The sequence below is a fragment of the Eubalaena glacialis genome, chromosome 6, assembly GCF_028564815.1.
Source record: "Eubalaena glacialis isolate mEubGla1 chromosome 6, mEubGla1.1.hap2.+ XY, whole genome shotgun sequence".
NCBI lineage: Eukaryota > Metazoa > Chordata > Mammalia > Artiodactyla > Balaenidae > Eubalaena > Eubalaena glacialis.
Genome location: NC_083721.1, coordinates 101904050 through 102048228, shown reverse-complemented (window position 1 = coordinate 102048228; position 144179 = coordinate 101904050). Strand labels below are relative to the sequence as shown.

The 144179-nt window shown below is 32.6% G+C and overlaps 1 protein-coding gene across 1 annotated transcript; it reads right to left on the bottom strand.

Moving 5' to 3' along the window:
• Nucleotides 1-27747: 27747 nt before the first annotated feature.
• Nucleotides 27748-130543, bottom strand: SI (sucrase-isomaltase). Its single transcript, XM_061193469.1, has 47 exons — nucleotides 130426-130543; nucleotides 129052-129188; nucleotides 127296-127413; nucleotides 126892-127001; nucleotides 119993-120144; nucleotides 118629-118800; nucleotides 117101-117200; nucleotides 116047-116159; nucleotides 112915-113040; nucleotides 112124-112255; nucleotides 111917-112036; nucleotides 105717-105830; nucleotides 101192-101276; nucleotides 100126-100243; nucleotides 88482-88653; nucleotides 85412-85528; nucleotides 83056-83210; nucleotides 82118-82202; nucleotides 81293-81349; nucleotides 80262-80386; nucleotides 78243-78331; nucleotides 75418-75467; nucleotides 74280-74450; nucleotides 72065-72220; nucleotides 66902-67108; nucleotides 65427-65581; nucleotides 63858-64026; nucleotides 62097-62193; nucleotides 61891-62003; nucleotides 61680-61805; nucleotides 60054-60182; nucleotides 58870-58980; nucleotides 57125-57184; nucleotides 54018-54134; nucleotides 52627-52714; nucleotides 51213-51351; nucleotides 44437-44570; nucleotides 43088-43122; nucleotides 42884-43000; nucleotides 40282-40430; nucleotides 38386-38470; nucleotides 38246-38302; nucleotides 37517-37641; nucleotides 34954-35042; nucleotides 31029-31078; nucleotides 30627-30791; nucleotides 27748-27816 (listed from the first exon to the last, which is right to left on the bottom strand). The coding sequence occupies exons 1-47, from the start codon at nucleotides 130541-130543 to the stop codon at nucleotides 27748-27750; spliced, it is 5478 nt and encodes a 1825-aa protein (XP_061049452.1).
• Between the last annotated feature and the right edge of the window lie 13636 nt (nucleotides 130544-144179).

The following is a 144179-nucleotide window of genomic DNA, read 5'->3' as shown; positions in this document are numbered from 1 at the left end:
TTTGAGACATGTTCACAGGAGTGACCTGAAACAGTTTTCCCTGAATGTGCATGTTTGTGAAGATACACAGAGTGCCTATTTCTTGGAGATTCTCAGTACATACTGTCATAGTAGCATTTTAAACTAAAGAATCCTCTCCCTCTGTAAAATTATTTCTTCAATTTTTTGTATCAGTATTTCTTTTATTTGTTGAAAGATACAAAATTTTTTATTATAACATATCAGTATATGTGTGTATGTAAGATGTGTTGGTTTGTTTTGATTAGATTTTGTTCTATTATTTCCCAACATGCTAGTTTGTGAAACACTGAAATGACATTTAGTTCATTGTTGATATTACAGTAATGCATAACCATAGATAAATACACATGATTAAATAATAATTCACTGACATTTTAAGAGTTTATATTGCTTGGTTTATCATTTATTTATGCAGTTCATTATTATTCTCTCTCTCTTGATGGTGGCTATAGGGTATCTAATCTCCCCAAAAAGCACAATCCTCTCTAAGATATCCTTACTTGAATTCAGACATCTTACTTGCTATGAGGAAAATTGCCTTTCAAAACTAAAACGAATGCTCCATATTATACTTAGTTACCAAGGGAGACCAAAGAAATGCCTGTTTCCCAATTTCTAGTTACCACCTCTTTCACATCACCCATAATTAAATAATTCCAGTGGCTCAAGTGGAATTCAAGTGCTCAGTATGAAGATATCAATAGTAGTCCAATAAGCTTGGGCAAAGGAATAAAGACAGAGGTAAGAAGTAAGGAATTTATTTAATTATATTTTAATAAGGATCCAAATTTCCCTGCATTGTGAAAAATAAAGATTCTGTGTTTACTCAGAGCTATAAATGCCTTACCTTGAAATTTTGCAGTTTGAAAAACTTGACTTGTTCTTTTAGCTAATCATTATATATATTTAATTGATATACGTGAATCTATAAGAATTCAGTAAAGTGACAAATAACAAGAAGTTCTTTGCTGTTCAGTGAATCAGAGTAGGCATTAAAGGAGTGTTTCATAGAAAACAAGTTGAAACAATAATAGGTAAAGTCTGCTTTTTAAATTTCTGACTCTGATTAAAGAGGAAAGTTAGACAATCGCAAAGTCTTCTAAGGAAATCCTGTTTTCTCCTACTTCAGCAACTATTATTGAGGATTAAATGAAGTAAGCATGTAGTTTAGAATAGTACCTGGTCTAGAAGAGTACCTGGTCTGTAGTTAGCTCTCAAAAAAAGTTAACTGCATTTAACAGAGTCTATGTTAAGGTTTTATATTTAAAGGTAAATATCTATATAAATAAATATGTACATTTATGATTTGGGGTAAAAAATCTAGGTTCCCCATACTTAATAAGTAAATTGTCTTAAGTTCATGAGTAATCAAAATCAGTTTCTCCCAACAGGAGCATATTATTGACTTCTAAAACACAAAAATATTGGGATCAGAAAAAATTCTTGAAGTTCAGATTGTAAGTAAAAAAAAAAAAGCATTGAATTAGTATTTCATTTACTTTTTTTGTATTTATTCACCCAAATTAAATTAAAGTCACATCTTCCCAGAACTTCTCCTTTTCTATTTGTGCTCTGTCTTAAGATGACATTGTGAAAGTCTATTACTCAAGAAATATACAAATATAATGCTGGTATTAATAAGAATATTATAATTATCTATGGCAATTGAATTTAAGTTATTTTTGTATAACCTCACTTGGGACAAAAGCTCTGTCACATAGGATTTCTACCAAGCAACGATGGTTTTGATTAAAAGTTATCATTATCATCATCATTAAATTTTTTATCCCAAACATATACCATTACTTTATATGAGTGCCAGCAAAAGCTCACCTTAGAAAGGTTTTATTTTATTTAGAATAAACAAAAAAGTTTTTGACAATTTGGAGAATTATTTCCCATTGAAAATCTTAGAGAGAAGTACTAAATGCATATATTGGTAATTCTATAAAGTAAATCCCCTATTAGAGTAACAAGGTACATTTCTAATTCTGGATTCTAAATAAAGAATCAGGAATTTATAGCAGAAAAGCAAGCATAATGGTCAATGAAGAAAGTTACCCATATTACATACATTTTTTTCTTAACCTGACATAAGGTTTAAAAGCATGTAGGTGTTGCAAAAGCTAGGATGAACAATAAAGGAAGCGTCAGGTTCCTTATTACATATTCATTATTTATTACATACAACATGCTGTTGTACTACTTCTTCTGGATTATTTCTCACAAAAATAAAAGAGTATAGAATATCTCCAATAACCCTGTAAGTTATTATTGGTGTAGGCTGAATGAACATTTCTGTAGAAAAATTGAAACATAAATGTCAAGTATCATAGAATACACAGACATAGCATAATTATTATGCCAATTTTTGCTTTCAGTATATTATTTTAGAAAATCATGGATGCAACATCTTGGATACTTGGTTTATGTTTAAAAATACTTTTACTAATTTTACAAAATATCTATTAGGAAAGATGAAATTTGAACATTATTGCATCATCTCATTTTCCTTTATCTCTCCTCCTGAAGCTTTTTTTAAGCTTTTGGTTATTCACTATTAGTCCTTCCTGCTCTGTGTCCACTGTATCATTCTTTATCTCCTTACCCTGCTTTAATATTCTTCTAAACACTTATCGCTACCTGATATTGCATTTTATATTAATTTTTATATCACTTATTTTCTGCCTTTCCTTTCTAGAATGTAATTTCTATGAGGGCAGGGAGTTTTCTTTTTTCCTGCTCTATCTGTAATACTAAGCAATACCTGGAACATAATATTCAACAGAGTTTTGTTGAAGGAATAAATGCAGCTCACTGCTGAAACTGGATCTTTATACAATTTAAATTTCTTTTTTATTTTAGCATTTTCGTGGAATATAATGTACTCTCATTGTTTTTCTTCTGGAGTAAATAATGCCTTTTGTTTTCTCCCCATTTTCTTAATTTGTACGTACTTATCATGAATTCTTTGCAAACTCTTCAATGGAATTATAAAAGCCCTTTCAATAAAAATTTTAACATGCTTGAATACGTTAGGTAATTTCTTCTTCTTTTTTCCACAATGTCTATCCTGATGCTCCCTATATCACACCTTGCTCTAACCTGACTTCTCAGTAGGCCAGATGTATAGCTGTTATCTTTTTTTTTTTAATTTTTAAAATTTAATTTAATTTTATTTATTTTTGGCTGTGTTGGGTCTTCGTTTCTGTGAGAGGGCTTTCTCTAGTTGCGGCGAGTGGGGGCCACTCTTCATCGCGGTGCGCGGGCCTCTCACTGTCGCGGCCTCTCCTGTTGCGGAGCACAGGCTCCAGACGCGCAGGCTCAGTAATTGTGGCTCACGGGCCTAGTTGCTCCGTGGCATGTGGGAACTTCCCAGACCAGGGCTCGAACCCGTGTCCCCTGCATTGGCAGGCAGATTCTCAACCACTGCGCCACCAGGGAAGCCCTACAGCTGTTATCTTTGTCATATTGGGAATTCCCTTTGCCTCTTCCCTGTGTTGTACCCCTGGTTTCCATGATACCATACACATTCCTCTTTATTCCCTTGTTTTGTGAGCATATCCTCCATTTCTTCTCAGAAAATAGCCAGTGTAGGTGTGGCAAACATACTCTAGGGCAGCTACCCATGATTCCCACCTCTTGGTATTCATGCCTTTGTATAATCTCTCTTTGACTGTGTGCAGGACTTGTACATTATTATATATGATTGAAGCACCAATCTTGCTCCAGTGTCTCTCTTTCCTTGCTGACTTGATGAAGTAAGCATCCATGTTGGGGAAGCCCACATGGCAAGTGGCAAGGAACCATGAGCAGCCTCTAGGAACTGCAGGCAGCATCCAGGAGCTGAGGTCAGTCTTTGACAGCCAGCCAGGAAAAAAACCCCAAAGCTCTTAATCCTACAACTGCAGGGACTAAACACTGCCAACAACCACGTGATCAGGGAAGTGGGTCCTTCCTTAACTCACTTCCAGATGAGAACTAAGCCCTGGCCAACACTAATTGTTGCAGACTTGCGAGACCCTGAGAAGATGTAGCTCAGTTGTACTTGGATTTCTGACCCATAGAAACAGTAAGATATCAAATGTGTTCTCTCATAAGCTGTTAAATTTATGGTAGTTTGTCACACAGCCTAGAAAACTAATACAGTAATAATTTTATGAGTCCATGTGTGTCCGAAAATTTCTTTGTCTACTCTAACATTTAATTTTGAATTGGCTTTGCTTAAAGTCTAAACAAATAATTCTTTTTTTCAGAATTTTGAATATAGGATGCTCCATTGTCCTTTAGGATCCATTGTTGAGAAGTAAATTTCTATTCTAATATTCAATAATGATTTTATGCTTTCTCTAGTCTACTAAGTCAGTAATGATCTGTTTATTTACTTCACATGTTCCAGAAATGTTTTTATACCTCTCATCTGATGTCTCTTCTGTTCTGATTGTTCTTGTGTGTTTATAAATTTTTAACTTTACTGTTTTGGATTAGAGTGGAGAAAAGTGCATGTGTTTAATTCTTCTGTTAAACAAGCTATTTTAGATACCGATTTTAGATATTTTATTTTTTTGACCTGAGTCCTATTGCATACTATCAATAGCTTCATTTTATTTACTACTTTCCACAGAAATTTCTTACAAACAGGTGAAAGTCAGAGGGCTCCTTTTCAGGAGATGAAGAGAAAATTTTAATGCCTCGGGTTTATTGGCACCACCTATAACCTGGATTTCTTCTTATCTTTAAAATCTGCTCACTTTTGTGAAATAAAAGTCATATTTTTATGGCAAGACAAGAGAAATTTAAACAAAAAATCTTCTCTGCCCTTGGCCTCCTCTCTCCCCCCACTGTGCATTGTGTACCTGCATTATGCATTGACCAAACCTTTCCCATCTTCCCCCCATCAACAGGAATATCTGCACAGCCATAAACAGCAACATTCTCCTAATATCAACAAGACAACTCCTTAAAAGATAACATTCCTTCTTGATCTTGTCAGGGGTCACATGACCCACCACAATGATGCTTAGATCTAAATTATGTTAACTGTCAATAATACTTCATTTGATGTACGACCCTCTGTCTCCAAACACCTATATAACTGTGCCTTGACTTCTAACAGGTGGAAACAGTTCTCAGAACTTTCTGAGATGCTCTTTCCCAAGTTATAATCCTCAAATTTGACTTGAATAAAATTTTCCATTTCTTTCTTAGATTGACTGATCAATTTTTCATTGACACTTTCATGTAGTTGTTTTTTTTTATTTTTCTCTCTCTGTTTGTGTTTTTTATTTTTAATATATATTTCTTTCCCAGTTATAACAATGAGGGTACATAAGAGTAAATACCCTTATAAAAACAAGTGCAGAACACAGGCACACTCAGAGGAGGACACATTCCTCCTGACACTCCTAGTAGCCAGTCTCTCTCAATACATACTCATCTGAATGTCAGTGTAATTCATAATGTAAGAAATTCAGAGATGTCAACAGAAGAAATTCTACAGTTGCTTATTCTGATAACAGAGAGAGAACATAATTATTATTATTATTTTTTTTTGTCTTGAAGTTTTAAGTGTTTGATCCAGGTAGTCCATTCTCAATTATCCATTGAAAGGAATAATGCTACAGATTCCCTAAATGAAAATATTAGGCAATTCAAGAAATATTATATATAGCTTAGCTAATCCAGGGATAAAAATTAATTTGTTTTGTGCATACTCTTAAGGTGATAATATCATGGTAAGGAAATAATGTAAAGATATTTATCCTCCGTGCCAGGAAGTTATTGGGGAAGGGCTGGTAGAGGTAGAAGTTATAAATAACTCACATATAGAAAGTCTGGGGCTACTTATATCTACTTTATAAATATTAATTGATTACAAGCTTCCAAAAAATAAGTTAATGTTATCCTAAATAGTTCTAGAAACAGTGACCTTTGAATTTTTGGTATGTTTTTCATACATTTTTTTCAATGACTGAATGGAAGATCCCTAATCCTTAATAGAGCTGCATTTCTTTTACACAAAATGCATTTTAAATTGTCAGCAATCATACTATTTTTATACCTGAATAATGTTAATTAATACATTAAAATTCATGTAACGTATTTTGTGATCCCCAGAAATGACTCTTGCTTATTAAATGTTGATATTTAGCATCCCTCTTCCTCTAACAGGTCATGTTTCAGTTCCATTTATGATTATCAGCTTTCCTCATATCAGATTTTTCTTTTTTACCATCAGCCTAAATTTCATCACAAAATCATTTGTATTTGTGGGCCTCGAAGTACCCGTATTATTCCATCTTGCCAGCTTATTTTCCCAAAAAGTTAAATTAATCTGTGAAATTGTTTGACTCAAGTCAAGCAGTAAATTGGTGAACCAAGCCTAAATCTGTGGCTCACATTCCTGATCCTTTTTATCTAACATTTTAAGCAATACTTAAATACTTTAAACTTTTTATTGTGTGTGTGTGTTACATTTTTTATCAGAGCATTCTACTACTTATCTTTCCTAATTGTTACCTGTTCCTTATCATTAAATACTGTGGATAATGTATACTGTCTGCAAAAGCTATGTTTTACTAAGAGAATTCCATTTGTGGTTTCATTTGTTTTTCACTGCTGTGACCTTGTCTTTTTTTTACGACAAACATGTATAGATGTCATAGGTCATTCTGTACCCTTTCTTACCAGATGCACTTTTGTCTTTCTAATTCCTCTCTGTTGTCAAGGACATTTCTGCATACCTTCAACAATAATGAGCAGACTATATAAATTACTGAAATAAAAGTGTATATAATATATTCTTCCATCTTCAAAATTTGCAAGTAGTAAGAAGACACAAAAGCTGATGTTAAGCTATGCTGTGTAATAGCTAAGCTACTGCATATCTCAATCTTTTCCATTTTGCATTTATATTGAGTAAAGTATACCACTGCTTCCCTCATTTTCATTGTATGAACTTACTAAATCCTAAAAATACCACAATAGATAGACACAAGCAAATATTTCACAATCAATATGAAGGATAGGTTCAAGAAACTTAGAATAAATTGAGTTTATCCTGCAACCCTTATGCCTTAATTCATAGGCAAACCTAGGGCAACATGAGTCATGCAAAACATAGTTTAACTGTTACTGTTTAAAAATATGGCTAGAATATAATGTGCATTTGTGTGTAAAGAAATAACAGGAAGTGAGGATGAAGAAGAGAGAAGTATGGGCCAAACTGAGAAGAGCTTTAGAAGTTCTGTTAAATATTTATAATTTAGAGAGAAGCAATTAATTATCTGTTAAATATTTTTAAGTAACAGATTACAGTATCAGAATACTGTAGTTATGACACATGTAATATAATTATAAGTAACCACCACTATATATTTTCACTAATGCTTTATATGTACACTGGAGTAGAATCATCTTAGTCTTATGAAACAAATATTTTTAGCTCTTTGAGGATACATAAGAGACTCTTCCTTTTCTTCCTATTCTCTCACCCCTTACCTATTAAAGGAAAAAAAAATCCCAAGGAGTATACTAAAAGAACTTTGGAGGATAAACAGCAAGGTCCTACTGTATAGCACAGGTAACTACATTCAATATCCTGTAATAAACCATAATGGGAAAGAATAGGAAAAATAATATATTATTTCTCCTATTCTTTCCCATTATGGTTATACACTGAATCTGTGTATGTACAGCAGAAGCTAACACAAATTGTAAATCAACTATACTTTAATAAAATAAATTTTTAAAAAAAGAACTTTGGAAAGAAACAAGTTTTGATAGTTTGACTGCACCAGCAGACCCCAATTCCCTTCCTTTTATTATTTAACTCCCAGTTTCTGGTCATCATTGCCCATGAAATTGAGCAGGACCCTGTGGGGCTCCTGGGCACAGAAGTTTTTCTGTCTCCTGTTTCTTGTTTGTAGGGAATAGACTCTAGTCACCATGACCTTCCCTGAGTCCCAAAGGTCAGATTCAAATATTTGTTAATCAGGGAAGGGAGGGGAGGCAGAGACAAGGGAGGAGCAGTCAAGAAACAATAGTGCAGCCTTGGGGTAAGGTCCTGGCTCTACCTCAAGGGATACACATAACAATATCTTGAAGTTTTTCTGCAGAACTAAAACCCCCACCAAATAGAAGATGTTCAAGAGAGAAGGTCACAGCTTGATAAACTCTAAGCTCATCAGGAGACCACTTGAGGCCGGATTAAAGGAGGGCAGGCCCTGCACCTTATCACAACCCTGCCCTTGAACAATTACTATAAAACTTCTCACCAAATCCTCTCCAGTCCGGACACACCATTTGGAGGGCAAGAGCACACTGCATCCCCCTTTGCCTGGCAAAGCAATAAAGCAATTCTTTTCTATTTCACCCAAAACTCTGTCTCTGAGATTCAATTCAGCACCAGTGCACAGAGGCTGAGATTTTGGCATCATCCATAGCCAAAGGTGCATGAAACTTTTTTGCTTTTCACTGGCATAATGTATGTTAAACAAAAGAAGGGACATGCAAAACTATGGGAAACTATCTTATAAATGATAGAAGACATAAATAGGATCCAATTCAGAAGTTGTATATTGTTGATATGCTTTCTAGAAAATTAAAATGCATTAATTCTTGCCTACCAGGATTTTTTTTTTAAAAAGTAGGATGAATGGATGCAAATTACTGCACTAAGATGAAGTTCTGGGACATTGTAAGTAGTTACTGAGGATAACGGGAGATACCTTGGGTGGAAAGTGAAACTCTTGTCACTGGTACAGCTATGCATTTCCATAGACATGAACAGTTCAGATATTGTGCCCTACCTCATCATTTCTATGAAAGGAAGAAGGAATATTTCACCATTCCAAGTTTTAGTACAATGCTGAACATAGTAGGTCCTCAAAATACTTTTTAATAACTGAATAATATTGCAGGAAAAAAACATCTAGACAATAATAATCAAGAGACAGATTAGCAATTAACATGTTGCTTACTTATGATAGTATCTTCTATGATTTATGGCAGCTACTCAAAGCCACTAATTCCCAGATCATATCTCTAAAATAATCAAAAATATAATTAAAAACTGTGATTAGATGGTTAATACAAGCATGGAAAGAGTATTGAGGGCACTAAAATAATTCATCAGTGATTAATGTGAAGGTGCCTATCCACTTCCTCTTAAAAACACATTCTATTAGTTTTCTAAGGCTACTGTGACAAAGTACCACAAACTAGGTAGTTTAAAACAACAGAAATGTATTGTCTCACAGTTCTAGAAGCTAGCAGTCCAAGATCAAGGTATCAATAGGAGTAGTTCCTTCTGAGGGCTGTGAGGGAGAATCTGTTCCATCCCTCTCTCCTAGCTTCTGGTCATTTGCAGGCAATCTTTGTCATTCATTGGCTTGTATAATAGATGTATCCAATCTCTGCTTTCATCTTCCCATAATGTTCTCCCTATGTCTCTCCACATAATCTTCCCTCTGTATGCCTGTCTCTGTGTAAAAATTTCCTCTCTTGTTAAGTCTTATTGGATTACTGCCTAACCTAAGGACCTCTTTTTAAATTGATTACCTTTGTAAAGACCATATTTCCAAATAAAGTCACATTCTAAGGTACTGGGGATTAGTACTTGAACACATTTTTTGAAAGAACACATTTTCACCCATAGTAATATTTTTTATTGCATCCTTATATTTGAAGAAGCAAGGCTGGAAGAGTCCAAAAGAGTAGAAACGGCACTTAACCTGGAGCCTGTGGAACACATGCTCACTCTGTTCCTGACTAACTGAACCACAGAAAGTACCCAAACCTGCAAAGTGTCTTCAGAAGGTTACTCTAGAATGGATAAGAAGGCTAGTGATGGCAAGGAACATTATGGAGATAAAAGAATTAAGCAATTCAAGCTTTAATTAGGAGGGCCCAGGAAGAATGGAATACATATTTCTTCCAGATAATTAGTCCTAGGCTGCCTTTCCCAGCCACATTATGAGGAAGAGCTGTCCCCAGAAGTCATAGAATTAACTTTTCACTGGGAAGAAGAAAACCCCATCCATCCTCTTCTCTGAATTATATATTTAAAGTCTTTGGCATAAAATTTCTTTTTTGTGAGTCACAGATCCATTACAAAAGTTATTTAAATATATCAAGATCAATCACCACACTTTCTCCCAAAATTTGACAATTCTTTATAAAGAAATAAGCTCAAATTACCATTATTTATTCAGTATATGCTTTTGTATATGTTCTAACACTTTAGCCACTTGTATCCACAACCCATGGTAGTATAACTTCTGCTCTGTCAAAAGAATCTGCAGTCATGCTCAGGTCTATATTATTTAATTATTTTCTTCAATGTGACTATTCTCCATATCTGTTATAATATTGTTTATTAAATACTTAGATATTTTTACCACAAAAAAAAGAAAAAGAATGTATATCACTAGCAGCTTCAAGACTCTATCTACACTTTTCCAGTTGTTTTAAGCAGATCATAATCTTATTTATACTCATCTTTGTTGCCTTTATGTTTATTTACACAGGCATTTCTAATTATTTATCATTTTAATTAAAGTAAGAAATTGTATGGACTACTCAGATATTTTCTAATTGCTAGGAAATCTTTTTGGTTTAACTCTAAATTTTTTTTAACAGGTGTGAAAAATAGTTATTTTTTCCATTTGAGCTGCATTTGTGGGCCATATTGATAAGTGAGGAATTATTAGGCAAAAAAAACCCCACCAATTTTTTTTCTCCTTTCACAGGAAACATATATTTTCTTCCTACATCTGCACATGCCTTAAGTTTTTATTCTTTTTGAAAAAGTGATTTTCCTTTATCATTTTTAAAGATTTTTAGCACTGTGTAAATTTTTTTCAAATGTCTAAACTATCATCAAATAGAGTCATTACTTTAAATATGAACCAACTTATATCTCTTTTCTGTTTTCCATTACAGCTAGAACGAATATATTCTCATTTCTGCAACCCCAAACACCTCACCTGAAATGGCCTATGCCTACCTTTACCACATCTTTCTTACTCTCTCCTCCTTACCCCCTCCCCACCAGATACACTGGCCTTTTGGGTCCTCAAACACCATAGGCTGGTTCTTATGTCAAGGCTTCATCACATGCTGTTCCAGGCTCCTCCCAGGTTATTGCATATTGCCTCCTTCCTGCTACTCATTTCTTAGCTCAAACGTCATGTTCCTGTGATAGTTCCTCCTACAAGGAACTAGGTTCAGATCTAGGTTTTTGAAACAAGGATAGGAAATAGATACCATGCCATCTTCATGTTCTGTGTCTCTTCATTGCTCATCAGTTCTTTTTACCCAACGGTTAGAGAACAAAACATACATGTCTCAAGATTCCTGGTACCATCATCTTGCCATTTCAGAGTAAAATAGGGTGTTTTACAACACAAAAAGGAGCAAAACAATGGACACAACTTAAATTTTGATTAAGAGAAAAATGATTAGAAATATTATAGTCACTAAATATCAGAATTTTAATGACAATAAAAATAACCATTATCATATTGCAAATAAAAAGACAGCATAATAGGATGTTTCTAGTGCTGTGTATAAGATGTAAAGAGAAAAATCTATCTATCTATCTATCTATCTATCATCTACCTACAGTATGATTAAAAGAAAAATACATTAAAAGTTAATTGTGGTTATCTCTCTGGCTAAGAGAATTATAGATGTTCTTCATTTTTATTGTCCTTTTGCTCAATTTCTATTATAATAAGCAGGTGATACATTTAATATAAAAATGCTAGGCTCCCAAAATATATTTCAACTCAAAATAATTTATATATCTCTGTCAATCTATTTAATAAATTTGCCTGTATATGTACACTTACTTAAGTTAAATGTTTCATTTTGCATTCCAGAATTTATTCAGACATATGAGTTTTAATTTTTGTATACATAACATTTTGGATTTTTTCCTACTTAAACTCTAAAGATCTTTAGATATCACTAATCTTTGTCTTTTAATATGGATAACTATTATTTAATATTCACTTTATTTGCTTCATATTCTTATGATAAATTCTCAGGAGGGGTATCGCTACATCAAATATAAGTTTAGTGGCTCTTCATAAACAAGTCTCAATTGGACATTTTTCTTTACCACATGGCTTGGTGCTCCCTCCAATTTCAATTTCTACCCAGCTTTGACTTATCATCATGATGATTGACATCTTTGCAATCTCTTCTTTACCACAACATTGTTTTGAGTGAAAACTCTCTCTTGCCTGGAAAATTCTAAAAGTGTCATTTCTTATTTGAGATGTAGTAAATGGTGGCCCCGAATTGTCATTAATGTCCTATTTTTTGTAGGCTATAAATTATATTTTATTGACATGCATAGAGTTCCTTTATAAAAATATTTTCCTAGCTGATACTTTAATGTTCTTGATTTTATCCTCTATTTTGCCAAAATCTTCAATTTATCTTCATTTGTAAATTGACATGGAAATGTATTAATTATTTTTATATTGCTTTCTAATGACTATTCAAAATCTCCTCCTTTGTTTTTTTGCTTTATATTTTTTCTTTCTTTTTATATAACTCAATATTTAAGATAGGAGAGTTCTATACTTTGTTCTTTCTTGTGTGTCTTTTCAAAAAAAATTTTTGCTAAAATTATCAGATTACTGTCACATATTAATTTACTCTCTCACTTGATGTTTATTGAATCTCCATGTGCCATTTGTTGTGTTAGTTCTGACATCATTTTAGTCTACGTTCATGATTTGTTTCTACTTTACTTTTATACATTTGATCTGAACCTCAAGATTTCCTTTGAATTTTCTCTTCAGTTTCTTCCAGAATTCTCAGTCTTATCTCTCCTCTAGTTAGCAAATAATTATCTAACTCTCTGTTAATCTTCTTTTTTGTTTTCTTCTGTATTTGGTATACATAAACCATAATCAATGTACCTGAGAGTATCATACTCCTTGTTCTTTCACTCTATTTGTAAATATTTGTAAATATTAACATTTTAGGACCATCACCAACAAGATGGATTTTTTCCAGAAAATAACTGTTTTAAATTTATAGAACGTGAAGAAGAATAGAACTTGTAAATGTTTACTAATGAGTTTATGAATTATCATTTTCAAGATAAATTTAAAGTCCATTTCCTTGGTAAGTGTACTCAATGCTATAGTTCCTTTTTATCATAATTTAGATTGCACTAGGTCTATTCAACACATTCCTTCCTCAGAAGGTTTGGCTGGTAGCATAGGATTTAAGATTTGGGGAAATAGGGATATAGAGATGAATAAAGCCAAACTCTATATATTGATGACCAGTTTCTAACCTCTTCAGTAGTTTCCTGCATCTAGTTTCAATGTATACATACAATGGAGAAATAAAAGTAATCTTGTACACTTGTGCAGACATTCCATTCAGAAGTCTGAAAGGTTGATCTTTCTTCATAGTTCACCTGTAAGTAATTTCAATAGCACACATGCTCACGTACAGTACACACACACTAGCTTTCTGAATATAAAACTGTGTACAACTTTGCGTGACTACAAAACAGAATAGCTGGAATTGATTGTTCTTGAAAATGCTATTACATTATAGAAAATAAAAATAAATTAAAAATCATGTATATTCTGTTTTCAAGAACAAATGGTCATATTTGTCAACTCATATTTTTTATTTCTAAAATTCCAAAGTATGTTTTAGTTTGCTGGAGTACCTAAGCAATGTGATTCAATGATGTTAAGAAATATTTTACTAGGTAACAAAATTAAATTAAAAGCATGATTTTATAAAATGCGGTTAATACTTTTAAAACAAATTATTTATCTTTACATTAATTGATTAATTAATATTTTGAATTCCTAATTTCAAAAAACTAAGAGTATTATAATGGGAAACTATACTAGTCCTTCCTGATGTGTCCTGGTACTGATGTGGAGATATGCTCCTTAGAAAAAGGAGTGAGAGAGAGGAGAGAGAAAAAAGAAAAAAACAAAAATCCATGTTTAAATTATCCTGGAAACAAACACACGTTAGAGGTATAAGATAATGTATTCAAACCTCTCAGAAATCTTAAATTATAAAAAATGTTTAATCATATAAAATCCATTTTCTTCCTTTGCTGAAAAGAGAAGCAGTATTGAGGAATATACACATCTGACCCATGCATATGACTCTTCATATGTATCATACTGTAACAGATATTCAAAGAATCAGAGTAAAATTATTGTGTATATTTCCCAGAGAATCATTTGAGTAATAGATGGGAGGCCTTTTCTAGTGTTAAATGATAATGAAGAAAAGTAGATTTTAATTCAAATATTCTAATTGTTTGTCATGTTACTCTCAGATGAGAAGCTTCAGGTTTCTACCCATAAAAAAGGAAAGTAGTAAATGCTTTTACTAAAATATTCTTATGATAATTTGGAAAATGATTTAATGAATCACAATGTAATTGTAGCTAATTGAGAAATATAATTATAAGGCTATTCAAATTCAACTATGCAAATAATCTGTGTAATCTAGGAAATAAAACTAGGAATTTCAGAAAATGAGTTACCTTGCCTCCGCAAATTGGTACAACCCAAATATAGGGAGAATAAGTAAATTTAAGAAGGGGACTATACCAATACTCTACTAATCATATTCTTTGGGACAATAATTCTACTGTATGTTGAAAAGTGTTATTATGGAAAATAGATCTGATGGACATATAAGTTTGAAAATTGGTATGTAAACTAATTTATATAGGTTTCAATATTTTAGGAGTTCACTGTATATTTAATATGATAATGAACAAGATGCTCCTTCCTTGCACATAAAAAAAAAGTTTGTTACCTTTAGCAAATCCATGCTAAGTTATCTGTCCGTCAACTCCCCCTCTATCCTCTGGAATTTTCCCCCATTTCCCTACTTCATTATCTCAGTATCTCAGTTAATGATACCACCATCTTCCAGTTATTAAGCCACTCAAGAAAATCACATAGGCATCTGCTGAACCAGCTCTTTCCACTGCTGCTATTCCTTTTGATGCTCTACTACTGGCAATCAATCATCTTTGTGCTGCAATTCTTTACACCATTGAAATTCTCATTTCTGCAAAGTAAAATGTAGAGCAACTATGTCAAAGTGGTTTATAAAATTTCAAAACAGCCATATATTAGTAATCTCAGAGCTAACAGATTCTATTCTCAAGCACAATAACAAATTTATCTGATAGTTTACAGTGCTAAAATTTAAATGCACCTTTTTGAGCTCTCTAGTAAGAAGAAAGTTGGCCACTGTCCCCATGGTGATTCAGATAAATCAGTTTGTGGAGACACAAGTTAGTACTGTCTTACTGAACTAGCCATGCATCAGAACTTGCCCAGCAGTCTTGCAAACCCAGGAGAATGATTTTTATAAAGTCACCAAGAGTGGATTCATTTTTCTCAAGCCTGAAAAGTCAAAGTTATAGCCTTCTTTAAATAATTCAAAACAACCTCTTGAAATTCAAGCCAGAAATGCAAATATAAATATCTGAAATGGGATGCCATAAAACCTTTCATTTGCATTCTTGGTTTGGACAATTCATGAATGACTTGGAAAGTCTATGGCATGGTAATTTGCAACTTTGCAAGGAAACAAATTTCAATCATACGCCTGCTAGAAGTCTTAAATGTGGAAGGGACATTCGCCTGGGAAGTGAGCCTAATTTACTACACAGCATCAAAAATTCAATGTAGTTTTCCTCTTTTCCACTTGTGTGTGCTCCCTCTATAAACTTAATGCAGGGCTGAAGGTTGTTACCTAAAGTTTTCATTGTTAATTTGTATTACAAAATTTAGAAATTCGAATCCTGGGAATGGGCTTACAAATTTTTGTTTCCTATTAAAGATTAGAATTAAATAAATCTCCCTCTGAAAATAGCACACACACACACACACACACACACAAAACATGTTGTGCTAGGAAACCTGTAGCTTTACAGTCAGCAGAGGGCAAAATCAAAGTTAAAGGGAAAGTGATTTTGTTTTCTTGTCCTAGAAGTAAGAGAATAAAATCTTATCTTTTCTGACACCTTCTTAATGACAATCTGAGCAGAACATTATAAAATGACAGTTTCAAACAAAACTGTAGTGTAGTAACCCTTATACTTACAAGTCTATATATTTTTCCAAGATAGTACTAGTTATAAAATGCATAAGAACAAAAGGAAGAATACAAAAGTTACTGAAGTTGTTATGCTTTGACACTAACAATGAAAATGAGGTGTTCTATAAGAAACAGTTTTTGGTGTCTCTCTGTACATATAAATATTGAGATCTCTAGAATAGCGGTCATCAAATGTAAATAATGTCATTTCTGGGTGGTGTGATTTTGGGTGATTTAAAATGTCTTCTCTTCGTATTTTTCTGTTTTGTTCTATTAAAAAAATTTCAATACATTATATTTCCTTAAATAATAGACAATTGAAAATAATAAAAATCCTTTCTAATACCTTTAAGTATTATATAAGCATTCTAAATTATTTGCTTTATTGTGTGCTTTTATCATTCACTAAATACAATAGAAAGCCCAGGTTTCAAGTCAATTGAGTTTAATATACAACAGTTTTTGATTGTTGTGGGGATAGCGAGAAAATGCTCTTCATGAATTATCTCTTTTGACATCCCTTTTCAAGATAAAGCTGGACTTACAATGTAATCACAAGTATTGCTTCATATTTTATATATTTGTATTCAGCTCTCATTTATTGATACACAAAACATATTATCTAATAAGAAGATATTTATTTAAATTTATTATTTGTGATAGTAATTATTAACAATAACATTGACTTTAATATATCGATCTCTAATTGTGTCTGCCATGTGTTATCTCATAGATGAATGTGTCTACATTTTATAGCTAAAGAAAGAAGGGCTAGAGAATTAAGTAACTTAGCAAATGAATACAACTAGTAAGTGATACTATAATCAAGAGTTAAATCCATGACCACTTAAGTTTTACATGTATTATTATTTTAATATTTTCTTCTGAAATTAAAATAATTGTTAAACTATATTACAATCTTTCTGTGTATCAGACTTTCCTTAAATTATTTCCAAGGATCATTTTCTTTAATCCATACAAATATACAAGGTAGATACTATTATTATCCCTTTTCACAGATGAAAATAATTACATAATGTGCCCAAAGTCATACACTTAATAGTCTCAATAATGTTTGTTGATGTTCAGAACCATACCTATCTTTCTAAACTCTTACCACAAGGGCATTAGGCTTGTAAACATTTCCCAGACTTTCTTGCCAAAGAGGTTTGTTATTTATTTCCTGTCTTGTGCCCCCTTTCCATCTTCAAAGCCAAAAATGGCCGATCACACAACCCTAACACTGATTCTCTTCTGCCTCCCTCCTCCACCTATAAGGATCCTTGTGATTACATTGGGACTACTCAAATAATCCAGGATAGTTTTCCCATCTCAAGGTTAGTTGATTAGAAAACTTATTTTCTTCTACAACATTAATTTTCCTTTGCTGTGTGGCCTAATATATTCATGAGTTCTGAGTATAAGGACATGAACATCTTTGCGTTAGGCATTGTTCTGCTTACCACAATTGGGTATAAAAATAGACCAAAGATAAGATTTCAGCTCACTAAGCTTTAAATGGATGACTATCTGATTACTGTGGTCTTGTTTGAGCAAATACGCCAAGTTCCCCGCCCCCCCCCCCCGCAAAATATATTTGCTATGGTAATTGTCATGATGATAGCTGTGGCAGTGTTTTGTGGGAATTTCATTATTATAAACATAGAATGTAGGATGCACTTTCTAAAGTTTTCATTTCATAGCATTGTTTCTAGCAAGGAAAATTTTGTTTCTTTTAAGGAAAAGTCTATTTTAAAAGTTAACAGTATCTGAAGAGATAAAACACATTTCTGAATCCTATTTTAAACCAATTTACACCTATTAGAATGTGTTGAATTGAAAAAGGAAGCATCCATATTTTCACTGTGTCAAATACAAATGTTTTCTGTATTTTGATGTTTCAGGGGTGAGAGTGCTCCTCAGGTCAGCTAAATCTTACCACATGCATGTCTAATTAAATGCAGAAACACATCAGTGCCAAGGTAAATAATACTGATTTCTGTTTCCTTATAAAATACATCATTTAAAATAGAAACAGGGGATGTCCATGTAAAGTAATAATCATTCTATTGGAGGAAACACCTTCTTTTCTGCCACTCTTGATTCATGCAAGTGCATGTGAGTGTGTCAAACCAGAATACCTTGCAGCCGAATAGCTGAGATTCTAACCCCTGCTCTACCACTTTCATGCTGCCTGACCTTAATAGTCAGCTTCCTCATTTTAAAAATAGAGATAATTATATAAATATTGTGTTGTCAGGAGAGTTAAGATCAGTTAATTTTTCCAAAAATATTTATAGAGTATCTACTGATTGGCAGGTGCTTTTCTAAGAGTTAGGCATAAGGCAATGAGCAAATAAGACAAAGTCATGCTCTCAAAGAACTCACATTCTGGAGATGGGAGACAGGGAATACACCAATAAATATTATAGCATGTTTTATGGTAATAAGTGCTAAAGATGAACCATGGAAGGGGGATAAGGAGTGCAGGGGTGTGGTCAGGGAGACCTCATTGAGCAGGCAACGATTGTCAAAGACCTAAAAGAAGTGAGGGAGCCAGATGTGCTATTACCTGGAGAACAAGGAGTGTCCAAAAAGAAGAGTATGTTCAAATTTCTCAAGTGGGAAGAAGCATAGTGTTTCTAGGAACACAAAGAAGGTAAGTATAATTGAAGCAGGGAGAGTGAAGGATAGTGTGACACAAGGTAAGTATGGAGAACTACACCATTATCAGGAAGGCTCATGTGAAGGCTTTCTTTCCACCCCAAGAGTAAAGGGAAGCCACTGGTGGGTAAGCATGAGGATAACGTAATTGTATTCTTGTTTTTATTAAACATGTTGGCTTCTGTAAAGGGGATAGATAGGGAGAGGGCAAGAATTGAGGAAATTGAGGAAGATAGAGTAATTAATGGGCTATTGTGGTATTCCAGATGAATCATAACAATGACTTGTACTATGTTGGTAGCTGGAGAGATAAAGAGCAGAAAGAAGGATTCAGGACCTAGAATTGACAGAATTTGGTGACACATTAGTTCTGGGGTGTAAAGGAGAAATCACTGTCAAAAATGATTGCCCCCCAAATTTTGGCATGAACTACTGGGTGAATGGCGGGGTCATATTCTGGGGAGAGAAGGAGTGGATGAAGAGCTAATTTGGCAATTAAAGTGGAGTTGAGAAGGTGGGCAAGATCATGAGTTCAGTTTTGAAAAGTTCACATTTGAGGTGCTTGTAGATGTCCAAGAAACTACTGAAAAGGAGGGAGTTGAATACGCAGATGTGAAGCCCATGGTAGAAACCTGGCCTGGAGTTTAAGATTGCTGAAGCTTGAAGTAATAAATAGCTAGAAAAGCAGTGCCATGGGGAAATCAGCCAAGTTTCAGCTAAGGACAACAAAATGCGCTGAGGGAATATTTGGAGAAGTTGAAGATCTGGGCATTAACTGACTGTGAAGGTAGAATGGTTCAGAGAATGAGTAAGAGGTAGAGAAGTAAAGACCTGTGAAGGGAAAAGGATGTAGTGAGCCTTTGGGCGATGTGGAATACCTCTAAAGTTAATTTACATATTTCTGCTCTTAATCATTGTATGTTGATTTCAGAGACATCTTACTTCCAAATTCTTAAGATTTACATTACCATAACTTCTGTGTATTGATAATAACTTTCACATTTATACTACCACATCAGACGAAGTTTAAGAGTAAATGTATGATAAATGCTATTTAATCTTATTGTACTTCTAGATAATTATTTTTCCCAAATCATATATTGTGACTTTTTTGAATATTACATCATATTCATAAATTTCAAGTATGGATTTCACCTAAGTGAACTATAATATTTTCCCAAACTTACTGCTGAGAAATGAAATACTAGTTGATAATAAGTTACAAAGTCCAAAGTGATAAAGGGACTGAAAGTAATATATGTATTTTGTTACCAGTTAACCTATTTTATTGCAATCTCATTTTAAAGTAAAATGATGTGTGGTCACTACCTACAGTTAATATTCATGTAAAAAATGAACCAACATTCATATTCATAGTAAATAGAAAGTTATATCAAAGAGCTTTAAAATATTTACTAAAATGACATTAAGAGACATGAATAACATATATCTTAGGAGAAAAAGCTTAGTCAGCTATGGCAGTAACACACGTCAGGAACAAAATGTGAAAGACCTGGGTAATTAAGGAAATAATTATTTGATCAAATGGCTGATAATTTCAAGTCCTGCATGATATGTCAAGTTTAAAAAGGAACAAACTTATATCCAGCTATTCAGAGAATAGCTGAAATACCTAAGAATATAATAAGGAGCTATAAAAATAGACAAGAAGCAGAAGAAAAAGAATTTTATAAAAGAACACACTTCAAATAATTTCTCCAACTTCAATTGAGCCTGGAATAGAAAATACAACAATTTCATTAAAAGAAAATATAAGGAGAAGAATATTTAAATTTTGAGAAAAGACAAAAAGATGTGTTTTGGAGGATATAAAAATTAAGAACATATTAACAAACAACTGCAAACTATAGTACTCAGTTTATGTATGTATGATATTATACATGCTCTCAAGAGAGATTGTGAGATGATTTGTTTATTGATTAGTTTGTCATTATGTTCGAACTCTGGAATCTAAGAGTTGTATCTTGAAAAGTAAAACATATATGGGCTAATAAAATAATATTTCATTTCCCCTAATATTATGCAAGTTGTATTAATTTTGAAACATGCATTCATAAAAAATTGTAATGACAAAAGATAGAAGCACCACAGTCTCCTCTGCAGTCTTTCAACTGCTCAAAAGATGTCTCAACATTTTCCATCTAGTTAAACCAGAAGCTCTCCTAGGGAGAGTCCTCTGTGTGCAGCGTGCAGCTGCTCTCATATCTTTGACGTAAGAAAAAATATTAACTTCAGATAGACTAAGTTAGATATATTTTGTTCTTTGCAGAGAGCTTGGTACCAGTTAGCTTGCCCCTCCCTTATTCTTGGATTTCTCCTCACCTAGAATGACTTTCTCAAATCCATACAAAAAAAAAAGCCATTTTTAAAAAATTTATTAAAAATCCTATGTACTTTTTTCTAATTTATCACCCACCAACCACTATTTCTATTTATGTCAAATACAGACTTGCCATTTGAATGATCTAATATGCAGAGGAAACTACATTAGATATGATTTAATTTCATGTTGCATATGGGGAACAAATTTAGAGGAAAACAGAAATGTGCATGATACTTACATAGTTCAGATTTAATTTCCACATCATTATCATTTTTACTTTTATTGTTTTGAGTTGTTCTAATCTTTTCAATGTCAAATCATTTAAGGGAATTTTTAATATAGAGTACAGATTATTTTTTAATAATGGAACCTTGCTTAATACATATATAATAAGACAATTTCTTTAAACATAAATCCCAGTGAAATTAACACTGGGAAGTCAATGAAGATTTTCATTATCAGCAATGAGGCAAGCAACTGAAAGGAGAAGCGGGGAGAAAAGAATATAAAACTCACAGATCTGGTAGCTTGTCTAGAAAGATGCTGCCATCAATTTGCCAGGCCACCCTCTCCTCCTCCTCCTCCACCCGTCCTCCTCCCCCTCCCCCTCCCCCTCCCTCTCTCTCCTTCTCCTTCTCGTTCTTCTTCTTCTTCTTCTTCTTCCTTATTCAACGCATTTATTAACACCTACTACTGTGTGCAGAGTTAGGTATTGGTCATTGGAAAAAAGACAGCAATCAATCTCTGTATTTTGTCCTCAAAAGGTCATAATCTAGTTGGATGGTATAAATAGTCAATTTCCATTTCAAGGTAATGTAATACAGGAAATACTATGGAAACTTGAAGGAAGAGAGAACTAATTTTGCTTTGAGGAGTTAGAAAATCTGCCCATTAATTTGTCAGTGAAGCATAGCTATAATATGATAACAAGAGTTTGTTGAAAGAATAAGACAGAAAGAAGCAACATTCTAGGTAATGAGGTGGGGAAGAAACAAAATGAGGGTGGGAGATTAGGTTAAAATTAAACCTCTTTATCAAAAATAAGGTATATCTGTCCAAAATATTTAGTAGAACTTTACAGTTTTTTTTTTTTTTCCCATTCAGTTATAGCCTTGTATTTGATAGTAAGAACTTTGGATTTTATTTTAGGGGAACCATTAAAGAAAATAAAATGATAAGATTTGTATCTTAGATTTTTTTTTTGTAGTATGTCATAACTGGGAAAGATTGGAGGAGATGAGAGTGGAAGCAATAATAAATGTTTAAGAGGGTCTAAAAAATGTTTCCAGGTTAGAAACAATGGTGACCTGAACAAAAGTAGAGAGGAGATAATAGACTGAAGAGGGGCTTAAAATATAAAATATATGACTTTTAAAGATATGGGCTATTTTATTTTGTATTACTGCAAATTCTCTTTGATGTAATCATCACCAAGTTACTCTTCTTAGCCCTTAAATCAGATTTGTAACATTGATTTTGTGAATCACTAAGGAAGATCGTGAATACCATGTATTTTCTACATCATATATATAACTTTTGTGATCTGAAATGTAGCCACTAATCACTATGTATGGATAATGAGGATAGCTAAAATTATGCAGCAGATTCTACATCACACTATTAAGTGTTGGAACTAGAATTCAAACTCAAATCTGTTCAATGCCCGACTTTAGCTTATCGGGTAGCCAAGTGCATAAGTCACATATACCAGAGCTAACATGGGTAAAGTGAGAATGGGCTAGGGGACTTGGCCTGCTAAATCTCTCTTTTCATTTATTTGGAGAAACCTCCACAGAAATGTTAGGGTTCTTTAGGGGACAACATTTCTAAACCCGTAGTCTATACTATTCTCTCTTTTTTAAAAAAATATTTATTTATTTATTTTAGAGACACAGATGTAGAAAACAAACGTATGGACACCAAGGGGGGAAAGTGGCGGGGGGTGGTGGTGGTGGTGTGATGAATTGGGAGACTGGGATTGACATGTATACACTAATATGTATAAAATAGATAACTAATAAGAGCCTGCTGTATAAAAAAAATAAATTAAATAAAATTCAAAAATTAAGCAAATAAACAAATAAAATAAAAAAATAAAACAGAAAAAAATTATTTATTTGTTTTTTTAATAGATCTTTATTGGAGTATAATTGTTTCACAATACTGTGTTAGTCTCTGTTGTATAACAAAGTGAATCAGCCACATGCACACATACATCCCTACATCCCCTCCCCCCTTGAGCCTCCCTCCCACCCTCCCCATCCCACCTCTCCAGGTCATCACAAAACACTGAGCTGATCTCCCTGTGCTATGCCTCTGCTTCACACTAGCTATCTATTTTACATTTGGTAGTGTACAAATGTTGATGCTGCTCTCACTTCACCCCAGCTTCCCCATCCCGCCCCGTGTCCTCAAGTCTACTCTCTATGTCTATATCTTTATTCCTGCCCTGATACTAGGTTCATCAGTACAATTTTTTTTTTTTTTTTTTTTTTTAGAGTCCATATATATGTGTTAGCATACGGTATTTGTTTCTCTCTTTCTGACTTACTTCACTCTGTATGACAGACTCTAGGTCCATCCACCTCACTACAAATAACTCAGTTTTGTTTCTTTTTATGGCTAATATTCCATTGTATATATGTGCGACATCTTCTTTATCCATTCATCTGTTGATGGACATTTATATTGGTTCCATATCCTGGCTATTGTAAATAGTACTGCAATGAACATTGTGGTACATGTCTTTTTGAATTATGGTTTTCTCAGGGTATATGCCCAGTAGTGAAATTGCTGGGTCATCTGGTAGTTCTATTTTTAGTTTTTTAAGGAACCTCCATTCTCTAGCATACTGTTTCACTGGCAAGAACATAAATCTCATAAAGTTAATTTGGGTAAAGAATCATAATTTGAGCATATTACATATTTAGTGTAATAGTTTTTAATTTCAGAATACTTATTTTTTTATGAAAGTGTAATTGATGTGCAGAGTTATATTAGTTTCATTTTTACAGCAGAGTGATTCAATATTTTTATAGATTACACTTCTTTTAGAGTTATTTAAATATTAGCTATATTCCCTGTGGTGTACAATATGTCTTTGTTATCTTACCTATTTTATACATAATAGTTTGTACCTCTTAATCCCCTAACCCTATCTTGCCCCTCCCCCTATCCCTACTCCCACTGGTAACCACTAGTTTGTTCTGTGATACCTATGAATCTGTTTCTGTTTTGTTATATTTATTTATTTATTTTTATTTTTTAGATTTCACATATAAGTGATAACATCCAGTATTTTTCTTTCTCTGTCTGACTTATTTCACTAAGCATAATACCCTCCAGGTCCATCCCTGTTGTTGCAAATGGCAAATTTTCATTCATTTTTATGGCTGAGTAATATTTCATTGTAAATATGTATACCACATCTTTTTTATTCACTCATCTGTTGATGGACACTTGCACAATACTCATTTTGAACTTTTTTTTTTTTTTAGTATTGCTAATATAGGTTGGCTTTTTATGGAATGAGGGACTGATTGTCAGTTCATGCTAAGCTTTTGTCTTCACCTGAAATTTGGTTCCAAATGCCAATATGATGTCTTATACATCTTTGTGTGTAGTTAATACTCAGTAAATACTGTTAATTGATTATTATAGTGCTTGCCATGGTTTGTCAGGTACAGACATAATTGTCTTTGGTCTATTGTTTTTAGAATCCTTGGTGGAGCCTTATTTCTGATAGTGAGTTATTTTATCCGTCTGATTGTGTTCTGTTTGGCACATGGGTAAGTTTGGGGATACAGCAGACAGAATTTAAGGTGGCTTCCATAATCATCATCTTCTGGTGTTCATGCCTTTGTGTAATTTCCTCCCCTTGAGTGTGAATAGAACCTGTCAATTCCTTTAATAAATAGAATATGACAAGTTTGATGAGATGTAACTCCCATGATTATGTTATGTTATATAATACTCTATCTCAGTGGTCCCCAAATTTTTGGCACCAGGGACTGGTTTCATGGAAGACAATTTTTCCATGCACGGGGTGGAGGGGGTGGGGTGGGGATGGTTCAGGTGGTAATGAGAGCGATGGGGAGCAGCAGATGACGCTTCACTGGCTCTCCCGCCACTCACCTCCTGCTGTGCTGCCCGGTTCCAGGTGGAACCCTGGGTCAAAGGGAAAATACAAACTTAATTTTACTGAATACGAATGATATTATTGCCCTCCAAAAATGGCTGCACTCATTTATAATCTCATCTGTAATGACTGGATTTCTTCTCAGCATCTGGTTTTCTAATTTATAATCTACTTGTCAATTCCCCTTAATTGTTATAATATTTCTTGGAAGTAAACTTCATTATTATTACTATTGTCATTATCATTGTTCTTTTTCCTGGTCCTTGTATTCTGAGTTACCATAACAATATTCTAATTTTATTTATTTATTAATTTTTTAATCTTTTGACTCTCTTTACCCATTTCTCCCATTCCCCAGCCCTGCTTCTGGCAACTACCAATCTGTTCTCTATATCAATGAGTGTTTTGTTTGCTTGTTTGTTTTTTGTTTGTTTTTGTTTTGGATTCCACATATAAGAGCTATCATATGGTATTGTCTTTCTCTTCCTGACTTATTTCCCTTAGCATAATGCTTTCAAACTCCATTAATGTTGTCAAAAATGGCAACATTTTGGGCTTCCCTGGTGGTGCAGTGGTTGAGAATCTGCCTGCTAATGCAGGGGACACGGGTTCAAGTCCTGGTCTGGGAAGATCCCACATGCCACGGAGCAGCTGGGCCCATGAGCCACAACTGCTGGGCCTGCGCGTCTGGAGCCTGTGCCCCGCAGCGGGAGGGCCGCGATAGTGAGAAGCCCGTGCACCGCAATGAAGAGTGGCTCCCGCACCACGATGAAGAGTGGCCCCTGTTTGCTGCAACTAGAGAAAGCCCTCACACGAAATGAAGACCCAACACAGCCATAAATAAATAAATAAATAAAGTAGCTATTAATTAAAAAAAAAAGGCAACATTTCATTCTTTTTTATAGCTGAATAATATCCATTGTATATATGTACCACACCTTCTTTATCCATTCACCCATTGATGAACACTTAGGTTGTTTCCATATCTTGGCTATTGTAAATAGTGCTGCAATAAATATTGGTGACACATATATCTTTCTGAGTTAGTGTTTTCATTTTCTTCAGGCAAATACCCAGAAATAGAATTGCTGGATCACATGGTAGTTCTATTTTTAATTTTTTGAGGAAACTCAGAACTGTTTTCTATAGTGGTGGCACCAATGTACATTGCCACCAACAGTCCTCAAGGGTTCCCTTTTATCCACATCCTCACCAACACTTGTTTCTTGTGTTTTTGATTATAGCCATCATTATCATTTTATTTTTCCCTGGTCCTTGTATTCTGAGTTATGAATTGTCTTAAATATTTCATTATAACAATATTCTAATATCCTAATTAGGAAAGAATTATATCAAGTTACAGATATTAGTTGATTAAGTAAATTCAAAGCCACCTAAGTGTTAAAAAAATATCAACAATTACTATTTTAGGCCATGACTTAAGAGAGTCCTCCAACCTTAATGAATGAGCTAGGATGATTTATTCAACTAACTAAATAGAATAGATAGTAAATTTTTTTCTCCTATCCATAAAGCAAAGTTAGAAGAAGAAATTTGGACTTTTGTTATGGACTGAAGTTTGTGTCCCCCTTTCCCAAATTCATATGTTGAATCTCTAATCACCAGTGTGATGGTATTTGGAGATGTGCCTTTGGTACATACACAGTCATGCATGGGGAGCCCTCATTAATGGAATTAGTGTCTTAGAAGAAGAGACATCAGAGAGCTTGCATCCTTTCTCTTTGTTTTGTGCCATGTGAGGACACAAGGAGAATTTGGCTGTCTGCAAAGCAAAAAGAGGGACCTCACCAGCCACCAAATCTGCAGGTACCCTGATCTCAAACTTCCCAGGCTCCAGAACTGTGAGAAATATATATTTATTGTTTAAGCCATTCATTCTATGGTAAACTGTTATAGCAACCCAAACCAAGATAATATTCTTTTGGAAAATTTTTTAAAATGTACACTGTATGTACTTATATATATTTTATTTTCTCTTTTCTAATTAAATGTACACACTAAGAAATAATTAAATCTAATGACAATTATTGGTACATAACTTAAATCGACTAAACATTGAAGAGAATATATAAAATTACATAAAAATTTTGCTTAATTTAAAAATCACCTATTTTAATTATATCTTAATTACACACACATATATATTTAGTAACTAGTATACAGTTTTAGCTGATACTTAGCAAGAGTAACTAGAACAATTAAATTCTTCTAAATATGTTAAAACATTGAATCAAGGCCACATTAATATTATAAAATCAGTATTAATATTGTACACTGTGCAATAACTTTAGATAGATGTTATGAAAATCACATTTTACACAATATAAGAAACAAATGAAGAGGGTAAATAATTAGGGTGAATAAGTAAATAAGTATGGTGAAACTTAAATCCAGATGTTAATTTCTCTTTGACAGCTGGGACTGATGGTGATCTTCATGACCAGTTGATTTCTATTGGCTCATCTAGAGTAACATTATTCTGTCTTAGATCAATGTTTAATATCTAAAAAAAAAAAATAAAATGGTAATTAATTGTTTAACCAGAACTGTTTTTTTAACAAAAACTAATTCCATAAATAAATGCTCTATTAGTAAACAGGTATAGCTTGTTTTTCTTTTCCATTTTGATTAATTTTTATTCCAGAGAGTTCACAACCATTTCAGTAATAGTCTCACCCAACCCACCCATTATACAGATGATGAAAATAAGTCTCAGAGAAGGAGAATGGTTGTCAAAATACAACTAAAAACTGAGACTATTAACCAATTATCTTATATCTACAACTTTACTCTTTCTCCATGACTCCTAAATATGCAGTTATTCATAATTGCACTACATAGATCTCTATGCATTCCGCCCTCAAATATTATCCAGTCATCTAGAGACAAAACTTAGATTTTAGAAATATGTTTTCTTTTACATCAATCTTAAAGGGCTTTGAGATGTTGAATTTATTGCCAATTATTTCATTGTGCATGTTACTTTCTTTCACTGGAGAGAATCTCTGTCAGACCATATAGGGACTAAGTATGGAGGTGACCAATTAAGCCACTGTACTCAAACAATCATCTGTAATATTTTTATAATATGTCAATTTCATTAGACTTTTCCATTGCTCCAATAGACTCACATGACTCTCAGTGCCTTAGCTCAGAAAGTTGAATTCAGTCATCAAATATGCAAGAGAAGAAGAAAACCAACATTTCTTTACTGCTAAACAAATACCAAACACTCACTGGGGAATGTATAAAATTTATTCTTTACTAAAACACAGCGTCTTCTTAGGATTTATTTCCCACACTTCATAATAGAAGAGTTTAAAAGGTAAAAGGTAAATAATTTTTTTATTATCTGTTAGTCAGGTTTGAAACTGATCCATCTTACACCAAAACCTAACTTAGTTCCTTTATATCAAAAGTGAAAAACAAGCAGTACCTCACATAGAATTTAATACCTATACAGATGGCAACTAGGCATAATTGCTGTCAGGAAAGTGTTTTAAAAATTGTATTGATAGAGCAATTAAATGTCCTTTGCATATAATTCCTACACCCATGGAAAGGGCAACCAAAATAGAGAAAGAATTTGACTACTCCCTCCTTTTCCCATATATCTATAAAAACTCAGAAAACAGTAGATGCTCACAAATATTTGTTTTATTTAAATACACTTAGAAGGGACTACTCCTTTGTTAGTAAAATTAATATCTTCTTTTGGAATCATTGAGATAATGAACCATGTAAACAATTTATTCTTAATACTTAAAATTCTTTGTGAATGTATTTGAAAGCAGTGGAATGAACTTTTCTTTATAAGTGGTGTTTTTTATGCCAAGTATTTGGTCAAAATTAACTTGAAATAATACTTGATATGTTAAAATATCTTATTTGACCTTGTTCAGCTGACTGTATTTAGTTTCCTTTTATAGTAAAAATTGTGAGCTTTATTGTTCACCATTGTTGTAGTAAATAAGAACAAGAAAATATGTAAGGAAAACCAGTGTTCTTTAATCTCATTGAACATTGGGCTGTTCAAAAAAACTGATTTCTAATTATGATTGATAATCATTGACTATTTATTCCTGAGGATTTAATTTTCCTTTTTAAGGATTCAGTTTCTTAGTTTGCCATATAAGAGCACTGGACTAAATCATTGATTCCCTTACTTTGGAATTTTATAAACAGGTGAAATTTTAAAAGAAGAAAAATGGGGGTGAGGTGGTGGGTTATCAACTTTTATTTTACCATGGAAGGTCATTAAATATATAAAACTCTAATTTTCCAACCTTGATAGAATTTAAAGAAATAGAAGTATTTTAATGCCAAAGTAGTAATTAAGAAATAGTTTCATATTAAAGGGGAAATTCTGATTGCCTACAGAACAGCAATAACAATAGGACAGATGTTAAATTTTAACTGGAAGAAATGGCTTCTCAGGTGCTGTTCAACTCTTACATCTTGTACAATTTATGAAAACCTAAGATTGTGTCCAAGATACAGTTATTATTTTTTTAAGTTGTAGTCAGACAAACAACTAGCTATTTTGTAAGTTAAAGTCATCCGAAGTGTTTAGTTGATAAAAATCTAGTTGTTTTTATTCAACTTTAAACACAAACAGGTATGTGTACACACACTCAAAGTTTTAGCAGTGCAGATGTACCCTTAAACTTGGATCAAACACTTAAAACAGTTAGCTGGCTTCCAGAATATATGTTATCTGAAATCTACTTTCACAGAATTTAAGACTGGAAGGAACTTAAGAGGTTGTTTACTTGCATATTCTTACTTAATTGTAAGGAAAAAGAAGTCCTGAAATTATTTATTCAAAGTAAAAAGCTCGTTCCTAGCAGCAAAGGGATTTTAACATAAGAATCCTGACTCCTTCTTTAATGTGTAAATCATCTCCTCATACAGCTCTATGTCAAATTATTCATAGATGCTAATAGACAATTCTATTAATTTTGCAAGGATTTTCAAGTATATTTTATCTAAGACATATTAAATGTTCAAATGTGAACATTTTGGTTTTGAAAAGTATTAGGTTTTGAGGGATGAAAATGATTTAGAGATTTAATGTAAATTTAATTTTGCTTTGATTATATCAGAACAATTATAAAATAGATGCCGTTAGGTTGATTTATATGTTACCAAGGATAATATGGAAATAGATATGGATGTTTAATGAAAATAAATAAACAAGGAAGTAATAGTTGACCCATAATTATGTTTCTTTAGGGCTAAGAAATACAAGACATTCATGTAGACGTTTTGAATAGCTCCATTCAAAAAGAAACATTTTCTTATGTCACTTACCTCCAGGTCTGGGTTTTCAAAGTTAACAGACTCTTTATTTCCATTATATACGAGATTAACCTCACTAACAGGAGTCTTTTCTTTCCCCCATATATGGATGTATCCAAGCCGCATTTCATTTTTGTTTATGTAACTATTTTTCAGTATAGTGCTTGTTAAGATGGTCTATAAAGACAAAGAAAAAGAAATTAAACCCTTCATCTAGCAAAAGCAATTAAATCTTTAAAAAGCATATATCTGTTAACCAAAATGTATTTCATAGTATAGCAAATTGTTTATTCATATATTTGCAAAGAGGTATGTTATATAATATATATAAAATATGTAAATGTAAAATACAGCATAAAACTTCAAATATTATTTAACACAATTGAAAATAAATGATCTGTAGTGACTACATACCTTGTTTAAATTAAATTGTACAAAGAAATATAGGTCTCTTTCATAGGTGTCTATAGAGAAAAAAAAAAAGAGTGATGTATTTATATTTCCAAAGAAGAGCAATAGTAAATACTAGTACTGTATATTTTGCTTTCCTTTCATAGTAAAAGGGTACCAAATACCATCAATGTATATTTAATTTTCTCTAAGTTTATATATCTTATTTGAACACAGTCCAAGGAGCACTGAAATATGAAGGATGAGTCACCAGAGCGGGTACTAGATGGATGGGTAAGTTGGTGTGTTCCTGTTTGTATGTAGGAGAGTAACACTAAAGCAGTGACACATCTAAAATCACCTTCACACAGCTCTGGGAGGGTGGAAGAAGTGTAAGAATAAAGAGAATTGGGTGTGATAGTCGTGGACACTTACTGGCCACCTCAATGACTGACAATAAAATAATATTATAAAGAAAAGAGAACATGATGGTAACTTAGCCTAGTGTCATTTGAGAAAAATATTCAATTGTGAGAGATTATTACAGGTCAACTGAAATCAAACTGATAAAACATAGGCTTTATACCCAGCTCTTTAAATAAGACGTAATCTTGCCAAATTTAAAATCAATTTAAAAAATAATCTTAGAACTGAAATTTATTATTTAGTATTTGTCAAAATCTAAGTACTTTATCACAATGCTGCAAAAGATATGTATTATTATTACTCTCACTGTATAAAAGAGGAAAAGAAAAGTTAAATAAATGGCCAAAAGTGAAACAACTAATTATTATCAAGTCTAGACTTATGTCCAGTTTTCTCTGACTTCTATGATTGTGTCATATGTAAAACCAAACGTGTAAGACAGAAAGGCAAAAGTAGAGTCAAATGCATGACTAAAACAAGTATTAGGATAACATTGAAAAAGCAACAAATTTTAATTCTCTTTTCCACTTATATATGCCAGTATTATATTCATTAATTCTTGGAAAAAAATTGCTTAATTTGATACTAATTGAGCCTATACTAAAATTAAATGATATTCTGCCCCAAACTTTCTCTCTATATATTAATGTATACATCACTTACTTAATATGCATTTTGAGGCAAAATTTTTAGTCTTAATTTTAAATACATAATTACAGCTTAAGTTTTTAAGAGCAATTTTTAAGGTACACATCAATGAGATAAAAGAAAACAAAAGTGAAGCTATTAAGAGGATATGAACAGTTTTGCTGTTTTGCTGTTTTTAATGAATAAGAGAAAGATACCACATATGAACTTAGTCCAGAGTAGACATATGTCTATTTCACTAAGATGAGTAGGACAAATTAATATTTTACTAAGCTACAATTTCATTAGCTAGAACAGTCAAAATTTACTTAATGTATACACATTTCAAAATAAGTTTATTTTGCTTTATTTTTTATTTTTATTTTTTGAGAGAAAAAATATGTCTACAAATAATAGTGATTGGGACAGAGTAAAGGGACCAAGTAGGTGATTAAATAGTTAATTCCAGTAGGGGATTGTAAGTAAAGGAAAAAAACCTGTAAGTTAGTGATCACTCAAGAGAGTAGGTTTGCTTAACCACAAAATCAAGCAGGCTTGCTTAGCAACAAAACCATACAGCATAATCATGAGACATGCCCCAAAACAATAAAACAATGGTGGAATGAGACCCACATCCTGCCCAGTGAGGTCAGTAAGTTAATGATTCCTAGGACATGCTTCTCTGACCACACTAAAAACAAAAAATATAAGGAAAAGGTGACATTATACTGAAACCTGAGATGATTTACCATATTTTAGTATATGTTACCGCCTTTTTGCTCATTTCCACTGTGCCATGACAGTCCCGGATTGACCATGTAGGGACAAGAAAACTTCCCCGCCCCATGAAGAAAGCTTGACATCTATTCAAGAATGAGGAAGAAGGTGGTCTTCTCCCCCTCCTCACTTTTCCTTTGATTATAAAACTGTAGCCCACTAAGTTCTCTGCATGGCACCCTCTTGCCTGCCTGCTTGTAAACCTCACAAGCATCCTATTCTAATAAATCATTTCTTATCTATCACTTTGCCTCTCATTTAATTCTTTCTGTGCTGAGATATAAAGAACTGGAGCTCCTTGGAGCCCACCAAGACGTATTTCTACGATTTCAATAGTATTCCATAAATTTTAAATGTACTTAAAAGAGGAAATCATTTAGATATCATCTAGTTTATCGAGTAGATTGGCAAGCTTGCTGTGAGAGAAGACTTCTTTGGAGATTCTGATCTAATAAATCCAGAGACTCTAAGCGTTTGTTATGTATTGTTTTTGCTGTTCACTCAAGAAATTTCAGGGGATTAGTTGAGATCTTTATACTTAATTATAACAAATATACTGAGATTGTGAAATAGAACCAAAAAAGTAGATATAATGGGCCAGAACAATTTTGTATGCTTGCATGAAGAGAACAGAGAGAAATATATGAATTATGATCAGTTACTTTCCAGTGATAAAACAAAAAATCTGCCATGAAACTTCCATAAGGTGAAGGTTATACCAAGTTCTTTCATCTGCTATCTTAGTTTGATAGAAAGAGCTGGAAAAAAAAAATTCTAAGAGAAGCTTTGTCCCCCTTACTGTTAAAACGAATTAACTCAATTTGTTAGATAGTAAGATTCAAATATCCCAAGACTAGCATGCAAATTATGTATAACTCAACTTTGCATCCCTGGGAAATTGTAGGCAAATTCAAGGTGCCTCTTGCTGGGCCCAGTGAGGCAGAAAGGTTGCAAACTTTTTAGAACCTCCCTTAATGTATTAATGAAGTTCAGGGCTCTGAAAACATATGATTTTAACTAATAGCAGTTGAGTTCTTCACCCTCTAAATCACAAAATACTACGAAGAGGTAATTTTATTTTTGAGTCTTGCTTATTACCATATGATTCTTATATCACTTTCTGATATGCTTTACTCACTAATAAATTCCTATTTATTATGTTTGCAGAATATTAACTATGATTTACCTGAAAAGGTGAAAGATGTATGTCTTTGCTATTAATGAAAAATCTCTCATCTATGGATAATTTATTTAAATTGCAGTGAACTGCCCTACAGCTCCACACAGATGTTAGTTTTTAAGACAAAGATTTTTGTCAAGAGAATGCTCAGAAGTCCCATCTAGCAGAGCTGGCACTACTAATGGCAGTCAGTAAACCTAATCCTCTAACAGTGTTTATTTAACAGCATAATAATGACCTGGGGCATTTTACTCAAAGGCAAATTCCTGGGCCTCTCCCCAGATTAATGGAATTTGGATGGGCCCCAGAATATGCATTCTTTACAAACTATCCCAGGTAGCAGAGCACACATTGTTAAAAGTTTAGTAGTTCAGTCTGATTTTGAGGAATAGCCATGGAGTAAACAAAGATTTAAGTTTAAATCTTTAAGCTTTTCATGTAAAAAATGGCTGAATATTTAAACAAAAACAAAAACAAAACAAAAGCTGTAGCCGTAAAGCACAGAGAACAAGTTTGAGTTTCGTTTCTGAACTCTCTCATGTTTTAGAGGCATCCTTCGTGCATCAGTATGTGCGCATGGGAATGTGGCTTTTCAGCTCAGTTGACCTCACACATACTGAGTGTCTATTATGCGAACAGCACTGGGCTAACTTCTGGGACTACAAAGATGATCAATATATCATCCCTGCCCACACAAAACTCTTGGTCATCTAGACATTGATCACAGGGATTAAATATATTTAGGATAAGAAGAAAGTCTTTAAATATTTGGAAGTCTATTTTTTAAGTTGATTCAACTATTTATTAAACTATTTTAGCTTTGAATAATATTATTGGCTTTTTATTCAGCTTCCAAAGTACAGTAATAGGTAACAAAAAAGTAATGTGAGATAATATGTATGTTATGAGTTATATTTATCTCCTAAATGGAACACTTACCTATAGTCTCTCCATCATCCCAAAAGAGAGATCCTTGTGCCATCTGATTATCATCTGCAGCAACAATAAGCTTCATGTAATTTTTTCGACTATAAGAAAGAAATACAATTTTACCAAGGTTTATAGAGTAGCATATTTCTTGTTATGATATGACATCCATATAAGTGTCCAAAGGAACACAGACTGTTTCAGGCAAAGAAAATAAAAGGATTTTCCTTTTTTAATGAGTTAATGGAAATTATATAAACCATAAAATCCTTCATATTTAATAGAAAATATCATGCATTTCTTTGACATCAAGGATTCACCTACTGTAACAAATCAGAAGTGGTCTCACTTATGATTAAAACCATATTAAGTTTATTGATATATTTATTTATTCTTCTCTCTGATAATCCTGTCATTGACCATTAAACATAAAGCTGCAATAGCATGTTTTAATCTCATATGACTTAAGCCTTCCTCACATTTCCATATATAAATCACTTAATTTTCATTGGCAATTGTTAATAAGAATGTGAAGAGTAGCCAGAATTGCAAGTCTTTTCCTTGGATTGGACAGTACTTACGAAGCTTGTGCCTACAATAGGCCTATCTATGAACTAAATATCTGCTTCCATGCTCAGTATACAAGCTTGGTTTGACAGCCTCATATTGCTATGGAAGGATTTCTCAGACAAATTATACTTAGCTATCTGCCTTTTCCAATCACAAATGTTGAAGCTTATACTGCTATGGAAGTCTCCTAAAATATCCAGAATATCTAGAGTTCAAATCTCCACAGCAACTTTATATTTTCCATGTACAGATATTAGCATGTCTTAACATGCATGTATATATGTATTTCAATTCATAGTCACTGAGGTAAAAGATAAGTAGATCTTATTAGCAACATTAAAATCTGGTTTAACCCACAATTTCCTAACATACTTAAAATAAGATTAAAAAAGTTTCACAAATTTCATTCTACCCTGTATATACAGTTGACCAATGAACAATGTGTATCCAAGTATCCACAGTTCCTCTGCATCCACAGATTCAACCGACCATGGACTGAGTAGTACTGTACTATTTACTACTGAAAAATATCCATGTGAAAGTGGACCCATGTGATTCAAACTCATGCTGTTCAAAGGTCAACGGTATACCTAAACCCAATATCTTATTTACTTTACCCACTTACACACACACACACACACACACACACACACACCCAGAACACCCAGAATGGCCTCTCTACTAGTCTCTCATAACATAAGGATTCCTCAAGGCACAACTTATGAATGGTCTCCTCCATGAAACTCTCATTTCTCAGGTATAATCATTTTTCTCCTCTTCAACTGACATCAGGGTAAAATATTGATAGAAATGGATCTGGGTAGCTCCAGAAGATATAAAGAGTCTATTCATGCCAACTGGGGCTGTCAGCATGTAGATCACCACAAGGTACGGCATGAGATGAGAAGAGGAACAGAACTGAATCCTCTAGAATCTGAACATTTAAGCCAGGAATTTAGTCAGGGGAAATAGACTTTATGACTGGTCTCAGAAATTCACTCTTACATCAGTCACAGGAGGCAGAATGGACCCATGATCCGTGGAAACAGGACATGTAGTTGTTGACTGTGAAGGAGAGAATACCACATAAGGGGTCTTAGCAGATGATCAGTTATAAATGGTAACGGATAGAAAATCTGAGTTACCTTTCATTGTTAAATGGGACAAGGTTGCTACAGATAGGTTTGGTTCTTCTGCAGACAGCAGAGGACTTAAATAGCATGAAGGAGTAGTGATCTTGTCAGTGGATATCTACATTTCATAGACTAAAGTGGGTCCGGGTATGTGTCACAGGACTGATGGAGGCAGAAAAGGGGGAGCAGAAAAGATAGAAGGAAAGACAAGCCCTCTGAGCCATGTTTGCTTAAAGCTCACAGAAAAGTTCATTTAAAAAATATATTTTCATAAAGTAAATAATATTTCTTTCCAAATAGACTCAGAAAAAATGATGAGGTCTTACGTGAGACTGGCATTTAAAATACAATACATTTGTTTATCAATACCTTTGCATGTTTACACAGAGGACATTAAGTTTCCATTGGTATTTTGGTCGGGGAAACATTCTATCATGTTGGAGGACAATTTTCCATGAGTTTCTCAAGTTTCTACATATTTTGCATACAGAAGCAATGACAGTTTTTCTCCCTTCAAAGCAAAGAATGGATGCTTTTGCTTACAGCCTATTATAAAAGATTGAGTTTCCAAAGTGTTGCCTTCCTTAGCTGTGACATAAACCTCCTGGGTGGGCAGTATCCACCTGGGACACTTGATGTCACCCACATGAGACTTGGGGGACAGGGGCAACTGGAGCAAACATGAAGCTCATATTTCTTGCTATGTCAAGAGTAAGAAAGACCTTTGTCTCAGACCCAGAATCCATGAAACTGTGGCAGGCTAACCTGTAAGCTTGGAAGTAGGATAAAATCTCAGACCTTTCCCGGTTCTTGACAATTCTAGCACGCTCTCTCTCAAAATCTAATCTGAGTTCTGTGAACACTTCACTTACCTGTAAAATGTGTTTTGAGCAGCCTCTTGACAAGGTAGAATATAACCACCACGGATATGTAGATTTATTTCATATAAAGGAGCTGCAAATGTATGAAATTTTTCTCTGACACCAATATCTTTGCCCTGGAAATGACAGCGTTGGACGAAAGAACAAAACAATAAGAAGTAGAATCACCAGCAATATTGGTACTTGAGGGGGCACATTTATAGAATCAAATAATATACTTTTTAATTTAAAAAACAATAAAACCACAAACATTTATTCAGGAATTCATGTTGTTAAAGCATATACTTATTCCTTAGTTTATTGATAGCTTTGAAAGTAATTTACCACCACGTGTTTTTGTGGTGCTCACATGAAGAAAATATATGGGTTTTTGATGGGTCACAAAAGTTACTCCTGATTTGTCATATACATTATTCTTTAAAGGACTGCATTACTTTTAATGATCCTTCTGCATACCTAATAAAGGGCAATGACCTTTTTGTGCATACTGTATAATTTCCATGTTTATTTGGTAAAATAAATCAATGACTACATAAGAAACTATGGCAGAATAAATTAACTCTTTCACTGTTTGTTAATTTGATTCTGATATAATTAGCAAGAAATATCTTGCTCTTTTTAAGTGGAAAGGAAAACAAGTACGTCATTAATAAAAAGGCTATAATTAAGTTGTTACCCATTTCTGTTAAGTCAACCCCCCAGAATTCCTTAACTACTTACTGTATGGTAGTCAAACCACCGAGCATTAGGGACATAGCCTTCTACAGTGTCAGCGTACTGGAATTTAAAGATATAGTCATTAAAAACATATAGACCATGGAAAAATTATTTTGTGAACAAAAATATGTGGTAGGACTTACAGCTTCCAATACAGGGGTAACCATAAATGCTGGACCCCACAGGAACTGTTTGAATATATCCCAGGTTGGCTTTTCATTAAAGAACCTGCACAAAATATTTACAAAATTAAATCAAAGAAATTTATCTCTTCTGAATACCATAAAATAATTATTAAAATCACATTTTGCAGTATGGACTTCTGTGGATTGAAATGAAAATCAAAACTTAAAAAACCAAAAACAATTTTATCACTTGGAATTCAGTGTGCAGTAGTACAATGCTTTATAAGTAAATCTAGACCATGACTAAACCTTCCAACAAAGCGCAGAGTTGCCATGGATGTGTAAGACCGAGTGAGAAATCTCCTTTGAAGAGAACTCACATAAATTCAAATATTAACTTTGTCTAGTAGAAGATCAACAAACCAGGAAGCAAGAATTATAAACACTCTGGAAGAAAAGTGTGAGACAAGTGTGTTATAAGAATCTTAATTTGGTAACTTTAAAAAGAGTTTGCACATCCCATGTAAATTAAGCTCACTGAATAGTGAATTTATAAATCCTTAAAGGTTCTTCCATTTGTTAATATGTTTCTGAGTTTGAGATATAAATGGCTGAAAAAACAAAATCTGCTTTTTATAGTTTGAGAATTGCCACTATTAAATGTCCACATTTTTTCTTTAATTGAAATGGAAGTATACATTTTTTATTTTTGTTCTTTTGTTTGTGTTTTGTTTTACTCTAAACTGAGATTAATGCTAAATTGGACTGCTGGGTTTTTCCTCTATGACCTTCCCATGGGAACAAAAACCCAGAAGTTCTCAGCAGGACAAGAGTCTGCATAGTTAATAATAATGTTTTTGGCTGGGGACTCAGACCAGTGCTGATACTCCAGCTCTTCCGGAAAGTTAATTGGGAGAAGACAAAGAGGAAAATTCTAGAAATAAAAGAGGGAAGAGTTTAATAAAATGTCACCAGAAATAAAGAAGGGTTTATGGTAATAAATTACTAGAGGATAATTTGAATCTAGGAAGTTTTTTTTTTTCCTTATTTTTGGAAAGTTGGATCTTTTATTATTAGAACAGAAGGCACTTATTATTTTGGTAATTTTATCTTGGCTACTACTGTTTAATTTGAGTAAATATTCGCTGTTTATTTTTTACTGATTTATCAATAGTGAAATCTAACAAATCATCTCAATCAATTACTCTGGTAATATAGGGCACACAAGAAGCTAAGTATATCATGATTATTTCAAGGGTTTTTTTGTATTTATGGTTGAATGTGTGTGTGGTTTTTTTTTGTAACATCCATAAGAAATTGCTTGTATTTGCCTTAAAAGTAAAACAGGCTAAAATTTTTGCAACTATACTCCATAGAATAGAATTTCAATATTTGGTCATATATCAGTTTGAGCTTCAAGGAGTAAATCCAAAACAATTGTCACAGAGAATGGTAGAACTGTTCTAGGGTACACAATTAGAACACCTCTAGGAGGAGTTAGGATGGTCTTCTTTAGTCAGGCATTTATATTTGGTGGATTTACTTAACTGCTGTAAACTTCAATTAAGTCAACCATAATATAGAGATAATATTACTTATTTCCAAGATCTTTTGAAAACACTCAATGTAATAAGGTATGTAAATTCTCTCAAACAATACCTGGTATACAATAGTTCTTCCTAAGAATTATTACTTTTTAAAAACTGATTAATTGTGTTTCATTTTTAATGGCATATATTAGTCTGTTTATTAGTAGATTTATTTATGTAAAGGCTTATTAACCCAAAATGTACACTTAAATAACAATGAAAAAGCTTTCAATTTAAAAGGTTTTATATGGCAGTATAAGTGATTATTGAGTAAATTAAATGAAAGCTATCTCTCTCTGTGATAGGAAAAAAAATTTGTGCTTACTCATGCAAAAGGGGTCGGATAACAGTGCCACCATGAGCATGAATTTCATGCATCTGTGTATAGAAATAGGGCAATAAAGTGTATCTAATATTTAGAATATTCTTTGACATTTCAGAAAAAGTTGCATTCCAGGAAGCAGGATCTTGTCTCTGAAACAAAGCAAAATGAAAGCGCCATAAGCTGTTGTCCTTGTTTAAATCATAATTTTCAAATACATATTTGAAGAATAAAAAATAAGGCATAATTTAATTCACTGTCATGTGCTACATCACAAAAATCTTATGGAGTAGTTATTTCTATCTCATACAATGGAAAGAGAAAGCATAACTAATATTTTAATAAGAAAATGCAAATTAAGTCCATGGCTTGATTTCATTTAGGTGAACATATGTAAAGAGCAGTTCACATTTGAATAGGTGACAAACACATTGTCAACTGTGGTGATGCTCAGTGTAACGTGAAAAGTCTAGGAGAGAAACAGAATGCTATATATAAGTGCATTGAAATAAACAGACATGCAGAGCCCATCATGGTCACCCTGCACATTGTGTGTTCTCATGAGAAATGAATAAGTTATGGTACTAAAGAATTAATAGTATAGGAGGAAGAAGGGATCTAATTAATGTTGGATAAGAAAAAAGAACATGCCTATGTCTGCTCTGGAATATACTCTCCAGGTAAAAAGACTAAAATTGACACTGGAACGATAAAAGCTTCTAAAAAATGTTATTGTACTTACTGGCTAAAAAAAATAATAAGGAGAGTGATTAGGATTTTATATTCTAATTTATACCAAGGGAGAAAACAAGGCTGCCACATAACTCCAGGGGGCAACACTTGCAATGTTTTTTTGTTGTTATCAACAGGAGTAGAGCCCTTAAGAGTGATATCATATCTATGAAGATTCCAACTTTTCTAGATTTAAGTAGTAAGAAGGTTTGAATGATGACCCATTGCTATCACCGGTACATGCAGTGTTAGAATAGGCAAAACCTTGAAAGTGCAATGGTCCAAGAAATATTAAGCTATATATCAATATGATCCTACTGTTACTAAATTCAAAGTCAAGTTAGAAAAGGCAAAGGTCATATCTGTTGCATACTGACTTTGTTGATGTTATGTCAGTTTTAACATGATAAGACACAAGCATTTAATTCTAAACCATACATTCCTAAATTCAATTATATTACCTCATAATTAAACTTGTTGAGTTCTGTAGATTTTTATTCAGAAGTACTTCGTCAGTCTTTCCCTCTCCCATTTCATCTTCTCAAAAACTCCAGCCACATTCACATCTTGGAGTCTTTCACTTGTTCCCCAGACCTGGAATTCTCCCCCATATATATAAATTTGTTGCTTTCCTCAACTCAAGTCTCTGCTCTAATGCTAATGTCACTTCATCCAAGAGGACCACCTTGAGCATCCCTTCTAAACCAGAACACCCACAAATCTCTATTATTTTAGCTTACTCTAGTTTTCCCTCATATGATTTATTTGTACCTGCTGTTTTATATATATATATATATATATTAAATTGTCTATTATCTGTTATCTCTATCTTTCCTGCATTATATAAAGCATTAGGGCAGGGATTTTGTAAATATTGAATAATAGATTTTCAATGAATTCTTGTTGAATGAATCCCTGTTCAGGATTTTATTGATTCATGCCTCACTCTCCCAACAATACAGCTTTCTGAATTTCATTACTGACATAAAGTTTTCCTGCTAAAATATTCCTGTCCCATCAAGTTGTCTCTATTGCCCAACTTTCAAATTTTTCCAAAATGTGGTCCCATACTGCCTTCTAACCTTGTACAGATTTTCATTTTTAATTTCCATTTTCTAATATAAATTCTCCCTTCTATTCTGACAAAAAATTTCCCAGGGTGACATGAAGAATTCAAAACTCATGATGAGCTCTACCATTCGGTTACTATGGCTGGAACCCATCCTTAAAAAACCAGCTCTGTCTACAATTCTTCCATGAGGTGCATTCTGATAATTTATCTTTCTTCTATACGTCTTCACTGAAAGTATCACAAAATTTAGCACTTACTTAGATATTGCTTGCAATTGTTTATACTTTTTTATAATTTTTATTATTGTCTCCCCCTCACTCAAAAAGTTCTTCCAGTTTAGTATATAGTAAAGTAAATAGTGTCACCATTCAGAAATTAGTTTTCATGATTCCCTTTTCCTTTTTTCTGTTTCTCAACTCATTTTTAAAACATTTGCTTTTTAAATCTGCCCATTTCGTGCATTGATTTTAAATGACTTTTCTAATTATTTAGTTTGAAATTGATTTTTTTTTTTATCGTTCTGTCCAGGTTTGGAATAATTTCCAGAAGGAATTTTTTTTCTGGCTAATCCAAAATTATATAGAACAGCAGTAAGTATGCCAGCTAACCAAGTCTTGAACCCCAAAGTATAAAGAAAACCCAAGTCAGAAACTTCTCAGAGTGATGGGCTCAGATGCCGTCAGTAAATGTAAAGAGATTCAAAACATTCATCTGGAAATCAGCCAGGAAGGGTGAATTCTATTCAAAAACGTTTAAGGTTAGTGGGGCAAAGGAATGAGAGTAAATGCAGTAATTACATACTCTAGTAAATGCAGTGTTGTGATTTCTTGCATTTGGATAAAATGCTCCAAGTTGCATCCAGCGGGCACAGAGCTGATATTCCGAATTGTTGAAGAAACCACAGATATCTGCTCCAGTCTAAAATACAGTTATATTTAATTAATTTTAATAGTTTGTTTCTTAATATTAACAAGTGATGAAGAGAAAAGGAATAGAGATACTTACATACGACATTCCAAACAAACTAAATTCCATCATACCTAAAAAAGTTAGGAAAAAATTATAGAAGGCCACTATTTCATATATTTTGACATTTGTTTTTTTTTCTATTTATGAAGATGTTCTATTTCTAATACTGACCTCTAATTCAATGAAACATTTTTCAGATTATTGATATACTTTTCTATCATTTCTTCCCATGAAATTTATGTATTTTTTACTTTATAATGTTAATGACATTTATAAAAATAAGACACTCTAATAATGCTTCCTTGACACTTTCAAGATGACACATTTAGATCACAAAACTGTTACGAACACATTATAGTATGAGAAGAAAGCGTTAGTGGCTCCATTTTTTTTTTTAATAAATTTATTTATTTTTTTATTTTTTTATTTATGGCTGCATTGGGTCTTCGTTGCTGCGTGCAGGCTTTCTCTAGTTGCGGCGAGCAGGGGCTACTGTTCGTTGTGGTGCGTGGGCTTCTCATTGCAGTGGCTTATCTTGTTGTGGAGCACGGGCTCTAGGCACTAGGGCTTCAGTAGTTGTGGCTCGTGGGCTCTAGAGTGCAGGCTCAGTAGTTATGGAGCACAGGCTTAGTTGCTCCGTGTCATCTGGGATCTTCCCGGGCCAGGGCTCAAACCCGTGTCCCCTGCATTGGCAGGCGGATTCTTAACCACTGCACCACCAGGGAAGTCTTCCTTGGTTTTATTTTTAAAATAAAATGCTGTCTCTGTAATTATTTAACCATATGTCTCATTATATGAAACAAATTGAATTATCCTTATTAGCTAAAAAGGATCATTCCTGAGGAATGATCATTTTAATAAAATAGAGTGCATGTGAATTCCCAGCTCTTCTTTTAAAGGAATATTTTTAAACATTGATTGTTTTCCTTGAATCCTAATATAAATAGTAAAGAATTTTTATGTCTAGATATGAAACAGAAAAATATTCTCTTTAAAATAATATTTTATTTACTCTTTATCCAACTATTGTCAGAAAACTTTCAAAATTTGGTTTGAGGTGTTTCATACTTTAGCATCTATGAGTGATTCTTATTCCCTAGAATCTAGAATTTCTAAGCCTTTCTATTCTTAGCTCTATATGTCATCCTTCTCATCTCTTCCCCTTTCATAGAAGGAAACTGAGACCAAAGGGGATGAAATTATTTTCTCAAAATAAACTAGATCCTGCTTTCTGGCCCACTGCCTTTTCATTATGCTGTTTGTCATAAAATATGATGCCAAAAGCACATTTCAGAGAAGGACTTACAAAGTATATGAACCAGCAAAAGTGAATACCTAATAGAAAATTCAAAAGAATAATGATAAAGATGGTGACTCTCACATACCAATGATAGATTTGTCCAAATTGTCCCATTTTGCATAGCTGTCTCCAAGCCAGTGTCCTACCCATCTTCCAGCAGTAGGATATGTGGAACGAGAAATAACAATTCCTCTTTTGCCAGTTGCCTTCTGCAATGCACTAATATAGATGGAGAGGATCTATGAGTTTTTATATGAGGTATTTTCTTTGGATATTTCTACTTAGGACCACTTAATTAAAGAAAAAACTATCTGATTTATGATGTCTATGCTGTCTCTTATTACGACTAGCTCTTTATTAGTGAGTCTTTGCTCATTATACTATAAAATCCTTACAAGCATGAAGGACATCTTTTTCCCCTTCCAACATTTTCCAGAGTGACATGTCTAAGTGGCCCTTTATTTATTGGTTCAGTAAATACAAGTCAACTATTGATATTATCAAATCAACTAATTATATTGTGAGTTTTTGAATGAACACATTTTATTCTACTTAAATGTGTTCTCTTAATAAAGATTTAGGCTCCATTAATTGCTCCAACCCTTCTTATTTATAACTTATCAACACTTAATCTTCATATTACTCTGCAGAGAATATTTGCTATAATACTCCGTTTTAGGGAGTATTCATATATATATATTAATTGGAAAGAAAATGTTTATTTTTATGTTACTTAAAATAATTTGTATATGAGCAAGGACTAGAGACCTATATCAGGAGGAAATATTTCAAATACTTAATTAGGCAGATTTGTAACCCACTACCATGTTATAAACTGTATCTAATCATTTCCTTGTTAAAGATGGGCCACAGTAATTGTACTTATTTGTTTATACATAAAGCTTCTTCAGTGACACCTTGAGATTCTTGAGGTTAAGGACTGACTTAATCTTCTTTATATTCCTTACACCTAATACGTATAATAGTATAATAGTAGCTGAAGAAATTTTTGAATTCATGAATATCTCAAAATTACAGGAAACTGAAAATATTTTAAACAGACATATGATGATATATTGAACCATCTGTTGATAATAGAAACAATATTGTATTTGCTAACTTAAAATTTCCTACTTGTATGTCTCCCTTTAAAAAAATCATATAAGAAAAAATATCTTCACTGCTTCATTTTTTATAACAAATATAAAGAATCTAGTCAATTGAGAATCAGTAATATATTTAACATATGTCACACATATCTGCAGACATTTAACAAGAAATGAATGTATATTTATATAGGGAATTGAAGAACTGATGATCAGTTTAGAAATCTTCATGGAAACATATCTTAAGTTTAGTTAATTTGTAAAGAAAATTCATTTTATTTAATTGATATAAAAATTATTTACAAGGATAGAGTTGTCCCAAATCTTTAATGTTTCCACATACAAGAAATACATATTCTTGAAGGTTCTTTTTTTCTGCCTTATGTCTTACTTTTGCAAAAAGTCTTTACTGAGGCTTTAAGTTAATAACCAAATATATGCCTTTTTAGATTTCTGATTGAGAAGAATTCTGCATAAAATATTTTCACAACAATTTTCTCTTAAGGGAAATCTAACCTCTTGCATTAGAAAAATCTCCTTTGTAACCCTTCACAGAATATTTCTTATTTGGGAAATCACTTGCCACCACTAAAACTATAATTTAAAATTACATAGCTATAAATATTTTGTAGATATTTCCATCATGTTCCAACTTTACAGATGGTTAATCACAATGAACTTAATTTAATTTTAAGAAACACTTTTCAACCATAATACAGTTTGTTCTCTGTTACAAGTTGATTTGGAAAATTTAGCTTATAAAAAGAATTTCAATGTTGTGTTACAGAAACATTTTTATTACATGTTTATAATTGTCTACATGAGCAGTTTTTGAAAAGTATTAGAAAAGTTATAAAAATATCTTATGTTATTGGGGAAAAAGTCCTTATAAAGGAAAACAATGATTTTTAGAAAACTGTACATGTAGATTACAAATGTGGGTTATGTGAAAGGAGTATATTGAATTGAAAAAAAAATTAAATATTTTAAAGCCCTAACAATAAATAAATATCTTTATTTTTGTCATGGTTTCTAAAGATAATAATTTCAGAATTATTAAATTGACTATTGTTTTTAATTACTGATGAAATTAGTTGGTAAATATACCCCAAATACTGCTATCTCTGGCTGGGTGATATTAAATTATTTTAGAATACTGGCCAGTAATGCTCAAACAAGAGAAAGTTATATAGGATTGTTTCTCTCAATGTTTATTTTAAAAATCTCTTTGAAAACTAAAGACTTTTTTTGAATTATATTTTTAGAAAGCAAAAAATTTAGTATTATATATTTACTATCCATTAGAAATAGTAACTTGCCAGTTTCACAACTCAAAAAGAATCACCATTAGATCAGAAAATGTAGTTTCAGTTTTAGTTTTAGAGTTGGATAACAAGTTTTTTGTAAGCTGAAATATTTCCATTGTTTTTGATATATATAAGTAAAGTATAAGTAAAGTATAAGTAAAACTTAAATTTGAGATTTCTTTAGTGAGAAGAATGTGAAAGTCTAAACCATGGAAATGGTTTTATGGATTCAGATCTCAATTTTTTTTAAACATTGATACCAGCTATATCAATGTTCAACTCAGCCATATTAATCAGAAAGTAATATCTAAGAGACACGTATTCCGTATTTTTTCAAGTTACTAACAGTTAATTAAGAGAAAGTTACAGCTATAACCAAGAAAACTTCCAAATTATATATGAGCTGTATAGTGTTTGTTTTTTTAATCTACACCGGTCTTATTTTTTGTTAAAAAAATTGCAAGAAGAGGTCACTTCCTATAGTACACAATTCTCCCCCAAAAAAGCCCCTTTTATTTTTCAGGTTAGATTCACTAAACATTGAAAAGCAACATAATTTTCCAAGTTGCAAAATAACCCAGTCTCTAGGAATATCTGAGGAAAGAACTTATATTTATTAACATTTTTATTTCATTCTAAATTAAGATTACAAAAATCTTGGGCATTTACTTAAAAATTATATACTTAACACAACCTGAACTTCCAAAGGGAGTCAAAGATTTTGATTTTTCTATGTTCTCTCTAATGAAAAATATGTAGTACTCTCAAAAGTCATTCAAGGTATTGTTGAAGATGAAAATATGGAATATATAGCTGTATAATCCTTGGATAATTATCTGAGATTTAAACACACAATTTGAAATTTTAAAAATATATTTCTCCCTACATCTGAAGCATAGGCTTTATTTCAGTACAACATTGAATTTTAAAGAAGACAAAGATCAATTGAAGACTGAAAACTTTTTGCATGGGATTTATACATGAAACTTCTTCATTTGCCACTGATCTCCAAGGTTTTTTTCTATGAAACTGTTTGCAGTCTTTCAAGCTGATTATTTACCTCCTGTTTCTGCATCCACTCATTATGTTCTTTTCTTGTTTTGGTTGTTTGTTTCATGTTAAGTGAAGAGCACAATAACAAGAACTAGGTGAATGTCAAATGTGTGCCAATTTTGAAAACAGAAAATGAGTCACAGAAAGGAACAATAAAATGGTACAGTCTGAGTAACTTGAAGAAATAAATTACACTCTTAATCCTTTCAGTTTTCTCAAATGATAAAAAGTCTTTACTTTCCATTATTTGCTTAAACGTAATTTATTTATAGCATCCTTTTACATTTGTCAAGGTCTTTAAACGTATAATGACTATATTTAATCTCTAAAATATCTGAAGGAGAGTTCAACAATTTTTTTCTCATATAACTGAAAAGATTAAATAGTAAGAAAGTATTTAAAAGATATAAAAAGTCTATAGCTATGCATAAATTGGGCTTTTTAACTCAACATTTAAAATTTATTAATCTGTTTAACTTAAACAACAAATGTGGTTAAATTTTACTGAAAAATTTCATGGACAGGAGCAAAATTAACATTATTAAAGGGATGTTCTTTGGAAGATTGTACTGATATCTTTCTTCTTCATAATGTTATTTAAGAGTTAAAAATGGTTCTTAAACATCTCTAAACACCTTTGTATACCAACTATTTAGAAATTTACCTACTTTTGCCTTGAATTTATTTATATAATTTTGATAGTTGTGGTGAGATAAAAATTGATTCATTTAAATTTACTAAACATCCTACAGTGTGTCAGGAACCATGCTAGATTCTGTAATGTGCTCCAGAAGTTCAATTTACTGCCCTCTATGAAAAAAAGTTTTCTTCCAATTTTCCTTAAAGTACATACTTTCATCTCAAGATGCGTAAGTTTTGCCAAAGAGTTCATCAGTCACTTCTCAATATTTTTGTTATGTTTAATATCTATAGCTTTATGGTAAAGTGAGGTTAGCTGAGGATAATTGTGCTCCAATATTATGTTCCAGTAGGGTTAATTGAAGAAGCATTTGTCCCAATAAACAGGCATTATTGAAGACCAGTTTGTTTACTCTTTTTTTATATTACAAAATATTTATTATGAATTTTTTCAAGTTGACATTGTCAGTGTTTCTCCAAAGTGGTGTCTCTTTATACACAACTTTGAATTACTGCATAATAGCATTTAGAATCTTGAAGAGCCTCTATTTTGATGTTATTGTCAAACAACACAAAATTCTAGCACAAGACAAGGAAATTCATCCCCACCTCAGATCCTTATTTCCCAGGAACCAGCATTGTTTTATTTCTACTTAGCCAAATATATTTTAATTGATGATTATTCCTCCTTCCATGGAGATTTTAAATTCATTGGCATTGTCTAGTAACATACTGACACATTCATTAAATCCTAGAAGTGTGCCAACCATATCCTTGTCACAGATCAACAAAGAGCAAATCCATGATTCTTATCCACAGATCCCAATCGTAAAAGCTATAATGCACTTATTATGGTTTAGGTGGCCATAGACATCCTAGAAATATCTTATGACAAATTTTATATACTTTCTTTGCCTTGGTGAAATGTAGTTTCCTTCCTTTACTCCCTGGCATATTTCTTTTTATTCTTCAAGATCAGTTCAAATGATAACTTTTCTTTTGATGTCACTTCTATTTTCCTGATAGAGTTAGCTGAGCACTCTCCTTGTTTCTCATAACACTATTGTAGTATCTATCACATTACACAGGTTTTGTTTTTTTGTCAGTTTGTGTACTCTTTTTTTTTTTTTAACATCTTTTTTGGAGTAAAATTGCTTTACAATGTTGTGTTAGTTTCTGCTGTATAACAAAGTGAATCAGCTGTATGCATATATATATATATATCCCCATATCCCCTCCCTCTTGCATCTCCCTCCCACCCTCCCTATCCCACCCCTCTAGGTGGTCACAAAGCACCGAGCTGATCTTCCTGTGCTGTGCAGCTGCTTCCAACTAGCTATCTGTTTTACATTTGGTAGTGTATATATGTCAGTGCTACTCTCTCACTTTGTTCCAGCTTATCCTTCCCCTTCGCCGTGTCCTCTAGTCCATTCTCTGCATCTTTATTCCTGTCCTGCTGACATTCCTTAGTCTTTCTGCGTGTTCTTAGTGCCCTTACATTGGGATTTAGTCAACAAATCTGTAGTCATTCATTCATGTAATAATATCTTAAATAATTCACATATTCTAGGTTGAAAAAGAGTTTGGTGCTAGAAATAAGATAAGCATGTTTCACTAAGTGAGGAAATATTACCCATACCCTTTACTCCAAAATGCTTTTCATTCTTTTACCAACTTCCGTCCTATATTAGAGCCGTGGTTTTCAACCCTGGATACTCATTAGAACCACCTGGGGGATTTTTAAAAATTCAGATGCTTATGCTATAGTTCAGACTAATTAAATCAGCATTTATTAAAAGATCTTCAGTTTGAACTATATTTAAAATAGATAACCAACAAGGACCTGCTGTATAGCACAGGGAACTCTACTCAATATTCTGTAACAAGCTAAATGGGAAAAGAATTTGAAAAAGAATATATATATGTATACATATAACTGAATCACTTTGCTCTACACCTGAAACTAACACAACATTGTAAATCAAACATACTCCAATATAAAATAAAAATTAAAAAAAAAATCTCCAGTTGATTACAGTGTGTAGTTAAGAACCAGTGATCTAGAGCTGCACTGTGTAATATAGTGACCACTAGCCATGTGGGGCTATTTAATTTACATTTATGAAAATTAAATAAAATTTAAAATTTTATTCCTGAGTCACACTAGCCACATTGCTCAACAACCATATATGGCTAGTGGCTACCATATTGGACAATAGAGAATTATAGAACATTTCTATCATTGCAGAACATTTTATTGCACAGTGTTAATAAAGACTTGATACTCAAAGAATGGCCTGTATTCCACCATCATTAGCCTCATATAAGATTTTGTTTAATATGGATATTAAAGTTTGAGAAGCTTAAGGTCATTGACATATATTCTTATTTGCTAATAATGGATTTAAATAGCAGATTTAGTCAACCTTTTATGTTTTAATTAGTGACATCAAACTATATATTATTTACTCATTTATTCATTAAAAATTATTCTTTGAGCACCGACTATTTGTTAGGCATTTTGCTACTATAAGCTGGGTGCATACTGGGGAACAAAATAAAATGGTTCAGGGTTCTTTTGGGAATTGGATAAAAATTTAAAACAAAGATACAGAGAGAGAGAGAGAGACAATTATTCTAAGTGTCATGAAGGACCAAGTAAGATAAGGTCAGCAGGGAAGGACTCAAAAGAGGTAACATTAAATCTAATATCTAAAAAATAAGAGTCAGAAACGATGATTATGAAGATTGCTTACTCATAAGTAGGTTTCGCTTGTGACCATCCATATAGATTGTGAACATCGTAATGCAAAACGGATGATCCATCACTAAGAATCTGCTCAGTTTCCATACACATAGTTCTGAAATGTAATCCATCAGTTCTTTTTGTGAGTTCTGGGGAGAATTAATAAAAAAAATGAATATGTTATAAAGTAACCTATATTGAAATATGTAAATTGTAACTATAAATTATTTTGGCAAAACATTAATCATTGTTTGAAAATATTATTGATTTTTTAACCATTTGTGCACTTTGTTTATGCTAATTATAAATGAAAAAATGGTCTGCAATGTGATTGCAGTTACAGTTGTGACTGGAAAATATGTGCACAATTTTACTATATTCAATAATAAAAATGTTACTAATTAAAATGAACTCATAAAAACCTGAAAAGTGGGCTTCCCTGGTGGCACAGTGGTTAAGAACCCGTCTGCCAACGCAGGGGACACGGGTTCGAGCCCTGGTCCGGGAAGATCCCACGTACCGCAGAGCAACTAAGGCGGTGCCCCACAACTGCTGAGCCTGCGCTCTAGAGCCCATGAGCCACAACTACTAAAGCCTGCGTGCCTAGAGCCAGTGCTCCACAACAAGAGAAGCCACTGCAATGAGAAGCCCGCGCACCGCAACGAAGAGGAGCCCTCGCTCACCGCAACTAGAGAAAGCCCGCACGCAGCAACGAAGACCCAACACAGCCAAAAATAAATAAATAAATATATTTAAAAAAGAGAGAAAAAAAGAAAGAAAAAAAAAAAAAAAAACCGAAAAGTAAGTGTACTCCGAAAAGTCTACTATGTTTTATGCATTTAGATGAGAAATACTGATTAAATAGATTTTTTTTTTTAATCCCTTTGCTAACATAAAGCCCTGGCATATTTTCTCAGTTTCAGATGCAAATTTTCAGAGCTTTGCCATCACTTTAGATGTAACTGTTCATGCAGTTTACTGCCTATAAGAGCATGAGGATGAATGCTGAAAGACTGTACTTTTCCCTCCTAGGTCAGGGACAACCAAAGAAGTGTTGTTAGCATTCTTTCACTTTTTTCCTAATAAAGAAAAACTTTAAAAAATCTTTATAAAAGATTTTAATTTTTTATCTTAAAGAATACTGAGAATTCTCAAATCTGGGAAGATTCTTAAGAAAATCAAAGTAACAATTCCAAATTTAGAAATGTATTCATATAGATAAAACACGTTTCTTGAGTTTTCTTCTCGAAGTAATGTTAGATGATTTAGATGATATTGGTAATGGGTTGAGGTGTGGTCCAGTGTGTAGATAGGTAGTGAGAATTGGAAATGTGAATCCTGTTCTCTATGTCATAAGGTATATAAACCTGATTAATAAATAATAATAGCAAGATAACATCCAAGGCACAGCAGCAATATTGTACCTGGGAAATAAGGTGGATAATTTAGCTCTGTATTTCTGCATTGATTAGTAGTTGTTCCATTTACAAAGCTTGATGGTTCATTCATATCCTTAAAAAGAGAAAGAAAAGTAAACAAAAAACAAATTCAGGGCATATCTTCTTAAAAGAACTAATTCAGAGACCCAGTAAATTAAAGTAGGATATTCGAATAATAGCACTTTACTATTCTAAAAAGCAAAAGTATAAGGCCTCTCAACAATACTAAAGAATTTAGTTTAGCTCAGTCTTTCTTAACATTTTACAATTCACATCTCCTTTTGAAAACCATAAAATGTCCTATTTTTCTCTGTAGATAAAATCTATATAAAAGTGAATTGTTTTCTATGTTTCTAGACATTAAATTATAATAGTGTATATTCCCCCATGTCTTTCCCTCCACTTCTGCCCTGGAGCCTTGTATCAGTTTTTTTAAAACAATGATTTGTGGTTTTTAAAACCACAAGATAATAGTTTACAAATACAGAAAATTTCAAAAGTATCTCTATTGAGTACACATTTCAGAATTTTAGTAACCATATATAAATGGACCATCATATAAATATATAAATTAGTTGCCATTTAAAGGTGATTCCTCCATCATAAAAAGGTTATCTTTTCTGGATCAAGATATAATTATTGGGGATATATTTAATGGAATCCCTTATAGTACATAACTTTATATATAAAATAAACCTGTATTTCCCATTAATTAAAAAAAACTATATACAACTTTACATCCTCAAGGCTTGTACATAACAACACCTCTATAAGTTTCTTTAACTAAAAAAGTAAGTAAATTAATGCATACATGTTGAAAAATCAGCAGAGTAGAAATGTCACCTCCAAAAATCTAGATAAGTATTATGTAAATATCTCCTGTATTAAATATTTACTTGTGATAAAGTAAATTCTTTTTATATGCTATCTCAAAATTATATTAAAAATCTTATTGCCAGCATTTTAAAGTTAAAATTAGGATATTATTTAGAAGATGATTTTGCTACATCTGTAAGAGTTTATGACTTCTTACACCAAAGACTGACAGTCGAGTGTGAGACTTATATCTATATCGAATGAAAATAAAATAAATATTTATAAGCATTTATAAATCATTATATAAAGATACTCTTTTGGTCTCTTGGTCAAGTTGAAAATATTCAACTTTAATATTCAGGAAAAAGCAAATAAATACTTAAACTGAATTGTTAAAACTGCATTTTAGCAGTCTTTTGCATAAGAAAGTTCTATGGAAAAAATGAGTGAGCTAATTTCATAAAGAATACTTTGTTAACATTATTAAAATCTAGTAAGAATTTTGCATAATCAATACACAATAAATAACTTAAAATATAAATTTCTTGAAGTTTACTTACAATCCACAAGCCATCAAACTTCATCTGGTTATTGTAGAAATCTATAATTTCCCTTGTCCACCACTCTGCTGTGGAGTTCCTGAAGAAATCTGGAAAAGCTACATGAGCTCTGGAAGCCTGTAAAAACAAAATTTAGACCCACATATAGAAAGTCATAAGACAGACCAGTCAGTCAGACATTTATCTGTCAGATTCACAAGTGATAGTGAAGGCAGCCTGATCTCAACTTTAATGAATGTGTATGATTTTCCTCCAGCCACTCAAGCCTATGTGTGTCCTTAAATCTAAACTGAGTTTCTTATAGACAGCATATACAAAATTTACAAACTGTTAGCTAGACTAAGAATAAAAGAGAAGATGAGAATTACAGCTGATGTCACAGAAATAGAAAGGATCATAAGAGGACATGATAAATAATTATACAACAGACTGGATAACCTAGAAGAAATGGACACATTTCTAGTTTCAGACAACCTAACAATATCTGATGAGTAGAGATGCAAACATCCTCAACCAAAATATTAGCAATCACATTCAACAGCACATTAAAAGGATCATACACCATGAATAAGTGGGATTTTTCCCGGTGAGGCAAAGATTATTTAACATACAAAAATCAATCATTGTGATTAAGCACATCAACAGAACGAATGATAAAAATCACATGGTCATATCAATAAGCAATGCAGAAAATCTATTTGATAAAATTCAACACTCTTTCATGATAAAAACTCTCAACAAACAAGGAATAGAAAGAAATTACCTCAACATGATAAAGGTTCTATAATAAATGCCCACAGCTAATATCATACTCATTTAGAAAAAAACTTTCAGAATTTTAGTTCATATCAGAAACAAGGCAAGGATGCTCACTCTTGCCACTTCTATTTAACATAGTCCTGGCAATCCTAGCCCAAATAACTAGAAATAAATAAGGGGGGAAAAAAAGCATCTTAATCAGAAAGGAAGAAGTGAAAGTGTCCCTGTTTGTAGACGATGTAATCTTATATGTAGAAATCTCTAAAGAACACACACACACACAACTATTAGAACTAATAAATACATTCAGGAAAGTTGCAGGATACAAAATCAATATGCAAAAATCAGTTACATCTCTATAGACTAAAATAAACTGTTTGAAAGGAAAATAATCTTATTTACAGTAGCAACAAACAACAATAAAATACTTAGGAATAAACTTGACTAAGGAGATGAAAGATTTGTACACTGAAAACTACAAAACATTTCTGAAAGATATTGAAGAAGAAACAGAAAAGTAGAAAGATAATCCATGCTCATGAACTGAAATAATTAATATTGTTAAAATGTCCATAGTATTGAAAGCAATCTGTAGATTCAATGCAACCCCTGTCAAAATCCCAATGGCATCTTTTACAGAAATATAAAAAACAATTCTACAATGTATTTAGAACCATGAAAGTCCTTGAATAGGCAAAATAATCTTCAGTAAGTAGAACAAAGCTGAAGGCATCACATTTCCTGATTTCAAAATATATTCCAAAGCTACAGTAATTAAAAGTATGGTCTTGGCATAAAAATAAACACATAGGCCAATGGCACAGAATAAAGAGCCCAGAAATCAATCTACACATGTATAGTCAACTGATCTTTGACAAGGGTGCCAAGAATATACAATGAGTAAAGTATAGTCTATTTAATGAACGGTGCTGGGAAAACTGGATATTCACATGTGGAAGAATGAAATCAGATCCTTATCTTACACCGTAGACAAAAATCAAACCACAATGGACTAAAGACCTAAATGTAACACCCGAAACTGTAAAACTTCTAGGAAAAAACATGAGGGAAAAGCTTCATGACAATGGTCTTGGCAAAGATTTTATGGATATGACACCAAAAGCACAGGCAAAAAACCAAAAATAGACCAGTGAGACTACATCAAACTAAAAAGTTTTTGCACAGAATAAGAAACAATCAACAAAGTGAAAAGGTAACCTACAACCCAATAGAGAAAACACTATAACCCACTTAGAAAATGGGCAAAGATTTGAATAGACATTTCTCTAAAGAACACGTACAAATGGCCAACAGATAGATAAAAGATGTTCAACATCACTAGGCATCAGGGAAATGCAAATCAAAACCGCAGTGAGATATCACCTCACACCTGTTGGGATGTCTATTATCCAAAAAACAGGGAAAACAAGTGTTGGTGAAGATGTAGATAAATTGGAAGCCTGTACACTGTTCGTGGGAATGAAAAATGGTGCAGCCACTGAGAAAAACAGTATTAAAATTCTTCCAAAAATTAAAAATAGAACTACCATATGATCCAGCACTCCCATTTGGGGACATTTATCCAAAAAGACCTAAAACCAGGATCTTGAAGAGGTATCTGAACTCCTATATTTATTGCTGCATTATATACAAGAGTGAAGATATTGAAATAAATTAAATGTCCATTGATGGATGAATTGATAAAGAAAATGTGGTATATACAATGGAATTCTATTCAGTCTTTAAAAAGAAGGAGATTCTCCAATACGGGGCAACATGAATAAACCTTAAGGACACTATGCTGAGTAAAATCAGCCATTTATAGAAAGACAAATACTGCACAATTCCACTTATATGAGGTATCTAAAATAGTCAAACTCACAGAATCTGAGAGTTGAATGGTAGTTGCCAGGGGCTGGGGTTCCAAGGGTAATTGGGAGTTGCTATTCAATAGTCATAAAGTGTCAATTACACGAGATGAATAAGTTCTAGTGATCTGCTGTACAACACTGTCCCTAGGGTGAAGGATGCTATAACTTAAACTTAAAATTTTAAGAGTAAGTGTCATGTTAAGCATTCTTACTACAAAAAAAAATTAAATTAAAAAAAAAGAATTGTTCCTTGGATTAAATACAATAAAATGTAAAATTGCTTCATAGAGTGACTGAAACATGTTGGTATTTAAAAAAATAAATAAATCTGACTTAATATGGTCTGATATAGAGAATTAGAAAATAAGCCATCACTTTTTTAAGGAAAGTATTCAAATTGAATTATTGGTCAAAGTCATCATTAAATCTCAGTGCTGAATTTCTTTCAGTTAAATAGTTAATCAATATGAAACTTACATTAACAGCTTCATCTATTAGACTTTCATCTTTTGTTACATTTGGCAAATCTGGCCAAACCTACAAAGAGAGAAGAAATGGGAAACCAGTTCAAAATAAATTCAGTGTGGTATGACTGTTGTAAACAAAGTGTAATAGAGTTTTAGAAGCATATTACAGACTCAAGATCCCCAGATCAGTAATTCCTTCAATTATTTTTTTTCAGTTTGTGTTCTGGTATATGTATCATTTGCAAACTAGTCCCATTTTCCATATTAATCTCCTCTTTAGTAGGGCAAATAAGGAAAAGAATACCATCCTTTGTGGTCGGTAGCGATTTTGAAAACAATGCATGTAACCAAAAGGTCTGGTCAAGAATTAATAGGAAAAGCATATTCTAAATTTAATTTAATGTGGTATATTAAAACTCTTTCTACAATTACTCCAGGATTAAAATCTAAAAACAAAAAGTATATTTTTATATGAAAGGAATTGAAGATCTGAGTTGGATGATGCCATGCTGAGGCAAATATCCTCTTGGTTTTTGCAGTTAGTACTAAATCCTCCTCTGTCCCACATGCCTACTCCAGCCCCTGCCCCCTTGCCTACCAATGTTTTCTTCTACCGCAACCACAGACACAGAACAGAGCCCAAATACAATCAGGCCAAAAGCTCTGGGATTTGAATCTATGTTGTAGAAATTAGAAAGTCCCATATAAAAATGTAAATAATCCACAGAGTGGTAATTACATACAAGGAATTAGTTGCTGATAGAGAATAGTGCTTGAAAGGTAGAAATCTGAGAAAATGTATAGAATGAGAACATAAAATGAGGAGAAAGTAAGAAGAAAAAAAATCCCTTTCTATAGCCAGTAATGTATACCTGTAATGTTTCTTAAAACATTGTGATTTTTCACTGTTTATCACATAATTTTTTCTATTTTACTTTTACCTTTTTATTTTGAAATATTTTCAGACTTATAGAAACGTCACAAACATTGTACCTAGTGTTTTTCTATATACTTCACTGTGCTTCCCCTAATATTAACATATTTATAACCACTGTACGATTATCAAAACCAAGAAACTAACATTAGTAGAATATTATTAACTAATCTACAGTCCATGTTCAAATTTCACCACTTTTATCACTAAAATTCTATTTTTGGTCCAAGATCCAAAAAGGCTCCCATATTTCATTTAATTACATCTCCCATTATGGGATTTTTTTCATTCTAGTTATAACTAGTGGATTTTTTCTTTACTCTTTATACGTAAGCCAAATCAGGATGCTTTCTATAATGTGTTAATATACACAGGTCAGGATATTATTGCTTAAATGAAATACAATGAATTATATTCCCTGTTCAAGTCAGGAATACTATAAGTATAGCTTTTACAAACATTGTTTCTTTTATCAATGAGATGTTTTTAAGAGAAGTACAAACATTTAAATGACCCATGTAGTATAGAATAACGAATAACCATATTATTAATGTCAGTTTTATAATAAAACACAAGAGGTACCAAGAAATATAATAAAAGACAATTTAAAGATGAAACAAATAGTATTTGGACATAGGACATATAAATTCTTTCTTTGTTTCTAATAATTTGGATTGAACTCAAAGAGTATTATTTTATTTATTACCTATTAAGTCATTACATCTCTCCCTCTGAATATGTTTTTAACTGTGGCTTAATTAAATAGAAACTTTCAAATAGCATTTTTATACTTATTTTCTTTCAAGATATCAATTCAGTACCTTTGCCCAACAAATATCATTGGTGTTAGGCCATTTGATAAAGACATCTTTCTCTTGTCCTCTTTCAAAGGCAGGATAAGGCTTCGTTTCATTTCCTGAAATTGCTGGATCCTAAAATTAAAATGAAATACAATCCAGGTAACCATGGTATAAAAGTATAGCCACTTGAGTAGCTGTTATAAAATGTTAGAATTTTCCATTATTAGATTATCATTACGTTGTATTCTCACATGGACTGACAAAGGGGCTGATGGCATAAACTTGTTTGTTCTAGTTAGATTGTCTTCTAAATTCCCTAGAAGGAAAATTTAAGAACTTTTGAAAATGTATTAGCTATGATTTCAAGCAAGATTACAGGTGTTTTTTGCTTTGTTTTTATTTCTCCATGGGATTTCTGGTTACCTACCTTGCTTTCTGTAAGATATTGATGAAATATTCTTCCCACTGAATCACTAACTTTTTTTTTATAAATTTATTTATTTATTTATTTTTGGCTGCGTTGGGTCTTCGTTGCTGCGCGCAGGCTTTCCCTACTTGTGGCAAGCGGGGGCTTCTCTTGTTGCGGAGCACGGGCTCTAGGCACGCGGGCTTCAGTAGTTGTGGCACATACGCTCAGTGTAGTTGTGGCTCGCGGGCTCTAGAGCACAGGCTCAGTAGTTGTGGCGCACAGGCTTAGTTGCTCCGTGGCATGTGGGGTCTTCCCAGACCAGGGCTCAAACCCGTGTCCCTTGCGTTGGCAGGCGGATTCTTAACCACTGTGCCACCAGGGAAGCCCCTGAATCACTAACTTAAAGGAAAATTTTTAAACATGACAAGCATAAGAAGCAGTCCCAGGGAATAAGTTGAGAATTGTATAGGAATAGAAAATCCATCATCCCTTTGTGATAGTGTCTGTAAATTGAGACCAGTCTGTAGCTTGGGTGATTACTAGAAAACAACCTGCCTTTGATTCCCAGCTTTATTTAGTCTTAAATCTCTAAGGATACACCTAAGAATGAAGGTAGCCTGTGGCAGCCATGTAAATGAAATGAAGTGTTAAAGGAAGAAAGATTTAGATTTGGGAGTACAATCCAAAATTATATACTTCATATTTTGAAACACCTTTTCCTTCCTCATTCAGGAGAGAAATCTTAACAAAACTAAGATAATAAGGCTCAGATAGAATATAAAATATAAACACTGACCAGGACAATAATGTATCTCATCCCCTCACTTCTTATTTTGTCAACAAACTGAGGAAGGTCACGGAATTCTTCATCAATCGTAAAGTCTAGTTGCCTGTCCATGTAATCAATGTCTGTGTATTGAACATCCTGAAAGATATGAGAATTTTAGTGGGGTAAGATTCAATAGAGTGAGTTTGCCACATTCTATTATACTTATGAAAGTAATAGCAATATGAAAGTTTCAATTCCTAAGAGAATTCATCAAGTAATGTAATGTTCAATAAATAAAAGTAGCATGTATAGATGCAAAATATTCTAAGAGCAAGTTCGTGTAAGTGCTCTGTTTTGTTAACAGTTCATTAAATAGTAATTTTGATTTAGAAGTACAAATTCTCTCAAATCAGTATCTTTTGTTATATAATTTCCAAAGGAAATAGGAAGACACAGGAATAAAGGACTTATGAGGTTATGAAATTATATTAAATGGCAATTTGGAATTTTGTACAATATATAGAAATAGGTATTGCTCTATTTCTGGAAACACAAAGCAAATATGGGATAATTTCAAATAATTCTAATATTGCCAAAGGGGAAGAAAGAATTATTAGTAAATCCATCAATAATTATAAAATTATTCTTTTATTATCCACCAAAGTCATTTTTGAAATAACAGCCCAAGCTTAAATAAGCAAAATATTGTTTACAAGTAGGTATTTACAAATATATTTAAACTAATAAATACTTTATGAAATCTTTAATTTAGGCCGTAATAACATTTAAAAAATTATTTTCTGTTAATAGACCATTTCTTCTTCTAGGTGTTATAAAAATACGGCTAGCATAGTAGACCTAATAATGAAAAAATCTCCTTTTTAAAACACTTTTTTCACTTGTGTATTGCTACATCATCAACCTAAACAATTAATTTCCCTATAATAATGTATTCAGGAACCATATATTGGATTCTACTATATGTACTGATGTCTTATAAATGAGGTCCTTCTTACTCTTCTTAGAATGAGTTCTTATATACAAAGCATCCTAGATTTCAATGTTTAAATGTTACCAGGAGGATCCCTGAGATTCCTTAATGTTGCTAAAAAATAAAAATCACAAGAAGTGATTATTTCTGGATACTTAAGAATATTTAGTTTCCCAAACACTGAGGGAAGAAGATATTCTGCAAGCCAACTAATTCTGTATTCTAATATGACAACTATTGTCTATTCCATGGCAAAAATCATTGTTTCACCTCGAATTCTTTTTCTGTAATTTGTCACATTAGTTGATGAAATAGGTTCCTATGGACTCTTACTCTCATTTAACGAGAAGAGAAGAAATGTGTTTGACTACCTATGAGACCCAAAGCTTCTGAGAGAAAAGCAAGTGCACAGTGACTTGTTTAGTACAACTCACAGTCATGGAACAGGGGAGAAAGAAGGAAAAGGAATGGTATTATCCCTTTACTTTATCTATCTGATAAAGACTACTAATAAAATCTCATATCCAATTCATTTGGCGCTACTAACAAGCACTGATTTTTGCCAAATACTTAAAATAATTTTAAAGTATATGTGTTTAATTATTTCATTCTGCTTTTATAGATGACATATTTAACACCGTTTTAAAAATTGATATACATACATAGGGGATCTGAGCAGCCACCATGTCATTATATACTTCTTCAACTTGTGAAGTGTTTCTGTACCCATAAAGACATAACTGGAATCCCAAAGCCCAATAAGGTGGCATGACTGGTTGGCCAATTACCTTTGAAAAAAAATTTATTTGTGAACAAAGAGAAATACTTTATATTATAAAAAAACTTTATTTTTTTTTAAATGTGCAATCATACTCTATGGTATTGCTTTGTTGCGACTTCTGGGGATGGGCCCAAAAACATATAAAAGTCCAAGATTCCTCCAATTATGCGATATGTTAGAGCAGGAGTTGGTTGAAATGTAACATCTGGAAGTCCAAAATATGATTACATTTTTATCTATGTTATTATTTTATTAAAGAGTCACATAAAATATGATAAACTAAAAAAAATTGTTTTACCCATTGCATTGCTGTTAAGTAAGAGAACTCCATGAGCATGGCTCTCATCTTCCAGAGCCATGTAATAGGGATGAAATCCGTAGGAATTAAGTTTATACTAAAATTTAAAAAAAAACAACATAATATATATTTAAATAATAATAGAATGTGAATTTTGTAAATGTAATATTTAAATTCACTCTACGATTGAACCTAGGAATTTAAATGTTCCTTCATTGCACACATAAACTATGATTGAATTAAACACATTTTTTTAGAAAATAATCTATTTATTATTTGAAGTGTTACTGCATTTGAGAATGCGAATGAATATACATATGTGTAACACTCACAAATACTGCCACATTAACTTACGTAAAAAACCATTGGTTTTAGAATAGTTGGGTTTCTTTTCACAGGTTATGTGCCTTAATTTATTTATAAATTTGTACTTCCTTTTTAATAAGAGAATGTTCTATAAATGATTAAACTGATCAAAGTACTCAAACTCCTTAAGTACTTAATGTGATAATATTTAAGTTTACATAATATTTTGATAATATTTTAAACAATAATATGTTGTTTATATACAAAGCATTTAATCTCATTTTCAGCTAGATCTTTTCATTTTTCACAATAGAAAATCTATACTCAGGGACATGAAATATCTTGTCAAGGTTACAAAACTTACAAGTTGATGATCCCTAATCAAATTTATATCATTGACACACACTGAATCCCAGTAACTGATTAGCATGTGAAAGAAAATTTATATATTGAGAATCAAGGTTATATTAACCTAATAATGCCAATACTAATGTTGAAGGGTTTTTTTTTTGTTTTTTTTTTTGGCCCCGCTGCAGGGCATGCGGGATCTTACTTCCCCGACCAGGGATTGAACCCATGCCCTGCAGTAGGAGCATGGAGTCTTAACCACTGGGCTGCCAGGGAAGTCCCTGAAGGATTTTAAAGAGGTAAATTTTGGTAGAACATATTCTTTCAAATGGAATAAATGAAAAACAGCCTTCATAAGTCTGAACTGTTGTGATACAAATAAAAGTTGTATGAACACCTGACGATAAAAAGTTGTATGAGCATCTAACAATTCAGTATGACATTATACACATTTATAATCTCATACTGAATATATCCTTTAAGTTCACATCACATGTGAAAAATGGAAATGAGCTAGTATTTTTATTAAAATGTATTTTCCATTATATGTTTAGAATAATTATAGTTTATATCAATTGTGCAATGTATTAAATATTCATGAAATGTACACCATTAATAAGACAAAACATTGGGAAAAATGATATGAGCATATAAAAACATTTTTTAAAGCTGTAACTTGCAATATAACCTCATAAAAATGCACAACTGCAGCTTAGGGTAACAAAGGAAAAAGCATCAAATCTTTATCTAAGGAGTAGAAAAAAATTTCAAGGAGAAGCCAGTTATTTTCTAAAAGCTGAAAGTAAACATGTATTTGACAGGGAATTCTGAATCTGAATGCTCTTTCTATGCAGTTGAGAGGGTAAGGAATTGGGTCACAACCTCACTTCTCACTGTAGTCAATGATGTTATCCATTCGATCCTCTACTTTCACCTGTAATTTATGGTGACTTTTCATTTGTTTTTCAGAAAATCACTCTAGCAGCTCTTGCGATTTCTAGCCCCCTTTCATTGTTTCAATATTGAAGTACAGGCCTACAAAGAAGTGGCTGGGGTCTGAATCATGGTCTTAGTTGCCACTTGGGGTAGTCAAATATTGGTACCTACACCAGGTGGTTGGTCTCTTGTGAACATTCCCCAAGTATGCCAGTTCAGATCTCGCTTAAATGCGGTGTGTTCCACTTCCCCAAAACCATATATATATTCTGATGGCAGGCGTGTAGATATTTGAATGAACTGGTTGTTAAAAGCAAATCCAGGAAGGCGAGAATCCCAGCTGAAAACAAAAGAAAACAATTCAATTCCTGTATACACATACAAATAGTATCACAAATAATAATGGTAATTCTTTCTTAGGTGATATAAAAATCAACAGTATTTTTCTCTATAGGCCTTATCATACCCAGATACAAATGGAAATAGATAATTTTTCCAATACATTTTTTTGGCTAAGTTAAGGAATATCTAAAATATGTTTCATGTATTCATATATTCATAATCATATTATGGCTACCTGTTTGTCTTTAGACATATATTGCTTTTTAAAATAAAATTAATATAAAGTTATAAGTAATATATGACCTAGAAGTAATATATGTCCTAGGAATTGAAAGTCCTTTATTGTCCTGTTCCCTTGAGATAATCAGTAAATTTTTACTATATATAGAATAAAAAGAAATCAATATCAAAATAAACTATAAGGTATAATGGATATTTTAATTCTAAACTCTATTGCTATTCCCAATTATTTTCTTCTTCTTTTGTTTTGTATTTATAAAAACATGTGTTTATGAAGAAATCCAGAAGAAATGTGTTACAGAGAATGTCATTTGCAAGAAGAAGATAAAAGAAGAAGAAAATAAAGTTGGCAGGGAAAGGAAACATAAGTATTAAAAAGAATTTGAGACATATTCAAATTTTTATATTAATGATTTTGGAAAAGTATTTACTAAAGAATAATGTTTCCTGAATAATGATAAATAATGCCTCTGCATCAGGAATTTTCTACAAAATCATTTTGCTTCTTATCCTTTGGAACAAAACTATTATCATAACAACAAAATTTTAAAACAATATAAACATAATTTTCTTCATTATTTGTATCCATACTGACAATACCTGAACACATCGTGACAGCATCTTGTAAAGGATAGCAGGGCAAGCTTAAATTATATAGAAGTATCTTTTAATACACTGTAGTTTGTAGAGCTTTTTACCAAATAAAGGTAATATTTTAAAATTTATATTTATTCATTAGACATAAAAACATATCTATATGTGTATATCTTAATTTCCTTTCATCAATTCCTGGCAAAGATAGTATTAACTCTATCAAATTACAGGACCAAAAAACTCCAATTTCAATAGTTCTAATAAAATATTTACATAACACATTTCCAACTACTTATTTTGACAACACTCATCATGCTTTTCAATAGGAGTCTTGGTCTTGGTTCTCAACTTGACTAGAAGAATGGGTCTGATATTTAATAATGAAATTCATCACATCCAAAGTGTAAATAAAATTTTACACCAATTGTTAATGGTTTGCTAACTTTAGTTTTTAAATATAAAATAAGCCAAATTATTTAATACATACACCTAAAACCACTTTTGGTGTGATGACATGCTAGCACAGTGAAAATATCCTTCATATCAAATAATTGAATCACTTACATAACTCTTCCTGTGCTTCTCCTTCGAATCTGGATGCCAAAAGGATTTTCCTTGATTTCAACATCATAAAGTCTATTTTCATAAGTACTTGTCGGTGTAGCTGGAATGTTTAATGGTACTGGAACTTCATATCTCTTATTTTGGGGGTCATAAATCTATTACAGAGAAATAATGAAAACAGATATGTTTTGTTCTTATTGCCAACATATTAGGTACATATCATTAAATAATTTAAATAATGGTTCAAACAAGAATATTTAGAATTCTTATCATAATTTTGTATCCATGGGCCATATATCTATATAGAATTCCATACACATACATAGACATGTAATGGACTCAAATTATGTACTGTATTTTACCTGTTTTAATGTTTTATAATTCATTTTTCCATACAATGAGAAATCTTCAAAAAGAGAAGTTTAAAGCTAAATATTCACTTATATGCATACACAAAATTATTTATCACCTCATGGTTAGACAAAGTTGTTTCAATATTTTTGCCTTATGTATGATCTCACAATGAATATTGATGCTAATTTATCTTCATTCATGTCTTTATTTCCTCAGTACATTACTTATGTGATAGTATTAGGTCAGAGTATTCTAACATTTGTAGAATCCTTGATAAACTATTGGTAAACTGTTTTCCACAATTAGTGTACTAATTAATATTCTCACTAAAATGTGTACTGTAATACTATTATATGTTAAACTAAAAAGCATTTATTTCTCAAACTGTCATTTATTTCCTTGCTGATGAGGATAAACCATTTTCTACATGATTATTCAACATTTAGCTTTCCCATTCTTTGTATTTGCCTTTAGTTCCTTTTATTTTTAATGAGTATAAGTACTTTAATATTTTATTCCAAATTTTATTTCTTCTTCTGTTAAATGTCTGCTTGTGAGGTCTTAATATTTTTCTTGATTGTATGAGTTGAAATTGCTTTCCATTTGTCATATATGAGTCAGTACTATTTCTAATAGTTTTCTTAATGGATTCACTTGGAGCTGTTAAGTAAAAAATAATTGCTAAGTGTAACTATTGAAAGAAATTATCTCTTTTGTATTTCTTATTGCATTGGCCAGAAAATTCAGATCACTGTTTAAAAAGAAATAATGGAAACAGTAAGCATCCTATTGTGTTTATTTTTTTCTGTTTTGTTTATTTTAATGGGACAACCAACATTGTCCAATTCTAAGCGATTTATCAATTTATCAAGAATTTAAATAATTAAAAAATCACCACTATATGTTTAATTATTCACAAAGTTAGCAAAACCAAAAACATTTATTTATTGTTCATCTAGCTATGAGCTCTGTAGGAAAAAAAAGCTTTACTTTATAGAATCAAAATGTCATCAACCCAATTAATAATCCTTAGTATTACATGAAAAATCCAAGCACCAAATCTATTTAAAATCTGTCTTGAGAGATGAATCATGCATTGAGATAGTTTATATTAAACATACCTTAAACTGCAGCATATCATCTTTATGATATTTCACCTCCACATGAAGAGTTGGGATGGGATCAGAAGGTAGCTTTATTCGAGCTTTTACAGTATTCAGCTGGAGGTCAGCTGTTATACCCACTGATGAGTAATGAGTTGACTGGACTAAGTAAGAGTTGTCTTCTTTAGGAAAGTAACACTCAGGTGCTTTGGATCCTAAAGGAGCCTAAAAACAAGACAAGTTCATTGTCAGAAATTGTAAACATTGTAATATTAAAAAAAAAAAAAAAGATAGACATGTTAATCACATGTTGTCTGATTTACAAATGTTACTGTTTAATACTAAAATGAAATTGCAGTCATAGCACAAAATATCTATTAGGCAACATGACACACCATGTACTAAAATGTTTAGAATATTTATATTTTGACTCTAAAGATAGACAGGTAGAGCAGAACAATCAAATGTCATAGTTTTTCAATTCAGAATATAGATGATTGTGTTGTCTCTGAAAATAATTAAGTATACTACTCATAACTTTTGATCCTAACCTTGTTTTTACACTTCATATTGATTACTGCCTTTTTTCTGTGTAAAATGACTCTACAATAACCCTCAGAGTGGCGTGAATTTAAAGTTCTTTTCTTTTACTTATAATCAAAGTATATTATTCCTTATTTCATGACTGGTCTTTCTATTGGTTAATTACATCCTGACCAGTATTATAATAGGAATTGTGGCCAAAGATCAGGGCTAATTGGTTTGTATAGGGGTGGAAGCTAAGACTTCAGAAAAAGAATGAAACAATATAGCATTGATGGCCAGTTGCATTACCACAATCCATTCTCCCATCTTTCTTATTAAATTAATATATTGTTGGAAGAAGCAATGTGCCCATCTATATTTCCCAGTCTCTTTTGAGGAAGTTGTATGTGACTCCCCCCAAATCTCCTTAAAAGAAAAGGATATAAGCTGATTAAATTAGGATATCCTTTGCTCTTCCACTTTCCAGGCCTGGAATGCATATGTAATTGTATAATAAAACATTGTGGATGAAAGACAAATGATAAATAGGGGACATTGACAACATTTAGACACCAGAATATTAGGCCTGGGATTTTTTCTGTAATAGAAAAATAAATCCTGTCTTGTTTAACCCAATCAGATTTTAGGTCTCTGATACTTTCAGCTTCAAGCAATCCTTAACTGATAGGAATACTTCAGTACTCATTTCAAAGGCATGGAATCAAGTGCCAATGGAACCAGGAAAATGATCGACTTTAGAAAACGACTTTAGAAAGTCTGTATATGTCTGCTTCATAGCTATCTTTCTGCCCAGTATCACTTTCTCTTTATCATTTTATGTGTTCTCATTTATCTTTTTTGGTAGTTTATCAGCATTGTTATTTTTTGTAGTTAGGATGAAAATAATCTTGTGATTTAATTTATGGAAACTGTATAAATCCCATCTAAACCACCCCTTTTCATATAATCTCAATCCCTTTGTCCCTCACTTGCTTTCTTATACTCAGTTGCAAAACAACAATGCTGGGAAAAAAACCTATCCTCTACATTCTTGGTGCCTACAATTGTGTGGCTGAATGGCTTGAAAAATGCACACAATCATGTAGACTGCTCTCCCTTTATATAATCATGAAACTTAGAGTAGGCCCAAAAGATGCAATCATACTATATTTGCCTAGTTCACTCACTATCACACTGCCCTGAAAAACATTTTCCTTTTTTCTCCAGTCACAAAAAACCCTCCCTATTCTCATCATCTCCTAATGATTTCCGTTAGTATTTTAGTATAGAAAGGAAAGCAATTGGGAGAAAAATCAGAACAAAACACCACAACTACCCAGCCACCTCTTTACCTCCTGTTACAAAATATGTATGGTCTACGCTTCTAAGGTGAACCATTTCATTCGTGCACCCAATCCCACGCCTCCTTGCCAACGAAGACATTTCTCCTGCAATTCTCAATTCTCTGTCCTGCATCACTAATATTCCACTTATTATAGGTTATTCTCAATGGCATAAACCAATTTGATTTCTCCCATCTTAAAAGAAACTGTCACCTCACTCATTTCTCCAATTACTGCTCTATTTTTTTATGCTTTCCTTAGAGCAAAATATAAAAGGTTCGCCATATTCACTATCTCTAATTTGTCTCTTCATTCTTACTGGAATCTCATTCTCACTCTGACCAGGCTTTAACTCCCAGCACTCCATCAGTATTTCTCTTGTAATAGTTACCAAAGACTTCCATGCTGCCAAATCCATACTTCAGTTTCTAGTTCTTATTTTACTGATTTATAAGTATAATTTGCACAGTTGATAATTTTCTCTGTCTTGAAACGCCTTGTTCACTTGGCTGACAGGAAGCAACATTTTCTTTGTTTTCAACCTAATTCTTTTACAATTCGCTCTCAGTCTCTTTTCTGGTTCCTTATCATTTCCCTGAGTCTAAATGTTGGATGATTCAGGGTTTAGTTTTTGACCTTTTCCCTTTTCTATTCAAGCTCATTCCTTTGATGATGTCCTCTCATCACATGGTTTTAAACACTGTATATATGCTGACTCTAAATTTTAGATCTTACCAATGATATAAAATTTTCAATATCATTAGTTTACATCTCACAATTGGAAAACTGCACTTGGATTTGTATTGAGTACCTCAACCTTAATTTGTCTAAATCTTAACTTTTCCCCTCCATGTTCCTTTCCACACAGTTTTGTCAATCTGTTACTATCAACTTTCTTTTTTCCAGCTGTTTAAACCAAAAACTTGAAGTCATTTTTACACTTCTCTCATATTCTATATCCAATCAAGGAACAACCCTTTTTGGCTTTATCTTAAAAATATGCAGAAAAGTCAAACACTTATTACTAAATCTACCATTACCACTGTGGCTCAATCTACCAATATTTTATTTTGATTACTGTAACAGCCTCTTTCCTGGTCTCCCTGCCTTATTCTTCTAACAGTCTGTTTTCAACACAGAAGCCATTATGGTCCTATTAAGATGAAAATTTAATCTTCTCATTCGTCTTTTCAAAACTCTCCAGAAGTATTCTATCTCGGAGTAAAAATCTTAATCCTAAAAATGGTCTAAGTAATTGATCTACATTATTTGTTCCCATAAGTCTATAATTTCATCTTCTGCTGTTCTTCCGTTCACTCATTCTGTTTCAGACACGATGGCCTCCTTGCTGTTTGTGGACTTTACCAGGTACATTCTTACTTCAGATGTACTTCAGGTTGATGTATTTTCTTTCTGGAATATTATTGCTTCCTTTCTTTCTTTCAACTCTTTTAACAAACGCCACCTTCTCAAAGAAACCTTCTGTGTACAATCATTAAAGTAACACCACTGTCATTCTCCACTCCCCCTTCTCCTTTTCTGCTTTATTGTTCTCCATAATACTTATCTAACATAAAACATAACTTTTTAGGTTATCTGTTTGTTTTCCCACACTAGAATATAAACTCTATCAGGAAAGAGGGTTTTGTTTATTTTGTTCATCTAGAACAGTGCCTAGAACACAGTAGTTCTCAAGTTATTTGTTAAATGAATCAATGAATAAACAGGATGGTCTAAAGAAACATAAATTTTCTAAATCATCATATTTAATGGACTTCTAATGTTAAAGCCTCACTTGTTTGACTTAAAAATCTATACGGTGTTGAATACTAATAGTAATAGTAATGGGAAAAATAAAGTTTTCACATTTTCTTATTAGAAGTTATTGGAGCTTTAGTACCCATCATTTATATTCATTTTTTTAACTTTTATATTGGAGTATAGTTGATTAACAAGGTTGTGTTAGTTTCAGGTGATAATGAGAGTAAGTGACCACGCACTGAATGCAATGGAGAATGGGTATGGATTTGAATGAAGAGCTGCAATTTAAAAAGAAGATTTTGGAGGCATATTGGAAAGATACTTCACTATTTGGCTTTTATTGATTTCATTATCTTTTCTCCTCTTCACTTCTTTTCTTCAATTCTTCCATAAACTTTCCTAATGGTAAAGATTATGCTACTTTATCAAGCAATGGAGAAGAATGAGGGCCATTTCTCTGGTGGCAGAGATTCTATATATTCCCTCATATAAGTGCAAACATTTCTGGGAAGTTGCTGGCAGATGTGTCTAGACTCTTCTCAGTGTTATAACACATGCATTTAATTTATTGATTATATGAAATAATTTCTTTTTTTGCTGACAAAACCCAATGATGTAACCAAAAGTTCAGAATTTAAAAAATAAAACGAGTGTAGCAAGAGGGGACTCTTCCCATATCCCTTTCTGTAAAAACGTCTACTATCAATGACCATCATTGTTGTTGAAAGTTTTTTTTTTTAATTAATTAATTTTATTTATTTATTTTTGGCTGCATTGGATCTTTGTTGCTGTGCGTGGGCTTTCTCTAGTTGCGGCGAGCGTGGGCTACTCTTCCTTGTGGTGCGCAGGCTTCTCATTGCGGTGGCCTCTCCCGTTGCAGAGCACAGGATCTAGGTGCGAAGGCCCCAGTAGCTGTGGCACGCAGGCTCAGCAGTTGTGGCTCGCGGGCTCTAGAGTGCAGGATCAGCAGTTGTGGCGCACGGGCCTAGCTACTCCACGGCATGTGGGATCTTCCCAGGCCAGAGCTCGAACCCGTGTGGCCTGCATTGGCAGGCGGATTCCTAACCACTGCACCACCAGGGAAGCCCTGTTCTTGAAAGTTAGACCAAAATTACTGGCAGAAATTGTCACCTCTTAGTGGAACAGATACAGCTCATCAATCAATTTCAGAAATTTTAATAACTTGAGACAATGCTTTTGAAAGACTACTCCCTACTGGCATAATACCTTGCTCAGTTAAGCTAGTCAGCCACAACTAACATCTAACAGAGTGCAACAAATAGAGTTCTAGTTTATTAAATAAAGTAACACTATCCAAAATGTCTGGAAAGCAACTTACACATCCATTTAGTCTGGCATTTATTAAGTTATGTCTTTGGAGAATTAATTAAGATAAAGATAAATTTTCTATTAGAAGTCCTAATTTCAAATTCCAAATGCTTCTCTAGCTGAATTTAGTTTATATGCTGTAGAATTAAAATTATAATATGTATGGTTTACTTTGAAACGTTTATGTGAAAGCCATATCATGAATAATTAAAATTCTTATTACCGTTTCCCATAAGCAGCCACGTTCTTCGCAGCGTTGTTTAGTTGCATTGTCTGAATCTGGATAACAAGTAAACTTTTCAGCTTCCAAGAAAGTTTGATCCCATTGAACAGTAAAGTTTCTTCCAAGGTTAAACATGAGATTGTAAATTAGTAGATTCTTTGAAGAGAAAGAAAACATTAGAATATTTCTGACCACTGGACAATTTAAAAATACTTAACATTTTTAAAATGCAGCAACCCCACAGCAATTCTTCAAATCAAATCATTAATAATTTTAATATAATACTAAAAGAAAGAATAGAAAAGAGAAAACATGGCATGCCACTGAAATAGCTAGAATCTCAAGACAGTTCTCAAAACTATGAGAAATTATAGAATACTGATGAAAAACATTATCTTTAAATCCAGATGTGTTCAATTCTCAGTTCTGATACTTAATGCTCATGAATCTGGGGAAATTATCTACCCTGTTTTATCTTCAATTTCCTCCCCCTGTAAAATGGGGATAATGAATAAATAATATGTGAAATTTAAAACACCTAGCATAATGCTTGGGGCATACCAGGTATGAAATAAATATTAGTCCCCTCAATGAAGAAAAAGGGAAGAAAATGTTGACCACTTTGATTGATTTGAAGGCTCCCAGAGTCAGAGGAGGGGAATATTATTTATTTATTTTCCTAATTTTATCCACTGCTTACAATATTTGAGGGACAAGTTAGAGAGGAGATAACATGGTATTATGCAAAAAGAAAAAAAAAGTGAAAGGATAGTGTCCAAGCACAGGAGAATTAGAAAGATGTATCTACAGTGTCTTTGTAAATCTTTACATTAGGATAAAAATAGAAACAGATATAAACTGGGATTGTAAAAACATATAATAAAAAAATTTTGTATTATGCCCACTTGATAATCTTTGTTAGAGTCATAAAATTCTCAATAAGCCTGTATTATTTAAATTTATATTGATTAGTTCTTATAGTCCTAGGAATATATACATTATAGTATATTTACTAATAAAAAATAATTAACCAATACATATTTTTATGGAAATTCCTAAGTCAAAAAAACTCTGGGCTAGAGGGCTTAGAAGCTAGACAAAAATACTCTAAGAAAATGTCCTACATCTCAATTTAGAATTTATGCTAACATTACTAATATTTAGGAATATAGGAATGGTAGAAAAGTAAATGCCAATAAAAATCACTTCCATGGGGGTTTCCCTGGTGGCGCAGTGGTTGAGAGTCTGCCTGCCAATGCAGGGGACACGGGTTCGAGCCCTGGTCTGGGAAGATCCCACATGCCGCGGAGCAACAAAGCCCGTGAGCCACAACTACTGAGCCTGCGCGTCTGGAGCCTGTGCTCCGCAACAAGAGAGGCCGCGACAGTGAGAGGCCCGCACACCGCGATGAAGAGTGGCCCCCGCTCGCCGCAACTAGAGAAAGCCCTCGCACAGAAACGAAGACCCAACACAGCCAAAAATAAATAAATTAATTAATTAATTTAAAAAAATCACTTCCATGTTTTAAATTATTTTTGTCTAGCATTTTAAATAATTAATTTTTTACCTGAAGCAACATTATGATTAAATATGACATTTTACATATGAGGAAGCTGAGATAATGAGAGATTAATCTATTGTGTTTAAATGCACAGACTGCAGGGCTGGAATTTGAGCCCAATTCTGTTACTCCTTTTCCCTCTCTAGTACACTTGTTAAACGAGGCAAGAACGAGGATAAGAAAGGGACTACTAGAAGGGGAGACTGTAAACAAAAATTTGAAAGAGAAGTACAAGATATATTGAGGACAAAGGGAGTTCATGAAAGGAGAAGAAGTAGAGAGAATTGAAGAAATGGATTCAATCATTACCTTAAGAAGTCTTAAATGAGAAGGTAAAACTTTTAGATTCTTTATTGTATGCAGTAGGTAAGAGTTCAGGGTAGGAGAATGGTATCAAAAAAATATTAGAAAGGCATACATAAGTGATATCCAAGATAAAATTAAATAGAGAGGGAGAAGTAGTATCAATTCACCTTAAGGTTGATATCTCAACATAAACTGAGATAACCTAAAATGGAATATTGCCAGCAAAAGGAAAAGTAAAGAAAGATATGTAATGAAGAAAAAAAAATCACAAAACCAAGAGCCTGAATGGTTATACAATGTTAAATATGAGAGTATGTGACAACTAAAATATTTTAAGATTGTATTTACCTGGTTGGAAATATCATAAGTGAAATTGTAGTGAGCTCTCATTGGTTGATTATCTTCCATCACTGAAACTCCTGTAACAGTGTCTATCAACCCAAGGATTTTTATAGTCTCAAATGCTAAAGTGGTTCCTTCCTGGTATGACGAATGTGTGCATATAATATCTAATTTGTTCTGAAAAAAGTATATAATATTATATATCAAGTAGAAGGTCATTGGATACAAATCAGAAATAACAAGTATATTTATATTGGTTAAATCTTATAGTTCTAAAAATATATAAACTATAGTGTATTTACTAAATAAAAATAATTAACCAATACATATTTTTATGAAAATTGTTAAGTGAAAAACCCTAGACAAGAGAGCTTAGGAATTAGCCAAAATTCTAAGAAAATGTTCTACATCTCACATAATTTTGAATTAATTTATGCTGATAATACTAATAATTTAGTATTATTTAGTATTAAATTATAGCATTATTTGGTATTTAATAATATAGTATAATAAGAAAAGAACCAATCATCAATCCTTTCATTCCCAACAGCTCTTCACATCAAAGTACCCTATATAAATACACTTATTAGTAACTCTTTAAAATTGTTTTTTATACATGCTGTAAAATTATTTTCAGAGATAAATTATGCATGATGCAAATCATGTATATTCCTCCTCATTCTCTTCATTGGTGAAGAATAAATTATCTTTGGTAAAAAAGAATATATGAAGAAATCTAACTTCTACAAAAAGCATTGCTACTAATTATTCAAAATTTATTCTTGTGCATAGCTTTTTCATTTTCACCCCAAATCCGTGACAGTCACTGCTGTGATTGGTATATTAAAACATTTTCAAATATGTTGAGATTATTTTCCCAGGACATATTGCTTAAACCAGACATAGTGCTATAAGAAGTCTGAAGATTTCTGTGCATCAATTTCATCAACAGAAACTCATCTATTACATTGAAATATAAAAATTTAAGGTAATTCATATATAATTTAATAATTTAAATTAAACAATTTATTTTGTTTCTTTCCACTGATTTCTGGAGAGAAATGTAACATCATTCCAAGAAAAGGCACAATCCAGACATTAACAAGGTATTATATTTAGCTATGTGTTCAAGGAGAATGCTTACATTAGAAACTGAAAATGTATATAAAATGTAGTTGCCATTTTGGATGGTATCTGAAATGGGGAAAAAAAAAGTTATCAGATCAAAATGTAATGTTAAATTCTGTTTTATTTTTACAGTTAGACAACACAGGGAATTTTTTAAAAATAGATATTATTTATTAATGCAGCAAATTAAACAGATTATTCTTTTAAATTAAGGTTCTTAATTATCTTTAAATGAAACTATTTTGGTAGTTTATTTTCCCAGGAAGTAAAGGTAATGAATGCATCTTTGCCCAGTTTGATTTTTCAAAGACTGCTAAAATAGTTCTGGAAATTCAGAGAGCACAAAACTTGTAGTAAAATATATATAATTATAACTATATTTTTGAATGATATTTTATCTTTTCTAGTAAACTATGTAACATTCAGTTTATTTTGGGAAGCCACGGCACACCACAATTTTGGTTTGCATCTTTCAATATGTTTTTTCATTATTTGAAGAATGAGTGAATGTGGAGAAGTTGAAGTTTCAAATAAACTTTAATGAGAAAAATTGAAGAAAACAATTATTTTCTGCATCATATATGTAACAATGTAACATAACTTTTTATCAACATGTTTCTTTAACAGGAAACTAAAGATTATAACTAAAATAATTAGGAAGAAACAGAGTGGAAAATATAAAGGGAATACTAGGACTTATACACAATACTTTGAATAACATTAATTTACTTAAAATTTTAATCCTAGGAAATAAAAATAGAATCAGAACCCGAATTGAAGGTCGTTTTATTGTCTTGTGTTCGATTGATCATTCAGAAAATTTTGATTTTAAATTTTTAACACACTTCAGTATATAGATATCATATTAAATGACTGATTAAATCATAACTCCATATTTTTAACCATTTTATATGAAGTAAATTATCAATATAATTTTTTGCAAGTAGAAAAAAGGAATGAATTTGGAAATATTTATATAATCTGAGAAATGAGAATAACCTTAAAATCAGGTTCCACATGCTACCAATAGAGGTATTATCTCAACAACATTCTTTACCTGATGATTACAAAACAATTTACTTCTGCTGGAATCCTCTCTTACAGAATTTCTATGTAGTAAATGCTTTGAATCTATTCTCAGGGCAGAGCTCACCCTACTGTGTTTGACTCTAAGGTATTTGAGAAAGAGGGAGAAGGCTGGTGTGCTGGTGTAGAATGAGAAATGGAGAATGGTAGGGCACAATTTGTGTGTGTGTGCATGCGTGTGTGTGCGTGTGTGTGTAAAATGTACAGGACATAGTGAATGCTCTAGGTCTTGGTAAAGACTGTGGCTCTTAATTGAGTAAAATGGAGAATTGATAGAAGGTTTTGAGCAGAAGTGTGATGACTTGAATCATCTTTTAAAGGGATTACTCTATCTGCTGGTTGGTAAGTAGAATGTAAAAAAGGGGGATTGACAAGAGCTATTGACCTAGAGACCAGTTAGGGAGCTATTGCAGTAATTAAAATGAAAAGTAGTGATGATAATGGTGGAGTTTATGAGAGAACCAAGATCAAGGTGGAACCAAGAGAAATTCCTAGGTTGTGAAAGACAAGAGTGAACTCTAAAGTTTTTGGCATCTTGTAGAAATGAAATTACCATCAACTGACAAGGGGAAGACAATATATCTGGTGGAGCAGATATATTGTGGTAATCTACATATTCATAGGAGGCAAGACTTAAAAAAGAACAGAATTTTTTTCATAGATTCCACATTTTCAAAATTGTAAGAGAGCACACCAATACATAGGCTATTTCTTGGAGTTAATTTAGAGATATTTGGATGTTTCATATACTATATATAAAGGTATATAGGGCATTCTTTAATGTATCTGAAAAGTAGTGAGCTATAATAGAAGGTAAACTATAATTTTTTTGTACGTACATATACAAAACACATACCTAAGAGCCCTCTATTAAAAAATGAGATTAAAAAACCTTAAATTTATGAGACTGATTGTAACTGACTAAGTAAATTCAAAGAGATTAATTTTCTATGGCATAATTTAATATTAGCAAAAACGACTCTTTTTATTCCCTTGGTGCATTGAATTCTCAAATTTGGGTCTAATTAAATAAAAGACATTTAATAATTGAAATAAATTGTGACACATTTATATGGCAAAATCTTTATCTCAAATAATTTGACATTAAATAACTAAAGCTTTTTTACTGAAGTATAGTTGATTTACAATGTTTCAGGTAAAGTAAAGTGATTCAGTTATACATACATATATATATATATATATATATATATATATACTTTTTCAGATTCTTGTCCATTATAGTTCATTAAAAGATATTGAATATAGTTCCCTGTGCTATACATTAGGTTCTTGTTGTTTATCTATTTATATATATAGTATTGTGTATTTGTTAATCCCAAATTCCCAATTTATCCCTCCCCCGCTACATTAACTAAAGCCTTAATGTTGGTTTTCTTTTACAGTAATAAAACTTTAGTTTTAACCACTATAATCATATAAGATAGTTGAAAATAGGATGTGAGTTATACATCTGTGAATTTATTAACTATTTTAATTTTTATACAGTAATCTAATAAAGATATTTATATTTGTCAAAGACTTTTTATGATAAAACAAAAGATAAAACCAAATATTGTAGTTAAATATAATTTAAATACCAATGTTAAATTTCATAAAGTAACCTAAAATCTTAAGATAGATAAAAAACAGCAATTAAAAATTAAAACTTGTGACATTTTTGTGCAATTTTATAATAAAGGCAAAACTTCCCATCATTAAAGTGAACATTTAAAAGCATATCACTTTGAAACTTACCTTTAGTTTCTCCATCATCCCAGAAAAAGTCTCCTTTTGCTGTGTTATCTTCATCTAAAGCAACTATAAGTCCTAGAGGGTTATTTCGGCTGTTAAGTAAGTTTGGGTGCATATATGATTAAAAATAAATGTATAATAGTGAAATATCCTATAAATAAATCCATTTCAACATAAGGGGCTTGTAAGAGTTCTGCATTCACATGAGAATACTGATATTAATAAAATTCATGTCTATACTTATTAGTAATTTATCAATGAGAAAAATAATTCATATGCTTAGAAAATAAATGAAAGGAATAAGTACAATATGGAGGGCTTTCCAGGTGGCACAGTGGTTAAGAATCCGCCTGCCAATGCAGGCGACACAGTTTCGAGCCCTGGTCTGGGAAGATCCCACATGCCGCGGAGCAACGAAGCCCGTGCACCACAAATACTGAGTCTGCTCTCTAGAGACCGTGAGCCACAACTACTGAGCCCACATGCCACAACTACTGAAGCCTGTGCTCCTAGAGCCTGTGCTCCAAAACAAGAGAAGCCACTGCAATGAGAAGCCCACGCACCACAATGAAGAGTAGCCCCCGCTCACTGCAACTAGAGAAAGCCCACGCACAGCAACGAAGACCCAACGCAGCCAAAAATAAATTAAATAATTAAATTAATTAAAAAAATACAATATGGAATTTCTTGGGGGCCAAGACACCATCAAAATTGAAACGGTATAAAAATATTTCAATTCAAACAACAAAATTAAATATATCTTATGATTGCTCAGTTCAACATGTATTTGCCACATATACATTAACCCTGAATTGCAGTGTACCAAGGTTACAAAACAATGAAAAGCACTATAAAATAAAATTTTAAATGCTAAGTGGAATCTCCAATAGTCTTACAAATGAAGCTAATTCTATCATGTGAAATGAAACATGATGAATATTTTTTTAGTTAAATATTGCTATAGGTTTTTAAACTTAAAATGAGGCTATACAGTCCAGGTAACTATTCTATACAGAATATATTCCTTCCAACATGCACTCATCAAAGTGTATGTTTCTCTTGTTCAGTACAGCTCTAGAGTATAACCAATTATTTTGAGAACATAGTCATGAAACAGTTACAATATGAAAGTAATCAATTCTAGAAAACAAAAATAATTAAGTTACTAACACACATCCATTCACGCATTTATTTGTTCCTTCAACAAATATTTAGAGAAAATCAGGAGCCTATTCCATAATAGGCTGACACTATTATTGGTTTGGGGACTAAAGCAGTGAGAAGTCAAGTCCCTGCCTTCATGGAGTTTATAGTCTGGGGGAGTAGACACACTACATACAAGAAAAAGTAAAAATATAATTCCAGATATTCTTAAAGTTATGAAGAAAATACAGCAGAGTAAGGAATAGATTTCTATTGGGGTGTTGTAGAATATGGGGAAATGAGTAGATTCAATATGACACATTCTGTCCATGTACCCAGAATGAATGTTGCAAGATAAAGCACCAGAATTTTCAAGTTTCTGCTTTTTTTCTAAATAGTTCTAAAATTTATTCTTACTGAATGACTTAGTTTCTATCTTGTTCTTTACTTAACAGAAATATCTACCTCATTTATTAACTTAAAACGTTTTAGCTGAAAGAAAAACATTGTGACATTTATGCATTGAAAATCCAAATATGTAACAACTGACACTTTAATCAATTATATAACTTACTTAATATTTCATTTTTTATTAAGAATCAGCAATTAACTTTATACATATTCTTTAGAGAATGTCAGTACATTTTGGCATAGGAAATAAATTCCTAATCTATACTTATTTTTTAAATCAAGAAGTTTGTAGTAATATACATAACTTGATCTTTTTATAACCATGATGGTTATATGTAAGAAGTCCTTACGTATATCAAATATCTTCTGGTGAAAAAACTAAATATCAATATTTGATTCTTAATAAAAATGTGAAACATTAAAACTTGAATTATATTTCAGCTTTCAGTTAATGCCTTTTCATTTTACCTTGCTGTTGTAGTTACAGCAGGCTGTTGAATGGGGATAATGTAACCTCCTCTAAGATGTAATCCTATTTTGTCCGCTGGAAGATACATATCAACACGTTGTCCTTTCCATGGCCTTTTTGCACCCTAATATTTGGAAGATAAAAATATTTCTTTCATTTTTGTAAAGAAGTTAAACCCCATTTTACAAGAATTACACATAGAAATAATTCTTATTATGAGAAATTCGTGTCATCTTAGTGAATATTAACGTCATTTTCTAACTTTTAAAGAAAACTCTTTTTCAGTTTACTGATGAAATCTGGGTAAAAATAAGTTTGGTTTCACAAAAAAAATCAACATAGAGAAATGCATTTCCCTTCTACAATAATTAACAATATTCTTAATTAGCACTATTTTTTTTCTTTGTTTTGGTTTAAAGTTAACCATGTCTCTAGAAAGAATTTTTAAAAAATCATTTCTTATAAAAATAAAGGGTCTGCTTAGCAAGTGTAAGTGCATTACAAAATACTTTCCTTTAAAATAAATATTCTCAGAAGGTCTTGGTCAATTAAAAAAAAAATAGGTTGTGTGTATGAATCCTGCTATGTTGCATTTTCAAGATTGAGATGAAAATCTTTCCCAAACATTACAATATACCATATAAAAACAAATGTTTAAGATTAGCTTAATACTGAATTCTTCTGGCCATAAGATAAATATGTAAAATAGGGAAATTTTTAAAATAAGTTACTACTCCTTCTTAAAATTACTCTTGACCTTTTATTTCCACAATTTAAAATGGATAACTCTTTACACTAAAGAATATAACTTCATATTAATCACGTGCAACAAAACATATACCTTCTCACGTGCAACAAAATGTACACCCACACAGACTCTTCCACATTATTAAAATTTGGAATTATTATTTTTTATAATAATAACAGAACTACTGAAAAAAAGGTATGCTGTGTGTTTGGAGTTAAGTTTCCATGTACAGATGTTGAGAAATATGTACTTGTGACCTATTATTATATTAAGGTTACTTACAGTTTCAAAATCATACCAAGTAGCATTAGGGATGTATGCACTCACTGTATCTGCTCCCTAAAATAAACAAGATAATTTATATATAGATATATATATATATTTTACTTCAATATGTAATGGAAGAGAATCACATCAAATGTTGAGTTGGATTTTCATAGTGAAGTGAAAAGAAACTTGCTTTGTATTGTTGCACTCCAATATTTTCTATATATAGTAATCAAAAGGCTATTTTACTAGCTTTAGATATTATAATGTAAAATATTCCTAAAGCAAAGATGAAATGAATTTAAGTGGCAACTAAAATAATGGATACATGCATTTGTATTGCTGTAATCTACATGGTAATTGTGAACACATTCATTTCTGTATATTTCCATGGCATATAGACTTTTAAATAACAGGTAAAAACCATATAACTCATTCGACTATTTTTCAACATTTTCATATGATCCACTGGTTTTCAAGTTCATCTTTATTTACAATATAGCAAAATTTCAATGTCTATGTCTACTTGAATGAGAATTCCTTGTTATTACTACAAGATTTGATTTGATTTCATAAATAAAGCTTTCCTTTTCAGAAGAATACTAATTTTATACAACTTTTTTCTCCCCAGTACATATTATATATTTGAACAGCATAAATCTACTTAATATATTTATAATTTTTCACAATTTCTTCTGCATTTTAGAGTTCAATTTAACACTTATCAGGTTGAAGCAGTCTATTGAGTAACATTTATTACCCAGATGTTTTGTAATTTAGTGTGGATTTGATTATACAAAGTTTCCATTAAAATATAAATTTATTAAAATTGTATCCTACCTGTCTCAAGACAGGGGTAATAAGTAATGAGGGGCCCCATAAGAACTGAGTGTCCTCAATCCAGCTATTAGTATCCTCATAAAACCTAAGAACAATGACAATATTTACAATACAAAGATAAAAAATAAGTTTATCCAAATTCTTCATTTGGTTTATCTTTTAAGTTTTTCCCTGGGAATAATTATTGCCTTTAATTTTACTTATTTGATATGTCATTTTGAATCTATAGTTATTACATCCTTATGGTTCACCTGACACTCAAAAAAAGAAGGTAGAAAGGAAGGGAGAGAGGAGAGAAAAGAGGGAGAGAGGGAGAGAGGAAATTAGTTCATTTGGGACTGAAAAAAATCCATCATATATGATAAGGCTCTTTTTTATCTGTAATAAACAACTATTCTGTTTAATTCATTTTTCTCCTGTAAGATAGGTTCATAAAGTACCAGAAATATTTCATATTCTACTTTCCTCCTTTTACACTTTTTTCTTTATAAACTCCCATTTTGACTTGGATTTGAAAGGATCTTTAGTCATTTCTTGAGGAAAGGCCCTGCCTTGGTCAAGAAGTACAAAGACAAGCACAATTCATTGTTTTGTAGCTGTACTATACACTATCTATAATTAGATGATTTCACAATATATACATGATTATGTTTTCAATATTCTATATTTAATATTGCTTATTGATATAATTTCTCAAATTATTCCACATATCTTTTTCCTTTTAAGTTCTATACAATGCTCACATTTCTAGATTAATCTTGTCCAATTCACCAAGTTAATTATATTTGCTGTTATCATTCCACAGTTAATCAACTTATTCACATAAATGTAAGAAAAAGCAGTAGAAATCTACTTGACATCTTGATTTACCTCTATTATTTTTTCATATGTCTGAATACAATTTGAAAGATACTGAAATTCTTGAACACAGTACTCACTCATGAAGAACTGGCCTTGCTACTGTTTCTCCAAACATATGGGCTTTATAAAATAGAGTATACAGGAAAGGTAACAAGGTATAACGAATATTCAAATAGTGCCTTGATGAATTAACCAAAAGAGAATTCGGTCCAAAAAATGCTGGATCCTGATGCTGTGGCATAAACAGAGGAATTGAAATAAGAAAGTTAAAACATGAATGAAAATTAAAATAGAAGCATTGAATGTATTTTTGAAAACCAAAATGTATACATTTTATCTTGTTTGTAAAAAGTTGAGATTACTCCTATTTCATTATCAAAGGATATGAATTTCTAACTTTTATGTTTTCATTTGGATATATATATTAATTAAACTTTATTTTAAAGTGGACATTTCCCTTTTAAATATACATACTTAGAGAAGATGGACACTATTTTAACAAAGCATTCTTCTCTTCTATTATTTGTGGTAGATTGAATTATTGACCCCAATTTTCATGCTTCCTTGTATCCTCAACCTTTGCTATGTGACTTTGCACCTACCTCTAGCAGTGGATTGTACTTCCCCACCACTTGGCTTTCTGCTCAGCTATATGACATACTCTGGCCAATGGAGTCTTACTACATGTGACACCTTCAAGTAAGGGCTGGAAATGTGCTTGCCTGAGGACTTGCTGCCTTGTGTCTTGCCATTGCTATTAGAACAATAAGCCCAAATGGTCTGCTAGCCAAGGGATACAGGGAACAGAGCTGCCTGGCCAGCCTATAGGCTTGCAACTTGAAGGACAGCCTCCTTGCTGAGCCCAAGCTAGATTAGCTGACTCTCTCAGCCAAGGTGTAATGATGTGAGCAAACCTGCTTAGATTTCCTGCTATGGGTAACAAAATTAACTGAGGGAACCAGCTACTGTTTCCCTAGATTCACCATCATATTTACCCCAAAGCCACGTTTCCCTTTGGCTGCTCCCAGGAAATCAATGAGCAAGGTGGGACTACTATTCAGGCCCATTCCAGGGAGATACAGGGGTCTCCCAGTGGTCAACTTTGCCTTGAGGACTCCCTACTGGACTGTAATTTCCTTAGAACTGGGCTGTAGTATATAACTCTCCCTATCAAACCTTCTTTGCCTTCATCTTCACCTGGTTCAGACCTGAATTGTGATCTGAAGGCTCTCTCCACTTCCTCCTGCTTCTTCTCCTTTATCCACCACAAGTGCTTCACCAATAAATCTCTAACATGTCTAACTGTCTCTTGGCATCTGCTTTTTTGGAGGACAGAAATGAACACAAATTATAATGTAATTCATATCAGGATCTCCCATGAACGCAAATTTCTTGAAGCATCACTTAGGTAGATTAGGAAGTGACGAATATCCAATTTATATCTTTTACTTCTGTACTATCATGCTTCCTTCCAGGCTGAGCTCTGAGTGTTTGTCCCTCTTCTCAAAGAGAATTAAGCCCCAGTGTGTGCACAGTGAATAATTTTTAACCAACACGTACTTAATTGACTTAATGCTTTCACCTAATTTCCTCATTCCCTTTGAGAAATATACCTATGAGAGCCCACTGCACGCTGAATGTTCAGTTCAGATGCACGTTTTAAAAATGTTAGTTTTGGGCTTCCCTGGTGGTGCAGCGGTTGAGAATCTGCCTGCCAATGCAGGGGACACGGGTTCGAGCCCCGGTCTGGGAAGATCCCACATGCCGCGGAGCCCGCGGGCCCACATGGGCCCGTGAGCCACAACTACTGAGCCTGCGCGTCTGGAGCCTGTGCTCCGCAACAAGAAAGGCCGCGATAGTGAGAGGCCTGCGCACCGCAATGAAGAGTGGTCCCCACTTGCTGCAACTAGAGAAAGCCCTCTCACAGAAACAAAGACCCAACACAGCCAAAAAAAAAAAAAAAAGTGTTAGTTTTATTTTTTCCCCACCTGTCATTACAGTTTTACCTATTACAGAAAGACTATGGCCTCAAACTGCTTTGCAAGTATCTTTAATTTCTTGTGTATCTTTAAAGAAAGAAAAACCGGAAATCCTTAATAGTATATTATATTTTTATGAAAGTTACCTGAACTTATATTGTTAGAATGTAAGAATCCAGACTCAAAAAGCTTTGTCCTTAACTTAAAATATTGTGATTTAACACATGTGTATATGCTTCAGGCTTAAATAAAATATTTATGCTATGACTATGCCTCATGATTTCCTTATTTGATCATATTTATATACACAAAATATTTATAGACCTTGAGAAGAGGACTTCCAACTCTTCTTTATGAATTATACTACAAACTTTCAGACCAGATCTTCTATAGATATAAATTTAAGTTTAAAATTATGTTTTATTTTGAAACATGGAGAACAAGAGGCATTTACCTCATATCCATCAGCATTATGGTTTCTGGAAAATGGATAAAAAGCCCCAAGTTGCATCCACCTTCTGCAAAGCTCTTCTGTGGTCTCAGCCACAAATCCACATATATCTGCTCCAACCTAAATAACATACATATCTATTATTTACAGTGTAAGGATTCTCAGATTTGCCCAGAGCATCACATTTTATGCCTCAGCTGATTAATTTGCACTAACAATCTTTTTGTTTTACTGTCTTCATATACTCTTCCTTGGCCAAGTTTATTTTCCATTTTTGCCACATTACTTGCCACTAATTGAATGTATAAAGCTAAAATTGTATTATTAAAATATGTTGCTTCTTAATCGAAAACTCACCACCTATGATTTGACTTTTCCTATTTATAATATATTACTGTAGGAGTAAAATAGTATAAAAAAAATTGCCAGATATATGCTCATATATAATTGCATTCCTCATCCTTCAAGGACCCTCCAGAGGGGGAAAAAAAAACAAAACTATTATCCTTAACTTACTATCAATATTTACTGTTTACAAGCATTTCTTTATTCTTCTAAATAGTATATATGTATCTATAAACAATATATAACATTGTTTTGCATGCTTATTAACTTTGTATAGATGGCATGTTGTATGCATTACACTGTATTTCACTTTTTTCTCCAAGTGTTACTTTTGTGAGATTCAATTATGTTAATATGGCTGTAGTTCTCTATTGTATGGGATCCCATCACTATAAAATATGCTTCTATGAAGTGTCTATATAGGTTTCTTTGTGAATATGTAAAATGTAGTCTTATTCTGTAATATATATATATATAGGGTTATTTTCCTGATTTATTGGAAATGTACATTGTTTAATCAAAACTGGTTGTTACCATTTATAAGCACAGTCACAGTACATAAAAGCTGCCATTGCTCCATTTTCTTGCCAATTTCTGGTATTTTCAGACTTTTAATTTTTATCACCTATATATATTAAATGTATCTTACCAAAGTTTTTACTTGCATTTCTCTGATTACTGGGAAAGTTGAGAATTTTTTTCATATTTTTATTGAATCCATATGGATTTCTCTTTCTATAGAATTGCTTGTATATATCCTTTGCTAATATTTCTATTGTTTTTACCTTCTACAGATTTATAGTAGGTTCTTCAAATTAAATACTAATCATTTGTTGGTTATATGAATTGAAAATATAATTTTCCAGTAGTAGAAACATTTTATTTCTAACTTTTTAAAACAGACTTTTGATGAACAGAAGTTTTCATTTTGTTGTAACCAAATTAATGTATCTTTATTATTTGTGCCTTCTTTGTTCTGTTTATGAAATTCTTCTCTTAATCTAATGTCATAAAGTTACCCACTTATATTTTCTTCTAAGATGTTTAAAGTTTAATTTTCACACATCGATTGGGTATGAGGTGAGACAGAGAGCCATTTTATTTTATTTTTTAAATGGATAATCAATTGTCCATATGAATGTTTGATACTTTCCTCACTGATCTACAGTGATAGTGCTACCATTAAACAAATTTCCATTAATGTATGGGCCCATGTCCTATTTTGCAATATTAATCTATTTGAATATTCATAGTTAAGTATCATTGTGTTATATTATTATTTTATCTGGTAAGGCAAATACTTGTGCTCTTTTCTATTTCTTTAAATTGTATTGTCTTCCATATGAAGTTTAGAATAATCTTTTATATTCTTCAAATTCCCTGTATAGTTTAAATTGGAATATCACTGAATTTGGATAATAGTTTGGGGAGAATGCATATTTCTAGTATATTGAGACTTCTTTTCCATGAAAACGGTATATCTTTAATTTACTAAGTTATTAAAATTTCTCTCAAAAAGTCCTACACTTAGTTTGAATATTTACTCCTGGTTATTGTTTATTAATTAGTTGCTATACAGTATAACACCTTACATTGAAATACATCTTAACATTGCTTATTTTTGTCTTCTTTTTTTGCACAAAACTTGCCATGTATTGGTCTATTTTATTCAAACTTTCAGAGTCACCTTTGTACTTTGTTAACTTTTCTCTAGAGGCATTGCTTTCATTGCATTCATTTCTTCTCTTATTTTCATAACCTACATCTTTAGGTTTATTCTGTTTTTCTTTTTCCATTTTCTTAATTCATGCCCTTCATTAATTAATATTCAACCCTTCTTTGTTTATAATCTAAGCATTTAAGGTCAAAATTTTTCTTCTAAATACCAATTTAGCTGATATCCCACAGTTCTGATATGAAGTACAATTGTTAGCTTTCAGTTTTAAGGTTTTCCTCTCTCATTTCCATTCAGTTTATTTTGGTGAATCATTTGGTAATGTGTTTTTTACTTTCCAAATTCAAGATGGTATGTATGTGTGTGTGTGTGTGTGTTAGCTTTTTTTTGTTGGCTTGTTTTTGGTTTTCATTTGGTTCAATGAATATGAAAGAATAAATTAACAACTATAATTTTCTAAATGTTTTACATTTATTTTGTTATGTAATGACACTCTTTAGTGTTGAATATCAACATTACATAGTTCTTTTTTTTGCTTGATTTGAGTCTTACCAGATTTCTTATGTCTAGAATTGCATATATAAATTTTCTCTGCTTTAAAAATTTGAAAATTTTCTGTCATTATTTTTTATCTTTTAAATAGAGGAAAGAGCTTTATTTTTTTTAACCTAAACTGACAGTCTAGTATTTTAAATATATCTAGACTTTTGATATTTACTTTTGTTACAATCCCAAATTTGGATTTTTCCCTACCATTTTCTCTGGTGTTTTATATTTATTATATAAGCTTGTCTATGCTTCGTTTATACTAACATTTGTTTCATGAATTAGTTTGATTTGATTGAATTTTCTTCATTCTATTTTTCCATTCTAATGGCTTGAGTGTTATAGACATCATCCACAATCTTATTTTCCTCATAAATTCCCTAGGAATAAAGACTGAAATTTTCTGTCACATACCTTTAATCATTTTACTGAAAATCATTGATGATAATATTACAAAATTAATTGTAATTACAGTGTTTATAAATAACATGGTATAACACCACTTACCAAAGGTATTCCAAACAAACCAAACTCCAGCATTCCTGTAATAGACCATTCCATTTGTTCCCAAGAAGCAGTATTGTCTCCTAACCAATGTGCAGCATAGCTTCCAGATCCAGCAAAAGTTGACCGGGAGAGAATAAAGCTTCTTTTATTAGGAAAAACTTTTTGTACAGCTCTAAAAACAAAATCAAATTAATAAATAACATTTACTTTAAAATAATATTGATTTTATAAATTCTAAAATCTTAATTTCAATGCATGTATTACAGTCCTAGAGCCAAGCCATAATATTTGCAACTATTCTATCAATATTTTATATTAATTTTGTATTTAGCTATAAATATTTACTTAGTTAAATACATTCTGACCAAACACAGAGAAAAGAAATCTTCTAGAAAAGATTTAAACTTTGAATAATATTCTTTACCAAATTAAACATGTGCTTTTTGTATCCACTCAATATTTGTTTTTGAAATGTATGATTTAAACCCATTGAAATCTCTTTACAATACAAAATATAGTAATCTGAACTTGAACGCAATACAGATTTTTGTGGTTCAGTGATGTTAATTATACCTTAATATCTGCATTTTCAAATATTATCAAGCAATGTTGAAATAAAACTAATATATTTGAGAGGCATTTTATTTTGTTTTTAGAAGTTCATCATCCACAAATATTGGCATTATTCATCTCACCACTATTGGTACCTGAATGTTGTTGACAAATTTTTTCCATAATTGGAAAATAATCAGAAAAAAGATACAAAAGTTTAATTCAGTATCTAAAGTTATCCAGACTACCATAGTAAAAATATAATAGTATTCTCATGTACTTTTTCTATAATATTACTTATATATGAACTATAGTGCTCTTTTTTCTTTCTAGAATTTATTTACTTATACTCCATGACATATAATGCTCTCTTAAGTAAACAAACACTATGAAGATACTGTATAAAATTTTGATATCATGGTATGATCTGGGACCAAATATGGTTTTGAATTAAAACTTGAATACAGTTAATTATGAGAAAATTTTAAATTTATAGACACAGAATCTGGTTTTTATTAACTATAGCATTATAGGTCCTTATACTATGCTTGGAAAATAGTAGACAATCAATATATGATTGTCGCCTTCTTTTGTTTTGTATCGTGCTCATTTTTTATATACAAGCAACACATTCCATTAGAGAATTACTTTGTGAGATAATACATAGAAAGCTATATATTAATTGAAACTCTTGTCATTTTTTTGGGTTTTTTTTAATTAATTAATTTATTTTTAACATTTTTATTGGAGTACAATTGCTTTACAATGGTGTGTTAGTTTCTGCTGTACAACAAAGTGAATCAACTATACGTATACATATATCATCATATCACCTCCCTCTTGCCTCTCACTCATACCCTCCCATCCCACACCTCCAAGTGGTCACAAAGCACCAAGCTGATTTCCCTGTGCTGTGCAGCTGCTTCCCACTAGCTATCTATTTTACATTTGGTAGTGTATATATGTCAATGCCACTCTCTCACTTCGTCCCAGCTTACCCTTCCCCCTCCCTGTGTCCTCAAGTCCATTCTCTACATCTGTGTCTTTATTCCTGCCCTGCCCCTAGGTTCTTCAGAACCATTTTTTTCTTCTTAGATTCCATATATATGTGTTAGAATACGGTATTTGTTTTTCTCTTTCTGACTTACTTCACTCTGTATGACAGACTCTAAGTCTACCTACCTCACTACAAATAACTCAAGTTCATTTCTTTTTATGGCTGAGTAATATTCCATTGTATATATGTGCCACATCTTCTTTATCCATTCATCTGTCAATAGACACTCAGGTTGCTTCCATGTCCTGGCTATTGTAAATAGAGCTGCAATGAACATTGTGGTACATGACTCTTTTTGAATTATGGTTTTCTCAGGATATATGCAGAGTAGAGGGATTGCTGGGTCGTATGGTAGTTCTATTTCTAGTTTTTTAAGGAACCTCCATACTGTTCTCCATAGTGGCTGTATCAATTTACATTCCCGCCAACAGTGCAAGAGGGATCCCTTTCTCCACACCCTCTCCAGCATTTATTGTTTGTAGATTTTTTGATGATGGACATTCTGACTGGTGTGAGGTGATACCTCATTGTAGTTTTGATTTGCATTTCTCTAATGATTAGTGATGTTGAGCATCCTTTCATGTGTTTGTTGGCAATCTGTATATCTTCTTTGGAGAAATGTCTATTTAGGTCTTCTGCCCATTTTTGGATTGGGTTGTTTGTTTTTTTGTTATTGAGCTGCATGAGCTGCTTGTAAATTTTGGAGATTAATCCTTTGTCAGTTGCTTCATTTGCAAATATTTTCTCCCATTCTGAGGGTTTTCTTTTCATCTTGTTCATGGTTTCCTTTGCTGTGCAAAAGTTTTAAGTTTCATTAGGTCCCACTTGTTTATTTTAGTTTTTATTTCCATTTCTCCAGGAGGTGGGTGAAAAAGGATCTCGCTATGATTTACGTCACAGAGTCTTCTGCCTATGTTTTCCTCTAAGAGTTTTACAGTGTCTGACCTTACATTTAGGTCTTTAATCTACTTTGAGCTTATTTTTGTTTATGGTGTTAGGGAGTGTTCTAATTTCATTCTTTTACCTGTAGGTGTCCAGTTTTCCCAGAAACACTTATTGAAGAGGCTGTCTTTTCTCCAACATATATTCTTGCCTCCTTTATCAAAGATAAGGTGACCATATGTGCGTGGGTTTATCTCTGGGCTTTCCATCCTGTTCCATTGACCTATATTTCTGTTTTCATGCCAGTACCATACTGTCTTGAGTACTGTACCTTTGTAATATAGTCTGAAGCCCAGAAGCCTGATTCCTCCAGCTCCGTTTTTCTTTCTCAAGATTGCTTTGGCTCTTCAGGGTCTTTTGTTTTTCCATACAAATTGTGAAATTTTTTGTTCTAGTTCTGTGAAAAATGTCATTGGTAGTTTGATAAGAATTGTAGTGAATCCATAGATTGCCTTGGGTAGTATAGTCATTTTCACAATGTTGATTCTTCCAACCCAAGAACATGGTATATCTCTCCATCTGTTTGTATCATCTTTAGTATCTTTCATCAGTGTCTTATAGTTTTCTGCATACAGGTCTTTTGTCTCCCTACGTAGGTTTATTCCTAGGTATTTTATTCTTTTTGTTGCAATGGTAAATGGGAGTGTTTCCTTAATTTCTCTTTCAGATTTTTCATCATTAATGTATAGGAATGCAAGAGATTTCTGTGCATTAATTTTGTATCCTGCTACTTCACCAAATTCATTGATTAGCTCTAGTAGTTTTCTGGTAGCATCCTTAGCATTCTCTATGTATAATATCATGTCATCTGCAAACAGTGACAGCTTTACTTCTTTTCTGATTTGGATTCCGTTTATTTCTTTTTCTTCTCTGTTTGCTGTAGGTAAAACTTCCAAAACTGTGTTGAATAATAGTGGTGAGAGTGGAAAACCTTGCCTTGTTCCTGATCTTAGAGGAAATGGTTTCAATTTTTCACCATTGAGAACGATGTTGGCTGTGGGTTTGTCGTATATGGCCTTTATTATGTTGAGGTAGTTTCCCTCTATGCCTACTTTCTGGAGGGTTTTTATCATAAGTGGGTTTTGAATTTTGTCAAAAGTTTTTCTGCATCTATTGAGATGATCATATGGTTTTTCTCCTTCAATTTGTTAATATGGTTTATCACATTGATTGATTTGCATATATTGAAGAATCCTTGCTTTCCTTGGATAAACCCCACTTGATCATGGTGTATGTTCCTTTTAATGTGTTCTTGGATTCTATTTGCTAATATTTTTTGAGGATTTTTGCATCTATGTTCATCAGTGATACTGGTCTGTAGTTTTCTTCCTTTGTGACATCTTTGTCTACTTTTGGTGTCAGGGTGATGGTGGCCTCATAGAATGAGTTTGGGAGTGTTCCTCTCTCTGCTATATTTTGGAAGAGTTTGTGAAGGATAGGTGTTAGCTCTTCTCCATATTTTTTATAGAATTCGCCTGTGAAGCCATCTTGTTCTGGGCTTTTGTTTGTTGGAAGATTTTTAATCACAGTCTCAATTTCAGTGCTTGTGATTGGTCTGTTTATATTTTTTATTTCTTCCTGGTTCAGTCTTCGAAGGTTGTGCTTTTCTAAGAATTTGTCCATTTCTTCCAGGTTGTCCATTTTATTGGCATATAGTTGCTAGTAGTAATCTCTCATGATCCTTCATATTTCTGCAGTGTCAGTGTTACTTCTCCTTTTTCATTTCTAATTCTATTGATTTGAGTTTTTTCCTTCTTTTCTTGATGTCTCTGGCTAATGGTTTATCAATCTTTTTTATCTTCTCAAAGAACCACCTTTTAGTTCTATTGATCTTTGCTATCTTTCCTTATTTCTTTTTCATTTATTTCTGATGTAATCTTTATGATTTCTTTCTTTCTGCCAACTTTGCAGGTTTTTTTTTTTTGTTGTTGTTGTTCTTCTTTCCCTAATTGCTTTAGGTGTAAGGTTAGGTTGTTTATTTGAGATATTTCTTCTTTCTTGAGGTAGATTTCTCTTGCTATAAACTTTCCTGTTAGAACTGCTTTTGCTACATCCCATAGGTTTTGGGTCATCGTGTTTTCATTGTCATTTGTTTCTCAGTATTTTTTGATTTCGTCTTTGATTTCTTCAGTGATTTTTTGGTTATTTAGTAGCGTATTGTTTCACTTCCATGTGTTTGTTTTTTTTTTTGTTTTTGTTTTTTTTACAGTTTTTGTCATCTAATTGATACCTAATCTTGTAGCACTGTGGTCGGAAAAGATACTTGATATGATTTCAATTTTCTTAAATTTACCAAGGCTTGATTTGTGACCCAAGATATAATCTATCCTGGAAAATGTTCCATGAGCACTTGAGAAGAAAGTGTATTCTGTTGTTTTTGGATGGAATGTTCTATAAATATCAATTAAGTCCATGTTGTTTAATGTATCATTTAAAGCTTGTGTTTCCTTATTTATTTTCATTTTGGATGATCTGTCCATTGGTGAAAATGGAGTTTTAAAGTCCACAATTATGATTGTGTTACTGTCGATTTCCCTTTTTATGGCTGTTAGTATTTGCCTTACGTATTGAGGTGCTCCTCTGTTGGGTGCACAAATATTTACAATTGTTATATCTTCTTCTTGGATTAATCCTTTGATCATTATGTTGTGACCTTCTCTGCCCCTTGTAATAGTCTTTATTTTAAAATCTATTTTGTCTGATATGAGAATTGATACTCCAGATTTCTTTTGATATCCTTTTGCATGGTATATCTTTTTCCATCCCCTCACTTTCAGTCTTTATGTGTCTGAATAGTGTCTCTTGTAGAAAGCATATATGCAGGTCTTGTTTTTTGTATCCATTCAGCTGGTCTATGTCTTTTGGGTGGAACATTTAATCCATTTACTTTTAAGGTAGTTATTTATATATATGTTGCTATTACCATTTTCTCAATTGTTTTGGTTTTGTTATTGTAAGTATTTTCCTTCTCTGTTTTCCTGCCTAGAGAAGTGCCTTTAGCATTTTTTGTAAAGCTGGTGTAGTGGTACTGAATTCTCTTAAGTTTTGCTTCCCTGTAAAGGTTTTAATTTCTCTGTCGAATCTGAATGAGATCTTTGCTGGGTAGAGTAATCTTGGTTGTAGGTTTTTCCTTTTTATCACTTTAAATATGTCCTGCCACTCCCTTCTGGCTTGCAGAGTTTCTGCTGAAAGATCAGCTGTTAACCTTATGGGGATTCCTTTGTATGCTCTTTGTTGTTTTTCCCTTGCTGCTTTTAGTATTTTTTCTTTTTTATTTAATTTTTGATAGTTTGATTATTATGTGTCTTGGTGTATTTCTCCTTGGATATATACTGTATGGGACTCTCTGTGCTTCCTGCACTTGATTGACTATTTCCTTTCCCATATTAGGGAAGTTTTCAACTATAATCTCTTCATATATTTTCTCAGTCCCTTTCTTTTTCTCTTCTTCTTCTGAGACCCCTATAATTCGAATGTTGGTGTGTTTAATGTTGTCCCAGAGGTCTCTGAGACTGTCTTCAATTATTTTCATTCTTTTTTCTTTATTCTGTTCTAAGGTAGTTATTTCTACTATTTTATCTTCCAGGTAACTTATCCACTCTTCTTCCTCAGTTATTCTGCTATTGATTCCTTCTAGAGAATTTTTAATTTCATTATTGTGTTGTTCATCATTGTTTGTTTGCTATTTAGTTCTTCTAGGTCCTTGTTAAACGTTTTTTGTTTTTTCTCCATTCTATTTCTCAGATTTCGGATATCTTTACTATCATTACTGTGAATTCTTTTTCCAGTAGACTGCCTATTTCCTCTTCATTTGTTTGGTCTGGTGGGTTTTTACCTTGCTCCTTCATCTGCTCTGTGTTTCTCTGTCTTCTCATTTTGCTTCACTTACTGTGTTTGGCGTCTCCTTTTCGCACGCTGCAGGTTTGTAATTCCCGTTGTTTTTGGTGTCTGCCCCCTGTGGTTAAGGTTGGTTCAGTGTGTTTTGTAGGCTTCCTGGTGGAGGTGAGTTGTGTCTGTGGTCTGGTTGATGAGGCTGGATCTTGTCTTTCTGGTGGGCAGGACAGAATCTGGTGGTGTGTTTTGGGGTGTCTGTGACCTTATTATGATTTTAGGCAGCCTCTCTGCTAATGGGTGGGTCTTGTGTTCCTGTCTTGCTAGTTGTTTGCAATAGGGTGTCCAGCACTGTAGCTTGCTGGTCATTGAGTGAAGCTGGGTCTTAGCATTGAGATGGAGATCTCTGGGAGAGCTTTTGCCATTTGATATTATGTGGAGCTGGGAGGTCTCTGGTGTAGCTTGTCCTGAACTTGGCTCTCCCACCTCAGAGTCACAGGCCTGACACCATGCTGGAGCACCAAGACCCTGTCAGCCACACAACTCAGAAGAAAAGTGAGAAAAAAAGATATAAAGAAAGAAAAAAAAAAGAATAAAATAAAATAAAGTTATTAAAATAAAAAATTTAAAAATTATTAAAAATTAAAAAATTAAAAAGTAATAGAAAAAGAAAAAAAAAGAAAGAAAAAAGATGAGAGCAACCAAACCAAAAAACAAGTCCACCAATGATAAGTGCTAAAAACTATACTAAAAAAAAAAAAAAAAAAAGAGAGAACCCTAGAACAAATGGTAAAAGCAAAGCTATACAGACAAAATCACACAGAAGCATACACAGACACACTCACAAAAAGAGAAAAAGGAAAAAAATATATATCTATACAAAAAAAAAGGAAGAAACCAAATCAATAAACAAATCTATCAATGATAATAAACTCTAAATGCTAAAGTAAGATAGCATAAATCCAGAAGCCAATTAGATGCAGAAAGCAAACCCCAAGCCTACAGTTGCTCCCAAAATCCACCACCTCAATTTTGGGATGATTCGTTGTCTATTCTGGTATTCCACAGATGCAGGGTACATCAAGTGATTGTGGAGATTTAATCTGCTGCTCCTGAGGCTGCTGGGAGAAATTTCCCATCCTCTCTTCTTTGTTCGCACAGCTCCTGGGGTTCAGCTTTGGATTTTGCCCTGCCTCTGAATGTAGGTCACCTGAGGGTGTCTGTTCTTTGCTCAGACAGGATGGGGTTAAAGTAGCAGCTGATTAGGGGGCTCTGGCTCACTCAGGCCGGCGGGGAGGGAGGGGTATGGAATGCAGGGAGAGCCTGCAGTGGCAGAGGCCTGTGTGACATTGCAACAGCCGGAGGCGTGCCATATGTTCTCCTGGAGAAGTTGTCTCTGGAACACGGGACCCGGGCAGTGGCAGGCTGCACAGGCTTCCAGGAGGGGAGGTGTGGATAGTGATCTGTGCTTGCACACAGGCTTCCTGGTAGCTGCAGCAGCAGCCTTAGTGTTTCACACCCGTCTCTGTTGTCCACACTAATAGCTGCAGCTTGCGCCCATCTCTGGAGCTCGTTTAGGCAGTTCTCTGAATCCCCTCTCCTCTTGCACCCTGAAACAATGGTCTCTTGCCTCTTAGGCCGGTGCAGACATTTTCCCTGATTCCCTCCCAGCGAACTGTGGCGCACTAGCCCCCTTCAGGCTGTGTTTACGCAGCCAACCCCTGTTCTCTCCTTGGGATCTGACTTCCGAAGCCAGAGCCTTAGCTCTCAGCCCCTACCCACCCCAGCGGGTGAGCAGACAAGCTTCTCAGGCTGGTGAGTGTTGGTAGGCGCTGATCCTCTGTGCGGGAATCTCTCGGCTTTACCCTTTGCACCCCTATTGCTGCACTCTCCTCCAAGGCTCCGAAGCTTCCCCCCCGCCACCTCCCATCTCCACCAGTGAAGGGGCTTCTTAGTGTGTGGAAACTTTTCCTCCTTCACAGCTCCCTCCCAGAGGTGCAGGTCCTGTCCGTATTCTTTTGTCTCTGTTTTTTCTTTTTTCTTCTGCCCTACCCAGGTATGTGGGGAGTTTCTTGCCTTTTGGGAAGTCTGAGGTCTTCTGCCAGCTTTCAGTAGGTGTTTTGTAGGAGCTGTCCCACATGCAGATGTATTTCTGATGTATTTGTGGGGAGGAAGGTGATCTCCACGTCTTACTCCTCCACCATCTTGAAGGTCTCCCAGGCTGACTCTAGGTATTTTTTGATTTCCTCTTTGATTTCTTCAGTGATCTCTTGGTTATTTAGTAGCATATTGTTTAGCCTCCATGTGTTTGTATTTTTTACAGTTTTTTTTCCTGTAATTGATATCTAGTCTCATAGTGTTGTGGTCGGAAAAGATACTTGATACGATTTCAGTTTTCTTAAATTTACCAACACTTAATTTGTGACCCAAGATATGATCTATCCCGGAGCATGTTGCATGAGCACTTGAGAAGAAAGTGTATTCTGTTGTTTTTGGATGGAATGTCCTATAAATATCAATTAAGTCCATCTTATCTAATGTGTCATTTAAAGCTTGTGTTTCCTTATTTTCATTTTGGATGATCTGTCCATTGGTGAAAGTGGGGTGTTAAAGTCCCCTAGTATTGTTATAGTATTATTATACTATATTATATATAGTATATTATTTTCATTTTGGATGATCTGTCCATAGGTGAAAGTGGGGTTTTAAAGTCCCCTACTATTATTATAGTATTATTATAGTATATTATATATATTATTATTATACTAATATTATACTATTATTATTGTGTAACTGTCCATTTCCCCTTTTATGGCTGTTAGCATTTGCCTTATGTATTGAGGTGCTCCTATGTTGGGTGCATAAATATTTACAATTGTTCTTGGATTGATCCTTCAATGATTATGTAGTGTCCTTCTTTGTCTCTTGTAATAGTCTTTATTTTAAAGTCTATTTTGTCTGATATGAGAATTGCTACTCCAGCTTTTTTTTGATTTCCATTTGCATGGAATATCTTTTTCCATCCCCTCACTTTCAGTCTGTATGTGTCCCTGGGTCTGCACTCTGTCTCTTATAGATTGCATATATACGGGTCTTGTTTTTGTATCCATTCAGCCAGTCTATGTCTTTTGGTTGGAGCATTTAATCCATTTACTTTTAAGGTAATTATTGATATGCATGTTCCTATTACCATTTTCTTAATTGTTTTGGGTTTATTTTTGTAGATCTTTTCCTTATCTTGTGTTTCCTGCCTAGAGATGTTCCTTTAGCATTTGTTGTAAAGCTGGTTTTGTGGTGCTGAATTCTCTTAACTTTTGCTTGTCTGTAAAGGTTTTAATTTCTCTGTCGAATCTGAATGAGATCTTTGCTGGTTGGAGTAATCTTGGTTGTAGGTTTTTCCCTTTCATACTTTATATGTCCTGCCACTCCCTTCTAGTTGCAGAGTTTCTGCTGAAAGATCAGCTGTTAACCTTATGGGGATTCCCTTGTATGTTATTTGTTGCTCTTCCCTTGTTGCTTTTAATATTTTTCTTTGTATTTAATTTTTGATAGTTTGATGAATATGTGTCTTGGCATGTTTCTCCTTGGATTTATCCTGTATGGGACTCTCTGCATTTTGTAGACTTGATTGACTATTTCCTTTCCCATGTTAGGGAAGTTTTCAATTATAATCTCTTCAAATATTTTCTCAGAGCCTTTCTCTTTCTCTTCTTCTTTTGGGACCCCAATGATTCGAATGTTGGTGCATTTTATGTTGTCCCAGAGGTCTCTGTGACTGTCCTAAATTATTTTCATTCTTTTTTCTTTATTGTGCTCTGTGGTAGTTATTTCCACTATTTGATTTTCCAGGTCACTTATCCATTCCTCTGCCTGTTATTCTGCTATTCATTCCTTCCAGAGAATTTTTAATTTCATTTATTATGTTGTTCTTCACTGTTTGTTTGCTCTTCTGTTCTTCTAGGTCCTTGTTAAATGTTTCTTGTATTTTCTCCATTCTATTTCCAGGATTTTGGATCATCTTTACTATGATTACTCTGAATTCTTTTTTGGGTAGACTGCCTATTTCCTCTTCATTTGTTTGGTCTGGTGGGTTTTTGCCTTGTTCCTTCATCTGCTGTGTGTTTCCCTGTCTTCTCATTTTGCTTAACTTACTATGTTTGGGGTCTCCTTTTCACAGGCTGCAGGTTCATAGTTCCCATTGTTTTTGGTGTCTGCTCTCAGTGGCTAAGTTTGGTTCACTGGGTTGTGTAGGCTTCCTGCTGGAGGGCACTAGTGCCTGTGTTCTGATGGATGAGCCTGGTACTTGTCTTTCTGGTGGGCAGGACCGCATCCAGTGGTGTGTTTTGGGGTGTCTGTGACCTTATTATGATTTTAGGCAGCCTCTCTGCTAATGGCTGGGGTTGTGCTCCTGTCTTGCTAGTTGTTTGGCATGGGTTGTCCAGCACTGAAACTTGCTGGCCTTTGGGTGGAGCTGGGTCTTAGGTTTGTGATGGAGATCTCTGGGAGAGCTCTCACCATTTGATATTACATGGGGCTAGGATTCTCTGGTGGTCCAGTGTCCTGAGCTCAGCTCTCTCACCTCAGAGGCTCAAGCCTGACACCAGGCTGGAGCACCAAGACCCTGGTCTTCAACTTGCTGAGCCCTCCTAGAGATTTTGGACTTGCCAGCCTCCATAACTGTGTGAGCCAAGTCCAGACACTGGATCAGCAGGCACCTTGATCTTGGATTTCCCAGTCTCAAGAACTTTTTCTTTTCCTTTGTGCTTAAGTCTAGTTTCACTTGTTCACAGGGGGCTCAATGCTGAGGTCTCATACCTGGCCCTTCAGACCAGAGTTCCTCCTATGAAACAACTGTGCTGACACCTCAGCTTAGGGTCCCATGTGCAGAAGCCTGAAACTCTTGTTTTTTAAAAATAAAGACTTGTTTTAGAAGCATCATTCTCTCAGGCCAATTGTGAATTTCATGCTTAGAGCACATATTCAGAGATACCAAACTGAATCAAAATTTGGAAGGAAAATTTCAATTTATGAATTAAAAAAGAATCACAGTTTTATTCATATATCATGTAGTTCTTGATAACTAAGTTTCAAAATTGTGAATATTAGTAAAAGAGGTGATGCTTTTAATGCCCTAATTTTTCACCATGAAAATATTATCTTTCTTTGTTTTCCTACTCTTGTTATTATCCACTATATGTAAATTACCAAATATGTTTCTAGACAATAAATATTAAAGGGTTTTCTGAGTGAAATTGCACTTACTTCTCTGTGGCTATAGCCATACTGTATCCATAGAGGCTGTGAACATCATACTGTTTCCCCCAGTGTTGCACAGCATCCATGCAAATTGTTTTGGAATACAGGATTTTGTCAAGAATATCTTAGAAAAAAATATAAGAAATAATTTCTTAAGAAATATTTTGCCATTTTAAACTTTATAATCCTTATGTGATGTGCTATGTAATACCATATTTAGTTAAAAAGTAATGAAAGACAACAATTTATGCTAAGTTCCAGTTGGGTCTTCACCCTTTACTCTTATTGATTAACAATTACATTTTCACATACAATAATGAATACCCTGTTTCCTAACTTCAGTAATAAATAAATCCATGGAGAAAATAGACTTTAACATGCATATAGAAATATATATATATATATATATTTATTATAAATCATATAACTATAGACCCATTTGAAAGCTTTATAGTTTATTTAAATATAACCTAATTCCACACATGTAGACCTGTTACACAATAACAAATCATTTAAATCTCTGCTTTTCAGTTTTTATTGTGCTTTAATTTGCAGGCTTATATTGTACTGTGATAATATTGTCATCTTTCTTCAGATGTCCTTATAATAATCTACTCCCCTCAGAACACCTCTTTTTCTTTGGTGAAATTTTTTTTACCAATTTTAATGATGAAAACATGCTTTTTGGAATAAGTGAGATGTAACTATTCACATCAGGTACATCTAATAACTGCAGAGACTTAAACCAAAGTGCTCAAGGAAAAAAATTGATCACTTAAATTATGATTTCAAACAAATTTTGTTTCTTTTCATTAATCATTTAATCATGGGCAGTTCATCAGAGGTAAAGACAAATCAATAATCTACACCAAAATTTAAAAACATGCTCCTTCTCTTAGACATAAATATTTTGGCCAGAAATAAAACAAAAAAGTAAACAAATTACCACAGTTATTTCAGGGTCTCAAAATTATATCAAAGTTTGTAATTTAGAAATATATGCTACAATTTACCAGTAAATAAAGATAATTATTCTCAATTAATGGTAAGGAGATAGTTAAATGAAATTTACCAGGAGTAAAAGCTGGATAATTCAGTTTGTTGTCACTGCATCCTTTCTTTGAACCATGAATAAAGCTGGAAACTTCATTCATGTCCTGAATGGATATAAGATAAAGAACAGCAGATTTTAAGTAATTCTAAATCATATAAGCAGAAACTCTCTACTTGTTTGTAAATATTTTATCTAGGGCAACCATGATGTTCCTCTGCTCCTAGAAGACATATATAAGCTACCAACCTACAAACAAACTTGCTTAACTATTCTCACTACTTGATTCCAAAATACTTCCAGCATGAACAAGTCATTATAGTGAGAAAAATAATATTATTTGTTTTTTCATAAATGTCTATACCAGATAACAGAGGTATCTTAGGTGGGATTAAAGGATTTTATACAACCAAAATGTATGTGATTTACCTAGCTTTAATTATACATATAAAGCATTAATTATATTACATTACATTAAAAGTATTAAGCAACTGTCTTTTCTAAATAGTTGTATCAGTCTTCTCACTGTGAGCCTATCATTGTACATATTTCCAGCACATTCATTTATTCAACATAGTTTATTAATTTCAGCTGGCATTTATCTAGTTTCTATGATGTGCCTTGCTAGCAGCTAGGCACAACACTTTTTGCCTAGCTCACAACTCCTACACTTTCATGAGAGGATGAAAGTGAAAAAAGTCAAACAGCATTTTAGTATTCTAATGAAAATGGTTATGAGCTTATTGAATCCTTGGAAGAGTCTCAGGGAATCCTAGCGCTCCTGGGCCACATTATGAGAACCAGTGACCTAAACATCTCTTGGAGTCAGAGTTGTGGGGTATTGCATTTATGGATTTTCTTGCCTTGTAAACTGAAGCCCTAGTATTGTCTTGCTGTTTATTAGTTCTAGTCCATAACCAGTTAAGTAAAACCTTTGGACTAAAAAAGATTATTCATATAAAATCATATATTACACTACACATGCTCAAGAAATGTGTATGCCTTTCTCCATCTCTGTTAATGGCACCAAAGAATTTTTGAGCCTTATTTCCCACATCTCTATAATACGTTCTCTCTGCTCTCACAAAGGCATCACACTCATTCAAGTCCCTCGTTAATTTTGTTTTCCTCAGAAGTATATTCTCTTTATCACTCTTCCCTTCTCCCATCAAAATGATGCCCAGATAGAATTAATGTGAGAAATGAAGGCTGCTCAAGGGAGAAAAGAATAAATTCCTCATTGTGAAACAGATTTTTGTTTTCTTAATAGCCACAAAGGACAATTACGTAGTTATTCTAAAGTACACATTGGGGTTATTTTACTAAAATTACCTGATATATTATATTCAATTTTGTTGTCCCATGTCCAGTAAAATTAATACAAAGAGATACTACAGTTGTACAGCCAATAATTTTAGATGAACCTAAGTATTTTTTCTTCATGAATGTACCAACTGAATTAAATTCAAAAACAGCTTCAACTACTCAAACTCATAAATGGAACTGAGTTGCATTATTTTAAATTTTAAGAGTCTTTTTCTAAACCATTTTATTACCTCTTGTATATAATATTCACCAAGGAAGTGCAAGGACAAAACATTTAACTCTGAAATTAATGTTATTCTATTTGAACTAAGTATTTGCAAACTTGAAATAAAATTCACAAGCTCTTATAGCACTCACTCAAAATAGACTTTATTTTATGTAATTTAAGAATAAATAAAATAAAAGAATTTAATAAATGTAATATAATAATAAAATAACTTAAAACTTAATCACTTTTACATGATTTTAACCACATTTAAAACAAATAAAGCATTTAATATTTGATTATTTTTTATTAAAATGTCTATTTGACAAGATTATATTATTAATAGGTTAAACTTACTACTCATAATTTAATAGAATTTATTTGTATCTCTTTTAATGTATTTTGTATTTTTGCTTCTTTCAAAATTCTGAAAATATTTTTCTCTAACCTATTCAAGGATTTAAGTGGTGTTACGTTTATTTAATGTCATGTGAAAGTGAATTTGATTAGTATTGTCAATATTACAGCCAGTAAATTCAAGCATTGTAAGTCATGAGACAAAGGACTCAGCGGATTGATAGTAATAAGTACTCCTACAGTATCATTAAAATCATCTCAAGTCTAGTAATGACCATTTCTAGGAATTATCAATACCATTTTTAGGGGTGTTTCTTTAAAATCCATTGAAAACTGTATAAAAATCTGGTGGCATTTCATAACTTCACTTTTAAACTAAATCTAAATAAAGATAACCCTATTTTCAAAGAAATTTTAAAATAACTGATTTTTTTCTAAGAATCCTATAAAATGTACAGATAATATATCCAATTAAGCCCCCAGTTATTTGGATATATGAACGTGTTTGGATATATCTTCTCAATGAATTTTAAGTTTCCCAAAACTATATATTAAATTATTAGACTTCTTTATGGAAGAATTCTGCTTGTTAGATTTTAAAGAATAAAATCATAGTAACAACATGATCACAAAAATATGCTTATTTTTTTAGAGAAATGGAAATGTTCTTTGAATTTTAAAAATACTAATGTTTTTATTTTGAAATCACAGCATTAGTCTTAATTATACCAAATACAGTAGGCTCTTATTTTTCAAATATTAGGAGATTATCTTAAGAATGATACAATAAAAGAGAATTCAACCATAATGTGTGTTTATATGCAAAAATCTATTTTTCAATTACAGTTAAGCTCATATCATTTCCCAAAATTATTGTAATATTTAAACTTAAAATTTAAAAGCATTAGCATTGAATCTAAATTAAAAATCTAGAAAATTATAAAACTAAAAATTTGACATGAAAATAAAATATCATCAGTTAAATTACGCTGCTTTACTATATATTCATTCTGTCAGAAAAAAATAATCTGAAGAAAGAAAAAGAATTTGGGAAACAACTTAGCAGTAGGGTTTGGCAATTATTCAGGTAAGAGCTAGAAGCAGAATATTCACTGCTTATACATAGCATATATTAATTCAGTGATATTTAGTGAGCTTTGAAATCATACTGGTTATCATAAGCATTAGTCAAAATGCTTCTGTATTAGTATCATAACTACTCTGTTTTTCTCAGATGCCCCTCTTCTTCCCATCCCTCCCTCTCTTTGGAGATGAATCATGTATTTCGGTCTTCAATGGATGTAGGAAATGAAGTATATTCTCTATATATAGCACAGTCAGATTCTTTTTCACTATTCCTAAATGTCATTTATACTTGTAACTCTGCTCTAATGGATTCAAATTTTTCCTATACAAGAAAAAGAAAGAAAGAAAAGAAAGAAAAATAAAAGAAAGAAGGAAAGAACGTACTTTTAATTTAAATTAAATAATATAATTGAAATTGGAGCTAGAATTAAAAACAAAATGCAAGAGCAGATTGCAATTTTTTTTGTTATTTCTACCAGCAGCTAGGTATCAACACTGCAATCTCACTAATTTTGGGTCAAATAACAAAGCCTCTCCATCTTCATTCTATTACCTTCATAGGAATTCTGACGGTTATGCTAACCTTCTACTCAACTCCACATTTTCATGATGATGCAAAATAAACACTTGTAATTGATTGAATAAATAAATAAATAATTTAAATAATGACTGAATTAATAATGAGAACTTTAGGAAAGTAGAGATACTGTGATCTAAACAATAAAAAAATTTAACTATTCCCAGATATCCATTATCTCTCCTTCCAAAATTCCGTACAGTTGTAATACCTTTGAAAAATATCCCTCATGTTCTCTCTGTGCTCAAGATTATTAGATATTTTTTTCTGAAATATAGAATTCTGGGATCACCAAGTAGTTTCATTCCCCAAATATTGTTACAGTTTCCTTAACAAAAGACCCTAAATCATTGACTATCATCAGTATTATTCTAAATTATAAACCTACTAGCAGGCATCAATAGCTACAGATATAAAACTTCATCCAAAGAAACTTTTAAAAATTAGTGTTTTCCTTTAATAACTTTACCAGTAATCTAGGATATTATTTGTTTGTTGTTGTTGTTTATCTTGAGATAAAACACTTAACCTATTGCCAATTTTGATTTGTTCCACTTAATAACTTACTAAAAAGAAAGTTTCTAAAGGCTGAGGGCTTATTTAAGTCCATGTTGCTGCAATTGCTTGACTACTGCAGGCTTTAGTAAAAGTTTTTGAAGTTACACTACTATAGGCTAATCTCCAAATTTTGTTAACTCTTTTCAACATAAATTATTAGTCATAGAGGTACAACACCTTAGTGACAGAAATGAACTTTATCCTATAAAGTATATTACTGGATAAGAAAAATCTCAATTTACAGTTTTTAGTTTGTATTCTTTTTCTGACCCATGAACATGACAGGTATGATATTTATACATTCTAGAAAAATATAAGAACATTATTTTTATGTTCAATATGTTATAAAATATTTTTTGTCAACTTAATAATCATTTTTATGGAAAAATAATTCTATGCTCATTGTCCAAAATCACAAGTCTAAAGTAACTACTTACAATCCAAAGTCCATCATAATTCACTTGTTGATGGAAAATACTGCATTCATTTGCCCACCATTCTATGCAGTTTGGATTAGTGAAATCAGGGTATACTGTTAATCCTGGCCATACCTGGAAGAATAGATCATTCACATATATACATAAATAAAAGGAAACATAAATAAATGAAAATTCAAAAATTAATGAAAAATCAAACTGAGTGAAGAAGAAGAGTAAAAAATTATTGAAGTTATGACATTGTACTTCTTTACGTATATGTGATCCATGCACCATCTACATTTACAATAATCTCAGGTCTACTTTAAAGTTCATTTAAGGGAAAGTACTGATAGTTAAAGTAAAGAGAGAGTGAGAACATGAAGCATTTAAGTTGGGAAAAATATAAGAATATGGGATGCAGCTGCTATTTTGACTTCACTAATTTATTTTTTAGCATTTAGTGGGTTAAGTTAAAAAACAAATAAACAAAAACTATATAATATATTCATTGTCTGATAAAAGAAATTACATTAGTTCATTTCCAAAGACATTTGTTTCCAAGAAATTCAAGCAAAAGGATTCGTTGTGTATTCATTTTTATTTAACAACTGTGAATATAACTCTTATTGTGTGCTGGGGACTGTTCCAAGTGCTTTTAGTTATTAATTCATTAAATCTTCATTAGAACTTTAGGAGATAGGTACTAATTTTATCATCACTTTACAGCTGAGGTAAGTAGTATAATTAAACCCATTTTAAAGATGGGAGAAGTGATGAACAGAGAAGTTTTTCAAGGTCACACTGCTACTAAGTGGTACAGAAGGAATTCAAATCTAGGCAATCTCATATCTGATTCCACGCTATTAAACACTACATGTACTATGCTACCTCTTTATGATTTATGTTTCTTCAAATTATTTTACTTACTATTTAAAATAATGACATTCAACAAGAGGAATTCAATTTCAGATGTATTGGGATAAATAATATTGTTTTATATCCAAATTATGCATATTGGCTATCTGATCTGTCCATATTCAATAGAACAGGTCATAACGAAATGTATTCTGTGAGATATTAATGGACATTATGGGGAGGAATATTGGCTTTTGTTTCCTGATGGAGCTCATAATTATTTGAAGAAAACTTTCAGTAGTAATTTTAACTTTGATGAATGTGATAGAAAGTGATGGTCAAGATATTCTTTATTATTGTAAATAATGCTATAATAAAATGTTTTTATAAATTGATTTTCTCCTGTTTTATTTCTTTTGATTAAATTACAGAAGTGGAATTATCAAGTCATTGTATCTAGAATCAATTTTGTTTTTTTTTTGTTTCTTTGTTTTTATTCAAACAGAAAGTCACAAAAATTATAAGCATCCTCATCAGTTCACTCAGTCCCATGTAATTAATTTTTTTTATCTTGATCTTTTGTTAGCACTTTTATGAATTCATCAGTTTTCCATTAGAGTTCTGAAAATGCTTATTCATTCAGCTCAGCAGCATAGTCAGTTACCAGAAACCTGTACTTGTCAGAGTCTTTTCCATGAATTCCTTGAAGACGAAACCCTTTTATAGGAACACTTTTGCAAAAGCAACAGAGTACACCCAGACCTGTCTCTAAATGACAAAAGACTTAAAAATGACCACGGTTAAAGATTTGAAGAAAGTTCATAATAATGCAATTGACAAGGAAATTTAGTTACCTCTGAGATATACATTTTAAGGTAATAACTAGAATTATGACTTATAACATTACACCAGAACATATAAGATTTTTAGGAATTTCATGTAATGGCTGAAACATTTATATTAACATATTTCCATACAAATAACCCAAAGAAAGTTTAGTATTAGTTTTTTTTTCTTTTTTTTGAATTTTTGAATTTTATTTATTTTTTTATACAGCAGGTTCTTATTAGTCATCAATTTTATACACATCAGTGTATACATGTCAATCTCAATTGCCCAATTCAGCACACCACCATCCCCACACTCCCACGGCTTTCCCCCCTTGGTGTCCATACGTTTGTTCTCTACATCTGTGTCTCAACTTCTGCCCTGCAAACCAGTTCATCTGCACCATTTTTCTGAGTTCCACATACATGCATTAATATACGATATTTGTTTTTCTCTTTCTGACTTACTTCTCTCTGTATGACAGTCTCTAGATCCATCCACGTCTCAACAAATGACTCAATTTCATTACTTTTTATGGCTGAGTAATATTCCATTTTATATATGTACCACATCTTCTTTATCCATTTGTCTGTTGATGGGCATTTAGGTTGCTTCCATGACCTGGCTATTGTAAATAGTGCTGCAATGAACATTGGGGTGCATGTGTCTTTTTGAATTATGGTTTTCTCTGGGTATATGCCCAGTAGTGGGATTGCTGGGTCATATGGTAGTTATATTTTTAGTTTTTTAAGGAACCTCCATACTGTTCTCCATAGTGGCTGTATCAATTTACATTCCCACCAACAGTGCAAGAGGGTTCCGTTTTCTCCACACCCTCTCCAGCATTTGTTGTTTGTAGATTTTCTGATGATGCCCATTCTAACTGGTGTGAGGTGATACCTCATTGTAATTTTGATTTGCATTTCTCTAATAATTAGTGATGTTGAGCATCTTTTCATGTGCTTCTTGGCCATCTGTATGTCTTCTTTGGAGAAATGTCTATTTAGGTCTTCTGCCCATTTTTGGATTGGGTTGTTTGTTTTTTTGCTATTGAGCTTCATGAGCTGTTTATATATTTTGGAGATTAATCCTTTGTCTGTTGATTCATTTACAAATATTTTCTCCCATTCTGAGGGTTGTCTTTTCATCTTGTTTATGGTTTCCTTTGCTGGGCAAAAGCTTTTAAGTTCAATTAGGTCCCATTTGATTATTTTTGTTTTTATTTCCATTACTTCAGGAGGTGGATCAAAAAAGATCTTGCTGTGATTTATGTCAAAGAGTGTTCTTCCTATGTTTTCCTTTAAGAGTTTTAGAGTGTCCGGTCTTACATTTAGGTCTTGAATCCATTTTGAGTTTATTTTTGTGTATGGTGTTAGGGAGTGTTCTAATTTCATTCTTCTACATGTAGCTGTCCAGTTTTCCCAGCACCACTTATTGAAAAGACTGTCTTTTCTCCATTTTATATCCTTGCCTCCTTTGTCATAGATTAGTTGACCATAGGTGCGTGGGTTTATCTCTGGGCTTCCTATCTTGTTCCATTGATCTATGTTTCTATTTTTGTGCCAGTACCATATTGTCTTTATTATTGTAGCTTTGCAGTATAGTCTGAAGTCAGGGAGTCTGATTCCTCCAGTTCCGTTTTTTTCCCTCAAGACTGCTTTGGCTATTCGGGGTCTTTTGTGTCTCCATACAAATTTTTAAGATTTTTTGTTCTAGTTCTGTAAAAAATGCCATTGGTAATTTGATAGGGATTGCATTGAATCTGCAGATTATTTTGGGTAGTAAAGTCATTTTCACAATATTGATTCTTCCAATCCAAGAACACGGTATATCTCTCCATCTGTTGGTATCATCTTTAATTTCTTTCATCAGTGTCTTATAGTTTTCTGCATACAGGTCTTTTGTCTCCCTAGGTAGCTTTATTCCTAGGTATTTTATTCGTTTTGTTGCAGTGGTAAATGGGAGTGTTTCCTTAATTTCTCTTTCAGATTTTTCATCATTAGTGTAGAGGAATGCAAGAGATTTCTGTGCATTGATTTTGTATCCTGCAACTTTACCAAATTCTTTGATTAGCTCTAGTAGTTTTCTGGTGGCATTTTTAGGATTCTCTATGTATAATATCATGTCATCTGGAAACAGTGACAGTTTTACTTCTTCTTTTCCAATTTGATTCCTTTTATTTCTTTTTCTTCTCTGTTGCCGTGGTAGGACTTCCAAAACTATGTTGAATAATAGCGGTGAGAGTGGACATCCTTGTCTTATTCCTGATCTTAGAGGAAATGCTTTCAGTTTTTCACCATTGAGAATGATGTTTGCTGTGGGTTTGTCATATATGGCCTATATTATGTTGAGGTAGGTTCCCTCTATGCCCACTTTCTGGAGAGTTTTTCTCATAAATGGGTGCTGAATTTTGTCAAAAGCTTTTTCTGCATCTATTGAGATGATCATATGGTTCTTATTCTTCAATTTGTTAATGTGTTGTATCACATTGATTTATTTGTGTATATTGAAGAATCCTTGCATCCCTGGGATAAATCCCACTTGATCATGTTGTATGATCCTTTTAATGTGTTGTTGGATTCAGTTTGCTAGTATTCTGTTGAGGATTTTTGTATCTATATTCATCAGTGATATTGGTCTGTAATATTCTCTTTTTATAGTATCTTTGTCTGGTTTTGGTATCAGGGTGATGGTGGCCTCATAGAATGAGTTTGGGAGTGTTCCTTCCTCTGTAATTTTTTGGAAGAGTTTGAGAAGGATGGGTGTTAGCTCTTCTCTAAATGTTTGATAGAATTCACCTGTGAAGCCATCTAGTCTTGGACTTTTGTTTGTTGGAAGATTTTCAATCACAGTTTCAATTTCATTACTTGTGATTGGTCTGTTCACATTCTCTATTTCTTCCTGGTTCAGTCTTGGAAGGTTATATCTTTCTAAGAATTTGTCCATTTCTTCCAGGTTGTCCATTTTGTTGGCATAGAGTTGCTTGTAGTATCGTCTTAGGATGCTTTGTATTTCTGTGGTGTCTGTTGTTACTTCGCCTTTTTCATTTTATTGATTTGAGTCCCCGCCCTCTTTTTCTTGATAATTCTGGCTAATGGTTTATCAATTTTGTTTTTCTTCTCAAGGAACCAGCTTTTAGTTTTATTGATCTTTGCTATTGTTTTCTTTGTTTCTCTTTCATTTATTCTTGCTCTGATCTTTATGATTTCTTTCCTTCTGCTAACTTTGGGTTTTGTTTTTCTTCTTTCTCTAGTTCCTTTTGTATATGGTTAGATTGTTTATTTGAGATTTTTCTTGTTTCTTGAGGTAGGCTTGTATAGCTATAAACTTCCCTCTTAGAACCGCTTTTGCTGCATCCCTTAGGTTTTGGATCATCGTGTTTTCACTGTCATTTGTCTCTAGGTATTTTTTGATTTCCTCTTTGATTTCTCCAGTGATCTCTTGCTTATTTAGTAATGTATTATTTAGCCTCCATGTGTTTGTGTTTTTTACGTATTTTCCCCTGTAATTGATTTCTAATCTCACAGCGTTGTGTTCAGAAAAGATGCTTGGTTTGATGTCAATTTTCTTAAATTTACTGAGGCTTGATTTGTGACCCAAGATGTGATCTATCTTGGAGAATGTTCCATGTGCCCTTGAGAAGAAAGTGTAATCTGCTGTTTTGTGATGGAATGTCCTATACATATCAATTAAATCTATCTGGTCTATTGTGTCATTTAAAGCTTCTGTTTCCTTGTTTATTTTCATTTTGGATGATCTGTCCATTGGTGTAAGTGAGGTGTTAAAGTCCCCCACTATTATTGTGTTACTGTTGATTTCCTGTTTTATAGCTGTTAGCAGTTGCCTTATGTATTGAGGTGCTCCTATGTTGGGTGCATATATATTTATAATTGTTGTATCTTCTTCTTGGATTGATCCCTTGATCATTATGTAGTGTCCTTCCTTATCTCTTGTAACATTCTTTATTTTAAAGTCTATTTTATCTGATATGAGTTTTTGATATGTCTTATAAAGTTGTCTCCAAAAGAATATTTGTTCTGGTTAAAAATTATGCCTTTTGGAGCTAAGCAGTTTCCTGACACTGCTCCTTATTAATTCTGTGACATGAGGAAAGTTACCTCACCTCTTTCAAATTCACTTTTTTCCACATGTAAAGTAATAATTTTAATCATAGCTATCTTATGATTTCATTGTGAAGATGTATACTATAAATCTTATTACCCAGCATTTAAGTACTCAATTTATACATACAATTATTTTACATCATATGATAAGAATTTTTATAATAATCCAAATAATTTATCATATTTTTTATCATTAGTTTTGTTTATGTCACTGAAAATTATCTGTCTTTCTACAAAAACTGTTGTAGAGATAATTCAAATATCTCCTCTAAAATTTCTCTATGCAATTAAATATCAAATCCAGATTTGAAAGCAAATAAACTCACACACACACACACACACTCAGAAACACTATGTTGTTGCACAACAGAAAATCTGAGCAACACAAACTTAATGAATATCATGATTTACCTCTCCAATAATTGCTGTAGTCCCATCTGACTCATTTACCCACACATTTTGTGCAGTTCCCCTCTCATAGGTTTCATATGCTGCTCCATTGGCACGTTTCTCTATGGAAATTGCAGGGTCCTAATAATTGAGAAAAGAAACTATAGAAAATCAATTAATTTACAAATGTGTAAATACTAAAAATTAACATATATAATCAGTTATTACCAAGATGATGACATATTTCTGCCCATGGTCATGCAAATCTTGAACAAATTCAGGGAGGCCATTAAATGCAACTTGATCATAAGTAAAGTCTTTCTTGTCTTCCATATAGTCAATATCAGTGACCTGTGTATCCTGAAAATTAGCAGAGTATATTTCAATAAGCAGTACTGAAAGAACCCTCTAATCACCTCAACCTTTAAGTCCAAAGAATTTATATTATAAATATAATGATTAAAAAGTAAATGAACTTAGATCTCTTTTATTTCACTAAAGACACAATGATATTGCTTATAAAACTAGTTTTTCTAATTCTAAAGTACAAAAGCATTAAATGATTATTCACATTTGTTTCAGTGATGATCACTGGATATGTATTAGGTCAATATATATATATATATATATATATATATATATGTATATGTACATATATGGGGTTCCTTGTATAAAAAACAAAACTGCACATTACATAAAATACATTGAAATTTTATTACATTAAAAAGTATATAAGCTCTAAAATTAAAGTATATTTAAAAAACTGACTATAATTTTGTTCACACTTCAACATGTGTTCTAGTCTAGTATAATTCATAATCAGTTCTCAAAATTCAGGTAGGCCTGGACATTGCATATGACATAATGTGTACATTATCATTAAAAAAGCAGCTTAATAATTTATATTTATATCTATATCTATATGGTGTATATGACAATCCTGACAATTTCCTACACTTATTATTATATGACAACATTTAACTTGAAATATATTCCCACAAACCCTTCATCCTACTTACAAATGGTATGCCAGCTTCCCGATTTCTTCGTACCACTTCTTTCACTACATCAAGTGACTTATAATTCCAGCGACTCAGTTGGAATCCAAGACTCCAATATGCTGGCATTGTTGGTCGTCCAATGAGCTTGAAGTAAATGGATATTTAATTAGTCTCAATAACGAACATTAGAAACAAATATTAATATGCTTCTTATTGTTACATCTCTAGTATTGATTTGAGTTTAACTACATATTTTAAACAAAGATTTTGTGTATGCATTCTAAATGTGTCCTGGATATTCTCTTAGAATTTTGTTATGAAACACTTAGCAAGTTTATGTTCTGTCACTCATCTTTTGTTAATTTTGTGTTAAAAAATCAGAAAGGTAGCACTTAAAAAAGTAGCATTTACAAAAGTATATTTTGCCCCGCATGGAAAGTTAAAAAAGAGAATAAAAGAATAGCATTAAAGAGATTTGAGAAAAAGAAAATTGTCCCACCACACTCCCACTTCTTGTAGCAACAAAATGAATGAATGAATGATCATCACATAAGAAAAAAAGATGTTTAAAAGTATACAATTTCTATTCCCTTACATTTTGGCACTTATTTCTCTCCTAGTTTGCAAAAATATTAATAAAATATATTTCTACAAGGATCCCAGGCAGTTATTTCATAAGGTACTTATATTCACATGTAGGACATTGGTTTCTTCCCTCCCCCAAGGGCCAAATGGGCCCTTCTCCTCCCACTCTCTGGTGGCCCAAGCAGGCTCAGTGCAAACTCACAACAGAGCACCAGTGTCTCTCACAACAGAGCACAGGATTTTGCACATGGAAAGATGAGTGCAACTGATATTAAGTTTTTTCACCAAAAACTAAGTATTAGGTTACATTAAGACAAATATCTTATCTGGCATGACGGGTTTTCTTTGGTTTAGGTATTTATATATATACGTTTATATATATGTATCTTTATGTAATATACATTTTTTTGGATCCATGATTTCTTCATCATGTATGTCTAAAAAGTGCTATGGGCAAGACGGGAATAAAGACACAGACCTACTAGAGAATGAACTTGAGGATACGGGGAGGGGGAAGAGTAAGCTGGGACAAAGTGAGAGAGTGGCATGGACATATATACACTACCAAATGTAAAATAGATAGCTAGGGGGAAGCAACCGCATAGCACAGGGAGATCAACTCGGTGCTTTGTGACCACCTAGAGCAGTGGGATAGGGAGGGTGGGAGGGAGGGAGACGCAAGAGGGAAGAGATATGGGGATATATGTATATGTATAACTGATTCACTTTGTTATAAAGCAGAAACTAACACACTATTGTAAAGCAATTATACTCCAATAAAGATGTTAAAAAACAAAAGTGCTATGTAAAAATAAAAAAAATACTCAGGTTATTGTATTCTATTCAATTTAAGCATTAAATTTATTTTTTAAAAACTTGGTATCAAATAAAACTCCCCCAAAACTCAGTATGTTTAAACTCTATTCATAAACACCTTATGTTCCATTGAACTTCTTTAAAGATTTGGACATGTGACTGAAATTTCTGTGTGTGTGTGTGTGTATTATATGTATCACATAATTTATTTTCATAAAAGTGTATAAAACATGTTTTATTATATACTATATTAATTTATGTACTATTCATCTTATACCTTATATGTATATATTATCTTTAAAACTTATGAAACGATCTAGTCATTCAAATGCATTATGTTTTAAATTTTGACATACTGGGACCACTAATGTATTAATTTATACAGAGAGGATAATTTGTTTTTCTTCAAACAAGAAGTAGTTTCTTTTGCCTCTCTCTACATAATTTGAGCCCCAATGAAATGCAGCAGTGATTAATAGTGCTATATTCTATACAAGTCATTTATCTTATTCTTTAAATCCAAGCTTCTACAAGTCTGCCCATAAAATGATGTATACAAGTGGACTGCTATATCACATGAATGCTGCATTCTCATGTCAAACATGACTCAAACTCAACTACTGCTGACCACAGACTTTACCCGGCATGTAATAGACAACTATCCCAACTAATATTTCACAAATAAAATATCAAATTCTTACAAAAATGTGCTGTCCCCTCTTTTGATGGTGTGATAACTGTATACAATAACTATGATTTCATATTATAGAGACTGTAAATTTTGTTGCCTTTCTGAAATTCACATTTATGAACAGCAATTTGGGAATTGCTAGACATTGTAAATTATTCAATTGTGTAAAACCTTACCTACGCTTATTTCAGGTTTTTAGATCCTAACTAAAGTTTTTGATAGTAATTGCTTCTCTTTTGAGATCATTTTGAAAATGGGACTTATATGTCAAGAGATTTATCAATGAAACAAGATTTTATAAATAGGCACGATTCTTAAATCTTATATCTCTAAAAATGATTTATTTTTCATAATAACACCAGAAATTATATACACTAACAGTCACAGGAGAACAATTTACATGGGAGAAACATCTAGAATTAGGCTCAAAATAAGCCTTGGATTCCTCACCTTTCTAAGGTCCATCTTGGGCTCAGGTACACTAAGATGCTATTTAATAGGTAAATGAGAGTTGTTTAGACAGTAACCTCAAGAAGTTAAGACTTCAGACTATGTTTCAATATCTGTCCTTCTAAGCCTGAGTGTCAGAGCCAATTTTCCTGGAATTTACCTACAGTACATTAACAGCAAGTTTCACTAGCCTTCCTCATAACTCACTTGCCTCCAAGATTCTTATCAAAGGGATGTATGACCTATATGTCCATTACCTATCCTCAGACTTGGAGATAAGATACTTCCTTTTGTTTTATCCCACCGAAGAAGGTCATGAATAAGTAAAGATTTAATATGCAACATCTCAAAGGAATCCAACTACTGAACTCACCTGCCTAGAAGCAAGAAACAACTTGATATCTGAAATGTAGACATCTAAATATACCTAGGTGTCACTGTATAACAAAAACAAAAATAAAAACCACTTTCTCATATCTGAAAAATGGTAAGGTTTAAAAATATATTTAGCTAAGAGGCCTCAAATATCTTAGCTAAAATCATTTTAATATGCAGACATGTTTGAAAGTATGGTAGAAAAAATTTTATAAAATAAACCTGAAACACACCTCTTGATACTGTTGAACTACTTGTTCTGGAGTATCTCCTAGAAAAATGTAAAAGTCCAGAATGCCACCTGTAACTCTGTAAGTTACTATTGGAGTAGGCTGGATGAAAATCTCTACAAAACAAAAATTGGAAAAGCATATGTAAATAGTAAACATGTACATGTGATAAAATAATTGCAATGTCTATTTAAAGTACTTTGTATTAATCACATAGTTTTACAGTTTTTTTAAATGATTAAGATAAGGTGTTGACGATAAGAATATAGGAGAAAAGTGGAATGCCACCATACATGAGGTTTAAGATAGGATATTCCAGATGCTGCCTTTTACAGATGTTGGCAAAAGCTCCTCTAGAAACTGCTTAGCAGGGGATAGAGGATCCATCTTTTTACAACAAAAAGATTTCTTTTTAAAATTGCATTTCAATTAGTTATTTTAATTGAAGATTCTGTGAAAGATCATATTATCACATGTTGATTTCTAAGAAAAAAACTACATAGGTTTTTAATTTGTCTATATGCAAGACATAGTAATTGTCTGTATAACCATATGGTATACAGCTCTTGCTTGAATTTTTGTAGTTTTTACTATCACTGATTCACCTATCCAATTTAGGTATTGCATTATTCACAACATTAAAAAACAAAAGGTTCTACACTACTTGAATTATGATAAACTTAAAAAAATCATTCTTCCTTCTTTTTATCCCCATATAGACCTTGCTCCTTTTTATCTGGAGTGACATATTAACTTATCTTAACAAATGAGGCTATGTGAATGGGAATATTCATTTGTATGGATGTGTTCAGTGTTCCTCTGGAGGGAAAATGAAGTGCCCGAATATCACAATACAGCATACTTTCCCCCAAACAGAAGCATAGATATGCAAAAATCCATGTCTCACTAACTACAAAACCTGCTTATAATAATTTCACCTTCTAAATCAGTAACAACAAAGTTTACTCTGGTATACAATACCTATGATTGGAATAAAGAAAGCAGTTAAAACATTTCAAGTCTCATTTAAATATATTATCAGATAAATTACTCTTACCCATTGCATTGCTGTTCATTAAGAAAACACCAAATGACTTTCCAGAAGTATCTTCAATGCACATGAAGAATGTTTGATGGCCATATAAATTATTATTATTCTATAAGGCATAAATTTATTTAAAATAAAAAGATTATACACTGAAAATGGACATTATGGATTCCAATTTATTCTTGTAATTTACTCTTCATATTTAACTTACTCCCATACTCCTATAACAATTTTCTCTATATAAGTACCATATGTAATATTGTAGCACAAAAAACATTGAACTTATTTTAATTATTAATACATTAAGATATAAATATATAACTATATATTATACTATTAATAGTTTACTTTCCTTTATGTTTTATTATGATTAAATGAGTTTTAATAAGATATTAATCAACTATACTTCAATTAAAAAAAAAGCTATCCGTGATAGGGTAATAGCATGCTTATCCATTATGTCTCATGTATGCCCAAGGTATTGCAGGGAATTCCAAAATGATGTTCACCCTCATAGAACTTTTGCAGTACAGTGGTTGAGAGCTGATGAGTAGATGAAGTGGTGGAGGAAAATTGGAAATGAACTTAAAAAGTGAAAGAAGAAAGGCTTCTTGGCTGATTGGGTATGGAAGTTCAAAGGAAAGATGTATGAAAATAGCTATGAGGTATTTATTAGCCTGGTGTTTATTATAGACAGTGATGCTGTAAACAAAGATTGGCAAAATTTATTAATATTTTTGTATGAAATGAGGGTCTTTAAAACAACAACTCACATTCATTTTGAGGAATGAAAGAGCATCAGCATTTTAAAAATCATTAACATTTGACTCAAAGCAATCATGAATGAATAAAAAAGAGTTTTTTTAATGGTATGGTCTTTGTCCCGAAGAGTCGCATATTCTAGAAGTACAGACAAATGTATACACAAATAATACACTGTGATGGTTGTCATATTAAAGTATGAATAAAGGGTTAGAAAGTAAAGATTAATTCTGCATGGAGGAGTTTGGGAAAAGTTCTTATGAGGTGAAACCAACCGAGCTATCAATGACTTGTATAAATAATAAAGAACTTTAAGGTTTAGCACTTACAAAGAGAACCAACCTCTTGTGAAAATATGTGAACTTAAGAAAAATGATCATATGTTATGGTAAAGGAAAAAGTGGGTATAGATGCAGGACATGATGTCCAATAGATAGGCAGACACCATATCACACAAAGCCATGTAGAACAAGGTGTTTGGAATTATTCTTGTGCAATAACTAACCCTGGATAGGTTTAAGTACAAGAGTGGAATGGTAAAATATAAAAGTGAAAATCAAAAGAAAACATTCATAAATTGGAAATATCTTTTTAAGTATTCATAAAATCAGTTGGTCACTTATTTATTTTAGGACTTTGATATCAATCCTCACCCCTAAAGTAAACAAGCTCTGGAATGTGTATCACTGACATCAAATAAATGATGGTTTCAAATAGGCTAAAATTATCCTCAAATATACCTATTTTTTTTATAACAAGAAAGAGAGTGGCTTACATCACCAGGAAGTTGATCCCGAGTAAAAACTGGCCATGTTTTCCAATATAAATCATGACGAAATCTCTTATGAATATGTTCCCCAATACCATAAATATATTCACTGGAAAGTCTGGCTGAGATCTGTAAATACTGGTCAGAGTATACCAGTGGACCAATGCTGGTGTCAAACCTGTAGCATGAAATAAATAAATAAATGAGCTAGAAACATATAAAATGTTCTACTAAATACAGGTTTATGTTATCATCCAGAATATTGCATTTTAAATATGTCAGTCTTTAGCTGTGATCAATTCTTAGTAACACATGAATTTTATACCATAACCAGAACTTGTTAATTCCATCAACACAATTTGTTTCATCATCATCAATATGATTCTTCACATGCATACTCTCCTTTTATTTTCACCAAAATCTTAAAGCACAACTACCATTATAAATTTCATTTCACAAACGACACAAATTGGACAAATTTATTCATGTTTTCAAGGTTAGGCAGCAGAGCCAAATTTCAGACATAGTTCTGCTCTACTCCAGAGACAGAGTTTTAAAATACAGTACTATACTGGTTTTCGCACCTCTAATATATATATTAAAATTAAGTTCAAAATTTTTTTTCCAAAAAGAGAAAGGTTACATGTTTTATGCATATCAAATATATACTGTGAGAAATGTTAAACAGCATTTCTTTTGTGAGTTAACATAAACTCAATCGCAAGTTATTAAAATATATTTACAGAAAATAATTGCTGAGATTCAGTCTTGACAATTGTTTAATTAACCTTTCTTGGAGATTCAAGAGCTATAATCTTGAAAGTTATTAAATTCTTTGCAACAAGTATCCCTCAAAATACATTTATAATGAAGGCATTCAGGTAATATTTAAATTAATATATGTATAGTAATTTAAATTTATTATATGTTAATATATATTCAATTTAATTTCATACATATATATGAAAAATCCTCTAATTGTACTATGGAAATTCATCACTCTCTGCTTAGTAACTATTTGACCCTACAAATTGACAACAGAATATGATAAATAATGGGGAAAAAACACAACAGGAGTTTTAAGTATGCAAAAATATAAACAAGGCTTAGACTGTATCAGTGATGCTCTTCACCTTCAACTTTGGTTGGCCCCATTTCTATACTTTCATTCATGTTCTTGTTCCTTTCTTCCATGAGAAATTAAAATCCCTTTAACATTATAATCTTTAAAACATGTACACCCACCCTCTTTTGGGAGGAAATTTAATCTTTCTGAAAATGCCCTAAAATTAAGACTTTCATAATTCTATGATAATATAATAAAAGTGACCAATTATTTAATCTTTTATTAATATAAAATAATTACTTACAAAAGTCTATCATTGCTTTTTCTATAAACTTTAATGCTAAATGGATTGTCTATAACCTTCACATCATACAATGTATCAGAAGCTGCAGTTCCACTAAATTCTTTTACAAACTGATGAGGAACTTCATATCTTCTATTATTTGGATCAGTAATCTGCAAAGATTTTGAAAAATTAGCATTGTTTGATTCAAAACTGTTATTTAATTTTTCAATTCTGAACTAAGTATTAAATGCGAGTTCTAAACACGAAATAATACATTTAATAATTTTATAGATGAGCTATTAATCTAGTCATAAATTTAACTTTAATACTGCTGAATGGCTATGCACAGAATAAGTTGTAAAGGAATTAATAGAATTAGTTGGTCATAATGGTACTATATCAAATAAAAATTTTTATTGACCAATATAAAAAAATAATGATAGTATTATTAAATATTGATTCTTGAATACTGGGTTTTTGTAATTTAATTATCCTTGTTACATTTCAGTGATCACCTGTTTAAAAATCCTGCAAGAATTTTGAATTTTGTTTAAAATAAAATCTTAATTTTTGTGAAATTGTGGCTAAAAGGTAATGTACAAAGGATATAGTGTTTTCACTGCCAAATCCAAAAGACGATACTAATAAACTACTTGGTAAAAAAACAGCAGAAATTAGTTTCTTTAAAATCATGACTAGAGCACTCCCTCTTGTGAGAGCACTGGAATCACAACTAACTAATGAATAGTCATCAGCAGGAAGACATTGGAACTCACCAAAAAAATACCCGACATCCAAAGACAAAGGAGAAGCTGCAGTGAGACGGTAGGAGGGGTGCAATCACAATAAAAATCATATCCCATAAGCACTGGGTGGGTGACTCACAAACTGGAGAACAATTATACCACAGAAGTCTACCCACTAGAGTGAAGGTTCTGAGCCCCACATCAGGCTCCTGAGCCTAGGGGTCTGGCAATGTGATGAGGAATTCCCAGAGAATCAGACATTGGAGGCTAGTGGGATTTGATTGCAGGACTTCAACAGGACTGAGGGAAACAGAGACTCCACTCTTGGAGGGCACAAACAAAGTAGTGTGCACATCAGGACCCAGGGGAAAGGAGCAGTGACCCCATAGGAGACTGAACCAGACCTACCTGCTGATTTGGAGGGTCTCCTGCAGAGGCGGGGGGTGCCTGTAGCTCACCATGGGGACAAGGACACTGGCAGCAGAAGTTCTGGGAAGTACTCCTTGTCATGAGCCCTCCCAGAGTCTGCCATTAGCCCCACCAAAGAGCCTGTAGCCTCCAGTTCTCAGTCACCTCAGGCCAAACAACCAACAGGGAGGGAACTCAGCCCCACCTACCAGCAGACAAGTGGATTAAAGTTTTACTGAACTCTGCCTACCAGAGTAAAACCTAGCTCTACCCACCACCAGTCCCTGCCATCAGGAAGCTTGCACAAGCCTCCTAGACGGCCTCATCCACCAGAAGGCAGACAGAAGAAACAAAAAGAGCTACAATCCTGCCGCCTGTGGAAGGAAAACCACATTCACAGAAAGAGAGACAAAATGAAAAGGCAGAGGACTATGTACCAGATGAAGGAACAAGATAAAAACCCAGAAAAATGCTAAATAAAGTGGAGATAGGCAACCTTCCAGAAAAAGAATTCAGAATAATGATAGGGAAGATGATCCAGGACCTTGGAAAAAGAATGGAGGCAAAGATTGAGAAGGTGCAAGAAATGTTTAACAAAGACCTAGAGGAATTAAAGAACAAACAGACATAGATGAACAATACAATAACTGAAATGAAAAAAACACTAGAAGGAATCAATAGCAGAATAACTGAGGCAGAAGAACGGATAAGTTACCTGGAAGACAGAATGGTAGGCTGCACTGCCATGGAACAGAATAGAGAAAAAAGAATGAAAAGAAATGAAGAGAGCCTAAGAGACATCTGGGACAATATAAAATGCACCAACATTTGCAATATAGGGGTCCCAGAAGGAGAAGAGAGAGAGAAAGGACCCAAGAAACTATTTGAAGAGATTATAGTCAAAAACTTCCCTAACATGGGAAAGGAAATAGCCACCCAAGTCCAGGAAGTGCAGAGAGTCCCAGGCAGGATAAACCCAAGGAGAAACCAGCCGAGACACATGGTAATCAAATCGACAAAAATTAAAGGAAAAGAAAAACTATTAAAAGCAACAAGGGAAAAATGACAAATATCATACAAGGGAAATCCCATAAGGTTAACAGCTAATTTCTTAGCAGAAACTCTACAAGCCAGAAGGGAGTGGCATGATATATTTAAAGTGATGAAAGGAAAGAACCTACAACCAAGATTACTCTACCCGGCAAGGATCTCATTCAGATTCGATGGAGATATCAAAGCTTTACAGACAAGCAAAAGCTAAGAGAATTCAGCACCACCAAACCAGCTCTACCACAAATGCCAAAGGAACTTTTCTAACTGGGAAACACAAGAGAAGAAAAAGACCTACAAAACAAACCCAAAACAATTAAGAAAATGGTAACAGGAACATACATATTGATAATTACCTTAAATGTGTATGGATTAAATGCTCTAACCAAAAGACACAGGTTCACTGAATGGATACAAAAACAAGACACATATATATGCTGTCTACAAGAGACCCACTTCAGACCTAGGGACACATACAGACTGAAAGTGAGGGGTTGGATAAAAGATATTCCATGCAAATGGAAATCAAAAGGAGTAGCAATACTCATATCAGATAAAATAGACTTTAAAATAGAGAATGTTACAAGAGACAAGGAAGGACACTACATAATGATCAAGGGATCAATCCAAGAAGAAGATACAACAATTATAAATACATATGCACCCAACATAGCAGCACCTCAATAAATAAGGCAAATGCTAACAGCTATAAAAGAGGGAATTGGCAGTAACACAACAATAGTGGGGGACTTTAACACCTCACTTACACCAATGGACAGATCATCCAGACAAAAATTAATAAGGAAACACAAGCTTTAAATGACACAATAGACCAGATAGATTTAACTGATATTTATAGGACATTCCATCCAAAAACAGCAGATTACACTTTCTTCTCAAGTGCACATGGAACATTCTCCAGGATAGATCACATCTTGGGTCACAAATCAAGCCTCAGTAAATTTAGGAAAATTGAAATCATATCAAGCATGTTTTCTGACAACAACGCTATGGGATTAGAAATCAATTACAGGGACTAAAATGTAAAAAACACAAACACATGGAGGCTAAACAATATGTTGCTAAATAACCAAGAGATCACTGAAGATATCAAAGAGGAAATCAAAAAATATCTAGAGACAAATGACAATGAAAAAACGATGATCCAAAACTCATGGGATGCAGCAAAAGCAGTTCTAAGAGGGAAGTATATAGCAATACAATCTTACCTCAAGAAACAAGAAAAATCTCAAATAAACAGTCTAACCTACACCTAAAGGAACCAGAGAAGGAAGACCAAACAAAACCCAAAGTTAGTAGAAGGAAAGAAATCATAAATATCAGAGCAGAAATAAATGAAATAGAAACAAAGAAAACAATAGCAAAGATCAATACAATTGAAAGCTGGTTCTTTGAGAAGATAAACAAAATTGATAAACCTTTAGCCAGACTCATCAAGAAAAAGAGGGAGAGGACTCAAATCAATAAAATTAGAAATGAAAAGGAGAAGTTACAATGGACACCACAGAAATACAAACATCATAAGAGACTACTACAAGCAAATTTATGCCAATAAAATGGACAACCTGGAAGAAATGGACAAATTCTTAGAAAGCTATAAGCTTCCAAGACTGAACCAGGAAGAAATAGAAAATATGAACAGACCAATCACAAGCACTGAAATTGAAACTGTGACTAAAATCTTCCAACAAACAAAAGTCCAGGACCACATGGTTAAAGTGAATTCTATCAAACATTTAGAGAAGAGCTAACACCCATCTTTCTCAAACTCTTCCAAAAAATCGCAGAGGAAGGAACACTCCCAAACTCATTCTACAAGGCCACCATCACCCTGATACCAAAACCAGACAGATACTACACAAAAAGAAAATGACACACCAACATCACTGATGAATATAAATGCAAAAATCCTCAGCAAAATACTAGCAAACAGAATACAACAACTCATTAAAAGTATCATACACCATACCAAGTGGGATTTTTCCCAAGGATGAAAGGATTCTTCAATATACACAAATCAATCAATGTGATACACCATATTAACAAACTGAAGAATAAAAAACGTATGATCATCTCAGTAGATGCAGAGAAAGCTTTCGACAAAATTCAACACCCATTTATGATAAAAACCCTCCAGAAAGTAGGCATAGAGGGAAACTACCTCAACATAATAAAGGCCATATACGACAAACCCACAGCAAACATCATTCTCAATGGTGAAAAACTGAAAGCATTTCCTCTAAGATCAGGAACAAGACAAGGATGTCCACTTTCACCACTATTATTCAACATAGTTTTGGAAGTCCTAGCCATGGCAATCAGAGAAGAAAAAGAAACAAAAGGAATACAAATTGGAAAAGAAGTAAAACTGTCACTGTTTGTAGATGACATGATACTATACATAGAAAATCCTAAAGATGCCACCAGAAAACTGCTAGAGCTGATCAACGAATTTTGTAAAGTTGCAGGATACAAAATTAATGCACAGAAATCTCTTGCATTCCTATATACTAACAACGAAAAATCAGAAAGCAAAATTAAGGAAACACTTCCATTTATCATTGCAACAAAATGAATAAAATACCTAGGAATAAACCTACCTAAGGAAGTAAAAGACCTGAACTCAGAAAACTATAAGACACTGATGAAAGAAATCAAAGATGACACAAACAGATGGAGAGATATACCATGTTCTTGGATTGGAAGAATAAATATTGTGAAAATGACTATTCTACCTAAAGCAATCTACAGATTCAATGCAATCCTTATCAAATTACCAAAAGCATTTTTTACAGAACTAGAACAAGAAAAATTTAAAATTTGTATGGACACAAAAGACCCTGAATAGCCAAAGCAATCTTGAGGGGAAAAACGGACCTGGAGGAATCAGACTCGCTGACTTCAGACTATACTACAAATCTATGGTAATCAAGACAATATGGTACTGGCACAAAAACAGATCAATGGAAAAAGATAGAAAGCCCAGAGATAAACCTACACACCTATGGTCAACTAATCTATGACAAAGGAGGCAAGGATATACAATGGCGAAAAGACAGTCTCTTCAATAAGTGGTGCTGAGAAGACTGGACAGCTACATGTAAAATAATGAAATTAGAACACCATACACAAAAATAAACTCCTAATGGATTAAAGACCTAAATGTAACACCAGACACTATAAAACTCTTAGAGGAAAACAAAGGAACAACACTCTTTGACATAAATCACAGCAAGATCCTTTTTGACCCACCTCCTAGAGTAATGGAAATAAAAACAAAAATAAACAAATGGGACCTCATGAAACTTAAAAGCTTTTGCACAGCAAAGGACACTATAAACAAAATATAATGACAACCCTCAGAATGGGAGATAACTTTTGCAAACAAATCAACGAACAAAGGATTAATCTCCAAAATATATAGACAGCTCATTCAGCTCAATAAAAATAAAAAACAACCCAATCAAAAAATGGGCAGAAGATCTAAACAGACATTTCTCCAAAGAAGACATACAGACGGCCAAGAGGCACATGAAAAGCTGCTCAACATCACTAATTATCAGAGAAATGCAAATCAAAACTACAATGAGGTATCACCTCACACCGCTTAGAATGGGCATCATCAGAAAATCTACAAACAACAAATGCTGGAGAGGGTGTGGAGAAAACGGAACCCTCTTGCACTGTTGGTGGGAATGTAAATTGATACAGCCACTATGGAGAACAGTATGGAGGTTCCTTAAAAAACTAAAAATATAACTACCATATGACCCAGCAATCCCACTACTGGGCATATACCCAGAGAAAACCATAATTCAAAAAGACACATGCACCCCAATGTTCATTGCAGCACTATTTACAATAGCCAGGCCATGGAAGCAACCTAAATGCCCATCAACAGACAAATGGATAAAGAAGATGTGGTACATATATACAATGGAATATTACTCTCAGCCAAAGGAATGAAATTGGGTCATTTGTAGAGATGTGGATGGACCTAGAGACTGTCATACAGAGTGAAATAAGTCAGAAAGAGAAAAACAAATACTGTATATGAATGCATATATGTGTAATCTAGAAAAGTGGTACAGATGAACCAGTGTGCAAGTCAGAAATAGAGACACAGATGTAGAGAACAAACGTATGGACACCAAGGGGGGAAAGCGGGGGTGGAGGGTTGTTGTGGTGGGATGAACTGGGAGATTTGGATTGACATATATGCCCTAATATGTATAAAATAGATAACTAATAAGAACCTGATGTATAAAAAAATAATAAAATTCAAAAAAAATCATGACTAGAAGTGATATCAGTAAAAAGAACTAGAGATTGTGTCACATTGATATAGAACAATTAACATCTTTCTCAAATTAAATTTTAAACTAATCTTTTATCACAGTCTTTAGTTGAATAACAAAAATTACTAAAGTTTTTTGAGTGTTTATTATTCTCAGGACACTGTACCAAATATTTTACATTGACTATATTATTAAATTCTCCAAAAACTACTGCCAGAGAAAAATTTATGTTATATTTGAGTAGACCGTCTCAGAGAAGTGGAGTAATGAGTCTAAACTAGTTCTTTGCTTTGGAATAAATATTTATTAAGAGGGAAATATCTTGTTGGGGTGAAAAGTGTATTCATAACGTGTTTTATTAATAACTTTTCTTTAGAAATCTCAAAGACCAAACCTTGAACCGGAAACGCTTGGGTGTCTGACTTTGAGTTGTGAGGAGAACAGTGTTAATGTCATTTCCAAATAGTGTTGGTGAAGGTATCCTGTTTAATTTGGCTTCAAGTCCTTAAAGAAAGAAAAAAAGTTTGCATGAATTATGACTTTATTTACAAAGATTAATAAGTATTAAATATTTTCACATTTTCTAATTTTCTTGCCTGTCACATATAATGACTTTTTTTTTTTCATTTGGAAGATACAATCATGCAAAAAATGTCCTCAATATACCAATTTGAACATTTTTGTGTACATATTTCCCATTTGATTTTATTTAAGATATCTTTCCAAAGGTAATTTTTAAATGTACTTTTTTCATTCAACTTAAAATATGTTGGATCATCATGATAGAACACTTCTCACCAGTATTTGTTGATGTTGTTCCCTCAGCATTATAGCCATGGTTATCTACGAAGAAGCACCAAGGAATAACAGAATTATTCCATGGCCTCCAGCAGCAACCTCGAGCTGCACAAAGTGTCTGATAAAACATTTATTAAAGGAATCATGGGGTTAGTATTGTTGTCATATGGGTCAATCTCTATTTTTTAAACATACACTCATTCCAATAAATGTCTGAATGAATGTTTTAAAAAAATCTTATTTCTTCAAATATATAATGTGCTAAAATATCATTTATTCTTTTGTTCCTTTCACTTGGAAGAAATGTAAACATTTGATGAATTGAATCAATTACACCCTATCAGAGATTGATGTTCTGAGTTGTGATTTATCAAATTTACATATCAATACACATTATTGTAAGCTCATGTTATTTTAAAGGTTCCTGCCCTCTGCATAATTACAGTCTATTCTGTTGTCATGTAGTCAATGCAGAAGAACTAAAATATTTATTGTGTACCAATTATGTATCAAGTTGCAAGTGAGGCTATAAAGATGAAGATAAAGCCCTAAACTTAAGCCTACATAAAATGTTTAAGGTAGTTATTTCCAGAAAATTAGTAGTTCAATATGATTTAAACTAGTTTATGTGCCAGTTGTTGCAACATCCAATGAATAAAGTAAAATACTAAATTCTCAGTAATTTTATGATCTATATGGAAAGATTATATGAAGTGGAAGAAAAATTATATATGTTTATAGTAAAAGTTGAGTCACATGGTGCTGCTGTGTGTTAACATTGGTATAATCAAAAACCTATTTAATATTTAAATTTAATAGTGTGACATGTTTTCATAATTTGAATGCTTGTGAGCTTTTTCTTCTTGGCTATTTGCCTTGAAAAAAATGTTAAAAGCCTCCACTTTTACCAGCTGACAGTACACATGTTAACTTCTCTCCTATTTTTAACATCAAATTAAAATGGCATCAGGTACACATACACACACGCGTGCACACATACATGCAAATATGTATATTGCAAATGAGAGCAAATGGGAGCTGAGCATTTTGGAGGGTCATTACGTAACAGAATCTAAAGTATGTGTGACTTTTTGATATAGACATTGCAAAATGGGAATACACACACACACACACACAAACACACACACACACACACACACACACAAATTCACTCATTGACATTTTAATCCCACACAAGTTATGAAGACCAAGGGAGAGTCAACTAGGGTTATGTGAATCCATTCAGTTACACTTACTTTTCTCCATTTCAGCTCCTTCTCCCCAATTACCAAATAATAAAAATAAATAATTTTTAAAAATTAGAAGAATCAACGTTACTTTGTTCTCCACAGACTATTCTTAATGTTATCATCACAAATACTTTAATAGAATGTAGATATCTTTCTCAAATGTTCTATATTGTCAAAGATTATACTTTTTTTTTAAGAAGTAGATTGGAGAGGATAGAATTTCATGAAGATTTATAAATTTAACAATAGCCTGTTAAGCATTGGAAAATATTAACTTGTTAATTTGAATTGAAAGGAAGTACAGAAAAGCAAGCTCAGTAATTTCCATTATCTCTCATCTGTTCATACATAAATACAATAAAAAGAAATGCAGCCTAATTAATGGCTAGAGTTTTAAAAATATGGAATTGATCCAATATTAAATAATTATCTTAATATAATTATCTTAATATAATTATCATACTATATATCTATTCATAAAAATATTAAAGACTTTTGTTGCAGACCTTTGTTGGAAATTGTTCTGGAATGCAGTTTATTCTCTCATTGATAAGATCATTTAGCACACTTGGACATTTTCCTGAGCCAGGATACACAGTGGTTGTGCGAATGGTAGCAGGGGTTGAAGTAGAACCATTGACTTCTGGGAAAGAAAAAGGTCAATAAAAGAAAACATGGTTTTAAATTAATTTTTCAAATTTTCAAGTAACAAATACATTGAAAGTATTCATAAATGTATATATAATGAAAATTAACGTAAACTTTGCATTAAAAAAACCCCACAAATTCAAGTCCTAGTCACCAAAAGGGAAAGATCCAAATGATATTTAAAACTGTCATAGCCCTGTTGACTGTTCCTTCCGAGAATCAAAATACATTCACAGGAGGTCTTGAGGTAGATTCAAAAGGAAACAAAATGTATATTCCCACTGTGCTTAAAAATTGTGTTTTAGAGATGAAGAAAGAAGGTGGAGAAACATGGATGGGGAAAGGATGTAGAGAAGGAGACAAGAATTAGAGCAGAAAAGAGAAGATTAAGAGGAAGAAGATACTTGAAGTGAATAGAAGAGAAAGCAGGGAATAGTAAAGAAAACTAAATCCCAGCTCTGTGTAATAAAGAGCGACTTTCTAGCAATCAGAGATGGGGAAGATAAATTTGATTGCTTCACAATGTAGCGAGATTTCAGTTTACTAAAAGAAGGTAAAACAAGAGACCAGAGGCAGCAGCAAATGCTAACTACAGTTAGATTAGAAGATAATTTGCAATATGTTTTCCAATTCTGATTTAGTCAAGACAGAATGATGAAGAAAGAAAAAGTAGATTAGGTGGATCAGAGTGGCATGTATCAACCTTAAATCAGGATAGAAATATTCAGAAAAAAAAAGATAAACGTTTCAAGCCTGTTTCATTCCTGCTACCTCTTTTTCTCATACAACGTCTCTCTTCTTAATAAAAAATTAAGCCTATGACAAAGAGATTTTCCCCCTAAATTTCCCCCCCACCTCCCTGCAGGTGTCTGAAACCCAGAGCAAAACCCCACTAATGAGATTTCCTACTGGTTAGAAGAACCTCACTGGTAACTATAGATGATTATTCCACTGTTCATTAACATCCTGATCCTTTTGCCTCTTTGCTATTTCTTAAGGAACACAATATGGGGAAGGCCATTAATATCAAAGCACATAGATTCCTTAATTACAATGATGCTTCACTGAAAAACCTGCAATATAATGGAAAGAAAAAGTTGGAGTAATTGTGTAACTTACCTGAGGATCTTCCTGCATTTCATCTCATATAGATTACTTTTCAAAATCCATAATTATTATGGAGTAAACTTTATCTCAACCTCACTATAATAAGTATTTTCAATATTATTTACCTTCAACAGCAGGTGTGTTAGTTGCTAAAACAGCAACTAGGGCAATAGCTATTATTGTAACTATAGCAAAGAGGACAATCAGAGAGATTTCTAATCCAGTAAATTTCTTCCTTGCCATCTAAAGAAAGAAAAGGAATATATGTTTGAAATGTAGAATATACAACTACAATAAGTGACCATTATTAATATAAAATTATACACATTCGGTTTTTTTGTCTACTAAGCATAACACAAGCAGAGCCGCAGACAGCTCTATCAGTTTATAATCTAAAATAATACACATTGGCAAAAGTGTAAACAACACATGAAGTTTTAAGTAAAAAGAATGAATTAGTGATGCACATTATAGTAGTACACTAAAATGAAAATACAACAGGAAAAAGATCTCCAAGTAGGTGCATCTTGCTCTCTCATTTTAGAACACTTTTTCAAGTCAAAGAAAGCTTATGCTTGCATTACGTTCCTTAATTCCACAACAATTGTATGAAGGAGATGCTGTTATTCACATTTTACTCATTAGGAACTTCAGGCTTAGAGAAAATGTTATTTTTTTCAAAGTCAAAAAATCCAGTTCTTCGTACTATAACTATTGCTCTCCAATTCCAACAGTGCTTTCTTATAAGGATATTGTGGAAAAGAATATAAATATAAATATGTGGTAAAGAAAATAAATATAATTATATAAAAGAGTACAATATAAAATGTTGTAAAATATAGATATACACCACACACACACACACACACACACACACACACAGATATATATATACACACATACATATGGTATATATTTAGGAGTTGTTTCTTAAAAAAAAAAAAAATTAAACTACATGCTCTCAAGTTCCACCCTTAAATAGCAAATAAAATATACCAAACTCTCATATCAAAAATATATATTCATTTCAGATAACATTATGCATCTGAGTTAGCATCCAGAGGTGCCTAAATGTAGGTAGGGAAGAGTTCTTCTCTAGTAATTATCTTAAAATTTATTTGTTTAACTTAGTTTTGACCATACATCTCTTATCTCTCCTAGTCTTTAAGTTTCCATGGCTTTTCTGTATTTTATGTTTTTATATGTTTTATTTCAATGGTATATACCTAGATAGAAATTCAGAATTTTCACAGTAATTGCTCTTATAGATTGCTGGTTTTAAAATAAAATTTTTTGCCCTCTCATACCAGTCCCTCCTCCTGTAGCTATCTGTGTCAGTTCATATACTCAGTTGTTCCAACCTAAAAACTTCTTTTCACTCTTTCATATCTTTCTACCACATTAAATCATTCAACAAGTCCTGTTGATTCTACCTCCAGAATATTTTCAGAATTATACCCTTATCTTATCCCCACCAATGAAATATCTTTGTTTTGAATAACATGTCTTCTTAGTAAATGCTGTTTAATCTTTCTTCAATTCTTCCACATCTGCTCTTCTGGGTTAGTTCCAATTTATGCCCAGTTCAAGTGCCATGTCATCTGTGAATGTTTTCCTACTTTTAGAAGCAGAGTTAATCTATCCTCTTCCCATTTTACAATAGCACATAGTATATCTATTGCAATTATTTAAACATGTGTTAATTTCCTCCATTGGATTGTTATATTCCCAATAGCAAGAATCATGAAAGTAGTTCAGAGCCTGACATCGAATAAGTACAAACTCAATTTTTAAAATATACCTTATGATTAAATGTTTAAAGATTAGCATTCAATTTTAGCATATGATTTCCTGTTATAGATATGTAAACTGTTTATTACATCAGGAATCTTCAGAGAACCTGAATGAATGTAAGCTAAATTTAAATAAAGCGACATGATCTAAGCAGCTGTTTAGAAAATGAAACCCAGTTGCTCAATGTTATGTGAGAAACAACACAGTTGCATTTAATGTTTAACTTTAAATAAGTTTAACTATCACTCAAAGTAATTTCACTTTGAGATCAAAAAGTCAATAAAAAGGATTATGCATTTCTTTTGTTAAGGGAAATCTAAGAAAAAGTGCACATTGTCCTGAAGCTAACCCTCTTTAAGCTAAAAAAATCAGAATAAAATTAATGTACCAAAATTAAATTATTCATATGAGTACTTATAAATGATCAGCACTAAAGCTGTTCATATGCTGTAGGTGGTAATTACAGTGATCGTATTTTGGATCACAGTAATTTTAAGCAAAATATTTTTTGGGAAATTATATACTGATGTCCTTTCTCCATATATTTATTTTCAAAATGAGTAATACTTTATTAGATGCTAACTTGACTGATCTTTAAAAGATCTGCTACAAAAGATTAAATGCTTTATAAATGTAGCATTCTATTCTGCATATATATTTTTCTTAAATAAAATATATTTAATCATACCTAGAGTATTTCTTTACATTTCAAAATATTTTTGATCTTTATTTTCATCTATATAGAGCAATTCAACTAAACTTGCTATGATTCTACTTGAGTCTGACAAAAATTTTAATGAAGAGGTGGGCAAAGAAAATATTCTATCTTTAAAAAAATTTAGAAATGTTTTTTCATGTTTTAGTACGAGGGGCTATATATTTAAAATGGCAAATGAAAATATGTTATAGTTGCTATTTTAAACAAGTGCAGATAGACAGGAATATTGCTAACATGAATTAAAGGAACACACAATTACTTGGAAACACGAAAGTAACAAAGACATATGATCGGTAAACTTACCTTATTTCCTAGTCTGGTCTTTTTGCTCTGCTGTACCAGAGTTGGGCGAGGCTGCCAAAGTAATGATCAGGGAAAACTGCTGAGCTATAAATTGAGCTACTCATAATGTTTTATTGCACTCTCACCAGCCTATCAGTATTTAATAAACTTCTGCTCACATGCAATCTAAAAAAACCTTAACCCTGAAAACAGCTTGTGTAAATATCTCTCTCTAGTTAATTAGAATCTAGTTAATTAATAATTGTGCTCTCAGATGCTCTTTGATTTCTGGAAGCTATTAGTTAGCTTAAGAACATAAAAGTACTTATTTATATTGTTTTTTTCTCTTTTCAAAATTGTATTTCTTCTACTATTTGGATGTTGTTTTAATTACTGTTTTATCTCATTGTGTGACATTTAAACTCTCACTGGAAAGTGGAAACATATTTGTAAGCTAGGGTTTGAAAAACATTTGCAGAAACTAACAATTAACAGATAGTATTTCATAAAAGGCAGTGACTAAATAAATTATCTCCTGTGTCTTATTATTAATCTTAAGGCCGAAGAACTGACAAAATCCATAAGAATGAAAGGTAAAAGTAGAGCTATATAAATAGGTAATACAGAAATAAAATCAACACTTTATTTATCTATTTATTAGTTATAGCACTAATTTTATTATCAAAAATTATAGTGTAAATACAATTTCATACAGAAAAAAATGTGCTATCAATTATACTGCTGGTTTAAGCTAGAATAATGTTTAAGAGCAAAGGACTTGATGTAAGAGACTTGGGTACAAATACCAGCTGTACCACATATACCTGAGAAACTCTGGGCACATTTGCTAATTTTTTCAAGCCTCAGTCTCTTTATCTAAAAATTGGAAATAAAAATACTTATTCATAGGGTCACTGTGAGAATTATATGTGCTTACATAGTCTATTACCATTATTACAGCTCTGCTACCACAAAGAGTACAATTTGACTCTGAAACAGTTAGTACTTGAGTGCTGTATATAATCTGGGCACTACCTTTTCCAAGGAATATATATTAAAATAATGTGGTCACATAGAGTAGAGTGACTAGTTTTTTGAGGTATCCTGAATATGAGTTTAAAGAGAAACAGTAAAAGAAGCAGATGTATGGAGTACTGTTAAGACCCTGGGGAGATATAAAGGAGAACTTCCAGTATAGAAAGAGCAGTGATATGGAAATAAGATAAGAATCATTCTAGAATAGTCTCAACAGGCAGAACTAAATCCAATGTAATAGAAATTTTAAGTGATCTCCTCTCTATTCACAAAGCACATAATTATACAAGTGGAAAATCTCAGTAAATCAACCCAAATCTTGTAGAACAAAGATGTGAATGTAGCCAAGTCACAGTATATAAAGTCAATGTACAAAAGTCAATCATGTTCCTACATAAAAGCAAAGAATGACTGGAAACTGAAACTAAAATATAGATAGACAGATAGGTAGATAGAAAGAAATAGAGATAGCTATAAATATTGGTTGGCCAAAAAGTTCGTTCGGGTTTTTCATGTTATGGAAAAATCCGAACAAACTTTTTGGCCAGCCCAATATTTAGAGAGATATAAGTGAATAGCTAATTTATGATAGCATGAAAAATAAGTACTTGGGTATAAATCTAACAAAATATATGTAGAATCTCTATTCTGAAAACAGCAAAGTGTTGATGAAAGAAGTCAAAGAAGATCTAAATAAATGGAGAGAGAAACCATATTTATGGATTAGGAAACTCAATATTGTTACGTTCCTGTTCTTAACAATTAGATCTATATAGTCAATATAATTTCAATAAAAATCCCAGCAAACAGATATAAATGAGTTGATTGTAAATTTTCGGCATCTGTGTTTATAGCAACTTTATAATTTCCCCAAACTGGAAATACCTCAGGTATCTGTCAACACCTGGCATATGTATACAATGACGTACTACTCAGCAGTAAAGAGTTATGAATATTGAGTCATGCAACAACATGGATCAACCTTAAAATTCAGGTTTTGCCTGCAGTTTCAGTTTTCTGACTGTTTCAAAACAAAGTAATTAATTAGCAGTTTGTCCACCTTTGTTCCCCTTTTTTAAGAGTAAGAGCAAACACTCTTTCCAGTTTCCGACATCTTTGAATTGAAACTAAATTTGTGTCAAGTTTTAATTAGTCATCTTTTAGATTTTCTTTTATGTGTAGACATATTTTGAGTAACAGTTTTTGTGCTATTTAAAAAGCTTCATGTGATTTAAAATTTTTATATCTTCAATTTTGTGTCCAGATTTCCCTCTCTGGTGCCATGAGCTGAGCTTTGCTTTGATTAGTTCCTTTTGCTCCCTCTGTTCCATACATCCCACCACCTTAGTTCTGGTTCTATTCATTAACCTCACCAATAGGGAAGCAATGTGTTCATGAATTGCTTAGAAGGTAAATTTAGACAAAACCCCAATATAAGGGTACTCAATTACAGATAAAGGGAAATTATACACAGCAATGAAAGAAGGCATTTTAACTTAAAATATATTGTTTTTCTTTAAAAGCAATTATGAGTTTTAAAAATTTTACTTATTAATATACAAATTGTACAAACAGTTAAAACTTAATGAAGTAAAATAACAGAAAAATTGAGTTGGGTAGGCAATAGGCAAAAAAAGTTGTAAAAACCAAGAGTGAAATTAAACCATACCTGGTGATTGACACTTTCAGTAATCAGAACATTTAAGTACTCTCTTCATGGACTTTGCTGTATGTATTTCAGTATAACTTATGTATATCAAACATACACTTTAGGTTAAAAGTTATATGATTTAATATGCTAGTTTCATGTATTGCTGGCCAGCAGAATGCAACAGAAGAGAAAAATCTGATTTTCGCAGTGATGATGCAGAGGTACTACAAAACCCTGAATTACCAAAAATGTCCTATTTCTTTTAGAGGCCTATGAAAAATCTAGAAGGAAAATGGCCACATGGGGAGAGGAGAAGGGATGTAAGCAGGTTCTAGGAATTGTTAAATTTGTTTGAGTTGTTACCTCTAGAAGCCGGAAGTAGGTAGAATAGATACAAATACAAAGAGAGAAGCCAAGGTTCCTGCTTTAAGACACATATGAAACATTGAATGCAAAGGAATTTAGAGGACAATGTAAGGAGGTAGAGGCCAGCACCATTAGAGAGACCATGATGAGTGCTGGTATCCCAGTCTAACCACTCACTGATAAATTGCACAGCTGACTCTCCAGTTTTTTTAGCTCTAGATATGGCTATTCCTCTAAGTTTTAGACCCAAGTTTCCAGATAACGCATCTTCAGCAGATCTAAATCAGAACTCATTACTGTTTCCATCAAGAGCATTGTTTATCTCTCTGTCTTAATAGCTCCACTTTTCTCCAAGTCATGAAAGCTCAAAAATTTCAGCTCCTTTTTGTTCGGCATCATATGTAGACATTTAATTCTGCAAGTGCTTCTCTCTCAATATCTTATATGCAATCCTTTCTTTACTGCTTTACTGCTGCTGCTGTAATTTATAACTTCAAACCTACATTACTATAATTCTTTCTTAACTTGTCTTCCAGACTCCAGATATTCTAATTCTCTCTCTTTTCCCTAAAGTATCCACCTACATCTCCCCAACAAAATAATGTAACTTGTTTTAATCTCAAGGCAGTATTCCAGTATCACATATTGCCTGGAGATAAAGATCTAAATGTCTTAATCTTATATTTAAAACACTAAATTTGGTGTCTGTCATTTCATCTTACATCCTCAATCAACCCACTCTCCTGCCATATCCATCTACTAAGCTCTTCCATTTTCTTACTCTCACATCTGTGCTTATTTGGTCCAGAAGCTAAATTGTCCTTCTTCAATATAAATTTTACCTATCTTTCTAGTGTCAGTTGACATCACTCTTCTTCCTAAGGGACTATTCAAATTTTTCTACTTGCCCTTAAGAGCATTAATTAATATCTCCCCATTCCCCTCCATAACAGTGTATTTTATACTTGTGTTACAGTACTGTCTTAGTTTTTCTCATATTACAGGTATCCATGCTTGCTTATATTGCCCGCATGAGACTGAGAACATTTAGAGAGCAAGGACAATGTCTTCCTCCCCTTTACTTAATTCACAATAGTACACACAACATTTTATGAAGCAAGATATAGCAGTGACTACCAATTGTATACCTATATCGATTCTCCCTTGTCAAAGCCAACCAGCCAAAGATCACCAGGAACATGACTGAACTCAAACAAGGAAGGGAAAGGTGTCTCAGACAAAGTTGGGAGGGGTTTATTATAGGATTTGGACTTATGCTAAGTGACTACAAAGAGAAATTAGAGAAGGGGGAGGGACTAGGTCTGGATTGGATAATGTCCAGAAGTGAGGGCAATTCAACAATTAAATATCCTAATCCTTGTTCAGGAGGTGGGAAGAACAAAATGGAGCTGGGGAACATCACTGGTAATACACTCAAAGTCAGTTTTTGCAGCAACAATATGGTCTACTTAAAAACATTGTTTATCAGTATCACCAGCAACAGAGCCAATTTTTCATTTTCTCTGTGTTCTCTCTTTTCTTCTTTTAGTGGCAGAGAATGCCCTAAATTTATTAAGGTACATGCATATCTACAGACTAGATTTTCCAATCTCTCAGATGTTGATTTTGATGATGTAACTAAATTCTAGTCAGTGAGATGAAACCAGAATCCATGCATGCAACTTCCACCTTACATTTTCAAGAAGAAACTGCTTGCCCTCCACATCCTCTATTTAATTCTTTCCATGAGCATGTGGTTCTGTAAGCCAGCTTTGACCATCTATCCCCAGTGGAGTAAGAAGTTAGAAGAGATTTAAATTCCTGGATCATCTTGTGAACCAGAGGAACCTATCCACCCTATCATTAACCCTCCTCTGAAATGTTGAATGAGAGAGAAGTAATCTATCTGCTTTGAACCGGTGAAGGTTTGACCATCTTTATTAGAGCACTTTATACACATCCAATACAGATGGTAAGAATAGAAATTGGCTATTGAATTATGAATTCTAATGATAAAATGTTAGGAGTGTCCACTATAAATCAAGAGGTTGCTAGTTGGATTATATGTATTATCTATTACCTCCTCTGGCTTTCAGTTGTGTAGATTGCCAAGTTGTAGATTTTTACAAATCAGGAAACTATATGCATACATACCCTGCATAAATATCTAGGACTAATAAAAAATAATAAAATCTTAAAAGGACTAATAGAATCACTACAAATTGATTGCCAAAGGAAATAAAATTCATTGTTACTTTATTATTCATGCTTTGCTATTTTGGGGGGAAGGTTTTGTTTTTGTCAAATTTGCATTCTTGAAATGTGAACAGTGACTTGGATGGGAAGGGCTGGTTCATTTCAAATATAAGTTCTCGAAGAACTCCTAGTAAGTTAATTTTCAAAATCCGTCATTTAATCATCACTGGAAAAAATCGACAAGATAGACTGCTATTATTAAATTTCAATCACATGATAGTAAAAAAATATTTTTTCTGTGTAATATCAGTCTATGCAGTTCACATAACATGGAACTAATGAAAATGAATGCCTGAAAATAATCTTTCTGATTATTATTGTTTGCATTGCAAATATCATTGAAATGATATAAATATCAAAATGATATTTAGTTTATGAAAACAGTCCTAAAATTTCCAACTTATTAATAATTTTCTTGACCCTATTTCCATATTTTGATGCTGGGAATTTATTGTAGGAAAAACCACTTTTTGATGATGGAATATTCATTCACATATTGGAAATAGCCAATAATAAAAAAGACTAAGTAATGAATTAAAAGTAAACAGACCATGATTTCTTTTGAATGGCTACTTAATGTATATATTCCTGCAATAGTAGTTCCATGCATAACAATAAAGAAAAATAGAATTAAAGTGACTAGAGGATGCTCTAAAATTAATCTGATTCCCTTAGCACTGTGAGATTTACCTACTTTAAATAAATATTTACTAGAGAATTAAAGCCATTTTTCTTTGGCAAATAAAATAAGAACACTGAAGCCAGCTTAGAAACTTAACTTTCTAAATCCTTCTGAGGTAATTACTATACTGTTAAGAATAATTAGTAAAAATTGCATAGAACTCTGTGTTTAACAAATTTCCAATTCTAATTCTATAAAGGTTTCAACAATGACAGTAGTTTCTCAGTGAAACATGGACTAAACATTTCAGTTTCTTATTTCTTCACCCATAATGTAATTCACAAAATATTTATTAGTTGGCAATTACTAAAAGTGAATTTTAAATCAATTTAAATACAAATTATTTGAAGGTAATGAAGTACCCCAATGAGTGAGCATCTCCAAGATGTAACCTTTCTACATTTTCAATTAAAATTATATCAGATACTTTCCAATATTCATTTTAGTATTCACCTATATCAGAAATAGTTTCAAGAAATATAAGTTTTTAGGAGGAAAATATAGACTCAAAGCTCATTTAACTCATAAGTTTTCCAAGCTAATGAGCAACCATTGAACTAAGAAATTCTGCCCAACTCTAATATTCATATTCACTACATTTTGATAATTTTATGACATTCTTTTTTTTTAACATCTTTATTGGAGTATAATTCATTTACAATGGTGTGTTAGTTTCTGCTCTATAACAAAGTGAATCAGCTATACATATACATATATTCCAATATTTCTTCCCTCTTGTGTCTCCCTCCCTCTCACCCTCCCTATGACCATTCTAACCTATTGGCATGTTACTAAATGCCAACTTTGCATTAAGGAGGATAAAGTGATGAATGGTACTCCCATTTCTACAATCACTGCCTCATAAAGTATGTGAGACTTTGCACTGGGTACAAAAGTCTTAAGTTATGAAACTCTTTATGACACAATAGGAAAATTGTCAAACTAAAATGAGAAAACAGACCAAAGAGATAACATTTTATATTATTAGCAACCTTCTGATGTTTTCAGAATATACAAAACAAAGTTTACAATACTAATATTGTAATTATTTCTTCCAGAATGTCTGAGAATCTATGCCTACAATATAAAGTAAAACTAATAGTTGGGGTTAATTTTAGGTTTGGACTACATTATTTGAATTACATTAAAAGAAATTCTAATCCAGGAACATTCCATGTGTTGAATGTCACCTATAATACACATATCTAATTAACTGCTCTGCTCTTTCCCAAGTAACAGAGGAAAACAACTCAGAAAGCATGTAATGCTTTTGATAGCCACAAGGTTGCTAGCATGAAACTGAAAACTCCTTTCACCAAGACATATTTCATCAGCTTCTTCCATGAACACTGAGTTGCTAAGAATTTCTACTTTCTGATAGGTCAATTTTAGCAACACGATTTCTTAAAAAGAAGTTTGTTTTACTTACACTTCAAAATGTGGAGATTCTAACTTCTGCCTGGAATATAGAAATCTGGAAAGATCATAATGCTACCACTTTTTAAACAACAAAAAGGTTGACTACTCTGAAAAACCACACTTTTCTTGAATTCGCTGGACAGTTGATGGTTACAGGTAAGTTTAATAACTTGAATCTAAGTTAGAGGAATGCAAGGTGACAGAGGACCCAACTTTTGCTTACCTAGATTACATGGACACCAATGCCATACAAACCAGTAAGGAGAATTCAGCTAAAATTTGTAATGAATTGCTAGAGGCTGTGTGTGGCTATCATGAGAATAACCCTGGGAGCCAAAGACACAAGGGAAATTTGTACCTATTCACAGGCTCTTTTCAAACATAGGACTGGGGACTAGATGGAGAGTCTTGGGAAATCCTCCCTGGTGAGGCAGGCATAGTGGAAGGAGATGGCTGCCACAGCAAGAAAGGCATAATATTCCACCTTCTTCCATAACTCCCCTATGGAGCAAAGGCCTTAAGACCCTAGAAAAAGGCAGTAAACCCTGACATCTTTGGGGCATAGGTAAAGAAGACCTGTTGAATCTAGGGAAAGGGGCAAGAATATGTCTTGGACCCAGACCATTAGAAATGTCTTCCTAAAGCTGAGAATGGGGCAGAATCACTGAGAAAGCCAGGCCTGAGACTCAGGGACACAGTAACTGCCCAAAATAGAGGGTGAACAAGAACAACAGAGAATATTCCCTGCCACCAGCTTAGCTAAAGACCACTGAGATATAGGAAACAGAATTCTGCAGTTAATTGAGGAGATCAAGAGCATGGAGACAGCTTACCTTCTCTGAGGCACAGAGGAAAAGGCAAGACCTAAAGCTGAGGGTGGAGCAAGCACTGAGAACATACGCTGTAATCCAATACTTCCCCTCCCTTCTTTTGAAGTAAGGACAATTCAAAAGTAAGGTGACTCTAAAGAAATGTGAAGCTTGTGATACAATTAGGGTGCCCTTAGAACAACAAAATCCAAACTCACTTTAGCTCCTGGCTTGATTGACACAACATTCCACAAGAAAAGCCAAGCAAGAGTCAAGATGTACCCATTTTCAGGCTGAAATATTGTTTATCTTAGTCTCTACTATACAACAAATATCCCAGTTTACCTTAGTATTAGATTTACATTTAATTGTCCAAATAATGCTTAATAATATACTTCCATTAGATCATGTATAGTGTATTCTCTCTTTAATTACCTTATTTAATAAATTTATTGTTAATAAAATATTTACTAATTAAAATTTTATAGTGAAGACAAAATTTTAGTGATGCAATTAGAGATATGTACATTCTACTAAGTTTGAATTCCAAGATGTATTCTACAGGAAAAATGTTAACTCATGCCTATATGTATTGAAGGAATTAAAATCTTGCATAAATTATTTTTAATCAAGATAATGAGGAAAAAGTGAATGTTTATCTAAAAGAAAATTTAAAAATGAAGCAATATGATTCATAAGAAGCTTGTTGGAAAAATAAAACCTTTAAATAACATGAGCCAAGCATAAAGATTGCCTTTAGTGGAGACCTAATATTTGTCTCGACTAATTTCTGGCTAAAACATTTTTTAAAACATTAAGAAAAAGGATAAGTATTCCCACCCAACAATATTAAGAACTTAACCTAAATTATTATCAGGATTCAGGTTATATAAGGCCAAATTTTCTTGAGAAATGACTTACTTCACTTGATATAATAGTCTCTAGGTCCACCCATGTTGCAGCAAATGGCATTATTTCATTCTTTTTTTTTATGGCTGAGTATTATTCCATTGTGTTTGTGTATTATTCCATTGTGTTTGTGTATATATATTATTCCATTGTGTTTGTGTATATATATTATTCCATTGTGTTTGTGTATATACACAAATATATGTATATATATATTCCACATGTTCTTTATCCATTCATCTGTCAATAGACATTTACGTTGCTTCCATGACTTGGCTATTGTAAATACTGCTGCTATGAACATTGCAGTGCATGTATCTTTCCTAAATAGAGTTTTTGTCCTGGATATATCCAGGAGTGGGATTACTGGATCACATGGTAGCTCTATTTTTATTTTTTTAAGGAATTTCCATACAGTTTTCCATAGTGGCTGAACACATTTACATTCCCACCAACAGTGTAGGAGGGTTCCCTTTTCTCCACACCCTCTCCAGCATTTATTATTTGTAGGTTTTTTGATGATGGCCATTCTGACAGGTGTGATGTGATATCTCATTGTTGTTTTGATTTGCATTTCTCTAATAGTTAGTGATGTTAATCTCTTTTCATGCGTCTGTTAGCTATCTGTATGTCTTCTTTGGAAAAATGTCTATTCAGGTCTTCTGCTCATTTTATGATTAAGTTACTTGCTTTTTGATATTTAGTTGTATGAGCTGTTTATATATTTTGGATATTAACCCCTTGTAAGTCACATCATTTGCAAACATTTTTGTACATTCTGTAGGTTGTCTTTTCCTTTTGTTGATGATTTCCTTTGTTGTGCAAAAGCTTTTATGTTTAATTAGGTCCCATTTGTTTATTTTTGCTTTTGTTTCTTTTTTTCCCCACACACTGGCCTGTATTTAACTTTAAAAATATTTGCTTTTGTTTCTTTTAACTTAGAAGACAGATCCAAAAAATATTGCTACAATTTATATCAAAGAGTGTTCTGCCTATGTTCTCTTCTAGGGTTTTTACTGGGTTCAGGTCTTATATTTGGTCTTTAATCTATTTTGAGTTTATTTTTGTATAGTGTGAGGAAATGTTCTAATCTCATTGTTTAACATGCAGCTGTTCAGTTTTCACAACACCACTTATTGAAGAGACTGTCTATTCTCCATTGTATATGCTTACCTCCTTTGCCATATGTTAATTGACCATAAGTATGTGGTTTTAATTCTGGGCTCTCTATTCTGTTCCATTGATCTATGTGTCTGTTTTTGTTCCAGTACTATGCTATTTTGATTACTGTAGCTTTATAGGCTGAAGTCTGGGAGGGTGACACCTGAAGCTTTGTTCATTTTTCTCACGATTACTTTGGAAATTTGGGGTCTTTTGTGGTTCCATATGAATTTTAGGATTATTTGTTCTAGTTTTGTGAGAAATGTCATGGGTATTTTTATAGAGATTTCATTAAATCTGTAGATTGCTTTGGGTAGTATGGACATTTTAACAATATTAATTCTTCCAATTCAAGAGCATGGGATATCATTCCATTTCTTTGTATCATCTTCAATTTCCTTTATTAATGTTTTATAGTATTCAGAGTACAGGTCTTTCACCTCCTTGGTTAATTATATTCCTAAGTACTTAATTATTTTTGATACAATTTCAAATGGGATTATTTTTTAGTTTCTCTTTCTGATAGTTTACAATTAGTGTACAGAAAAGCAACAGATTTTTTTATATTAATCTTGTATCCTGCTACTTTGCTGAATTCATTTATTAGTTCTAATATTTTGGGGATGGAGATTTTAGGGTTTTCTATATAAAGTATAATGCCATCTGAAAATAGTGACAGTTTTACTTCTTTCCTTCCAATGAACTTTTATTCATTTTCTTATCTGACTGCTGTGGCTAGGACTTCCAATACTATGTTAAGTAGAAGTGGTGAGAGTGGGCATCCTTGTCCTGTTCCT

Bases quoted from the DNA above. Each gene is read 5' to 3' on its own strand.
- SI (XM_061193469.1), bottom strand. From the start codon at position 130,543: ATGGCAAGGAAGAAATTTACTGGATTAGAAATCTCTCTGATTGTCCTC. The intron at 113,041-116,046 runs GTGTGTTTCAGG...ATTTACTTCAAG, and splicing joins TAGTTCAACAGTATCAAGAG to CTCATTGGACGACCAACAAT. The intron at 52,715-54,017 runs GTAAGTAAACTT...TCTCTTTTTAAG, and splicing joins AGTTTGATGGCTTGTGGATT to GATATGAATGAACCATCAAG.